Below are 144,179 nucleotides of genomic sequence, written 5' to 3' on the forward strand. Positions count from 1 at the left end.
TCTCCCCCGTTCAAAGCCCTTCTTGTTTGTAGTGGAGGGACTGAATGTTGCCATTCACGCCGGCCATTTTTACCCGGGACAATATTTTTTCCGAGTCCTTCAAGAGAAGAGGGCCATTTCGCTTCCTTTTCCTGTGGTTTGGCGCGGGCCGGGCCGTCGGGAGAGGGGAACAGCCAAACCCAAATGTAGATGCTCAACTTGGCAGGGCCCGCTGCGGAGCGTCCCGACCAGACAAAGGCAGCGAGAGAAATACGGCCCCATTTATTTATACTCGCTGCGGTTTTGCGTGTTGCGTCCTAGACTTCCAGACCCCAGGAGGATATTCCGACGGAGGACGAAGACAGATGAACGGCTTTCCGTCGACACACTTAAAGGAGCCTTTGGGATAGATGTCATATCCATATGTGTTAATCGAGTGTGAGGATTTGACGTGTGGTCCACCAACGCCAAACCCCTAACCCCCTCCCCTCACACTATTTTATGTATTCATTTATTTTTCAAAATGCTAAAGGTCTGTCTTTCAGTCCAGGTTATGGTTAAGGACAATCTGTTCTCCCTTTCAAGACTTGACATTTTGTATGGATTGGGGGTGGGGGCTATAATGGCAGCAATTGTGAAGCTATGAAATTCGAGAGTTGTCAGAATCGTCGGCTCGCTATCATCAGCTCAAGCCATCTCTCCATGGGGACTTGGGGAGATGACCTCACCAGTGTCAGCCAAGGTATGGAACCAATTTAGCAGAACTCCCCTCTCTTCCTCTTGGGTGGATCTGTCCAACTCCAGCACATGTAGGCCCGCCTCCAGCTCAGTAACAAGCAGACTCAACCATTGTGGAGACAGAGGGGGGGGTAAGATGTGGGTGGGGGTGTGTGGGGGGGATATTAACAAAAACTGAGAACCCGCAAAAACTCTCCCAACAGAAACTGAGCATGAGACTCGGTGACTCACACCTAGGCTGTGTTTGTGTGTGGGAGAACACATCAATGAGTCAACCAAGACTATTTCTGCATAGGTTTAGTAGCTGTGAGAGTACTATATGCTGTGTTTATACAGTGTACCATGTTCACACACACATACGTTGCACATGCACTCTCTTTCTCTCTCTTAGACAGGCGCACATGCACACACACTCATTATACACCGCACATACAGTATAAACACACACACAATCTCTTAATACATACATGCACGCATAAACACACATACTGTACGCAATCTCTTAATACATACAGTATACACACGCACACATCTCTCATAATGCACTTTCATAATGCGCACACACACACACACACACACACGCACGCACGCATGCACGCACGCTCTCTGTGGCTGTGTGTGGAGCTCTCTGGTCAGGAATGGGAGCCAAGCCCCAGCTAAAGAGTGGAACACTGGGAGTCTTGTGCCTGCTTTTGGAGCCTGGAGCTCTCTCCCGACCTCGCTTCAAAATACACTGTGGCTTCGAGGAACAGCACTCTCAGCAGTAGGGAGGCCAGTCCATGGAAAATTTAGACGCAACAAGAAAGACGACCGGGAGAAAGCGGGGGGGGGAAAAAAAAAGAGGCGGGTTTGAAATTTATGTGCTCATTCACATTTGCGGCGGTGGACATTTTCTTGATGCCTTTAGCATGAAGGAGAAGTGCTGTCTCAAATCTGAAAGTGAAAGAAAAATTGGTGCCGTACCAGTAGGTTACAACGTTGCATTCATCAAAACAATAGCGGGAGTGGATACTCCAGCAGCCATGGGAAGTTACATAATCCGACGTTTCCAAACACTGTAGTGCATCTGCAAGAACATTTCACTTTTTGGGGAAGTTTTTGGGGTTATATCTAACGATATCAAACTTTGGTCAACAACAACGGTCCTCAGAGTGACAGCACAATGTCCGCTGGCACTGAATATAAGGCCCCGTTCTGTGTGTGCAATATCAGCACATATTGTCACAACATTACTTCCTGCACCCAAAGATCCATAGTGCTACAATTATTGCTCTGAATCACATAAATTCAGGGCTATGCTTTCAAAATGGTTATACAATAGCTGTCCATTTGAAGAGCTTCCTTCCAAAATGATAACAAGACATCTAGAATTAGATGTCCTTGCCAAAAAAAGGATTTGGTAAGGATACAGGATTTATTTGAAGTGAATGGCTTTTTGAGATGGAGAATAGAGCAGTGTTTCTCAACTACTGTGCCTGGGGACCTTTGGTGTGCCCCTTGAAACTGCTTGGAAGTATTGCCAGTATTGTATTTATCATTTTAAAAATGATTTAAACTAGTGAAAACAGCCGATCTACAAGCACACAACGCCTCGCAGAAACATACAAATTTGAAACTTGGACATGGTTTCTTCCCGACAGTGACGATATTTACACCCCTGTATTATGTCGGTGTGCCCATGGATTCTTGGGACATGAAAAGTGTGCCCATGCAGAAAAAAGGTTAAGAAACACTGGAATAGAGAATAGAGAAACAGTATTTGAATTTAAAAAGCATGTTCCATGTCTTCTTATCCATCAGTCGTTCCATTAATAACTTATGAGTTAGTCAGACAGACAGACAGACAGACAGACAGACAGACAGACAGACAGATAGATAAATAATCAGAATGGATCCACGTTCCAAGTTCGATTTTGCTGGTCAGAGTAATCATGTGGCGTTACATTGACGGTAAATGTAAACACATTTGTCAGTGTCTCATGTGTTCACATGACTCCATCGGTTGTTCCAGTGAGCGAGACTGCTGATCTAGCAATAGTAGGAATGACATAGAGGCTAGTGCTCTGACATCTCACCTGACACCAGCGGCATAATAACACCTTGTCTCACTAATGGTGTATGTAATGGCTGCAGAACCCTGTAATCTCTTCCCTTTCTGACGCTGGCAATGACTGAAATATCAAACTGGCCTACAATGATATAGGTTGAGCAAACACAGGCGCAATGAAAACACGCACATATTGTCATGGTGGTGTGACTCAGGTGCAAGGACACGGGCACACTCTCACACACAACTTTGCACACAAAGAGACACACACGCACACACACACCCACACCCACACACACATATTACGGCAGCCACTGAGCTCACCTGAACAGCAGCTTACTGAAAAACGATATCTAACTTTGGTCAACAACAACGGACAGACATGCCTAGAAGGGTTTTTCTCCTCTGGGCTACACGTTGCCTGTGGCTGTTGAACTAAAAGCATCAGAGGAGGGAGGGACGGACTGATGGACGGAGGGACAGACAGACAGACACACACACAGTTAGCAGGGGCTAACAACTCTTTGGGTCTTACGCAGCAGTGTATTTTCATGTCAAATTCATAGGTAGTATTAGGCCGCGAATACCCATTTGCAAAGACTTTGTACCAGGCATCCCCATAAGAGAACATTCGTCAGGATTATTCAAAATGTTTGCAGATTGAAAATATCACACCTGTGACACGTTTTGAGCTTGTAGACCCCAGTATGCGTATGGTAACCGTGTGAGTGGTGTGCATGCATGTCTTCTTGCCCATACAATTCCGGTGTGTGTGTGTGTGTGTGTGTGTGTGTGTGTGTGTGTGTGTGTGTGTGTGTGTGTGTGTGTGTGTGTGTGTGTGTGTGTGTCTCCTCTGTAAGCCATGCCCCCTGTAGAGCATCCAACAGAGCATACTGTACATCAGTGGCTGTGTTTGATTCAACACTGTCTCCTTACTAATCCCCATGTTCTGATACACACAACACTCAACAAGCTAACCAAGCATTCCTCCAGTGGAAAAGACAAACAGTCACGCAGCTGAAAGGACTGCCGACTTAAGAGCGGAAAGAAGGTTAAAAATAAAAAAAAATAAAACACAATGCTACTTTCCGTTTTGGAAAAAAGGTGAATGACAGCCAATGACTCCAGGTTATTCACTGGAAAAACATCTGACTCTTAATTTTGCACAAGAGGACATGTTGTAGGTACGGCATTTATATAATGTAGTTGGTGCTTGGTGCATCATATTGTGCACTTCAGTGTTCCGTTGTTGCCGTTGAAATGCACCCGATGATATGTAAATATGAAACGGTCTGAAACATTTTCACGTGTAATACAATGCTAGTGTAATCTTCGTGGCAGGGGTGTGTACTACCTACTTTATTACAGTCATTTTAGGATCACTGAAAAAGAAAACGTTCAACCAAAAAAAGAAAGGAAAAGAAAAGAAAATGATAAAGGGAAAGGAAGTAGTATAAAGTAAATCCATGCAACCTAAATTCATCAGGTTGTCTCACTCGGAATTATCGACTTAGAGGACCTGCTCACAAGTCACCGCGTAAAGTCGTTGTCGGGTGGAAACCTCGTAACTCCAAGTTTCAAACGTTCTTTCGCAAAGTAAAGCCCTGCTTCATCGTACAAGGCTGCCACACAAAAGTAGTGAAAACAGCTGATCTACAAGCACACAACGCCTTGCGGTGCGAGGCGTTGTGTGCTTGTCGATCGGCTGTTTTCACTATTTTAAATGATTTTTAAAATAAAAATTGCAAAACGAACGGTTTTGGACATACAAGTTTTCCACCCGACAACGACGATATATTGACAAACTCGTCAGCTGAATGACAGCGTTAAAAGAGTATATATGTTAATGGCGTGCCGTGCACGCACACTGCAGACAAGGTGGAAGGACAAATACAGCATGAATCACAAAGCCAGACCATAAACATAAAGCTGGGACAGTTGGAAAAGTACTGCCTCCGCTACCGTTTCCTGGCTTTTGGGTGAGAGCATGAGTAACGCCTGAGGTTCTGAATTCAAACATGTTTTGTCCGTCACTCAGTCACACGGCTCACACGCCTACACCTCAACTACGCCAGGTGACTTATGATCCACAGACACGCCTATAAGAGAGAGAGAGAGAGAGAGAGACAGAAAGAGAGAGAGAGATAACGAGAGAGACAGACAGAGACAGATTTGCCACAAGTTTGGTCCACAAATGGCTAAAAGTAGTGAATCAAGCAGTATGGTTTGATCAGCATGGGTGAGAGAGTGCGAGAGAGAGAGAGAGAGAGAGAGAGAGAGAGAGAGCGGAGGAGACAAGGGGGTGGAGAGGGAGTGAGTGAGGGAAGGAGTGATTGAGTGAAGGAAGGAGGGAGGAAGAAAGGGGGGGTTGCTTCCTGTCGCCATTCCTCCCTGCCCACATAGACAGCTAGAGAGAGAGAGAGAGAGAGAGAGAGAGAGAGAGAGAGAGAGAGAGAGAGAGAGAGAGAGAGAGGGAAGAGAAGAGGATCTGGGCAGACTGCAGGCCACATTCTGACTGAGTCCCTCGCTCTCTTTCTGTGCCGAGTGATGTGTTCCCCCCCCCTCCCCCCCTCCTCCTCCTCCTCCTCCACTCCCTCCCTCCTGCCCTTCAAAGCTTCGACATGTCATCTCTCACCACAAAAACAGAGGTGGGAAGACTAGCTGGCGCTGCTGGTGCCTCAGGGTGTCTGGCACTAAAGCTGCCTGCAAATACAGCAGGGTAGGAGAGAGGGAGAGAGAGAGAGAGAGGGAGGGAAGGAGAAGGAGAGCAAAGCAGGGAGAGGAGAGAAGAGAAAGAGAGAGAGAGGGAAGGAAAAGGGGGAGAGCAAAGCAGAGAGAGGAGAGAGAGAGCACATAGGAGGGAGGGAGATACAGGCAGAGGAGCCGAGAGAGAGAGAGAGAGAGAGAGAGAGAGAGAGATGGGAAGGGAGGGAGAGAGAAATCGAGGGAGGAAGAGGGAGATACAGACAGAACAGCGGAGACAGTAAGGGATAAGAGAGAAAGAGAGAAAGAGAGAGAGAGAGAGAGAGAGAGAGAGAGCGTGCATTAAAACAAGCCTCATAAAGCCCAGGGCATCAAAGTGTCTGTGGATAGGAGCTGTTATTAAGGTGGAGAGACCAGAGAGAGAGAGACAGGAGAGTCCTGGGTTTGTTTGTTTCTTTTCTTTAAGTGACACTGCTGTCTCCTGAGTGTCTCTCTGCCTCTCTCTCTCTCTCATGTACACAAACACACAGCAGCTGAGTCAAGTTTACAAAGAACGAGTGGGAGGGGAAGAAAATGAAATGTCTTGAAATATGGGAGAATCTCATTCTCTCTCTCTCTCTCTCTCTCTCTCTCTCTCTCTCTCTCTCAGACAAAGAGAGGGGACTTGGTTCTAGCTGTGTGGCCCGGCTTGATACCCCCCAACCCCCCCACCCTCTCCAACCATCACAACCACAAAAAACATGATGATACCCATAAAGGTTGAACAAATGGGTTGGATTGTACTGATCCTAATGTAAAATGCATGCAAGCCAGTGGTCCATAATTGACTGTATCTGCTCTGATTCAAATGCAATTTTCCCAGAGACTACAGTAGTACTTATTGTGACTCTAAACACATACCATGGACGGCCATCGCTCGTGAATAGATGACTCCGGGCCAACTGTTTGCTGCTCGGATACCGCGAAATTTGCAGATTGATTTAAGGGGCAATTATGCACTTGGCTTTTGAACCCCTGAGGCTTTGGGAATGAATTGGTGATTGGCTCATGGACAAAGTAAGCACATCTGACCAAACGAGGCCGTGCCATATAGACTCAAAGTGTCGGAGAACCCACACAAGCCTAGCCAGTAAGCACATCTCCAGCGGGCCATTTATGGGCCTCGAGGGACCCGTGGGTTCTGACCCAAGTGGCTGCGCTGGGAGAATCGGAAAGAAACAAGGAACAATTATGACAGTGACGGAGAGAGGAATCCACTGACGTTAGAGATTTAAAAAAAAAACGTAATGTCACATCAGGTCCATAGCTGAGCATTGTCAACTGGTAAAGATTAGACATTATGAGGATCAAGGATTTGTATTTGTCATTCCAGACATGTAGAAACATGAAAGTACTCAGGTCCCAGTTCATAATGTAAAATTAAAATAAAATAGTACACAATAGACACAAACAACATCCCACATTCAATAAGTGCAACATGCCCTGAAGTGACAATACAAGAGAAGAAAGTAAGTAAAATGACAGCAGTAGAAAAGTGTAGTGCTAACTCTTGGGAGGGGTTCATACTTTGTTATGAATGTGCCATGAATGTGATATGTGATACAACCTTTGTGCAGTTTGCATGGTTTAATTTCTAGTTTGCATTTATTTTTAATTGGGGTTCTTTGCACACTCAAGGCAAATAAAACATAACTTCAATTCATGTCAAATCAATGTTAACATAAAGTATTTTTAATAAAGCCGTCCATCTGGTAAAGTAAATGGTTGCCGTATGATTTTTAGAAGTATTATTACTATAATACGCAGTAAGACTGCATGTTATTACATAATCATTTTGTGGTTACAAAATAATTACAGCGTAACCAAGTAATGTAAATACAGATCCTGGCAACACAAGTAGGAAGTAGTGAAAGTCATGACTCATGTTAATTCTGTACATCAAAGAAAGAACTCTTGTACATAAGGAAAAAAAGGTATTTATTAGCTTGGACCGAATGAAGCCTTGGCTGAGATTCAATCTTCCAGTGTAGGCCTATTATGTCATACTGAGATGCATCAAAGACTTACACTTACAGTACATGAAAAGGCCAGAAGAATAATAATAACAAGAATAATGTCTGATTTATACTCAGTTGCACTGTGAAGCATTGTGAACTTGTAGATCTGCCATTTTCTGTGCGCAACATGAGGCACCACCATGTATAAGTCAGGCATTACATGACAGAGTTTAGTTGTTGTGTGTCGATAGATAACATCACAGGCATAACTCGCCATGATTTAAAATTCATGGAGGTTATATGGACTACCACCACTAAGGCTGGGCGATATTAGGAAAACCTTCGATATTCAATAATGTTGTTGAATACCTCGATATCGATATTACTCACGATATTAGTAAAACAATTGCATTATACTGTATCGTTTTTAATGTTTTTCTACTTAAGTCCACTACCTGCCTAACCCAGATAATGAATAGCATATCAATGCATGCACACTGCACAGTACACATAGAAGGGTTAGGTAGGTTTTATTGAAATAACCACACCTTGTTACAGATGGACTTCTTTTTGGCATGTGCTATGTGCATGCATGGTGTGTCTGTTAATTAATTTGACATATACACCAATACCTCATTTCAAGCGGTCTTTGTCGATATGTATACCACCTTGCATGTTAACTCATTGAATGCCCTTTTCAAGATGGCCGCCAAGTACCAGGATGCCACGTTCCTAAATTTCTAGTGCACGGATCAATTTTTAGTGCACGGATCGTGCACGCCCATGCACCATATGTGCAGTACTTTTTAACAGCTTTCAAACAAAAAAATCCGCTTGGAAATCCGTTCAGGCATTCATGAGATAGAAGCCTTCAAAGTCAGACAAAACAAACACTGCCACCTTCCTAAATTTCTAGTGCACGGATCAATTTTTAGTGCACGGATCGTGCACGCCCATGCCTAGATCATGCACCATATGTGTAGTACTTTTTAACAGCTTTCAAACAAAAAAATCCGCTTGGAAATCCGTTCAGGCATTCATGAGATACAAGCCTTCAAAGTCAGACAAAACAGCCATTTTTGACATTTTGAAAGATGTGTTTGTTATGGGGCTAAACATGCAATTTCGCAATTGCGATCATGCCTAATACATTTGAGGCATTTTTAGAAAATTTTTTATAAAAAAAAATTTTGAAAAAAAAAATATATATATATATATATATATTTATTTTTTTTCAAAATGGCTTCCAACTCGGGAAACTCGGGCTGTGGCAGCCTGGGAGTACTGTAATAACTCGTGAAACTCGTGCCTTGGCAGTCAATGAGTTAATACCTCGATATCGATACATTTTCGATATATCGCCCAGCCTTAACCACTACATTGCATTTTCGGACGACTTCAAAACCTCTGCCTGGCTGCCTCCCGTCCGCGATGTTAGTGTTTAGGGACGCTCCAGTGAACCTGTACCACCTGGCTGCACCTCCGTAAAGTGGAAGCACGCAGATAAGGCCTCCGACAGAGGCCTGCCCACGTCTGAGTGAGGAGCCGGTATAGAATGCCATTATGGTCTGCTGGTGATGACATGCAATCTTTACAGCGTGTTTGCACTGTGCCGGGCTTGCTGTGTAAAACAGTGCTGTCATGCGTGACCAAGCACCTGCATTTCCGGCAGAGAAAGTCAACAGTCAAGGCTGCTATGAAAACATATTAAAGGTATATGAATGTGTGCAATGGGTAATGCGCCCGGGGGCAGTTGGCTGTTAGTTTGCATGTGCATGCGTGTTTGTTAACAAACTACAAGAACGTTGCGCATACATTGTGTACAGCAGTGGTTCTGAAAATGGGGTCTGGGTGCTCCCAGGGGTCCTTGAGGGGTTTCCAGGAGGTCCCCAGGGAAATTTGTTAATACAGCATCACACTCATTTGAACCAATTTTGCCATATTCTTTAAGTTGGCTATTCAAAAATAGCAGATATACAAGCTCAAGGGAGCAAGCTTATACAAAAGAAATATATGTAATGTTGTTTTTTTTTTTTACACAAATCTTCTCTTCTGGGGGTCCCTGGCACAAAACAGGAGGGGGACCGTGGCCAAATACATACCACTTTGGTGGTACTCGACATGAAAAGGTTTGAGAACTACTGGCGTACAACAGACACAGGCAGGTCCCGCATATGCACGCACATGCTGTACTAGTCCAGAACAGTGCTTCTAACCCAGCCTCTCTTATATTGTTGACTGGCGTGGCACATTCCCATGCCACCAGCCTGTCTGGCATTGCCACATACATAGAAACAGCAGCGCCACGGTACCGGCCCATGCCCCCCCCCCTCACCCTCCAAGTCTGGCCCAGCCTGCGATGGCAGTCAGCAGGACTTCACTCTCAAACAGAGAGCCTCAAAGCGACTCAAGTTTACAGCTCTCTGGAGGAACCACTGTAAAGTGCCACAGGACACCAAACAGGAAAAACAACTTGAGGGACTTGAGCGAGTAGAGTAGAGCATTAAGACCATATTCAACCATGCAAAACTCTGATGATAATTTATAGCTCGAATGCAGACTGGGCTCGTATACGCCTACCATTGTATAGACACAGACTTTTCAGAATGAGTGTCTCCTGTTGCGCTGCGGGTTTCTGAGATGTTTGGTGACTGCAACCAAAACCCGGTAATGGCCTATTTCTGATAAGTGATTTCAATAGATTAGACAAGCAAAGATTGATAGCTGCTCACAAAAGGAACAAGCCATTAAAAGACTATAGTGTCACTGTCAGGCCGAAACCTCGTATTTCCAAGTTTCAAAATGTGTATGTTTCTTTTCGTAATTTGAATCATACAAAAGTGTCGCACAAAAGTAGTGAAAGTAGCAGAACTACAAGCAGCACACAACGTCAATGCGAGGTGTTGTGTGCTTGTAGATCGGCTATTTTCACTATTTTAAATCGTTTTTTAAAATAATTTGAAAAAGGAAGGTCTTGGACATAGAAGGTTTCCACCCGACCACGACGATATGACTTATCACCATTAACTGTGCCATGTGCACATGTCGTAGTGTCTTATAAGTGCTCAGTAAATAGGCATTAGACAAAGGGCATAATTCAACTGACAGAGATGACACACAGAGGATGTTCTCAAATTCAGAGCATGTGTGGACTCACTGTTGTCGTGTGAAGCCTGTGTGATTCCATTCTGGGGTTTGTCATTTTTTCGGGCTTGATTTAAAACATGTCTGTTTACAATTTCGAGCGAAATCTCATTGCTCAGACGCCCCCGAGAACCCGAGTTAAAAACTGTTTTCGTAATTAAAACAATCTACACAAGCCCTGAACACGGATGTCAATAATATATTAGTCGCTTCTTTTATTAATTCCTGCAAAACTGGCATTGCGGAGAAGAAAAAAAAACAACAGCTTTAATCTACAAGTGGTTTTAAGCCAGCCACTGAGAACTATAGAAGGTCATAGTGTGAAACAAATGTTGCATTTCTTTGTTGTCAGAAACACGTTGAGACCTGAATGTCTTTACTTAAAAGCTTACCAATAACAGAATGGACAAAACCACAAAAATCTAAAACAAATATTATTCCATGTCACATTCCCACCGACCATGGCATTACGGTACGTACATGTTGCTTTGGTTTTGGTAACTTCGTTCACCACAAACAGGGGAAAAACAAGGTAATGGATTGTGAGACACTTTACAATGCATTGGCCTGTTCCTTAGAATGCAGACACCCATGGGCAACATAAATTTATTTAGAGCACTTGTATGACTCCACAAGATTACTCCAATGAGGCAGCAGCAATAGCTTGGCAGTGAGCCAGCAGTGATACTGCTTCTGGCCTTTGCTGGTTTAAATGTTAGACAATACTGCCCCCTGCTGTCTGGATATCACCTATTCAATTAACATCAGCAGCCTATTGTAGATGAAAACCATAATAGCTTATTCAATTCAAATGCATATCAAAATGAAGATAGAAAAAATTGGATAAATTATATTATTGGCTTGAGTCTCAAAAAGTCTTCATCAATTTCTCACCGTTTTATCAAAGGTCATAGAGTTAAAACCTCTACCGATTATGTGCCATTACAAACTCACATTATTACTGTGAGGTGAAACTCATTCAAGTCCAAGTTCTTGTACTGTATAGCCTATATATTAATTCATGTGCTGAGCAATTGACACAGTAATATGACAAAAGTATTCTTTATGATATTAGGATAACAAAACCCAAATCCCATTTTGTTTACAGAAGGATTTAAAGCTGTTGAACCAACAAGTACCATACTTGTGTGTAATATAGGCATGTGCTGTGTCTTGTTGTAATACTAGTGACAGAATTACATTTTCATAAATGTTATGGCGCTATGGGAAAGTAAATCTCAAGTGATTCACGATTGGCCTGAAAGATGAATATCCTATTTATTTCTCACATACATGCCAAACTAATAAAAGCTGTGCAAAATATTTGGAATAGAACCGCATAAAACATATTTTACGGTGAACGTTGTTGTCAAGTGAAATGATCTGAGCAAATACAGACTTCTGTGAATTAGGAGACAAGAGCCCCTGGACACGGATGCATTAAAGCCCCCCCCAACCGGATTTACAGTAACCATACACACAATTAACGGCAACATCATATAGGACACATTCAACTGGCAACTCAACAGGATTTACAGAATCCAGTACAGACACACAATTAACGCACACAGCACACTAAAACATACATTCACCTGCATCTCAAGCCGGATTTACACCATATGTACATGTACACACAATTAAGCCAACAGCATATTAACAGAGACGTACATTCACCAGCATCTCATTCAGAGCCAACAGCACAATAACAAATAGACAGACAGCTTCTCAAGCTATTTTGCACTTGCGTTTTGGACTTCTCCCCACACAGGACTGAGGTGTCCATATTGAATGGAGTACTCTGCCCCTTTTTAGAATCCTATACAAGGATTGACACAAAGCTCTCAGAGGCACGATGGGAAAGTACAGGTCATGTTCTACTTGTCCAAAGGTCATGCCCACTTGCCCGAAAAGTACATTTCATAAATTTCGGGCAAATTAATACTGTTAATTTAATATTTTCTTTTTTTGTTACTATACCTACAGTACATACTGTAGCTACTATGGGTTCATACTAGGTTCAAACTTATTTACCCAGTCAGGCAAATTGCAAGCAAACTCCACCTGCACGAAAGTTTTATTTACCTGCCAGGGGAAGGTGGGCAACCCTTAGCATCAACACCTACTATAGAAGAACTTGCTTCAAATTCAAAGGTATCATGATGTTTTTTTCTTTTGACATATTCAACGTGAATTGACATGAATGACATGAATGCCTTTTGACAATGCGACAAGAAATGCAAAGTTAACCAAGCTTGAACCCTAGAACCTTGTGGTAGCAGGTCCATGGGCCGGCCTTGGCCTGGTCGGTCAGTTCAACAATCCACAACGGTCATAACTTACACAAATATAAATCTGAGCAAAGTAACGCACTGCACTCTGACTTATAGCCACAAATGAAATGAAGCCTGACAAAGAAATACTCCTGGCAGTCAATTTACGTTCATTCCACACTCGCATCTTTTACGAGATGATCAAGGTGTTTGCTTGGATGTTGCACTAGAGCACTGGTTCCCAAACAGTGGGTCAGGACCCATCTTTGGGTTGCGGACCAACTTTTATGGGTCTCGAGTAAATACATATTTTCCATTTCCTACATAAAAAACAAAACAATCCCAAAATGTTTGAAAAGTATTTCATAAATAATATGAAATAAATCTAATGATTTCCATACAAGAAATACAAATAATTTTAAGAAATGGTGAAAATATAGCTTAAAATAGCAAATCAAACATAGAACCATACAGCATCTTACCTTACCCATCTCTACACACTACAATCATACAAACCACTAAACTAACAGCATTCATGATTTTCCCAGCAGCTGTCTAGTATTGTGATTGTACTGCACAGGCTAAATTAGCTGCTGTAGGCCAATGAGTCAATTTGTCACCTCTCATCTGATGCCAGCAGTAATTTCATGGGGGATACAACTTGGAAAAAGTAATACTAGATGAAGTGAGTGAGATATCAGACTAGTGCAAATACAATGCTACTATATAATGCACTCTCCAATGCTCAGTAGTCTGTGCTTTTTAGAAGTGCACTTTTTTTTTCTTTTTTCAATTCAGCCTATCTTAGCCTGAGGAATGTATGTAATACATAAAGTTTTAATACTACGTGTGTGTATGCTTCATACCTGTCATCTTCTCCCATCACGTTAATTCTCCACTTAATTGCCTTGCTGAATCATCAGTCATCATTCGTTCTCTCCATCATCTGGTCGGTCTGTCTCCCCTCACAGCATAGGATCTCTCCGCCAAGCCTAATTGAAATGAATTACAATATTAGCCTATTGTAAACAATGACATACCCTATAGTATTAATATCTCGTATAATGGTAAAATTAGGCCTTCATCTTAAATGCAGGCTAGCTAGACGACTGCTGCCCACTGGTAGCTACAGGTCTGTAGTTAGGTCTACAGTGCAAAAGTAACAGTTTAAAACATTTAGCAAGTCTTGCTGTTTGTCGAGTAGCATTGCTGTTTATCTTAGAATAGCAATTGATGCTATTATAGCAATTAACGTGTGATTTGTTTTGGGGGGAGCCTGTTAATGTAGTAGCCCTGAATACAGACCGTCCTGTATTCAGGGCTAGTTAATGTAGGTTTACTCGTTTCTCCTTTAGTGCAACTGTCTCGCATGTTTTTGCCAAATAGCATTTGACAGGCTGGTGGCTCGTTGTAGTGTTTGTAGCCTAGCCTACTCACCTAGGGTCCGCTATTGTCATCTAGTTTCATATCCATTTGAAGGTTCTGGCAGAAAACATGCTGCTCTGTTCTCACCCACAGCTCTGGAAGGTCTAGGAGGTGGGTGGCAGCATGATATAGGCACATGATGATGATGATGTCTGTGTCATTAGCATGGATGACAACTCTGTCAACTTTGTGAGCCTGGTAAAGAACACAGACATCATACACTTTTGCTGTGACCGGTACAGTGGACCCAGTCTTAAGACAGCTGAGCAGGAACACAGGTATGTCCATTCAAAACCTGCAAAAGATGAAGTCTCTGCACAATATACAGCTCCTGAAAGAAACATGTAATTTATTTAGTCAAATATCTCCACTTGTCCGAGTTTTACATGGACCACATTTCCTCGAAGTGAGTATGATGGGGCACACAATTACAGGTGTGTTGCTGTTAATTAATGACACCTGGATATAATAGTTGGCTTAAGCAGGCTAGACAGTTGTTGTTAGTAGGCTAATAATAACATTAGCAATCCAAATTAGCCTATAAAATAACCATTCTGCACAATATAGGCTACATTTAGGCTAACATAAAGGCTTGTATTTCAATGCAGGAGTTGCTGACCTACTTGTAGCCTAATGGAGTATTTTGTGGTATTAAAAAATCGTGGTTCCACCACTGCATGTTTTCGAACCATCACCTTTGTTCGCCCTCTGATCATCTAAAGCCCACTTAGTTCCATGAATGGACTAATTTGTCCATGTTGAGATGGATCACAGATTGTGAAGAGATAGTGGGCAGGCAGCAGGTCTAGCAGCCAGCCCCAGGAGCCATTAAAGCAGCTCTGTCAGACCTATACGTGATGACAGGAGGCCCTTGTGACTAAACTCATCGCATTTCAGTATTTGTGGACCTCTGCCCATCTGATAACATACAATATCTGTCAACAGGAGATTACAGGCCTGGCTCAAGCAGTGGGTGTCCTATTACAAAGACTGAGGCAAAGATGTTTCCAAGCAGCCTCTGACAGATACAATTTAGATGAGGGGCCCCTGTTTATTGGTCGAATGGCGCCCCCCTGTGGCATTTCCTTGTATGAACAGCATGTAGCCCTTTAGATCTCAAGAAAACTTGAGTTTAAAAGCATACTGTACAGGGTGACCTAGGCATTATAAAGACTATCTCATGACCACCAAAACATTTATTTGCAGCCTCAATCTCTGGAACAGGCAATGTGTCCATCAGCATCCTTGAACAGGACACAGATGGTGTGCATGCCTATATACAAACTGCCTACACCTTGCAGGTTGTTGTATAATAACAGGACAAAATGCCTTTGAAGAAAATGTCCTGTGTTTAGGTTAAGCAGAGTATGAAAATAACAAATCTTCAGGGTGGTGGTATATTTAGAAACATAAGTCATATGATTTCAATTAGGGGAGGAAAAGAAGAGAGATGGTGGCTTTTATTAACGCAGACCACAAAACAAACGACGCACAGATGAGGCTGCTGTGTCCAATTTCTCTGCCTGTTGATCAGTATTATACAGTAGGCCCGATTTCTGTTCCTATAAGTGATAACTGCCGTTACAATAACGTTGTTAGAGCAAGGGCATGCAATCGAGCCAATACGAATGACAATCAAAATGACAATCTCTTTGTGTGATCTATGAAGGCTGTTATAAGGAACCATTTAGGGCAGTGGTTTTCAGCCAGTGTTCCGGGGACCACCAGTGGTTTGAGGGGGTTCCAGGTGGTCGCCAGCTAAATGCTGGAGTTGGTAACCAAATGGATCTGTATAGATCTTTAACTCTTGAGAGGGTAAAATGAAATCAAATAGACCCATAAGGGTTCATTTGGTTTCTCAAGAGTTAAATTACCAGAAGTCTACCCAATTAGAGAATGTAAAAGAATTGTTATTTTTTTATTGACCTGTTATTTCTCCTGTGGTACCACATAAAAACAGCATGGAATTGTGGACCAAATCTATTCCAACGACAAGAAAATATTCAGAGTTTTGGGTCTGAGAGGCTAAATATCAAAAAGTGGTCCGTAGGGCATTAACGAAAAAGTCGACATGTCGACTCAGTCGACTTCATTACACAAGTCGACTCCCACCAGAGAAAGTCGAGAGTCGAAGTCGAGAGTCGATTTTAGAAATGTAAAGATACCCTCTATACACTTAAACTTTATGTTGGTTTGTTTACAGGGAGTCGAGTTGACTTGCAAAAATCACAAGTCGTTAATGCCCTAGTGGTCCGTGTCTCAGATGCAGAATAATGAATGGAACCTTGATGTGAAAAAGGTTGAAAAACACTGCTTTAGGGGAATTATACAATTATTTACCAGCATACAGCGAGCATATCACCTTACCAGCTGTGAAATGGGTCTGAAACAGCACATTTGTACACTCCCAGAGTTCAAGAAATACCCAGTGGTTTCACAGGGTGCACAGCAGCACAGCAGAGTCAGGACACCCTGTTCTCAGTCAGATTAAAAGTACTGCAGCGGATAGGCTACTAGAAAAGGTTCTGTGCTCCCCAAACCCCCAGCATGTATGGCTCTTTTATATCCATCGAAGGACATAGAGTGGTGCAATTTCAAATTCTTCCAAAGTCACTATTAAAAACCATTATAATATCAAAGTGAGTGAGGAGTCCTGAGGACACATTCCAGATGGGGACTCGGTAAGGCCAGGGAGAGACAAGATGACCCTGTGGTACTGAATGTTCCAACTGAATAGCGTAAGCCAGTAAGGAGGCCTGCACTCGTGGGGTTTCATTGATGCTACTCCTGTGGCCATTCGGGAAACCTATGAGGCTTTTAAGCCGTTACATCATTTTGTAGGCAGAGGAGAATCTGCCCCCAGAACATTTTCTGTCCCTCGCTATTTCAAAAAACGACTAAAAAATAACGACTAAAGTATAATTCTAACACTTTCCTTTCAACAACAAAGAGAAGAAAAATGTGTAAATAGTAAAAATAGTAAAAAGATTCACGGAAACTGGGGGCAGAAATTCTCCTCTGCCTACAAAATGATGTCATACTTAACAGCCCCATAGTCCTTTACAGACACTTCATTTGTGTCTCTCTGTTCCCACGCATATGATTCATGCACATGATTGTGATGACGATCCACCTGTGTGAAATGATGAATATGGCATGCATCATGGGGTCATTAGGGTTTAACAATATTGTATAGACTAGATAGACAAGAATATATGGCATTTTGTCCATGTTTATGCTAGCTATATACTAATCTAACTGTTGACTGTTGGGGGATCTCCATATTTGGGAATATCTGTACGTACAAACAAACAGACTTCAACTTTATTATAATTTCCTATTTTCAAATTGCCTTATGGAAGGGTTGGCCGGTGGACCAAGGACACGTCACTCTGACTCAGACATACTGTAACCCTAAACAAACCTAACAATCCCATGTATAGACTGGATCACAGGCACATCACTCTGACGCAGACATGACCATAAACAAACCCGATACGCCCATATATAGGCACGTATACTCGGTCTCATGTGGTCTATGATGTCAGACATGATGATGTCATACATCAAATTCATATCTGGGAAAAGTTTATTTTTAACTAGAAATACTGTTCCTACGAAACAGTGTGGGCTCGCTGCTCCCGAAGTGGCTAAAGTGATGTCACCAAGAACGCTGATCCTCATTGTACTGTCGAGGAGAACTTGACTGATACGCTGCCTTTGTAATATATTACATCATTTTCTAGGAGAACTTGACCGATAGATTACGTCACTTTTTAGGGAGAACTTGACTGATAGATTACGTAATTTTTGAGGAGACAAATACATTTATATAAATGAAACTATATAACGTACCTCTTAGCAAAATAGCACGCATGTGTGTCCTGATTTGGTCCATTTGACATATGGCCCAAGTGCGTGCCACCAAAGCTGTAGGAGGAATTCTGCTGCACAAAAAAAAGGTTTACTTGGAAGAATAAAGCTACTATAATCTGGTTGCTCCTGTAGGCAACCACACTAATAACTGGGGTAACCAGCGTTGCCCAGGTTATTGCATGAGTGAAATAGGCATAAAGTACATGCCAGTGACAGTCTCTGACGTCATTTATCTATGACGGAGTACTCCTAGATCCTAAAAAGCTGTCCATCAATCATGCATCATAAATTTATGAAAATGCCTCTTGGGCTGTGATTGGGCTTAATAACATGGAAGTACAGTGTTCTTACAGGCTCTTTATAGGGGACATTTAAAATGCAAATTATTGGCCCTTCGAACCCTTTTTGATTCACTAATCCGAGTGCAGACAAAGGCTGTTCCGGCGTAATTGCCTTTCAAGCCAAATTGTCCTGGGCCTTTTCTGCATGAAGAAGCACCTGTAGAAGGATCAAAGCGTGTGCCTGTTTTCGAGAGGGTTTCCTTAGAGAACCCATCAAGTGACAAGTAATTGCCTCTCCACAAGTTTCTATAGCCGGAGCCCAGAGTGTGTTGTGGAAAAGAAAAATTGGCCAAGGTTTCAGCCCGATCAGAGACCCATTGTATTCCATTATGAAATTTTAAACTGAGTTATTCCCAAAAAGTTAAAAACATAATGTGAAATGTGGATCTCCAGATCCACATTGAAATGGTGTGGCTTCAGTGTGGATATCAGACTTGTAACCAGCCTGTGACATCAGTAATGTCTATGACATCAGTTGTCTATGATGTACGTATTACAGGTCTACCACCTTCTAGAATGTGTGCAAAATATTTGAATAACTTTAAATATCACTCTCAGTGAAGGATGATAATACTTGGAAATATAAACTGTAGGTCTATTTTCTGCTGTTTAACAATACTAAGTCGTTTTTATATTCTTCATAATGATTCAAGTCCATCATTCTGTGCTAAAGAGTGACATACGGTATACAATATTTGACAGCAACAGGCTATATGAAAAAAAAAACAACAACAACAATGTAAGTTATGGCTATCCTGTATCCTATGATGACAGGCTAATTATTTTGTACTATGAGGTAACTCAATAAATAGCAGTGAAAGTATGGGAGGTTTGCTGAAGCCTTTAAAGTTGACCAATATCCACTTATTACAAAACCAAGAGTCTCTTCTTTCCAAAAACATCAACGCTACTTTTCCCCTCTTTTCCCCTCATCTTCACAGGGTCACATCACAACACGGTAAACAATGGAAAGCAATCAGATATTGAATAATGCTTCACATATCTCTCGAGAACCTATATAGAGGTTATTACCGGGCCATGCTTTTATTAAGGTTAGTTTGTAGTTCACTAAGTCAATTGGCTGACTATTAAAGCGTGAACCTCAAAGCAGAGGGCTGTATTTACAAAGCATTGTTCAAAGACGTGAGGCGCCTGCTGTCCGGGGTGATATCAAAGTAACCCATACACATCACAATGACACAGGAGGCAGCAGAGGGGTATATTTATCTGACCAATAGTCCACTGGGCATCTAACGAACATGGAATTGAAATACGCATACGATGGTCAATATTTATGACAGACTCTCTCTTATATTCTGTAACCTGGGTGCATATCTGCGGGGGGGGGGGGGGGTCTTTCACGAAAGACAGGCATGGGTATCTGCTAAGGGTAATCTCTGAAACACTTAAGCCCGTATCAGAGTCGGGTCTGCGGTGGAAGGCTATCCACCGCGGTGTAGTGCCGTGTAGTCTTTTTGAGTCATAAAACTACAACGTTAACGCTCAAAAAGACTACACAGCACTACACCGCGGTGGATAGCCTTCCACCGCAGACCCGACTCTGATACGGGCTTTACAGTACATATTATTGTGAGAAAAACTTGAGCAGCAGGCAACTGGTTGAACAAAACCATATTTTTGTATGACTGTGAATATGGTGTGATTTTGTTTTCATAAAAGACTATATATGATATGTGACATTTAATTCAAAAGGTAAAAGTGATGTTTACATGAGTAATGGTCTTTATGACATTGTAAAACTTGTGAGGCTCAATAACACAAGTGGGCTTGGGTATAATCATTGTAGCTACTGCATATCCTTTTACTCTGGATGAGTAATGTGGAAAATGTTCCAGCCTGCCTTCAGATCAAAAGAAAAAGCGCAGGGTCTCTAATAATTTGAGCATGTTTAAAGGGGGAGGGGAGGAGCAGCTTGGAGTATGGGGGTATAAATGGACCTCGGATACAGTTTGATCGGGCAGTATGAATAAGGACATTGCATTGTATCTATCAGGGCATTTTCTTTTGTATTCTTCTTGGTCCATACCACTGATAGAAAACTATAAGTGCTTTTCTGCAGAAGACACACAAGAAGTATACTAGAAGCGCTAAATGGAAAACTGGAAGTTACAGCTTCTAGTCGTCTTCTGTGCCTTGGTGCAAGCCTGTCAGGGACTGTCTTTCAATATAAATAAGGAGGAATGGCTTTCCAAAGACTGGCAGGTGAGTGTCAAAGATCTACTGTTGGCTTTCAAGGAATGCAATCGAAATGCAAGTCTTATATACGGATGTATTGTATTTTTAAAGGATATTCTGTTCATGTATTATTTCAAGCAATAACACTGCTTCTAATTGCTCAATGGATTACTTGATCAATTTGACAAATGTAAAATACCAATGAATAAATGAAGGGATTTATTGACACGTTTTCAAAGACTTTAAATATTATATACCAAGTGGAATAATATTGATATTATAGATCACAGATAAATGACATGTGCTATTTCTGTCTCCATCAGGATGACTCACTGGAGGCAAGCCTGGACAGTTGGACGGCTAATCGAAAGAGATCTAAAGTCCCCCACTTTTATGGACTCATGGGCAAACGCTCAGGTAGCCACAAACATTTTATTTTTTATAACTTGATCTTTCTTGTTTAATGTAATAGAATATAATAATAATGTACATACAATCCAATAATTAGGCTTTCTGTGTCACAGGTACAACAGGGCAACAACCTATTCGAATGGGCAGACGAAGTAAGTGGAGTGTGATTGAAGGCAGGTCTAAAATTAGCAGTCCTTCCATTTGTCTGTAATCTCATATTCAGCATGGACACTTTTCTGAAATACATTTTCCGTAATAGCCATTATATAAAAAAAATTTGCAATTGTGTCAGGCTAATTAAAGTATGAGTAGTAAGAGTTAGTATATGGTGAAATAATGACAATGCTTTCTGCACCTTTAGGAAATAAAGGAGAGATGTTTGTGGGCTTGATGGGGAGAAGCATTACTAGCGGTGGTAAGAACAAATAAAACAAAGATAAATCTCAAGGCAACTTTATTAATAGTAAAAAAAAAATATGAAGAAAAATAATAAAGCACCACTACACATTAACAACTATCATTACAGCCAAGTTAAAACCATCCTATTAAAATGTTGATAAAACTTTTTCTGTTTATTGCAGAGTCTTTAACCAGAATAATTCCAGTTGCAACCAGCAGTGCACTTGATGTATCACAGGAATCAGATAAGCAAGGTATCTTTGTAGATAGAAAAACCTGAGGATGTTTTATTCCTTTGTGCAATTTGTCAGAGTCATAGTTAGGACACATCGATGACATCCCAAACAAACTCTTAAAATATCAGAATGCTCTTATGAAGATGTTTTTCTTGTTCTTCTTTATTTGGCAGATTCACAACAAGAGGAATGGGCCCAACTCAGTTATTACTGAAACTTGACCAGGAATTATACGTTTACATGATGTTAAACAACTTTATGCCAACCAAAAAGAGCCACTGCAATACATAAAATATATATCACTCCTCAGAGAACATTCTGTTCGGTCCGGATTCAAGAGGTCATGCTGATGAAATTGTATATCCCAAACTAAATAAACCACCTTCAAAATGCACTTTTGAATAAAAAGCTGCTGCAAATGTTGCAATGTTGTTGTTTTTGTGTGTGTGTGTGTGTGTGTGTGTGTAAAAAGAGAAACATTCATGTCATCTGCCGTATTGGATTTAAAAAAAAAAAAAGTAGAAAGACATTCAAAGCCAACAAGAAAAGGGAAAGGTCAATTCAATTCAAATTCTCTCCAACCTTCATTGTTTGACAATATTTCAGTCAGGAACACTTTGAATTGTGACTCATAGCGCTTAAAACATAAATATGCGTCCAAATATGAAATAACAAATAAAAAAACTTTTAACATGTAATGAGAGGGCTACTGGGATATTTCCGGACTTAAAGACGGAAACAAAGAACACTGATAATACCATTTAGGCCTAGAATTATTGAATGCTTTAACCAGTGAAAAATAGCAGATATACAAGCTCACAGTGCGGCACCGAGTGCCGCGCTGCGAGCTTGTAGATCTGCTATTTTTGAAAAGTCATGAAAATGTGTGCAAATCTTTGAATATATGTATTTTCAAAGCAAACATTTGTAACTCAAAATTTGCTTCTGGGTGGTCCCTGGAACTAAATAGGGATATTTTTGATGGGGGTCCGTGGCCAAATACATATCATTTTGGGGGTCCTACACATGAAAACGTTTGAGAACCACTGACACAGTAGTCTCTCAAGAACAGACTAACTGAGCTCCAGTTAAGTGAAAAGGACCTTTTCTTTGACGATGGCTTGCCAGATTGCTGACATAGAAACATAGGTTTTTCAAAAAAGCTTAGGATTCAAAAGACACTTATAGAATCCGGTCAAAATTCAAATTTTCACGATTTTTCAAAAATAGCAGATCTACAAGCTCGCAGCGCGGCACTTGGTGCCGCGCTGTGAGCTTGTATATCTACTATTTTTCAATAGTTAAAGCATAAAATAATGATACACAATAATGTGTACCCGTTCTGAATGGGTTATTGATTGACTGGTAGGTTCATACTGTAGGCTACTTGTGGCTGGTGGGGTATAGTTCATTCAGCAGCCCGACTGCGGTTCGAGAACCTATGTCCCTTTGGATGGGCGGTTCGGAACCTATGTCCCTTTGGGTGGGGTCCATTTTAGTGAGCTGGGGTCGATGGTTTTGTTGTTATTGCCTCGCTTAGTCTCCTTGGCCTTCCACTCATCAATCAGGTCCTAGGAAGATGAAAATGACCACAGTGAAGGTTACTTTGTTAATTTACGAGACACAGAGTGACATCAGTTTAATTGCCCTTGTGCTCTGTATATTCCTTTACCCTGCAGTCTTTTATGGTTAAAAAAAAAAGAGGTGGGTAACCTTGATGATGGAGAGGGCCACTACATTTCCACTCACTCCAGTTCACTCTCCAGTAGTATACTGTAAACCCCACCAATCCCATAATGGTAACAAATGTAATAAAGAAGGATAAGGTAAGTGTCCTGTAACTGTAAAATGAGGCGGGGAAACTGTTATTCTTTGGTGATGGGGTGGGGCGTTAAAAGGTTAAAGCAGGTTAAAGCACTATATTCTTATAAATAAGTAATCATTATGGTGGTCAGTAAGAGGGGGTCTTCCTGTCTCGCCAGCTCTTTGATAAACCGAAAAAACATTTGCAGGTGGGTTACCAATTTCAGGAGAGATAAATGTACTTACTGAACAAACATTCTATAGCGATGAGTACCATCAGAATATAGAGCGATTTAACATTTATTTTAACAAAAATAATTCACTACCGTTAATTATTCAGTGTAAAAGTTAGTAATACTTATATTAACTGAACTTGAATACAAATACATTGGACATAAAGAAAATACAAAACAATTGAATACAATGTACTGTAGTAATTAAAACAGGTCCGGTCAACTTGTTTGAAATTGAACAGCTATATTATACTGTATATCAGTATGTGGATATTGACCCGCAGTCCACATGAAGTTAATGCATGGTTTAAAAATGTTTTAGACCTCTACAGAAGTGACTACGCCCCCAGTAATCCAACAGACTAGTGGCTCTCACCACATGGGAACGTAAAGACCTCGTAGTTGTCCTTCTAGCCATCTAATCAGGGACTGCCTGTGCTCTTTTGGGCACACCTCCTATAATCCTATAACAATAGCCAACACATCGGTCTGTCTGCATCGGCACATTTTGTGTTCCAACATTACCAGTGTCCTCTTTTAAACTCGGCTCACTGCCGGCCCTGGGGACCCAGAGGTATACAGGTGTTTTCATTCTATTTAAAAGTTTGGGCTCAAACCCTGAAGGACTTTGTCAAAACGTTGGTGTGTGTATAGAGGGTATCTGCACATTTCTATAAAGTGACAATGTAAGGACTTTTAAGACCCATGTAATACCTATACAATAAAATAAATAACATTCTCCATATTGTGAAATATTAGAGGCAGAAATTGTGAAAATAGACGATCTACATGCTCACGACGACTCGCGTTGCGAGGCGTTGTGTGCATGTTGATCTGCTGTTTTCACAATAGAACCGTGTTAAACAAAATGTAATGCCTCAAGTCTTACAACTCCAAGTGCTCGTCAGGGTAGGGGGGTCCCCAGTTCAAATATGATTATTTTGGGGGTCGCAGCCTGAAAAGGTTGAGTACCACTGCCCTAAGCCATATTGAAACCTGTTAACATAGATCGACTTTTATTGGTATCTTACCTGTCTCTTCAATACCAGGTGCTTTCCCTTCCAGTACTTGAGCATTTGAAGAGACTGCAGGGTGCTGACGATGTCCACTGGATTGACCGCGGTTTCCTGACTTATCTCTGTATACACCATGCAAATATTACAATAGTGAATCTTTTTGGAATAGGACTCTATGACACTGGGCACACACATTCAATACAGTATATTAAACAGTGTGTGATTCAATGTAAAAGGCTTCTACAGAGGCATTTTGGTCCAAGGTGCAAAGAGAATGATAGGGGTGATAGTGCATGCACAAATCCACTCTAGCCCAGGTGCTGGACAAACGGCAATACAAGAGAAGGATAGAGTCCGCAACACTGGTAATACTCAGCTCTGCTTTATTGCTAAGCAATAAGAGAATGATGCCTTCTTTTTTGTATAATGTGTATATACTTGGACATGGCTGTTTGGATTCATGCACTATTGTTTGAAGTATTAAACTACACACCTTCTCATTAATACTGGATGACAGTGTAAAACAATAACAGTCTATGCCAAATAGACAATTGCTCCCATTTGTCAACCTGCAACCATTATTCTGCTACCGTTGCATTTTTAGGTAAATTGCAGTGGATGAATGCATTATTCATCGTCAGACTTACAACGTCCTTATTAGCTCTAGGGCTGTCTATCACGATCATGACAATATATTTACTTGATGATTGATTGTCATACAAATAATTGCGCAGTGTTTCTTTTTTTGCATTGAACATTGGAATGTAAAAATTACCGGTACATTTAGGCTTTGTAAACAAAAAATGCACCAGGCAGATATGACAAATAACTTAAATTAAAAAAATAAATGACTGAACTACTAAACAATGTCGTACTTTCAAAAATATAAAATGTGCAAACATGGAGACGATTATGACTACTATGCAAAATAAATGTGATTATTTCAAATAACTGCGATTATGCAATAATGTGTGACAAGATGCCTTAGTAAGCTCTGTGCAGTGTTGCTTCTCACAAACCTTTGATGGAGATCTCCTTGCCCTGGAAATTATACATGTATCTGAGCAGCACCTCCTTCCAGTAGCTGCGGTAGCTGATGAGGCCCAGGTCAGACAGAGGCCGCTCTGGAGAGCCAACCTTCTCCTCCACTTTGGACAGCAGATAGCCTAAACACAGCAGGGAGCGGGAACAGTCAATTGAGGATCAGTTAAACCCATTTAGGCCAAGAATTATTTAATGCTTTAACTATTGAAAAATAGCAGATCTACAAGCTCGTAGATCTGCTATTTTTGAAAAAACTTTGAATATATATATATATTTATATATAACTCAAATATTTGCTTCTGGGTGGTCAAAGGACATGTTTTTACTTACTGAAGTCGATGAGCATCTTGCCATAGCCTTGCCTCATGTACTGTGGCATGGTCAAGATACAGGACACGTTATAGTTGAGGAAAGAGTTCTTCTCCTGGACATGAAGTAACAAACAAGGATACATTAGTTGTTTCTTCCAATAAAACTATATTTCAGAAATGATTAGTTAATACATTTGTATCAATAGTTGATTTCTGTATCTCATACAATATTTTAATAAAAGTTACTATAGTTCTTGTTGCGACAGGCAGGTCGCAGCTACTATCAAAACCTCCACCGGCTGACTGTCTGTCAGTCTGTCCGTCACGTCACCGTTATCAATGTGCAAAACCTTATCATAGTGCCCTGACAGAAACAAATTATGTAAGACTTAATACTGACAGTAGATTAAAAAGAAAAAGAAACAAAACCAAAGCAAACCTTGGAGAAGTAGCCCACTAGATGACAGCCGGTGTTGTCTGCCTCTGTCATGACATAGAAGAGGAAAGGTTCCACGTCGTAGTACAGTGTCTTGTGGTCCAGGAAGAGCTTGGCAAGCAGACACAGGTTTTGGCAGTATATCTGGGGACAAAGCATCGTTTACACACTGGCCTCTAGTTTGAGAGGTGATAAACTGGTGCCATGTTTTCACAGGGCTCCACTTACATGCAAACAGAAATTGCATCCGTCTTCACCTTTATTAGGAAAACCAGATAAACTGGATAGCGAAAATAAAATTCAATAAAAATCCAGTGTTCTTGTGGTGGGCTGTCCTTTTGAAGCGGTGAAAGCCGCTTCCAAGGAGTGGCTTTGTCTGTCCCGTGCATGCAGAATTGAGGATTGGTCAAGCTTCACATGACAATTTGGCCCTCCAGACAAAATCATTCATTCATTCAGAATTCATAAAAATATAGAACTAAAGCACATAGAAAGTATAGATCTAGAACACAGAATGTATAGATCTAGAACACAGATTTCATAGCTCTAGAACACATAGAATAAAAATTCACAGCATCACTTCGAACCGAGGTTTGATTTTTGAGCGGTGCTAACCGCTCCTATAGACCGCTTAAAAAAAAACATGATGTCACAAATGATGATGACATGAGTCCGCTAGACCAATGAAACACTTCGATTCTGTTGATCTGTCCATGATGTCATAGTCACATAGGCACCCGATTGGTTAACTCTGATTTAGAACGCGTTTAGGCCGCCTAAATTACGTCATAAAAAATTATTGAGCGGTGCTAACCTTGAATTTCAAAATTGTATGAGTCATGTATTTATTATCTATAATACATGAAAACAAACCTCACCTTTAGACAGAGCGCTTTAATCACAGGGCCCTGTCTAAAAGTGTGGTTTGTTTTCATGTATTATAGATAAATACATGACTCATACAATCAGCAATGTCAGTTCTCTGAGGTTTCATGAAACAAAATGTATAATAAAACACACTGATAACAGATTTCACAAAACCGAATGAATCTCATCTCAGTAATGTTCTGACGGAACGTGATTTCCTACTGTACTTTTCCTGCCACAAGTTGTATTAACTTTTCTCCAAAAACAGACTGTATAGATTATAACTAAATAGTATAAACAATAAAGAGCCACCTGCATGACAGAATCAAGACAGGACACAACATGACAGTGATATGCCAGATATGATGAGTCTGTCTACAGGGATTGCTGGTACTCAACCTTGCCCACAATGTCAAGACCATGGTGCTTCATTGATGGAATTGCAGCGGAAAGGGTCAGCAAATACCATACTAGTTTCATTACCTGAAGGAGTTCGGAGCGAGCCCCCGCATCCTCAGGCTGTATTACAACAACTCCATTGAAAGCTCTCTGTCAGGCTGCTGTGTCACAGCCTGGTATGGCATCTGCACCATTAAAAAACGGAAAAGCCTACTGTATGTTGTGGTGCGTTGGGCCAAGTACATAATGGCTGGTGGGCTCTCCTCACTCCATGAGCCGTACGATGAGCAGTGTGTAGTCAAAGCTCACTGAACAGGACAGTCACCACCCCAGTCACAACCTCTTCATCTCACTTCTACAGCCGTGGCTATGGAAGGAGGTCTAGTATCAAATGCAAGAGCACCAGCTTTCTGAACAGCTTCCTCCCGCCTCAGACTGTTGAACAAGGCCTGAACACCGCATGTCACCCGGCTGGCCTGCCACAATGGAACACTTTCTTTGACTGACTGTTTTTTCTATGTTGGATTGCCTACCTTCATGTGGATTCTTCCCCTATGAGACCTACTTTTCCTTTGAAAACTTGGAACTACAGTACCATGTGCCATGTGTGCCACTGTTATCTGTGAGGATTTTGAAATCACCTGACTCATTCTTATTTTTGGAATATTAATATATACAAAAAAAGATTATGCTGTCACTAATGAGGGTAACATGAGTTAACTAGACCAAATGTTCCGCCCCAGGATAACGGATGATTCTTTGGTCAAAATAATCGTGGTATGAAATTCAAATACTTCGGCTTTGCCGAAATAATTAGTATAGGGTCATAAACAAAAATCTAGATGCAAATAAGATCACTGGTTGCCTAACTGACGACCACCAGAGTCATCAGGCTCTGGTGGCAGAGCTGGTTCTGTCCAGAGAAGGTTCCGTCCTCTGTATGGTGCAAAGGTCAGGACACACGAAAATATAGTCTGAGCAGACCTCTAGACTGACATCATACACAACACAAAGAATATTGCCATGCATGCCTATCAACACTGATTCGCGCAGGCGCCCTTACAGGAATTAGTTTGCACCGCTCACTTCGCACGGTGATGATGACACAAGTCCGTTAGACCAATGAAACACTTCGATTCTGTTGATCTGTCCATGATGTCATAGTCACATAGGCACCCGATTGGTTAACTCTGATTTAGAACGCGTTTAGGCCGTGTAAAATACGTCATAACACGTTTAGGCCGCCTAACCTTGAATTTCAAAAATGTATTAGATTAATATTCACTTATAAGCGATTTACTCCCCTGGCAATAGCTGTTCTAATTCATGGTTAGAACAGCAATTGATTGATCACGGCCATTTGATTGAAGACACACAAAGCATATATGATTGCCAGACCCATGAAATGGGTAGGCCTACATAAGCAAATGTCGGTCTGTCCCTTTTCTATATAAAGGGTATATATGATGATGACATGATGATGACATGCCTACAAAAGGCATGATGTCATAAATGATGATGACAGACAAGGGGTCTGGCACAACCAGGTTGACCTGGTCTAGTTATTTAAAGAAAAACAAGGCTTGAAAATTGTCCACAATGTATCTCCCTAAATATATTTGCACCGCTCACTTCGCACGGGTGCGATTTTTTTCAAAGGGCCCAGCTTTTTAGTCTGTCAGTGCCAGCTGTCCCAATTCCACTGCTGTTTAACTTGCCGAACCGTCAGTGGTGCCGCCGCTAACAGTAACATTACAGCCCTCAAAATAGAAGGTATTGTGTTTCAATAGTTTATAATTAACTTTTCATGAAATTAACTTCCAATCCATACTTTATATCACAGTCAGAATTATAACACCATGGTCTTTCAGACCAGGGTTAATATAGCGTCTAGGACAATAGAAAAGGCACAATGTCGTCACATCTCACCAACCTTATTCTTTTTACCGTCGACCTCAAACACAGATATGGCTCCTTTTCTGTAGACCTCATCTCCAGGCGGATGTTTCCATACACACTTGGCCTGGAAACACGCAAATACAGCCAAAATTAAAATGCAATAGATTATATGAACAAATACATTAAATATACATTATATAAACAAATGTTTCACAGACATTAACAGGATCGGATAATATTACCAGCAACAGGAATTGTATTATGGACAGAATTTATTTTATTCTATTAGCTAATTAAGCCCCACCCGAGAATCCAGAGAAAAAGACGTTGGTCCAGGCCGCTGCGCCCGTGAATTTAATTTATAAAAAAACAATCCAAAATCGGATTGCCGATCGGCCGTTTCTAAGTCCCCCAAATTGTTGTGATTTTTTATTGTGGGAAAACAATGTTTATTTATTTAAACTTTGATTGGAGGATAAACCCCTTGAGATGCAGCATCTCGTTTTCAAGGGGGTCCTCATAATGACATCATCAATATGAGGTCATAATGACACTATCATGAGTTTGCCACGAGGACCAAATACACCATGAAGGAATTAATGCTCTTTTAATGGTCCGGCAAAACCGTCCCGTCAACATATCCATGAAATGTCAGCCGTGTATGGTGACCCTGGCTCTTACCATGTGTCTCCTGAGGATGGTCTGGCTCTTCATGTACTTGAGGCAGAATTCACAGACGTAGAGGCGGCCCAGGCGTGCATACTCCTCTGGGTAGGGAGAGTGGTACCAGGTGTCCAGCTCGTAGCGGCCGAACAGAATGGTCTTGATCATGTTACTGCCCTCTGTGATCTGACCCTGGATACGCAGCTTCTCCTGTTTAAGGGTTGACGTGGGGTAAAGGTTAGGGATGGGACTATATGAAAAATTCACATCACAATTACATGATATTATCGCGATAATCAAAATCCATTATCCTGGAGCGGAACATTTACCAAAAAAAATAGCAGATCTACAAGCTCACAACACGTCGCGTTGCGACGCGTTGTGAGCTTGTAGATCAGCTATTTTTTGGCAAAGATATTTGATGGAGAGTGAAAAAAGACTGTATCAAGTATTTACCAATTATAGAGGGTTTAAGTGGTACTGGATATACAGCTCGGCAAATAAAAGGTGAATTGATCCCAGTGCATGACGGAGGACGATAGTGTTTTCTTATCACGATAAACGATAATATCGCTTATCTTCCCATCCCTAGTAGAGGTTTTACACATTGAATATGTCTGTGCTAGGGCATTACAATTCCCTTGAAATTATCCATGACAAATGTTCCAAACAAATGGGCTAATAGAGAAGAAAAAGAAAAATGGTGCCAATTATTTTACCCCCCCTTTTTCACCCCAATGCAGTCATTATGCCAACAAATTCCTCCCCCACATTTCTGTGTTGGCACTGCTGTTGTACCCAACTAGCTAACCTACCAGTGAGGAGCCCCTACTGGGAGGACATAATGCCACAGTCCTACTCCTCCTGTTCAACACCACCCACTGACAGGTGCTGCCCCAGCCCATAGGTGTACGTGCACAACAAAGATCACCCTCCCCGCTTGGCTTTTTATTGTTTATTATAGACACTCAGCCAAGCAGGATGCACCACAGTGGATTCAAACTGCTAGACTATGCTGTGATGGCTGGGCATTTCTCAGAACTCTGCTCACTATCAGAAAATACCAGAGAAAGCTTATGGTGCAAATAGGAATTATTGAACGCAGAAAATTAACTGTGGAAAAGTGGAACAAAACACTGCAGATCAAAAACATTTTGGTCAACACTAACATCTGCTTGGTCTACATCCTCAACAGGTGCCACAAAGCCATCCATTGAAGCCCATAAGACAGAGTGTTCCACAAGTTTATACAATTTTCCAGCTGCGTGGAAATAGTAGACCTGGGGTGAAGCCAGGGGGTATACAGGATGGGTGGCGGGGATGGTTCTTCCATAGCAGCACATTATGGCTGTATTCTTGAAATGTGCAGCCTTCATACCACCAAACTAATAAATATAATCTATGCTGATCATTGAGCAACTTATAAAAAGGACCCCATTACTTTAAATTGGATGACTATGACAAATACAGTAGTGGGGTTCGAGGTGAAAGACACAGCTGGATGGGATGAACAACAACATTATGTTACAACATGTCGTGTCTGGCATGGAACATTGATCAGATGCAACACACAAAGACAAACGTTAATGTGACGGACGGAACTATGCAACTCCGAACTGCCTGCTCAAAATACTAAATTATTTTCAAAGCGTTGCCTCGTCGCAATACATGTAGTCTAAGGCAAATTATCCACCACATTCATTTTTCTTTTATGAATTCTTGCTGTCTTTAACTAGGAGAAAATAGTTTTTTTCCTCAACGCTATACTTATGAAAAGGCACAGGTAATAGTCAACAGTCAAGATAACGGTCAACCTTTAATTTCCGTGAAGTAGGCTCTGCTCCACTTGATGCAAAGCTCCTTACATCAATAAAAGGACGTTTTAATGTATGGCTATCTATCCAGCTTGCGGAACACCCTGATAGACACTACCTGTTCATTGTAAAAAAACACTCACTTCAGTCTAGAAAAGTTAGATTAGAGATCTAGATAAATAACAGTCTATTACCAGGTCCTCAGAAGCGCGGGCCTGGGCTTTCCTGAAGAGCTCCAGGTCATATTCACTGGTGATGTTCTCCAACAGAGGCTCTCTGGTGTTGCCGTGTGTCTGGCGGTGCTCCTGAGGACCACACAGAAACAGGGGCAGAGATTGAGTTACATTTCCCACTGGGAAACCCCTCTTCACAGGGCTAGCGTTATCCCACACCCATCATTGTTTTCAATGGGAAGCACAACACAGTTGTGCGTTGTCAACAGCAATGGGAGGTTAGCATGTGTTCGTACACAAAAAAAGCACTCCAGAAAATGTGTGTTGACGTACACGTACCGTGTGCTTCTCCTTCTGCTCCTTTTGCAGGCCAGAGTTTCTCCCCTTCCGCATCTCAGTAACCTGCTCTTTGTATCTGCTCTGCTTTGATGTGGGGGTCTGCGAGACGTGAGACAAACACATCAATCACTGACATTCATCAGCAAGTTAATTAACTTAACATTGATATTTAGCCGACACTATTATCCAGGACAAAATACTCTGTGCAACAGTAGAATAATTTTCAATAACAACATATTGCGTGCATTCAGCAATAAGAACAAGAATCTGACTGTAGCAAAAAAAAGTCAACTATCATGCTCTTTATGTAATTTAATTAAATTATTGGCCTTAGATTAAACAACGATCCAAACAGTCCATACTACACTAATAAGGACAATGTCACAGCCACTGATGGTAGCAGTTTAAAACCAGGATGTTAAGGGATTCTAGCTTATTTTCTTTTATTTTACATTCTTTTATTGAACCAAAACATCACTGGAGCAATTTTTTCAGCACAATTATGACAGGGTTTCAGAGACTTACAGAGAACACAGAATCATGTGTAAGCTGCTAATGGAATTTTAGCCCTACTAATATGTTAATAATGTTGAGCAGCTTGATAACGTCCCTTTACGTTTGTGGTAATCACATTAAGATGAGCATACCTGGTGTCGGGTGGCGTGGCGTGTGTTGCCCTCATCCTGTCCCTTCATGTCCTCTTCCTGTTTCTCACGGCTGACAGCTTTCACCTGGGGATGAAAATATCAATGCAAAGATTATAATTTATGAAAGCAATAAGGTTTGATGCATAGTCTGGCTCACAGAAATACATGTATAGAACAGTCATTGCATTTACAGTAAGTAACGCTGTGTCAAATATAGAACAATTCATAAATCCATGGGAGCCTCCATGATGCATTTCCTCACTATGTAGATGCATTCAGAAAGTGTAAACTGTAAAGATTGAAGTGGGTAAAATTCATTTTTGTGCATGTTCCATCATTTTGGTTATTTTCAAAAGAAAGAAAACAAACTGTAATGAAAAACATGTCAAGGTAGGGAAAAAAGCTAAGAGATCTACATGTACAAGATTCATGTAGCACAATCCAGCTGGTACAGTATGTGCATGAGGTTAGACATAAGGTGTAAGATTAGACACAAAGGTGGTGGTGGCACTTTGGTAGGTCCACATAGCAGCAGGTGTGTACTGTACAAGAGACTTGGTGCAAGACTATCAGCGCATTGGACATGATGAGAGGTGGTGCAAAAAGAACATTGTCATGTTCAACCACAACTTTCCCATGAAAGGAAATGTCATGACCATAGAGCTGCAACTTCCACAGGTAAAATCCACATAGTAGATCCACAAGGAAAAATAAAGTCCAAGGCCAGCTTAAAGACAGGCGGTGGTCAGGCCTTATTCAGCAGTCTGATGGTAGCCGGACGGAAGCTTTTCAGAGAACCTGGTGGCCCTTGACACTGCCTTGTCCTTGTTGATGTGCTGAGCTTTGGTTGCTCCAATCTGATCTGTGACTGAACGGTCAGCCCGGTGGAAAGCCAAGCACATGCATTCACAACATTAGGATGGACAGACAACCCGAAAGGGTTGTCTGTCCATCCTAATGTTGTGAACACGAATCTCAGAAAATCCTTGTGGGAATTCCGTGATTTTGGCACAAATGTCCACTTGGACTATAGGATGAACTCTGGTCACAGTGACCTCTTTTTTTATACAATTATGCCTGAGGAAAGACTCTTATATTAAGCAACACAGACAAACAGCAACTGTTTGGCAGTGTCATACAACAGAGATGCTGTATTCTTTTGATATTCTTTTTTCTAAGCAGTGTTACAGAATGAGGCATTCTGCACTATTACATTTCAGAGGAAGAGTTTACTGTATGGCTTTTAATCACCGGGTTATACTGTATGTTTCTATAGACTCATACTTAGTGATTTGACTATCATAAGGACAACATCTGTCCATGGCAAGCATAGCAGCTTGTGATAAAGCAATACTACTATCAGTATCATGCTAATAAAACTAATATGCTTTTCAGACACCAACTCTTACGACAAAGGTCCCCTATGGAATAATAGAACTGAGGCCAATTTTGGCCACAGCATGGGTGACACACTTCGATGCATTAATTCCAATTCATGAACATAACACATAACAAATATTCACCTTGCATTCGTCAGCAGAGAGGTTGTGGTAAAGAGGGCATCCGGATACAGCAAAATGACGTTCATGTTTCCCTGTGAGGTGACCTGGAATGAAAAAAAAAGCAGATCAACATCACCAAATTTAGAACCGGCGGATTAAAGTCCATCACATTCACTTCATCCAAACAGTGGCTTGTCTTGTTGAGTGGTTGTACCAAGAAGAGTGGCACTAGATTCTTTTTACCAAGGGAGTTACACCCCGGCGTGGGGCATTTCATGTTGAAGTTGTAGGTCTCGTGGCAGCGGCGGCGCTTAGGGCGATGGGAGAGGTCCTTGTCCGAGTCCCTGCTGGCTGCGTCTTTGGCCTGGCTCTCATCATGTGAGGCATTGGGGCTGGAGATGTCCAGCTCAGACTCTGAGGAAGGGGCGTTCCCTGTGGGAGTCAATGGCGGAGACTCGTCGTGGTCCCCGGCTCGTTTCAAATCGGGGGTATCTGAAGTGAAAGTGGACAAAACACCATTAACCCATTTAGGCCTAGAATTATTGAATGCTTTAACCAGTGAAAAATAGCAGATATACAAGCTCACAGCGCGGCACCGAGTGCCGCACTGTGAGCTTGTAGATTTGCTATTTTTGAAAAAGTCGTGAAAATGTGTGCAAATCTTTGAATATAATGTACTTTCAAAGCGAACGTTTGTAACTCAAATTGTGCTTCTGGGGGGTCCCTGGAACTAAATATTTTGAGATGGGGGTCCGTGGCCAAACAGACTAACTGAGCTCCAGTTGAGTGAAAAGGACCTTTTCTTTGACAATGGCTGGCCAGATTGCTGACGTAGAAACAAAAAATCTTAGGATTCAAAAGACACTTATAGAATCGGGTCAAAATTCAAATTGTCACGATTTTTCAAAAATAGCAGATCTACAAGCTCGCAGCGCGGCACTCGGTGCCGCACTGTGAGCTTGTATATCTGCATTGCCAATCCAACCCTTGATGCTCAGTGCCAAGCAGGGAGGCATTGGGTCCCAGTCTTTGGTATGACCCAGGATCGAACCACGACCCATCTCAGGGAGGAGGACACTCTAACCACAAGGACACTGAGTAGGTGTTGCAACTGTACTAGGACCGATTTTTCTGTCTACGGCTGGGGTTCAGGTGGTTAAGCAAATGGTAACATATTATGACAGATAACCGGGCTGACCCTGAGAGCTTTGGCTAAGGCGTGTGGATGCTCTGGTGAGGCGCTGTCTCTTGGACATCATGGTCCCATCGCTCTCCGAACTGTTGGTCTGCTCTCTTTCAGCAGAGGAGTCGGAGTCCTCTGTCCCATCTGAGCCACTGCCGGCCACATGTCTCTGTCAAGGGAAACAACAAATCACAAGCAAAGAATGACATTCCAATATGACTCAACGGCACATGATGACATGTAGCAGTCTGTGGTTCTCCAAGTGGATTCCAGGGACTCTGTGGGGGGTTCTAAATTGACTCATACAAGTCTGTAACTCTGACAGTGTACAAATGGAACCAAATGGACCGTTGGGTCCATTTGGTTCCATTTGTACACTGTCAGGGTTAAGGGGAGACCTTGAATTGTGAAATTTTGAGAACCACTGACGTATAGAACGCACACAGACAGCTGCTGTTGTCTGTGGCGCCGCAAGGGGAGACATGTCAACAATGAATGACAACAGCATGCTAATTAAACGAATTCCCTGCGGACGATTAGGAGCAGAAGATGACAGTTCTAACTTATAACCTGTATTATTTATATTGAGAATTATATTACAAATCTACCGCTGTCGTTGTGATCAAGTGGGTTTCTACTAGATTAGCTCCTGCAAGCGGCTGTTAGCAGGCTAAGTGACTTAGCAACCCTTTATTAGTTAGCTGAGCATCTGGCTAAGCTAACCTATGTTGGGTGCGACCTACATTTTCCTTACCTGTCGCCTACGGGGCATATTTTCCTCCACGAGAGTTGGTTTTTATATCCCTGGTTTGGCAAACAATACAAGTTCCCAAACTGTATGGCAGCGGCTGAAAAGGGAGGGTATCCAGGCTCGATTTTGATCTTCAAAAGTTTGTGTCTACAGAGCATAGGACAGGGCTCTCGCGCCACAGCTTCCACACATAACATTGCTTTTCCGGTCCCTGACTTCCACAGTATTCCACTAGGTGGCGACCTGACTCTTCCTGCCCTAGAGAGACACCTAGTGGCTGTCTGCTAGTTACTGTACTGTTCGAGAAGAATACATGTACTATCCATGTGCGTCCATCAACATTCGACAATTAAACGTTAAACACACACACACACACACACACACACACACGCACACACACACACACACACACACACACACACACACACACACACACACACACACACACACACACACACACACACACACACACACACACACACACACACACACACACACACACACACACACACACACACACACATTTATTTATTTATTACAATTGCTACAAATTGTGTTGGGCATAATCAAGAAGTTGAAGAATACATTTATGTCAGCATGTTCAAATGTACCTGTATTACTTTTGGCTTTAAAAAAAAATCTATATATTTTTTTACATTTTGGGACAAAATAGCCAATTTTACATCGAAGTGCCCACTCTTCTTTTTTTTTAGGTGGGTTATAATTTATGTTTCTGTATTTTAGGCTTGTTCAGTTGTTGAAATCCAACTGCCTTCCAGGTTCAAGGTAAATGACTTTTGCTCTGACATCCTTGCATGGAAATCCAGCCTGGTTCCAAACATAAATTCATGCAATCATGTAGGCCAATGAAAGGAAAGTTTGCCCCTAACATTCACACAAAACACTACCATCCAGCATCAACCTGTGAAGAATACCACCTGTTGTTGTTGTTTTTTGTCTTGTCTATTGACCTGAGCCCCCTTTAACACCTTCCCCCAACCCTCCTCCTCAACCCCCCTCCCCACCAAATGGGGGTGCATGGTGCTGGAAACCAGCAGATTCCTGGCTTTCCAGAGAGTTCCACAGAGCCAGCCCCCAAAGGGTCTAGAAGAGGGTGGGGTTGAGGGAGTCTTGTGTCTTATCTGTCCCCCAAGCAGCTGGTACAGCTTCTCTAAAAATAGTGCCACAGGGTTGCATTCGAACATATATACCAGGCAGTTAGTATCACCTCTGCTCAGTTCAAGCACTCTCAGCGAAGAGGGAATACCATTCAAAAACCTCTACCTTCTGAATTTTCTACATAACAAAATGTCAACAATGATGAGGAAACTGCCTCCAAAGATCGCCAGGCCAGAGGAGAGGTAAGTGTTGTGACTGTGAGTTTGTCACTATATGTTAAATCTAGCTTTGGCGTCTCTACGTCAAGAGACACCATGTGCTTCTAACGCAGTGGTTCTCAACCTTTTCAGGCCGTGAACCCCAAGATAATCATATTTTAACTGGGGACCCCCCCACCCTGACAAGCACTAAGAGTTGAGGCATAGCATTGTGTATAACAGGGTTCAATTGTGAAAAAAGCAGATCTACATGCTCACAATGTGAGCATGTAGATCTGCTATTTCCACAGTTTCTGCTTTGACAATTTGGCCAATGTTTAATTTGTCATTTTAGAGGCATTAAAAAGTCCTTAAATTTTCACTTTAGAAATGTGCAGATACCCTCTATAGACTTAAACCTTATGTTGGTTTGTTTACTGTTGAGTGAGAAAACAACGTTTCACATTAAGTTAATCATCTGGGGACCCCCCAAAATAATTTGAGGACCCCCCCCCCCCCCAGGGGTCCCGACCCACAGGTGAGAACCACTGTTCTAATGTAAGTAAATCCTCATGAGTAAGCAGAGTCTCTCTTGAGTACGGTCATAGAGTACTCTTGAATAAACTTTCGTAAAGTTACCATCATTGGTCTCATACTTGAGCTTGAGGATTATTATAACATAATAATAACAATGTTTGTGTTTCCTAATAGCCAACCTGCAAAGATGCTATGGTATGACAGGAAAAAGTATCTCCATATCAATGTCTGTGTGCAAAGACCAAAGGATGTCCAGGTTGATATTCAGAAGGAAAAAGTTGTTCTACGGTGAGTCACACACACACACACACACACACACACACACACACACACACACACACACACACACACACACACACACACACACACACACACACACACACACACACACACACACTCTCTCTCATCTATCTATTGTAGCCTATTCTCTGTGTCTATTGCAATCTCTATGAGTAATAAGATTGTATCCTCTGTGCGTAATAATCTGTTGTATCTTCTGTGTAACAGTTGCAAAAATGATGAAGATGAGTGGATCTACAACGAGTTGAACCTCTACGACAAAATCATGATCGGGGTAAGCATCCACTTTTTTTATTTTTTATTATTCACCTAAACCCAAACCTAAATGTAAAAGGTAGCTACATTTACAGCTATTCCCCTTTTTGCTCTAAAGGATTCCAGAGAGAGGGTGTATGATCGTACCATCAACCTTTTGCTGAGGAAGCACAAGCCTGATGTGGCATGGCCTCGACTCCAGAAAGATGAGGCCAGGGTAATGTATCTACTATATGTGTTGTAAATCAGTGGTCCTCAACCTTTTCAGGCCGCGACCCCCAAAATAATCATATTTTAACTGGGGACCCCCCCAACCGAGACAAGCACTAAGAGTTGAGGAATTACATTTTGTATAACATGGTTCTATAGTGAAAATAGCAGATCTACATGCTCACAACACCTACAAAGCCTCCCGTTGCGAGGCGTTGTGAGCATGTAGATCGTCTATTTTCACAATTTCTGCCTTAATAATTTGGCGACCCCCCCTAGGGCTCTCGACCGCAGGTTGAGAACCACTGTTGTAAATAATGTACTAGTACTATACTGTCAGTGTTTGCCAATCTACAAGATCACAATGCGATGAGTTGTGAGCTTTTAGATTGGTTAGTTTTTTTGTTTGTTATTCTTTTCTATTCGTCATATCTTATAGGGCTTCACTGGTTAATAGCCAACACAGTCATCATGTGGTCTTTCTCCATGTTTCTCTTTATAGCCCAGCTGGATCGGGGTGGACTTTGACATGTGGAGAGACTGGGAAAATGAGGAAGAGGATGGAAAGGAAGAGTGCGAATCTTATTTGGATGTGAGTTGAGCTAAAGGGCTGTCAGATCAGCTGGATCTCAATGTACTGTAGCTACAGTACACAGTACAGTATCACAGTTGATATCAAAGTACTGTTCTCGGTTGGATCTCTATGCAATGATCTCATCGTACCACTAGCTATATCTTTGTTAGTGTGGTTGCCCGTGCAGGTACTTGTCCGACTTTATTCTTTGCATCCACATCAGATAAACTTTATTTTTTTCACACTACTCCTCCCACAGTTTTGGTGCTACACACTTGTTATGTCAAATCGACCAGCTTCATCGGGACACACAGGGGATGCTCTTTTTCTAAGAGATGCTGTTCTTTTGTGAAGTTCGTGAATTAATTAAACTTTTCCCAAATATGGAGATGACTGACATCATAGACGTTTGACATCATAGACCACATGGGACTGACACAGTATTCCAAGATATGGGCTTAATATTCTGAATGAATGAATTCATTCAGAATATGAATTAATATTGATGACATCATCTCCATATATGGGCATAAAAGGGACATGTTTTTGTTCGGTATTTTAAAGTGTATATACTAATAGCTTAAGGTTTGGTCTTCCTTTTCAGATGATGGCAGACATGGCAGGCAAAAACGTAGGGCCAAAACCTTCTATGGATGATTTTTTCGATGTAAGTGTAGTAATCCATAATCTCTCCCACCACAGTAATCCAGCCTTATTATGGTTTATTGCCTTATTGTTAATAATAGTTTTGATTTGTAGTTTCTGACTGAAATACTCGACATAGTAACTGTAATATTACCCAATTTGTAAAATGAATGATAAACTCATGATAGTAATAATATTACTAATTCTACAGAATTTACCCCAACACAAATGACTGATTGATTGATTGAAGACTTTATTAGAAGTTTGCATAGGAAAACGTTCATGATATATTCCAATATAATCCCAACATGAAATAATGACTGTGATCACCTTCTTCTTCTCCCTCAGTCTGACTGATCGTTATTTCCCATACATCCATGGCTGTTTCCGGACCTGTACTTGGATGGATCTGGATCTTTGTTGGCTGCCGGGAGAAGTGCATTGATCACGTCTCACGTAGATCATGTGCTAAACTTTGTACATTTTTGAACACTTTTAATATGTTTGCTTGTCCAAAAAGATCATTTCTACTTATGTGACATTTTGTATGATATATTTATTGCTTTTGATAGCAGACCTTGTGTGAGTGAGCTTTGGTTAAAACGTCTGTGCCTTTGAGGCTGATATAAGCATTGTTTTGGTAGAATGTCCCACAGAAAGCCATAATATCAAGATAACCCTGGAGTTGTTTAAAGTTTTGGTGTCAAACCAACCCTAGTAGGAAACGGAACACATTAATACGTTGACTGACAGCTTGACGTAAAGACGTCATACGTAACCCCCAATGAGTATAAAACCTTTGTATCACTGTGTTGATCTGGAACCATGTCGTTATGATGCTTGTAAGATCCCTTTCCTGGAATAAACCTAAATACTATTATAACTTATGAGATGTTTCCACCGTTTATTGATGTCAATAATTATTTCACTGTCCGATAGATATGGGGTACGAAAAAACTAAGCAATCAGCTTTGTTCATGCATGTTTAAATAAAATGCCTTTTAACCATCTTCTGTGTGAGAGAAAATGTATTGGATTAGATTAGGAGTCATTTGGGCCTTATGTTACTTTAAGGCAAACCTTACCAGAGACATGAAGTAAATAGAGATTGATTGGCCTTGCACAGGATAGAGCTTGGCCCTTCATAATGGTCAAGAATTCATAAAACATAACAGAAAGACAGACAGGATTGCATATCCTATCGGTTTTCAACTCAAAATACATAATTGGGAAAAATGTGTTTGGCCCCATAAACATAGGGCTAATTTGATTAGACATTAACAATAGAATTATTTATGGTAGAAGGCCATAAAGTTATAACATACATATACAATATACATTATAATATAATGTAGAATCCACATTCATAAAATATCCCAGTCCCAGATCTTGATTTGATTGATCAATTTTATTTTATTTGGTTAATTTAGTATTGTAAAAACAATACAAAACATAGTTATGACTATAAGAGGCCTCTACCCATGTAGGCCCCTATAACACAATACAAATAGAGGCAGTAAGACCAAAGGCTTTACAGTATATGAGGCCTCTATCTATGTAGGTAATAGAACATGATTTGTAAACCACCACACAATATAAATACAGTACATAGAATTTACAAATAACATGATTGCAGTTTAAAAACTAGAACTGTACTTTGTCGTGGTGCCAACTTGCTTCTTGTGCACAAGTAGGCCATGTATGGCCTACATGTGCACCAGCAGAGCGCACCATGAGGTGTGCTCACCACTGGCATCACCACTGGCGATGGCAGTGACATCACCACTGGCATCATCAGGAATGCTGGTCCCTCATTGGACGTATGGCGTGCCAGAAATGCTAGTCCCTGATTGGGCTACAGGCTTAAACACACACAGCTACCTACCTACATTACATACCTACCTACCTATCTACATACGCAGCCGAACACAGTACTTGCACGCTTTGCTGGCGCAAGTAATACAAATCCAGAGCATGATTGAATTACCTGATTATCCATAACAGGATTATTGATATTTTAGTTGACATATCGAGGGCTTGGAGCGCAAAGGGCCTATGTGACATTTTTGGCGAAAATGACTTTTTTACATCATTTTAAAGGTCTCTGCGAACTCTATCAGATGGTGAAAATCTTACGTAATAATATCTTTTACTTTTTGAAATAAAGCCTAAAAACCAAAAAGGCTCATGTGAAACCCTTCAGTTGAACTTGGAGCGCAAAAGGCTTTAGTGCACGTGTAGTATACCAAACCAGACACACTGTGGCCCTAATAGGCACCAAAATTTGGCACAAACACTGTTCAGGAGCCTGCCATGACAATAGTCACACCAGGGGCCTTGTGTGGCCCCCAGGGACCACATTAGGGCCCCTGGTGGCCCCTGGGTGCCACAGGGGAACAGAGATAGTAACTTGCCAGAAACTGCTCTGATCCGCACCAAAAAAAGATTAATCAGGGGTCTGCATTCAGAGTGGCCACACCAGAGGCCATGTGTGGCCCCCAGGTGCAAAATCAAGGCCCCCAGGGGCCCCTGGATGCCACAGTTGCACCGTTGGTCTACTCTGCACCAAACGTGGCATAAACACTGTTCAGGGGTTTGCCACGACAAAAGTCACACGAGGGGCTATGTGTGGCCCCCAGGGGCCACATTAGGGGCCCCCAGGGGCCTTTGGGTGCCACAGGCGCACTGTTGCCCCATTACACACCAAACTTGTCACAAACACTGTTCAGTGCCATATTTGGTGCAGATCAGAGCAGCAGTGCCACATTGGGGCCCCGATGTGGCACATGGTGTGACTAGTGTTATAGCAGACCCCTGAACAGTGTTTGTGCCATATTTGATGCAGATCAGAGCAACGGTGCACCCAATTGGCACCCTGGGGGCCCCTGATATGGCACACTGGGGCCCCTGATGTGGCCTGTGAGGTGGCCCCTGGTGTGGCTATTGTCATGGCAGACCCCTGAACAGTGTTCATGCCAAGTTTGGTGCATATTGTAGCAACGGTGCACCTTTGGCACCTTGGGCCCCCGGGGGCCCCTGATATGGCACACTGGGGCCCCTGATTTGGCATGTGAGGTTGCCCCTGGTGTGACTATTGTAATGGTAGACCCATGGACAGTGTTTGTGCCATATTTGGTGCAGATCAGAGCAACAGTGCGCCTTTGGAACCCCGGGGCCCCCAGGGGCCACTGATATGGCACCCTGGGGCCCCTGGTGAAGCCCTTTGTGTAACTATTGTCATGGCAGACCCTTAAACAGTGTTCATGCTAAGTTTATGCAAATTGGAGCAATGGTGTGCCTTTGGCACCCCGGGGCCCCTGGGGGCCCCTGATATGGTACACTGGGGACCCTGACAAGGCCTGTGAGGTGGCCCCTGGTGTGATTATTGTCATGGTAGACCCCTGAACAGTGTTTGTGCAAAGTTTGGTGCAGATTGGAGCAACGGTGCACCTTTAGCACCCCAGGGGCCCCTGAGTTGGCCCCTATTGTGCCCCCTGGTGGCCACATGTGGCCCCTCATGTGACTATTGTCATGGCAGACCCCTGAACAATGTTCATGCCAAGATTGGCGGAGATTGGAGGAACGGTGCACTTTTGGCACCCATGGGCCCCCAGGGGCCTCTGTTTTTGTAACTGGGGGTCAAATGTGGCCCCTGGTGTGGCTACTCTGATGGCAGGCCCCTGATTAGTGTTCATGCCAAGTTTGGTGTGGATCGGAGCGGTTACTAACAAGTTACTGTCTCTGGTCCAGTATTATTATTTTCTGAATGTCACTTAGACCCTAAACATGAAGCAAAAAGCTATAAAATGTTAGAGCGCAAAGGGCCTAAGTGACGTTTTAGCTTACACGTATTAGTTTTGTATTTTTTGAAAATTGTTTTGTACTTTTTTATGTGGGTAACTATAAAAATATCAATTCCTTTTAGCTTAATCTGTATAAAAGTACAGACTGCTTACGTATGTTGTTTTTAATAAAATAGTTACAGTCAATTAAAACTTTGTTTTTGCACTCCTGTAAAATTCTGAAAATGTCACATAGGCCCTTTGCGCTCCAAGCCCTCGATATAAGAATTACAGGATGTCAAATCCATAGAACAACCAAGCAAACAGGGAATAGCAAAGAGAAAATAATAATATCTATTTTATAATAGTTGTTTACTGTACCTTATTGTTGCCAAAATATTTTGGTTTGTCTGATTAATTTCCCATTTATATTGTATTCTTCGCCACTGTTGCCGCATAAGGTTTGTGCTAACTTGCCCCTTGTACTAGCTGACAGGCAGCTGTTTTGTAGGTGTGTGACTGTCATATTTAAATGAAGACCATCAGAAAAAATGTCTTTCCATTGTTCCCCCAAGCAGCTGATACAAACTGGTCTAAAAATAGCGCCACAGTGCTTTAACAGATATACCAGGCAGTTAGTAGGCCTACCACCTCTGCTCAGTTCAAGCTCTATATGCGAAGAGGGAATACCATACAAAAGCTTCTACCTCCTGAATAGTCCACAGAACAAAATGAACAAGGCTCCAAAGATTGTCAGGCCAGAGGAGAGGTAAGTGTCGTGAGTTTGTCACTATGTAAAGTTAAATCTTGGTTTAGTGTCTCTGTGTGACTGTATCAAGGCCAATGGACACCATATTGTGCTAGTAAATCCTCATGAGTAAGCAGAGTATAGTCTCTCTCTTGAATCTGGTCATAGTCGTGCTCTTAAAATAAACTTTCTTAAATGTCTCATCATTGGCCTAATATTGAGCGTGATAAGGATATAACAGTGTTTTTGTTTCCTAATAGCCAACCAGCAAGGTGGCTATGGTTTGACAGGAAAAAGTATGTGACTGTCAACATCAGTGTGCAGAAACCAAAGAATGTCCAGGTTGATATTCAGAAGGACAAAATTATTATATGGTGAGTCAAGAAAGATTGTTTCTCTCCCTTTCTCTTTCTCTCACTCTCTCTCTCTCCTTTTTTTCCTTCTTTCTCTCTCTCTCCCTCACGCACGCACGCAAGAACGCATTCACACTCACACGCACACGCACACACGCACACACACACACACACACACACACACACACACACACACACACACACACACACACACACACACACACACACACACAGTATATACATTCAGCTGAATAGTATATTGTATCCTATGTGTAAATCTATTTGAGCATATCCTCTGTGTTTATTGTAATCTCTGCATATTATCCTCTTGTGTAATAATCTGTTGTATCTTCTGTGTATCCACAACAGTTGCAAAAATGATGAAGACGAGATCATCTACAATGAGTTGAACCTCTACGACAAACTCCTGGTCAATGTAAGCATCCAAGTTTTTGTATTATTCACTTAAACTTAAAATCCATATTCTGAGGGAAAACATTCACAGGAAATAGCAGGTCGACAAGTTTACAACGCGCTGCGCTGTGATCTTGTCGATCTGCTATTTTCAGCAAAGATATTTAATGTCGAGCAAAAAACTGAAAAGACACTTTATTAGCATAAAGCCCTGAGGTCAACCATTTGGAGTTATGTGATCCTAAAGAAAGGGTTTAGGCAGGCTTGTCAACTCTCCTGGATTTCCCAGGAGTCTCCTGGATTTTGAACCCCTCTCCTGGGAGTCTCCTGGATTGGCAAATCTCCTGGATTTTGTATCAAACTCCCAAAATTCACCAGAGCACAGGAAATGACATCTACTATGTTAAAAAAAATTCAGGGGGAGGACCCCCAGACCCCCCGCTTACAGGTGTACAGATCTGTCATCAGATCTGTACACCTTATTTGGCATATTAGGCTGAAATTGTACACATGCTAGTAAAGTAAGCCTGATAAATGTATCAAAACATGCACAAAATTCAACAGAACACAGGAAAATATATCTATTAATACGTTTTGGGGAGAGGACCCCCCAGACCCCAGTTGGGGAGTTCCACGCACCCCCCAAAAATAAATCTCCTGGATTCTGACAGTCCAATGTTGACAACCCTGGGTTTAGGTCAGGTGACATAATTAACTTTGCATATTATACATACAATTCTATCAAAATATGAATATAATAAAGAATATTGATGTAAACTGTAGCTACACAGCTAATTCCTTTTCTTGCTCTAAAGGATTCCAGAGAGAGGGTGTATGATCGTACCATCAATCTGTTGCTAAGGAAGCTCAAGCCTGATGTGGCATGGCCTCGACTCCAGAAAGATGAGGCCAAGGTATTTCAACAGGGCATACAGTAAACTTACTTAGTTTGACATATAATTATTTAATATGTGTGTTGTAAATAATGTACTACCAGTTTGGTAATCTTTACATTTTTTTGCTATTTGTCATATCCTGTGATGAAGTATATAGGGCTTCACTGATTAATAGCCAACACAGTCATCATGTGGTCTTTCTGCGTGTTTCTCTGTATAGCCCAGCTGGCTCGCGGTGGACTTTGACAACTGGAGAGACTGGGAAAATGAGGAGGATGATGGAAAGGAAGAGTTTGAATCTTATATGGATGTGAGTTGAGCTAATTAAACTGCTTATGTGTCAGATTAGCTTGATCTCAATGTACTGTAGATACAGTATCACAGTTGATCTCAAAGTACTGTCTGTTAAAGTAGCTATCTCAGTTGGATCTCAATGCACTGTCGAGGTAGCTCACTTGATCTCAATGTGCTGTAGCTATAGTATATCTCAGTTAGTTGATCTCATTGTACTGTAGTTGTCGCAGTTGATCTCAATTTACTGTATATCTCAGTTTATCGCAATGTGCCATTTCTCTCACATTTTGTGTATAGGCCCCTACAGCAAAATGTTCACTGTATTTTACAACGTATAGCCTAAAGGTTTGGTCTTCCTTTTCAGACGATTGCTGACATAGCTGGCAAAAACGTAGGGCCAAAACCTACTTTTGATGATTTCAGTGATGTAAGTGTTGTAATCTATATCACCCCTCTCACCACAGTAATCCAGCCTTATTGTTTATTGCCATGTTGTTAAATAATTTGATTTGATTTATAGTTTCTGAAATAAATACCTGACATAACTGTAATGATATTACCCAATTTGTAAAATTAATTCATAATTCATACTTGTGTTAGACTTTACCCCCAACACAAATTATATTCCAATATAATCCTAACATGAAATAATGTCTGTGATCACCTTCTTCTCCCTCAGTCTGACTGATCTTTGTTTCCCATACATCCATGGCTGTTTCTGGATCTGCACTTGGATGGATCTGGCTGCTGTGAGAAGTGCTCTGATAACTTCTCACCTAGAGCATGTGCTAATCTTTGTACATTTTTGAACACTTTTAAGTATGTTTGCTTTACTTGTCTAAAAAGTGTGTTTCTACAGTACTTATGTGACATTTTGTATGATATATTTATTGCTTCGTGCATGCATGTTTAAATAAAATGCATTTTAACCATCTTCTGTGTGAGAGAAAATGTATTGGATTAAGCCATTTGGGCAGGCATTATATTACTTTAACACATAAACTATAGACATTGATTGGCCTTGCACAGGATAGAACTTGACCCTTCATAATGGTTCCATGTTGTGTCAATAATTCATAAAACATAACAGACAGACAGGATTGCATAGCCTGGTTTTTCAGCTCGAAATGCATAATTGGGAATTTTATTTTGTGACTAAAAAAGTGCACACATACTGTAAAGATCATGTGCTTTGTGCTTTGTGCAAACCGCTGACTTAAGTTTGTTGGCTTGTCCAACATTTCTGTATTTAGGCTACATATAGACGTTTTTGTATGACATAATAAATGATTGCTTTGTGCATGCTGCATAGTTTGAATAAAAATATTTTTAACAAACTTCTGTGTGAGAGAAAATATTATGGTTCTGGTGAAATAGTCATTTAGACAGGCAATACTAAGGCAAACCAGAGACACGATTGACATTTGATTTGCATAGATTAGTTTCTAAGCTCAAAATACACAATTGGGAAAATATAGCTTGACCTCAAAAAAGTGGGTCTAATTTACATTGCCATCTGCATGGTCCCACAGCCACTTCGCCACTGTAACTGAATAAAGTTTGTCCTAACTTGCCCTCCGTCCTTAGCTGACAGGCAGGCAGCTGTTGTGTATCGTGTGTGAATGACTGTGGTCTCTGGTCTGACTGTCATCTTTTAAACATGGCTTTCCAGTGTCAGCGAGATTGCTATATGAAAGAGGTATGCAAGTATTAGCTGCACGTGATCAGTCCATGTTAAACGATCAGAAGCTTGATGTGGAACCATAGCGAACCTAACAGCTCTTTGACTTATGCAAGCCAACAGTAGCTAGCGTTAGCATGGTGCTAGTTACAGTACTGCAATCTGGGAACCCATCTGGTTTTATGGAACCTAAACACGTGTTTTACTGTCCAGTGTGACATACATTACGTACCGTACATGTAGCCTGTTAGTAAATGAATGCATTTTACTGCATAATATCTGTATTGATTCCCCTAATATAATGTTGTAATACTTCCTTTAAGCAATAGGTAGTAGCCTATAGGTAATAACACTGTTATTATGACTTACAAATGCACACACATTCAATCAGCTTTGAAGTAAAAGCACCGATGTATAATTACAGACACACAAAGCGTTGGCTAAAATTGATCTCGATCCACTCACGCATAGGACACAGCACTCACTGCAGTAGCCTACACGTTGAATGTCAGCATTTGTCTTGCATAACTCGCATTAAAGACATTCTTCCATTGTAGTTTGTAACCTCGGTGGTGTCCTGCTGCCCTGCTGAACTCAAGCAAGAAGTCAATGGAAAGAAAGAAACCACGAAGGGGTTTAATGTCAAACTCCAAGACACCATCTTGTTTCCTGAGGGAGGTGGTCAAGTAAGCAGGATTTACAGTAATAACAATATGTGTATTATTATACAATTTCAGTAAAGGTAATTATAAGCCCAAGTTCTTTGAACAACTTGGACTTGGTCTGCTTTTCTCTGTCTAAACCAAATCTCATAAATAGGCCTAACCCGATCCACAAGCTAGATTGGTTATTCTTTGGCAAATGTTCCCCCCAGAATAGGCATGCTGGGGTTCAAGTGGTTAAATAATACATAGTTGAATGAATTTACAGCAGTGGTTCTTACACTTTTTTGGCTCAGGTCGCCCCTGCAAATAACTTTATTATACACAGCACCCCTGAATGACACAACACTTACTTTGAATTTCCTTTAGGACTGAACTTTTTTACTTTAACCACTTGAACTCCAGGATCCCTATTCTGGGGGGGACATTCGCAAAAAAATAGCCGATCTACAAGCTCACACAATTCACCTTTTAATTGCCGAGCTGCATATCCAGTACCACTTAAACCCTAAATAATTGGTAAAACAGACCTGTAAATAACCTACTTGATACAGTCTTTTTTTTCCCACTCTCTGCCAAATTTCTTTGCCAAAAACATGGCCGATCTACAAGCTCAACTCAACGTTAGCCGATCTACATTTTCTGTCTTTTTTTCCCTGCTATTTTTTGGCAAACGTTCCACCCCAGGATAATGGATGTTGGGGATTTTTTGATTATCGCAATTTTTTGGGTCACAATAATCTTGATTAGGGATGGGACGATATGCGATATTATCGTTTATCGTGATAAAAAAACACTCACAATAATCGTATCAATTTATCGTGATTTATCGTGATATCGTCCTCCGTCATGCACTGGGATCAATTCACCTTTTATTTGCTGAGTAGCATATCCAGTACCACTTAAACCCTCTATAATTGGTAAAAGGACTTGATATGGTCTTTTTTTCACTCTATCAAATGTCTTTGCCAAAAAATAGCCGATCGCGACGCGTTGTGAGCTTGAAGATCGGCTATTTTTTGGCAAATGTTCCGCCCCAGGATAATGGATTTTGATTATTGCGATAATACCGTAAATCGCGATTTATTTTCTCACAATAATCGTGATATAAATTTTTCATATCGTCCCATCTCTAATCGTGACATGAAGTTTTCATATCGTCCCATTCCAAGTGCCACGGCACCCACTTTGAGAAAGCCTGATTTACAGTATATTTGACACTCATGCCCTGCTTTGTGGTTCCTCAGCCAGACGACCATGGGCTGATAGGAGACGTGGCGGTGTTGAGGGTGACCAGGCAGGGGGCCGAGGCTGTGCACTTTGTGTGCTCTGCCCTGGAGGAGGGCCAGGAGGTGACGCTGAAGGTGGACTGGGACCGCAGGTTTGACCACATGCAGCAGCACTCAGGTGAGCTGGAATCAGGACGGGTGTTCGTTAATATCTATAACTTATTATGCCATGGTTATTGGTTAATACCTCATGAAACACTGAATAGTTGTCATAATAATAATAATTCATAATAATGTATTATTACAAGTGCTTTACAAAACAAAAATCAAACCTCGGTTCGAATTGTAGCGGTGAATTTTTATTCTATGTGTTCTAGAGGTATGAAATCTGTGTTCTAGATCTATACATTCTGTGTTCTAGATTTATACTTTCTATGTGCTTTAGTTCTATATTTTTATGAATTCTGAATGAATGACTGATTTTGTCTGGAGGGCCAAATTGTCATGTGAAGCTTGACCAATCCTCAATTCTGCATGCACGGGACATGTACGGGACAGACAAAGCCACTCCTTGGGAATCTATGGGAATCCTCAAAAAACAGACAAACAGACAGACAAAGAAAAAAGCACATAGTAAGATAAAACAGCAAAGTAAAAATCTAAAATAACAATAGCAAAGAAATTAGCACAGATAAAAGAGGTAATCAAATAAAGTAAGTTTTGAGAAGTGATTTAAAAGATGATAGTGACTTTGCTAGCCTTAGATCCTCAAGCCTAAATGCACAAGCCACAAATGCCCAATCACTCCAGGTAATAGTAGTGAAATATTCTCTCAGAATTTCCCACTTTTGACATATGTATTGCACTGAAAGTGTTTTGGCTGTTAGTACAGTTTGGATAAAAGCGTCTGCTAAATACTCTTCTCTTTTCAATTAGGTCAACACCTGATCACTGCATTGGCAGATAGCATGTTTGGATACAAGACCACATCCTGGTATATTCATGATTTCCCATTCACTTTTATGACACAAACGCAGGTTTTTCAGTTGCTGCCATTGTATTACGTATTTTAAGGGTTAAATGCTCAAATCAATCAAGTTTTATCCTATCTCCCATCTTAGCAACAAGGAGGCAAAACCTTAATCATCGTCAGCATCAAGTCCCCAGATCATTTTCAGACCCAACACTCCTCTTTTGACCTCTGTCTCTGTGGTCTGGGCTGTTGCAGGGAGTTGGGCCGCCAGCGAAGCTCCATAGAGCTGGACACTGCGTGTATGAAGCCTGCCCAGCTCCAGGCCCTCGAGGAAGCGGTCAATGACAAGATCAGAGCCCAGGTCCCTGTCACTGTGCAGCTTCTCTCTATAGACGACCCCGCCGTGGAAAAAGTAAGCACTCTTTGGCTCTGCCGTGGCATTTTAATTTATTTAGCTTTTTTATAACTTTTGTTTCATGCACGAACAACACAGCACAGACAATTTATTTATTAATTTATTTTGTATTTATTTGTATAAATCAAATGTTATATGACTAAATGACAATATAACCAAGCATGCTACTTGTTTTATATGACCAATAAGGGTACATGTTTACACAGGTGAGGAGCAGAGGTCTGCCAGATGATCATGCGGGACCAATTCGGATCATTGATATCGAGGGCGTTGATGCCAACATGTGCTGTGGAACCCATGTGTCTAATCTCAGCCACTTACAGGTGGAACAACAGACTTATAACATGCACGAGCACACTGGAACACAAACACCAATATAATATGAAATATTGACAGTTATATCATCAATACTTTCTGTATATTCTTGCTCAGTTTCTTTCACCTTTTTATAACGATTTCAAATAATTCCTTTTAGGTAATAAAGCTACTCGGGACAGAGAAAGGGAAGAAGAATAAAACCAACTTGATCTTCCTGGCGGGGAGCAGGCTTCTGAAGTATGCTGAGAAAAGCTACGGCACAGAGCGGTCGCTGGTTTCCCTGTTGAAGTGAGTTCATGTCTCAACGATCATAATCCCAAATGAGTGATTCCAAATAGACTGCACAGCCAACTTAACTGCTGTAGTCTTCTACATTTAATCCTTGGCATACAAGTAAACATATAAGTTCAAAGAAAACTCATATTCAGAGTGAACCCAGAGCATGAGCTAATATCTCTCAAATTGTTCTCTTAAAGGGATAAAAGCCATTATATTTGGTGACACTCTGTCAACATGTATCTCACTGAAGAACAGCGAAAACATTCTATAGAGCTTTCAGTAGTGCAGACCGAATGCCAAGTCCTTGTGAAACAACTTAATCTGAGAAAATTCTCCTTGTCTTTTTCAACAGAACTGGGCCTGACGAGCATGTAGAGGCAGTCGACAAACTCCAGAAGTCTGTTAAGCTGCTCCAGAAAGTAAGCCAGAAAATCCTTTGGCTATACCCTGGATTTCCTTTGTAAACGTACAGTAATCTCACATTACTCTTATCGTAACTGCTAACAAACAATGGCTTCATCTTGGCAGAGTAACCTGAGCCTCCTGCGAGACATGGCTGTCCTCATTGCACAGAACTTCAAGAGCAACCCGCAGAGAGGAAACTTCTTCAGCTTGCACAAGTGAGCCAAGCATATTATCCAACAGAATTCCCATTCTTCTTGGAATGAAAAACCGTTATCGATTATGTTGTTTTCTGCCCATAGAAAAGAAGGTGATAACGAGTTCATGAACATCATCTCCAACGAAATAGGCACAGAGGTAAGATTTTATCTTAACAGTCTGAGTTTCTCTTGAATAAGACCTCTTTATCAACACTGACTTCTTGCCGTCTGCTCATAGGAAACCTTGGTGTTTCTGACCGTTGGAGAGGAGAAGGGACCAGGGTTGTTTCTGCTTGCCGGGCCCAGTGAAACGGTGGCCAAGATGGGACCACGGTAAGACATACCACTGGATCTCACACCCCACATTTGAAATATGGAAGCATACCTTATATGAAACGTGAATATATTTAACCACTTAAGCCCCATTTTATTTAACAAGCTCACAACCCGTCGCATCGTGATCTTTTAAAAGTCTTTTTACATATTTTTGTCTTAATTTTTTACATGTTTTAAAATATTTGTCCACAATGTCCTGCCCAAAATAGCAACACCAGATTAAAAGTGGTAAAGCAGTATTACAGCTCATCCGCACTGCCCGCGATGCGACGCGAGCGATGAAATCTCATTAAAATACATTTGTTTCAATGAGGACGTCCTGACCTACCGCGAGCGACAACGCGTCGTGCCGTCGTCCACCCCTCCGGTTTTCGCTCGCGGAGCCTCTATTTGAGCGAGGTTTCGCGGCGACGTCCATAGAGGTAAATGGCCATGTCCCGCCCCCCAAACACTTTATATTATTATTTATTTGATTGGTTCAGGCTACGTCGCAACGCAATGGCCGATGCTCCATTTGCGGACAGTATTTCGCGGGACATCGCATCGCTCGCTCGCGTGCAGTGCGGATGAGGTGTTACACAGATAGGAGTGAGTGCTATAACATGACATATGTGCTGCGGTCAGACCTCAGCCTCAAGCCATAGATCAGATCATCAGTGCCAATATTGCACAGCATCTCGAAGATTATTATTGCGATTATACTGCGGTTTCATTATCAATATTTTTGATGAGCAAACAAACTTGAACTATTTTGTTACCAAAAGCGGCTGTTGCTGCTACTTTACAAAACATGTCTTTCTACCAGTGAATAATGCAAGGTCAGAACTAGCTGGTGATATGATTGAATTTGGCACATAAATGAAAAGGTGTGGGAGGTACAGTACTGTGTAGTGTACAGTGCTTAACATGTCCTTTTACTTTCCGGGCGGATTTGTTTTCACGTCATGTGATTATACTTTGTTGTCTTAATGCTGCTGTACTGCATCCGCCCTCTGCAGGGTGCTTGAGATACTCCAGGGGAAGGGGGCAGGGAAGAACGGCCGCTTCCAAGGTAAAGCCAACAGCCTGGCACGGAGAGCAGAGTTGGAGCTCCTGCTACAGCAGTGCTGCAACCATCACACTTCAGAGGAGGAATAAACTCTGCACCATCTGACATGCTGGCAAATCCTCAGTGTTCATTTATTTCTGAGAGTGTACAAATGGAACCAAATGGACCCATGAGGTCTATTTGACAAGAGCACACCGTTATTGGAGATGTGACTAGATTACCTCACAGGGTTCCCACGGTCATGAAATTCCTGGAAATATTTTGAAATTAGAAAAATATTTTTCCAGTACTGGAAGGGTTTTGGAATTGATCAAGGGTCCTGGAAGGTCCTGGAAAATTGATTGATTCTGTTAATACCTCTGAAATGACAAATTCAACTTTGGCCAAATTGTCAAATATTAGAGGCAGAAATTGTGAAAATAGCAGATCTACATGCTCGGCGTTGTGAGCATGTAGATCGGCTATTTTCACAATAAAACCGTGTTATACAAAATTCCTCAGCTCTTAGTGCTAGTCAGGGTGCCGGGTCCCCAGTTCAAATATGATTATTTCGGGGGTCACAGCCTGAAAAAGTTGAGAACCACTGGCATACACTATCTGTCTTTGGGTACTGCACATAGGAGTAAGCGACTTGTTATTGAGCTGAATTATTGTTGTATAGTCCTGGAAATCTGGTTAAATATTCTGGAAAAGTTTTGGAAATGAATTGGTAAAGATGTGTGGGAACCCTGACCTCAGCTTAATTTCATTTTTGTTTGTTTTTGTGGAAACAGAACTTGCTCTAATACACATGTACAGATGTGGTTAATGTGATAATTCTCTTTTTAAATGTGCATGATTAGGCGTCTGCTTAATAAAACGTGCTGTAAATATCTATAACGCAATGCATAAATGTTATCTTTAATAACAATACATGTCTTTGTCCAGGTCTTTCCAGATGGTTTGTAGATTGGCTAATTTTGGTGAAGATTAGGTAAAGAAGGAGCAGACCTAATATAAAACCGTTTTTTATGCAAACATGTTTCGACCTTACTTGGTCTTCATCAGAGCCACCAAGGTCTGCTTCATGACAACAGGGGAGCTGAATAGAACTGGCTGTGAATGTTTTTGTTTCAGAGCCAATATCTTCCAGTGGTTGGTAGATGGTAATGTCACACAGGAAGTTAAAGTTGACTAGTCTGTCTGCTGTTTGTTTATACAGGAGGCGGATGTACTGTAAGTTAGCTTGTCATTGGGAAAGGTGTCATCATGGCAGACACTGTCACCTGCCCTCCCCACTCTCTACCTACCCTGCCCACTAACACAGATGGGCGCTTTGAACAGGGCTGAATGGGTGACAGCTGTGCGTATTTCTAGTAGTACTAGTGAGCAGCTTCAATTAATTCGACAGCTCTCGCTTGACAAAAATGGTGCATTTCCGACTGAATACGGTATCAATGCAGCACCTTACACTGGTATATGGTGGGATTGTGCTGCAAAGTATAAATTGATTTGTAGCTCAAGCCGACCCGGTTTCATGCTCAAGTGCTGAAATTTCTACCGTTGAGTGAATAGAGCCCTCTTGCTCTGGGGATAGTTTTAATCTTGACCATGTCCAAATGTATTGTATTTATTGTATTAACATGCCATACAATACTATATGTAAAAATGACAACAGCTGCAAACCCATCAAACATAAGACAGCTGGAGCAGTCTGGGCCCAAACTACATGTTAACACAGTCTCAATGAGATTGTGCCTCAAATAATGGTCACATAATTTTTGTCCATTTATTGTATTTATTTTGGTTTCATTTAAAATACATTGAATTAAAAATCAAGACATTTTAAGATATTTCAGTGAAAATTGTGCATTCAAGTGCAAATGTGTAGATGTGTGTGAGTGATAAATTTAAGATATTGGGGGTGGGGCAAATATGAGCACATCTGTATGCTTATGAAAGGACTGAAACGTGTGCAGAATGTGTTTTGCTAATGTGCAAAGGTGCAAGTTTCTCCCATTAGAAGTGAAAAATATATTTAACTGTAGTTTAAAGCCGTTAATTTAAAATGTAGTTTAACGCTGTTCATTTATCTTGTAGGTGTATCCATGGCCATGAGCGGTTTGAATTTGCCTTTGGATCCATTGCATCTCGTCACTTAGCTAAATGGCTTCACTATCTTCATTGAGATGTAGTTCTGAAATGAAAAAACATGAAAAAAAAAAACAATCAAATCAGTACTTCAGATCACGGTCATTAGTAATCACTTTGTACTCCACTGTCTGTGTGTTAGGTGTCTGTGTGCTAGTCTCGCGTGGCCATACTGTTAACTCCCGCGATTTGCAAATGCTCACGTCATAATAGTCTGGGGTGACGGTCGGAAGTCTTACGAGGAGTATGGGATGCAGTAGCGAATAGCAATAACATGTCCTACTGGAAGTGGTATGTCTTCTTTCAATATTCTTTGGGCCGTTATTTCGTCTTTCTCTGGTGTTGTTGGCGTTACTTCCATGATGTTTTCTTAAACTATTTAACAAGAATATGCTGCTCAAATGACTGTCTGTGCTAGTGTGCTTTTGTTGTTTCCAATGGGACTACAGTTCCGTGCAGCAGTGACTACTTTCAATACCCTGTCAGACCATCATACAGGGTTCCCACGGTCATGAAATTCCTGGAAATATTTTGAAATTGGAAAAATATTTTTCCAGTACTGGAAAAGTTTTGGAATTGATCAAGGGTCCTGGAAGGTCCTAGAAAAAATAGCTATGCATTGTCTTTGGTTATTGATTTTGTTAATACCTCTGAAATGACAAATTAAACATTGGCCAAATTGTCAAATATTAGAGGCAGAAATTGTGAAAATAGCAGATCTACATGCTCACAACGCCTCGCAAGCATGTAGATCGGCTATTTTCACAATAAAACCGTGTTATAGGCTACAAAATTCCTCTACTCTTAGTAATCGTCAGGGGTCCGGGGTCCCCAGTTCAAATATGATTATTTCGGGGGTCACGGCCTGAAAAGGTTGACCACTGGCATACACTACCTGTCTTTAGGCATTGCGCATAGGAGTAAACGGCTCATTATTGAGCTGAATTATTGTTATATAGTCCTGGAAATCGGGTTAAATATTCTGGAAACGTTTTGGAAAAGTTTTGGAAATGAATTGATAAAGATGTGTGGGAACCCTGATCATAAGATGGTCTGACAGGGTCATGTAGGTGAAACCAACTTGGCCATCCTTACCGGTAAAGAGTAGAGGAGGATGGCGATGAAGAGAAGCACTATAATCAGAAGAATGAGTCCGATGAAGAGGCACCTGAACCTTCTCCACACGATGAACTTGCAGGTTTTAAAGGGGCTGGTGAACCAGAAGAAGGATGTGTCTGGACGTCTGGTGGTTATTGGGGGAAAAATAGAAGGGGGGGAAAAAGGCAGAAGAAAGAGCGGTGAGAGTAATGTGCCATAGGCTACAAAAAACATGTTTTATTGATTTTTTCATGTCAAACTATGAAGCAAACCTCATAGCCTTGAGACTTCTAGATCAGTTGTTTTCAAACTTTTAGTGCCCAACACCCACATCTACAGGACCATGTAGATCTGCTATTTGAAACAATGTTTGAAACATTTTGATTAACAAATATATCGTCACTGTCGGACAGAAACCTTGCATCTCCAAGTTTCAAATGTATACGTTTATTCATAAATTAAAGCCTTGCTTCACCATACAGTCTCACCATGCATCTCACAAAACTAGTGAAAAATCTACAAGCACACAACGCCTCTCACCGTGAGGCGTGGTGTGCTTGTAGATCGGCCATTTTCACTAAATACAAAACGAGTGGTTTTAGACATACAAGGTTTCCACCCGACAAAAGCGATATATATATATATATATATATATATATATATATTAATTAATAATAGAATTTGCCTCCGTATTGGGAAATGAGTGCACTGATAAGGTAAATTAAACTTTTTGTACAGTGAGTCGTACAAGGTGTAGTTGTCACTAAATCCCAAGGCACAGCTGGCCGTGTCTCACAGCACACCACTAGTCTTGGCACTCCGCTTGGGAACCACTGTTAGGACTGGGATTATTGTACCGCTGCAGTGAATACTGAGGCGGATATATTGGGCTTTCTTACTTTGGTGGGTCAAGCTTGGGGTTCATGTTGGGTTCATCCCTGCCTCTCCCTGCAGGTTTCTCGTCGACATCCTGTTCACTTACAATCTCCAGTGTCATCTCCACCTTGCCCTATAAAACAGGGTCAAACAGATAAACAAACCCAAAATAAATGATAACATAATAACAGGAGTTCTGTATCATTAGCACAGTTATGGAAAGGTTATGTTTGCCTCTCTACTTACACCCAGAGCCTTTTTACCATCCTCCTGTTCTATTGAACAGGGCCACCAGCCTCTCACAGACTGCTGTGCAAACAGAGACTTTGAGTGGTCGGCCTTCTGTGGCGCACAGATATCCAGCTGCTCCATCATTTCCAGCTTACACTTCTCTGCGCTCTTGGCTGGAGGAGTCAGGTTGCGCAAGTCAAGTTCCACTGTACCTGTGGATGTCATTGCAATGTTGTCAGATCACAATCAACCTATGTCAAAGTGATAGTTGCGACCGTAGGTCGCATTTACTACCAAAACCTCCACGGGCTGTCCGTGAGTGAGTCAGTCACACGTCACACTTTTGTCCTGCTCATATCTCCACAACCGTTGCCCCCATCCATGCCAAATTTTGCACACACACTCCTTACCTGCCAAACTACAACCTCCAAGGACCCCCGGAGCTCCAGGGACCCCCAGGTGTAAAAAATGACCACATGTGCAAAAATGACCAAATGACCACCCCAACGGGGCTGCTCACGGGGAATTCCTGGGGACCACCCACTCCTGCTGCTCCAGAACGGATGCAAAAGTGGTGGCGCCCCCAGTGGAGGACCCCCTCCACTGCAGCTCACATAAAATGCCGTAACTCGGGCTAGGAGCGTCCGGGAGAGCCGGGCCCGGTACCTATTCGTCCGCCAAGGCAACGCGGAGACCCCACCCCTCATTTCTCACATGCCCCTCTTCTAGCGCCACCTTCAGGCCGATTTTTAAAACACATTTTTGGACACTGCTCCTACAGATTTTGCCCTAAAATCACGAAACTCACTACACACTATGTCTACACTCATGTCATCAACATGGATCAGGAAGATTTTGGAAAAACACATTTTTGCCCTATTTGTGGAGATAAGTGACCTACGGTCGCTTATCTCCCGATTAGGGAGTCTTACTGGTTTAATTTAACTCAAGAAGTGTGACAATGGGGGTTCATTTTAAACTGACACTCAGGATTTAGCTGTTCATTTACAGAGGATATGTTCTACAATGTAGACTACCGTACACAGTACACATTACTCTATACTGCTTCATTCAATATACTGAAAGAAAGTAAATAATAATAGGACTTGATGCTTGCCGTGGTAATAACACATAACACATGTGAAGGCAGGTTTTTGTGAAAATGTGTAGGTAAATACATTCAGACCATAAAGCGTAATTTGGTTACCATTTATAAGAAAGCCTCACCTAAATAATCATCCAAAGAGAACTTGTCATTGTCCCAGATTTGGACGATCAGCTTAGGGGGGGTCCTGAACTCCGTTTTGTCAAGACTCCAGAAATGTTCCTATTGAAGAGAAAAACATATGAAAATGTATAATAACCAAATTACATGACATGTCTTATCTGTAAACTTCTTCAGGGAAAGTACTTTGAACCCATTAAGACCTGGAACCACTTTAACCATTATTTTATGCTTTAACCAAAAAAGTAGCAGATATACAAGCTCACTGCGTGCCACTGAGTGCCACACTGCAAGCATGTAGATCTGGAAAACAAAAAAAAAACAAAAAAACATTTAAACATCAAAATGTGTGCAAATCTTTGAATATTTTTATGTGATTCTATATTTAATGTCTTCTAAATCCTTCCAAGGTTTTTGAAAAATGCATGTTTCTATGCAAGTGGTCCTGTGTCTATGGCAGCTGACACTCACCTTCTTGGAGACGAGGCAGAGCTGCTCGGCAGGCAGGTAGTCAAACTCGTAGACAAACCTCCAGTTGAAGTTACCGTCTCCGTCCAGAGACCTGTAGTGGACGTCAGTCTTCTGCTTGTCCTCCTCCATGCCAGGCATCCAGCTGGGAGAGAGCCAATTACAGCTGTTAGTTGTATTCGGTCCATATAAAGTAATAAACTCTTAAAAATTGTACACTTTCACAGCATATCAGTGGTCACAATGAGGACAAACCAAACAATAAGATGCCAAATGAAAAGTCCCTGAAATCTTTATGACTTCTTGTCAAATGAAAACATATACTGCCTGATTACATCAGCAAGCCCTTACAGAATGAATAAATATGAATCCGAGGACCATGAGCTATGGGAATCACAAACGCAGCTGATTTTAATTTTTACAGAGATGCTCTGTTTTGAATCTCATTGTCTGGATGATGATTGAGCATTCACCCTACCCTTTGACGTAGATGTCACTCATGTGTTCTCCAGTGATGCTCGTCTCATCCAAAGTGACATCTTTGGTGTTCCAAATAACCACTCGCAGAAGATTCCTGAGAAATTCACAAGAAATTGTTGTTTATCTGATGGCATATAAAAGCAAGTATCCACGCTCAGGTGACCCAGGCTGTACATGGTAAAATAACAAAATACAGCATACTTCTTAGCCTTGCGTGGTGTGATGTCAAAGGGAGCTCCAGGGACTCCGATTCTTTTTGGAAAAACGTCCACCCACATCTGAATTCTCCCCTGAAAAAAGGAGAATGTATGTATGATGTCAAATGTACATACAGCCCCTCATTACAATTCTATGCAGCCATGCAATCATCATCCTTTTATGGTGCACTGCGACGTGTTGTGAGCTGGTAGATAAAAAAATAAGAATGGCTTATGAATTAAAAACTTTAGGATAATGCAACGTAGAAATATCAGCTCAGTGGCCTTGAGGAGTGTCTTGGAAGAATGTTAAACATTTGATAATGCATGAAACATTATCACAACACAAATCTTGTATGGTTGTCCCTGGCATACAATATTTTCAGATGGTGATCTGTGGCCATATATCAGGGTTCCCAAATAGTCGGCCCGCGGGCCATTTGTGGCCTGGCCCTCACCAACCACAGTCATAATGGTGGTATAGGAGCAGCAACAACACTAGTATATCGTCGTTGTCGGGTGGAAACCTTGTATGTCCAAAACCGTTTGTTTTGTATCTATCGTCTAAAAAATGTAATAAACTAGTGAAAACAGCTGATGCGAGGCGTTGTGTGCTTGTAGATCGGCTGTTCTCACTAGTTTTGTCACTTTTGTGCGATGGTCTTGTGTGATGAAGCAGGGCTTTGCTTTACCAAAAAACATACACATTTGAAACTTGGAGATACAAGGTTTCTGCCCGACAACCGACAGTGACGATATTATCTGAACTGTCGCTGGAGTAGAGGGAACGCCGCCGTCGCCCCCTGCAATGTTGTGGCCCTCGGCTTGGTACCCTAGAAATAATTCGGCCCTTGGGGAAAACTAATTGGGGAACCCTGCCATATATGTTAATTTGGGGGTCCTTGACATTAGACAGCTGTGAGACCGTCGTGTCATGAGATCTGACCTGAGAGAGCGTGGGCTGGAAGCTGCTGTACAGGGTTCTGGTCTCCACGTGTTCAGGGACCAGGCCCTGGGTTCTGAGGACATGCAGGCAGAGGCGGTCCCGAGCCTCGCCCAGATGGTGATGCACCTCTTTGTCCAACTCTGCAAGTGAACACATGTTACACACAACCAGTGTTGATTGATTGTCAACTAAAACGGCATAGCTCAGGGGTAGAGACACCGTTATTACAGCATGAAGGGTTCCCGAAGGGTTCCCAGTTCGAATCCGGGCTCCCCCTGAGTTAATGTCGAAGAGTCCTGGAGCAAGACTCTGAACCCCTAATTGCTCCCGGTGAGCAGGTTGGTGCCTTGCATGGTTTCCTCTGCCACCGGTGTATGAATGTGTGCGTGAATGGGTGAATGTAATGCACAATCTATGTAAAGCGCCTTGGATAAAAGCACTATATAAATGCACCATTTACCATTTAAAACGAAAAGAAATTCGGCGACTACCTTTTTTCACTGACGAAAAGTAAATAAGAACTAAAACTAAAACTAAGCTATGATGACTAAAACTAAGACTAAATATATTGCCAATTTGGTCAGCAAATACAAACTAGACTAAAATGTTATGTTTGGTTGCGCTCGGGAGTGGTGCTCTGAAAATAGCAGATCTACAAGCGTTGTGAGCTTGTAGAACGGCTATTTTCAGCATGCAACCAAGTGTAAAATCAGTCATTATGACGCCATCAAGGTCCACCAAAATACATTTTCGCTGTCAAAATTGACTGTAGATGTAGTAGACTAAAATCTTATGATATTTAGTCGACTAAAAGATTAAAACTAAAACTTTTCAGATTACTTAAATGTGAATAAAACTAAATTATATGACTAAAATTAAATAAAAAAATCCTGTCAAAATCAACACTGCACACAACATTATTACTATATGTTGTCAATGATCCTAAAAAAAATAAAACAATAAAAAATTGACAGTCAAAACAAACACCCTCTTACCACAACACTGTAGTGTATAAATGAAGAATCCTATTATTTTGACATTACCAAACTGAGCCAGTGTGTAATCTTTGCCGTTGAAGGTGAGCGAGGTGCCATCGCCTTCGATCCTGGGTTTGGACAGGCCTTTGAGTCGAGCCAGGTTCTCCAGCATCTGAGAAGGCTTCAGCTGGTCCCTCCACTGGTTGACACCAGATCTACATCCATACAAACCAAGAACATTCATTAATGCCATTACACCACACAATCAACATGAACTTGACCCATTAACTAAGACCTGAAAAATACCTAAAAATGTCTTTAAATCCTAATAGTTTTCTGAAAAAAACTTTCTTTATCTGTTGTGCTCAAAGTTTTTAATGTCAAGGACCCCTAGAATTATATGTATTTGACCACCAACCTCAAAACCCTCAAAATATTTTGTTCCAGGGACCCCCCAGAAACAAAGATTTGAGTTAAAACTGTTTGCGTTAAAATACTATACGGTATATTCCAAGATTTGCACAAAACAAAAATAGCAGATCTACATAAATATGTATATCTACTATTTTTGAATAGCCAAATATAAAAACTAATGGTTAAAGTGGTTACGTGACACGGATGCAGTTTCCTCACATGCAGTAAGTCTGTGGGATGCCGCAGTAGGAGTTGTATCGGGACAGGAAGCGGTTCTCCAGGTCAATCACCGTCTCGCCGACCTTCTCGTCGCGAGTCAGAACGTCGTAGTCATACACCGAGAGCTTCAGGTCCTTGTCCTGAGGCAGGAAACACGACATCTCAAACATCCTGTCCGAAAAACAAAACACATTTTGATTCGTTTAGTGGCACCGTTGTAGAACATGTAGGAGAAAGGTGGAGAAAACAATGTTATAACAAGATGCAGGAAACTTAAAAGATGAGAAATAAATGACTAACAAAATGACAAATAAAACATGATGATTTATTTCAAAACAGAAAAATGGAGAAAAGACAACAAACAGGTAAAGCTGTGGTATTAGGTAAAGATATGGTCAAGACCCATTAAGACCGGGAACGCATTATTATGCATTATTACTTTAACCATTGTTTTATGCTTTAACTATTGAAAAATAGCAGAGGTACAACCTCACTGCGAGCTTTTCATGTCAAGGACCCCCAAAATTACATGTATTTGGCCGCGGACACCTATTTCAAAATATGTTGTTCCAGGGACCCCCAGAAGCAGAGATTTGAGTTACAAAAGTTTGCTTTGAAAAATATATATTATATTCAAATATTCGCACACATTTTCAAGATTTAAAAAAAATAGCAGATCTACAAGCTCGCAGCACTGCACTCGGTGCCGCGATGTGAGCTTGTATTGCTGCTATTTTTCATTAGCCAAAGTATAAAATAATTCCAGGTCTTAATGGGTTACTTAACACTTGATTTTACTGTGAGCCACCAGGACACCGTATGGGTGCTGTGTTTCCAAAAGGACTGCATGAAAGGGATTCATTTCTCCATAGTTTATTCCTTGGCACTGTATACTGTACAGTACCTTCCAAACACGGGGTTGATGGTGTTGGGTATGTAATGGTCTCTGTCTTCGATGGTTTTCTTTCCCAGTGATATCTTGACGTATGGATCACACTGAGAAGGTAAAGACGGTACGTTTAAAGAAAAAGAACAGTGTGCGGGCGTGCGCACGTGTGCCACTGAGTGTGTGCACGATCTGCATGTGTGCATGCATATTATGTTTGCTTGGTTGCCACCCAATGCTTACTGTATACCATATACGTATTAGCAAGCATCTCGTACATTTGGTTAGTTTTACTCACGCAAACATGAGCATGATTAAAATAAAAATAATAATACAAATATTAAAATATAGTAGTAAAATGTGGCCATGATAAAATACAATGATTAAAAACAAATCTGGGCAGGTGATATGAAAAAACAAAACAAAAAACAAACCAAAAATTAATGAAATAAAACTGATACCATGCCATTGTTGTCTTTGGGCTGCAGCTCGAGGCCTCGGACCACGTAGATTCTGACCAGACACTCCTGCGGTCCGCTCTCTGGCAGCTCTCGGAACTGACGGGGCGGGGCGGTCACGCCTGGGTCATCCGGCAGAGGGTACACCTTGAATGAACCCTGTGGTGGTGCATACAGTAAAAGAAAGACAGGGCTTCAGGATAGTTTGTTATGTCCACAGGGGTTGGGCATCTGGGACCAGATGATTCATTCTATGAATGGAACAGTACACTGTAACTTAATTTTAGGCCTAGAATTATTGAATGCTTTAACCAGTGAAAAATAGCAGATATACAAGCTCACGGTGCCGCGCTGCGAGCTTGTAGATCTGCTATTTTTGGAAAAAGTCGTGAAAATGTCCCTGGAACTAAATATTTTGAGATGGGGGTCCGTGGCCAAATAAATATCATTTTGGGGGTCCTTCACATGAAAAGGTCTGAGAACCACTGACATAGTCTCTCAAGAACAGACTAACTGAGCTCCAGTTGAGTGAAAAGGACCTTTTCTTTGACGATGGCTAGCCAGATTGCTGACATAGAAACATAGGGTTTTTCAAAAAGTCTTAGAAGGATTCAAAAGACACTTATAGAATCGGGTCAAAATTCTAATTTTCACAAATTCTCAAAAATAGCAGATCTACAAGCTTGTATATCTGCTATTTTTCAATAGTTAAAGCATAAAATAATGATACACAATAATGTATACCCATAGCGGGGCAGTTAAGGAGAACAATACTTCAGTTCTGGAAAGAAGCACCAACATTTGACAGAGTGTACCTCTTGGGTCATTCTTTAGAAAAATCACATTAGACACTTAATTTTCAAAATGGCCGCCAGTTTTAAAGATGGCCGCCTTTTCGGATACATTTTACAGTAAGCCAGACAGTTTATATCGAATTTTCATAATATTAGAGTTGTTTTGAAGGTTTTAAAACATCCTGAGTTCATTTATTACACTTTTAAAGCAGCCATAATAACCTTTCTGACTTTTGGTTGGGGTCTTTCCTCACCTGGGACCCCCCAGACAGACCCCTGAGCCTATTTAGCTCTGCTCCTGCTCCAGAACAATGTTAAATTAGATCTGAAATATGCCCTGAAATAAAAAAATTACTAGTAACAAATAACAGAGGTCTTCCACGGGGGGGTCCGGGACCCCTGGGGGGGTCCTCAGAGCTTCTACAGGGCCTGCCAAATCTTTTTTTTTTCTTTTTTTTTTTACATTTTAAACTTCGAAGTGTTTTTATGTATCCTGGTTTTATGTATTGTACTGTGATGGTTTATTAGTATTCTCAGTATTATTTATAATGTTTTTGTGTTAAGCAGTTATGGTTGACAGCTGTTACTGGATTGCAATAATGAAGGTATTGCAACTTTTCACAGAACAACATTTCCATTTATTGCACTGCACTCACACTGACCACACACACACACACACACACACACACACACACACACACACACACACACACACACACACACACACACACACACACACACACACACACACACACACACACACACACACACACACACACACACACACACACACACACACACACACACACACACACACACACACACCTCTTTGTTATTGTCACCCCAAAACCCTCACCTTATCCTCTTATAGAGCATGGGCTCTATAAGAGGTCAATTACGCCCAAAGAGATTCACTACAATACAGTAATTTCAGACATGCAGGATATATATTCATCATCATCATCATCATCATCTTCAATGTCCAACCTATTAGTGTTGACACAGTCTCCACCATAGCATAGAGTGAAAGGCAGGTTATTTGAGCAGATGCACCGTCCCTTACAACCTGCTTTGCAGACACATTTGATGAGCTCAAGTACTGCCTTTGGAGCAGGGAGAGCAAGAAACCTGAAACCTGGAATATACCCTCCACTCTCTGAATTCCATCTATTTTCTTCGATTGGTGGAAGCACAGGGCAATTTGTCAGGTATGATTTATCCTGCATTGTGACGGAGTTGGCACGGAGGTAATGTGGTAGCAGTGCAGCACGAGTTGGAGGTAGCATCTCACCCTCCAAGTTCTTTGACAGAAATAGTTCCCATCTGAGTAATCCAAGGGTTGTTGGACCTTTTGAACTGTAAATATGGCATGCAAAATGTTCCGACTGCAATGTTGATGGAAGCTCACCATTTATAAGCTCTTGCCAAGGTCCTTGAAGCGGTTAATGGCTTGGTCATCATCATCATCAAGTAGGCATTGACCCATGTCTTTTTGGTGATTCCAACAAATGTTCTTCCCCAGTCAGCACCTGAAAAACTATGTACGCAAAGGAACCCTTGACATTTGTAACATCCAATAACTTGAACTCACTCGAATATATCAATTTCCTTTTTTTGTACTGGAGGCAAGGACTTGATAAGGAATCGGGGTATCAGCCTCTTCATGTGTTTGCACTTCCTCAAAATCATGTCCCTTGATGAAGGTCTCGTATTATGATGCCTACTTTGTCATACCTGACAAATTGCCCTGAGCTTCCATCAATTGAAAAAATAGATGGAATTCAGAGAGTGGAGGGTATGTTCCAGTCAGGTTTCTTGCCCTCCCTGCTGCAAAGGCAAAGCTCATCAAATGTGTTTGCAAAGCATTGCCTAGCGTTGCCAGCCTCTATCACACTTCGTTTTGGGAAGAGAGTCTGGGATTTCAGGAAGAGCTTTCATTTCTGGGGGGCGGGCTAAAGCCTAGTGACGCGAGCCCCAAACCACGTGCCCCAAGCACACAACCCTGATTGGCCACCTGCTTCTAATGATATCAACGCACTTAATGCGAAATATTCACGTGCTTTCAGACTCTTCAATGCAGAAAGTATCCAGGATACTTGGATATTCAGTATCCAATAACTCACCAATGCAGAGATATTAGTAGTAAAATGTCGACATCTAGTGGTCAACCTCAGAGGAGCGCAAAAATAAAACCTGAGGTGACTCCCAGCCTCGAACCAGATGCCAAGTGTGCTCTGTTCCCCAGTGTAACGCTCCACGCCACTGACCCCGACGGAGCGGCGCGGTATTGGGCGCCGATGACCCCCGTGAGGAGCCACCGAGGCGAGCGCTAGCGAGCCGAGTTGCCGCGACGAACGGTGGGAACGGCGCCCAATCCCACTCAGCCGCGTTACCGAGTTATGTGCCGTTATGGACAGAATAGTAAATATTCAGTCCCTCACTATCAACATCTACCCCACTATCCACGTCATAGATATCCACGTCATAGATAAATGCACAAAAAAGGAGTCACTTCATCCGTTCATTAGCTCAGTCAGTAGAGCACGGATGCAACAAACCCACGGTTTGGGTTCGATTCCCCTGAGGGGACTAATATTCAAGGCGAGAGATATCGGCGCATGCGTACTTCAAAGTATCCACGGAGGATACCCAGTGCATATTCTCTGCATTCAAACGTCTGAGAAATGGTGAAAAAGTCGGATTGAATGCGAAGAGAGCAGTCGAAGCCGGTGGATTGGCCAACCCTTGAAGCTGGTTGAGGAAATAGAATCTCAATGGATCAGTTCCAAACCATACTACAACACCACTACCGCCAGGGGGTGTTGTTGTGTTCGTTCTGGTTTATTAACCAGGCAATGCAAAGCAGGTTACAAGGGACGGTGCAGCTGCTCACAATAACCTGTCTTGCACTCTCCTTCCTGCAAATGCTATAGTGGAAACTATCAACACTATTAGGGAGGACATGTATAGTAGTGAATTTCTTTGGGTACAATTGACCGTGAGCTCTTTAAGAGGATAGGGTGTGGGTTTTGGGGTGACGATAACAAAGAGGTGTGTGTGTGTGTTGTGTTGTCAGTGTGAGTGCAGTGCAATAAATGGACATGTTAGACTGTGCGCCCAAAGTGAGAAGTTGCAATACCTTAATTCTTGCAATCCCTGCAGTAACACCTGTGAACCTGTCTGTCTAACACACAAATGTTATAAATAATACTGAGAATACTAATAAAAACAGTTTCAAATATATAAAAAAAAAAAAGAAAGAAAAAAAAACTTCCCCATCAAGATTCGGCAGGCCCCCTGTAGTAACTCTGAGGACCCCCTAGGGGTCCCGGACCCCCTGTGGAAGACCCCTGGGTATTTGCTACTACTCATTTTTGCTTTCAGAGCACAGTTACAACAACTTTAATGCTTCAGTTATGATCTAATTTAACATTGCTCTGGAGCAGGAGCAAAGCGATTACTGAGATAAGCTCAGGGGTCTGTTTGGGGGGTCCCAGGTGAGGAAAGACCCCAACCAAAAGTCAGAAAAGTTATTCTGGCTGCTTTAAAAGTGTAATAAATGAACTCATGATGTTTTAAAACCTACAAAACAACTCTAATATTATGAAAATCGGACATTAACTGGCTGGCGTACTGTTCAGAGGCAGCCATCTTGGAAACATGGCAGCCATTTAGATTTTTCAGTGTCTAACGTGTTTTATCATAGGAACAACCCCTAAGGAGTACCTGTGAAAAGTTTTAGGTTTCTTTCCACTTGTGAAGTATTTTAGTGCAAAAATGCATTTATCTGCCCCGCTACCATTCTAAATGGGTTAATTGTGGTGATTCTACAGTTTATGTGACGCCTAACTAACAAGAGGAGAGCTGGAACCTTTACCTTGAACTCTCCGACCACTGTTGGGTCGTCGTCTCCGTTCTCGTTTTTGCCTCGCTGCAGTTTGAACGTGTCACAGAAGTCGGTCAGCCCGTGGAACTCTGGGACGTTCTCCAGTTCAGTGTCATACACCTGACAACACAGTGTCAGATTCAGTAGATGTATTCAGTTGTATAGTTATTTCTATAACAGAGGGACTACTTCACAAGCCACAATGGCAATGTTTTTACCATCATAGTTGCACTGTGGGACAGAGAGGGAGATTGTTTGATTGATTGAAGATTTTATTAGACAAAAATGGAGAACAGTACAAGTATAGTCAATACGATAACAATATAGTACAGTACAAGTACAGTTAAACACCCTGCCTAAAAGGAACATCCCAAATAAGTCCTTTTATAGTCTTTTTTAGGTTGGAAGTCCTTGGTATGTAAATGGACACAACAAATAGTAAGCAAAGAAAACATTCAATATCATCGCAGTTATAAAAACACTATATGTACAGGATAGGGGAAAAAGAAGCGCCCAACGTGGGGATCACATAGAGTTTGATACTAAAATGAGATAACAAATTAGCTGATGAAATCAGCTAAAACATATCTTAAAAAAAAAAAAAATCTTTTTAAGATTATGTTTTTGGGGCTTTTATGCCTTTATTGATAGGACAGTAGACTGACAGAAAATGGGGAGAGAGATGGAGAGTGACACGCAGTAAAGGTTGTCAGGATCGGGACTCAAACTAGCGACACGCTGTCATGTTTGTGGTGGAATGACTGTATTGCACAAAAATAGCAAAACGAAGCTGACGTACAAGCTCATTATCTACAAGCTTACGAGTTGTTGGCTCGTAGATCATCTACTTTAGGAAGAAATGCCCAAAATATGGGATGCCAGGTTGAAAGCATTAATACAAAGCAAAAGATTATTTTAAAGATACAGTATGTATATGCATTCATCTTTACCTTTAGCGTGTCATATCCTTTCCTCAGGTAAGGACCACATTTCTCCTGGTCTCCCACAGAGGCATAGAACTTACTCCACCAATCAACCGTCTCCTTTTCCTGATGAACAGGTTTAATCCCTTTAACATTTTGTGCATACATCATGTTGTATTTGATTTAATATCGTCGTCGTCGGGTGGAAACCTCGCATGTCCAAATACCGTTCGTTTTGTATTCTACCACTTTTTCTAGTCACATGTTCAAATACTGGATTCTGATTGGCTAAATTCCGGAGGTTATGGCAGAACAACCGCCGCAGTTGTGTGAGGACGAGATCAATGCGCCTCAGTGTACATCCGGGGACTTCAGGAGGTAGTCGGAACACCTTTCCCCCAACCAACATATGACGGTCGTAGCGGTCCTATGTTTACTAACGTGCGTACGACGTCGCCGATTTATTTGGATCCAATGCAATCCGCCAACTTTAAAGCCCCTTTTCTCTGAACCTATGCCTTTCTGGAAGCGAACAGCCTCTATTTACGGCCGGAACGGTCCTTCTAACTGACGTTAGCTTAGCTGTATGCTAGACATCTTTCTCTGCATGGAGTTGGCGTCATCTGGTGGTGAGTAGAAGATGTTGTTTGTGGAACTATTTGCTGTCGTCGCGGAAGTTTTATAGGCAATAATGATTGTAACTTAATATCCTTGCAAGTTACAACTATGTGTTTTCTTTCATGTATACGGAAAAAAGTGGTAGAAAAGCTATTTACCACTCGGGGTCGGACATTATGCTCTGATAATGTCCTGTGTGAGGGTGTTATCGGACTCGGCTTCGCCTCGTCCGATCACCTCCTCACACAGGACATTATCAGAGCATAATGTCCTCTCACTCGGGGTAAATTGCTTACTTTATCATTTTAAAAATGATTTAGACTAGTGAAAACAGCCGATCTACAAGCACACAACGCCTCGCACCGTGCTTGTAGATCTGCTATTTTCACTACTTTTGTGCGGCGGCCTTGTGTGATGAAGCGGGGCTTTACATCGCAAAAAAAACATGCACATTTGAAACTTGGGAGATACGAGGTTTCTTCCCGACAGTGACGATATAGTAGTATCATCATGAATCTTACCTTCTCTACAATCTTTGGAGAAGAAGGATGGGGTCGCAACATAAAACAGATAAAAAGGTCAGTAGTAAATAAACAGTAAAAGCATGAACAGTATTCTTGTGAATGTACAGTAGGTACAGTATAAGTAAGGATTAGACAGCTTCAGAGCAAATCTGGTGAGTTGCAGATTAATGCAAGTGATCCCGTGATTGTGATTGAAAAGAAACAATTCTTGTGTAAAGTGTACTCGAGTACAATCACAACCACCAGGCAAAATATTCAGTGTCTGTAAGTAACCAAGTGATTTTGCATTGTGTAGCTAATGATGCCATCGTGGAACTACTGAAGCCATTGTGGAAATATTATGTGGCCCCTGTCAAGCCGTCACAGGGCTGTGAATTAAGCAATTTGAGGCCATGGCTACACGGAGCTGGATATTTCATATATCCCGGTTTTTCAGATATCCACATAGAAAGATATCTTGGTCCACACGGAGCTGGATATTTCATATATCCCGGTTTTTCAGATATCCACATAGAAAAATATCTAGGTCCACACGACAAAGATATCTAGGTCTAACAAGCACACACACAGTAAAGTCTTCAGAGATATCCGGGTTCCCTGTCTACACGGATCCAGTGAATCGGATATTTTTCAATCTCTCCACTTATTTATCCGGTTTAAAAAATATCCAGCTTTGCGGCCGAAATATCCAGCTTCATGTGGCTGCAAGCCCCATCTCTGGAGAGAGAGAGAGGATATTTTGTCATTAGGTGTGTCATTAGTCAGCCCTTCGGTGTCATTGGTGCCCAGCCGTGTGGATTATTAGCAAGCCATAAAAGTAACGATACATACAAAGTGGGTGGAAGAATCGGAGGCCATTTTGTCGAGTGCAGTTGACATACTGTACATAAACTGCAAGTCAGAGCGACAGGAGCATCAGATTTGACCAGAGTGTCAAATGCTGCCCTTCTTATTGATTGAACAAATCAATAAGAACAAAAAAAATGGAACAAAGCTATGCACATAAAAAACAAAACGATAAACTGTAATAAGCGAGTCATTCAGTAACAGCAGTGATTCTATGATTGGTCTGCATTTTATTAGATAATCTGCATCTGATTTGATTGATTGAAATGTCATTACATCCGATTACATGGTTAATATTTAACATAAATTAAATATGTGTAAGCTTTGAGTCAGAATTAGATTAAAATGGTTAGGCATTTTTTCAACAAATGTTAAATATTATTTAACATTGTTTTCTTTTTTAATACAAGCTTAATATAGAGAAATGCTGTACACGTATTAAAAATAATCAAGATTAGGATTTACAGCAGTACAGATTAAATTAACTACCTGAGTTTCTAGTAGTGGTCTGCTCTCCTCCATGTTAATAGAAACGTGTCCGCTTGGGGAAGCCATCATCAAAGCCACTATCGATGGTGGGAACACAACATGATTACTTTCAGTGTGTGTGAGCGAGGACTACTTTAACCCATTTAGGCCTAGAATTAGAAGGATTCAAAAGACACTTATAGAATCGGGTCAAAATTCTAATTTTCACGATTTCTCAAAAATAGCTGATCTACAAGCTCGCAGCGCGGCACTCGGTGCCGCGCTGTGAGCTTGTATATCTGCTATTTTTCAATAGTTAAAGCATAAAATAATGAAACACAAAATGTGTACCCGTTCTAAATGGGTTCAAATGTAGTACACATGTGCATGCAAAATGCATGTCTGATTTCCTTCTCATGTTGTATGTGAGTGCATGCATCAGTTAATCAGTCTCACGTATGTATATATAAGATGGTTACAATATGAACATACAATACAGTATTACTTAATGCATTACTGTATAATTCATACTTCATCGCACAATGTTATAGCTCGCTGAAAATAACAGATCTCAAGCCAACAATGAAATACTATTGCAATGACGTGTAAATTAGGGTTACGGCTGGCATGAGCTTGTTTGGGCTGTGCGTGCGTGCGTGCGTGCGTGTGTGCGTGCACAGATGATTCCTTACTCTTGGAGGACATGGCTCCCTCTGCACTGATGACGTAGGGGTCGCATCTGAACTGCTCCAGGGAAGTGATGGTACACTGACCCACCACAGGCTTCCTGCCAAAGGGACGGTGGTCGATCACCTTCAGCACGATGGGAGGAGTGTACATCTCATCCTTAGGCAGCAGCTGACAACAGGGGACGAATTGAGATAATCGTGAATCAGCGGAATGACCAAATCTCAGGAAGAGAACAGCTTGAACTAGGGATGTCCCGATCGGAACGGGAGATCGGAAATCGGGGCTGATTTCAAAAGATCGGAATCGGGAGAAAAAGATCGGGAAACACCCTTGTCTTTATATATTTAAAAAATATATAAGCTGATGAGCTTTATTTTTAATTTGTTTTGATACAATGCTGCACTAAGTGAAAAAATCACACCCGTGTGAACTGAGCGGTGTGAACTGAGCCCCCCGGCCGTGCGATGCTCTCAGCGTCGACTCGAAGCGACTAGCGGCTAATGGGCTACATCCAGGCGCAGCCCCAACGTAACGGTGAGATTTAAAGTTAATACTGTATATACAGTAAACACGTCAACGCGTCGTGGGCCTCCTGGGACATCAAAGAGATTGGCGTGTAGACACCTCGTGGGCACCCGCTGTGTTAAGGGACAACACAAAAGCATTTTTTCTTTTCTTTTTCCTTAATGCATTGCCGAAAGATCGAATCGGGAGCAAAAATATGGGATCGGGATCGGACATCCCTAGCTTGAACCATGAAAAAACTATTGTAATTTTCTTTAATCCCAACCCGCCTCAAACCCTGTTCAGGCCTGAACACAAATCTGTGTCACTTTAGATTTTAACCACTTTAACCATTATTTTATGCTTTAAAGCTATACTGTGTAAGTTGCTCAACTGGTGGTCTGTAGCAGTATAGCAAACCGCGGTCGCGTTTGCTTTTTTCGTCCGTTTTTCGCTCGCGGACCGGGCCGTCAGACCACCGCGTCCGCCTCGCCTCGCCGAGACGCTTTCAATGAGGTCTCCCGTGTCCTTCTACGAGCAGCGGTTGGGGAGTTACATGCTAGACTCCTCCAGTGTAAACACTGCAGTGTACTTCCTGAAGGCGTGTTTCCTAAACCCACCAGAGAGCCCGGCAGTGTATGTTCTGCGCTGTGATTGGCCGGCAGTGTATAACCCTCGCTGTGATTGGCCGATAGTGTGATGACGCAATTTTTTCGCGAAAACCGGTCCCGGGCAGGGATCATAGAAAACATATAAAGAGAAGGCTTTAGAAGCTGAAAATAACGGATTGGGGGTTCTAAAACTTTAGCGATTTAACAGCTAGGACCATTTTAAGATTTGTTTTATAAAAAAAGTTACATGGTATAACTTTAACTATTAAAAAATAGCAGCTATACAAGCTCACATCGCGGCACCGAGTACTGCGCTGCGAGCTTGTAGATCTGCTATTTTTGAAAAATCCTGAACATTTGTGCAAGTCTTTGAATATTTTTGACTCGATTCTATGAATGTCTTCTAAATCAGTGGTTCTCAAACTTTTTCATGTCAAGGACCCCCAAAATTACATCAATAGTTAAAGCATTAAATAATTCTAGGCCTAAATGGTTTAAATGTTCACCCCATCCCACCTCACAACCCCCCCCCCCATTACTTTACCACTTTGATGAAGAGCACAGAGGTGGTGAAGTTGGGGTTCTTCTTCATGTTTTTAATGACGGCCGACTCCACCCTCTGTCCCCCGCACTCCACCACCAGGCTGGGAGAATTCACCCCGGCCAGCTGGAACGGCTTCATGTTCCTCAGGCCCCACGCAAGGATCTGGACGTGGAAATGCACACGCACACACACAAATTCAGAGACACGTCAGATGATGGTGTACTTGTCCGTTTCTAGAGACCACACATGTATATACATCGTACGGCGAATAGCAGACGAATAAATCCTTGTTTTGAGTGGTATCGTGTAATATTGTAATATCTTTTTGAGATATGGATTTTTTATTTTCATTAGCTGTATGCCATAAAAATCTAAAATAAAACAAAAATGAATATTTCACTGCATGTGCAATATATCTAGAATATATGACGTTTTTTTTTACAGATTACAGAATATATATATATATATTTTTTTTAGACAAAGCTCTATTAGCTCACAACTGCTATTGGTGACATTTGTTTTACAAAACAGGGACCCCAGTTTGAAAGTAAAAAATCACACCCGTGTGAACTGAGCGGTGGTGGGGGGGGGGGGGTGCCTGTGTGTGTGTGTGTGTGTGTGTGTGTGTGTGTGTGTGTGTGTGTGTGTGTATTGCAGTTGATGCTCAACCTCTCTGGTCACTCAGTGGTATTCAGGCTACACATTCCTCAGGCTACACATTCCTCAGGCTACACATTCCTCAGGCTACATACAGACAGACACACACCAGAGGCTACATACAGACACACACGGCCACGCTATGGAGACGGTGTGACCACCGCTCAAAAACTACAGTAGGTGAATTGCCGACAGTACATTTTATAAATACATTTCCCTGTGTGCGTGTGTGTGTGTGTGTGCGTGTGTGTGTGCATGTGTGTGTGTGTGTGTACTGCATGTCAAATAGTGTTACCTCCACAGCCGTGAGCTGCACCACAGGCCGGATGCCCTGAGGAACCATGTAGAGGTTCTCCGCTCTCTTTGGAGGAACAAGAGGAAGGTCTGATTCCCCCGACTGGAGAGACAGAGGTGTGTGTGATAGAGAGAGAAACATTAGTTTTCAATTCAATGTCCAATCACAATATACCAGTGGTTCTCAAACTTTGACATTTTAAGGTCTCCCCTTAACTTTGACAGGGTACAAATGGAACCAAATGGACCCGTCAGGGTCCATTTGGTTCCATTTGTACCCTGTCAAAGTTACAGACTTGTAAGGGTCAATTTAGACCCCCGGGTCTATTTGGTTCCATTTGTACACTGTCAAAGTTAGACTTGTAAGGGTCAATTTAGACCCCATAAAGGAACCTAGAGAGTCCCTGAAATCCACTTTGAGAACCACTGCATTACACAATAACACCCATTAGTAGCTTATACTGTAATTGGCCTTCCCTGCCTATTTCATATGGAAGCTGAATTACTTATTTTCATGTTCTTTTTTATTTCATTAAGATCCATCTTGTGGACATGCCACACCAACATTTCCCTTCTGGTAGCTGTCTGAGTGAGTGACACAAAACCTCCTTGTTATTCTTGATCCACTCGTATAGATATTACAAACCTGGGTTTTAAGGATGAGTTCAGCTGCCACCAGCGCCTCTCCAGCCCTCTGCCCCCTCTGGATGATGGGACACCACAGCAGCTTGGGGGTCTGGTCCACCCCTGCGTTGAGCTTCACCATTGGAACACAAACACTCCGTCCCAGCATCTCATCCTTGCCCTGAGAAACAGGAACATTTACAAACATAGATTCATAACGGCATGAACACTAGCGTCCCTATTCTGGGTAAAACATTAGGTGAAACAGCAGCGATCGTCTATCTTCAGAAAATAGATTTGGCGTAGAGTGGGAAAAAGTATAGATCACTGGGGGACTTTACTCAACTATAGCGTTTAAGTGAGAAAATGTAAGCATTTACTATTTAGGCATTTGCAATAATAATAATAACAATTTGTCTTATACTTTGGTACAGCCTACAAAGTGAAAACATCTATACGTGTTTAACGGATGCTGATTTACAAAGGTACAAAAGTAGGATAAGCTTGAATGTTAGCCTAAGATTCAAGGTGTTTCACATGCACAGCTGGTGGTACAACCAATCAGCATGGATGGAGTACAAGGGGTTATGTCTACAGTCAAGATGTACCACTGGTACAACAAGGTCAACTAAAAGGATAAGCTCAAGTAAGCACATGACTTATTTAAATTGAGATCCTTTTTTTTTACTCATATAACATTGAATGACAGACAGATAAAACACAGTACTATGCAGAGAAAATAAGAGAAAGAGCCGTAAACAAACACAATGCAAAAATAAATGGTATTTACAATAGAAAGGTCAGGGGGAGGTAAGGTTAGGCTAAGTTTACTGTTACCAGTTACGAGTAGCTGCCGCCTGCAAGTGGCTCTTCAGAGCGGTTTTAAAGGAAAGTAGGGATTTACTCATTTAGGGCCTTCGATAGGGCGTTCCACATTTTGGTGGTATAGCAGGAGAATTAATTTGACCCTTTGTTTGAGTCAAATCTGGGTTGAACATGATCTGTGGAGCTTCCTCCAGTGTTCTAAATGTGTACATCCTTGACGTTTTGGAAGTATTTTGTCAGGTACATGGGTATCTTAGTAGTGCAGTGTATCTTGTACACCAGGCCCATTGCAAGATGCTGTATTCTGTCATCTGCTCTTAGCCACCCCACGCTTGAAAAGTGTGTAGTGGTGAGCCCGAAAAGTAACATCAAGTGATTAATAGGTAAATAAATGAAAATGGTAAAGACAGTAAAGAGTTTTATGGCACAAAACATGAAAAAGCACAATGCTTCACAGCCACGTATAACTAACTCCACCTGCAACCACCTATGCAACTCCCAGACATCTGCATGCATTTACCAAGAGAATCCAACAGAGGGTGCTATAGGTTTGCAACAATGCAGCCTAGCAGCACAACTGCTTTAATACTTCAACACAGAACTGATCTCCAAAGAGACCTACCACTTGGTCCATGTCATAGAACTCCAGGACAACGTTAGGGGGGCGGCGAGCGACGTTCTGGGGGTCTCCGTAGATCTGCACGTCATCGAAAATCAGAGTCTGGTCCCAGGTTGGGTTGAGTGTCGCTCGCAGCTTCTCTGTTGTCTTACTGAGATGCAGGAAGGATACGTGTGCGTATGGATCTGTGAGGACAGGGTAGGTTTTATGCTTGCTTTTAAAATTATCCATTAATTCTGTTGTCCGAATTCATCCCTTCACCCAGAAAAAGCAAACATTTGCATTTCTCTCAATGTGATCATCGTCCTAAAACCTGATCAGTACATACATTATTTTAACTAGTTCTTGCCCGTTCAAACTATGTGCAGTTTGGGTTATGGGGTGTGCACAGTATATGAGGGATTGAATGTAGGAGTCTCAGAAGTAATGTTGGAGAACCCAGATGTTATCAGTGATGTCAGTCATCTCCAAATGTGGCACTGTTTCAGCACGCTGCTGTTACCATGGCGGAAAACAAATGCACAGTAACAGGCGGCGGTATCAGTGATGAGCAGTTATCTCCAAATGTTCTATCTCCTCCCATCCAAAAAACGTTACCAGAGCATCTCATCGCACACCACTCGTCTCAGTAATAGTTTTTATGCTCAAGCGATCAGGTTGCTTAACGAAGAGATGAAAGCGAGACGTAGGTAGTCATGTGCACTGTACGCAGTTTTTAAACTGTACACTGTTACACTGTATGGTTTTTGTTGTTTTGGGTTGTCTTGGGTGACTGGTTGTTGTCTTGTTGTTTTGGGTTGTCTTGTGTGTGTAATAAGGCTGAGAGTGCTCCTGGCACAAGCATTTCATTGTATATCTGTACCTGTATGGATATGTGTATGACAAATAAACCTGAACCTGAACCTTTAGGCACTGTTTAGTATCAGTGATGTCAGCATGCGTGTATATCACACAGACATTGGACAGAGACATTCGGTCGTTTATCAGTAGGATTGCATTTCAGTCCTTTTGAAGAAGTATTTGATCACCATTTAGGAGCTTACCAGAAAAGCTATCTTTGTCCATGGACACCATGTTCCTGGCCTGATATACGTAGACACGTAGGTGGTACATGTAGGATTCTGAAGAGAGAAAACACAAGCAACATGACTTTCTGTGGTGTTACGTTGCATATAATCGCCTAATTGGACTTGCCCAAAACAGAGGTGGCAGGTTGAAAGTGTGAGAAAGAAAAGACACAGTTTGTGTGAGTGCATGCATGTGTTCTTGCATCACGCGCGCGCACGCACACACACACACACACGCACACACACACACACACGTGCGCACACAATCTCACTTACTGTCAAAAGCGCAGGACACAGTGGGCGTGTTGTCCCCAAACATCTTGGTGGCATCACCCTTGCCTTCTGGATCAAGGCCCTGCACAGTGAACCAAGATGACATTATTGTTATTACTATTCATAATGATAATCTGTATGCTTCACTATGTACATCGTTTCCCTCTCCCGACCAAGAGCTGTAATTACAACGATGTCTCAACAATAGAGGTTAACCCTCAAACAAGAGGGTAATCTAATGGGCATCTAATGGCACTACGGTGATGTAGTCTTATCCAAGCAACAAATCCAGTGTCATTTCCAGCAATTCAGCAAAGTAAATGTTAATAACAATAACATTAAATTGCTTAACACTAGACATTATTCTAATAATAAGCTAATTTCCGGTGATCTTCTTACCAGAATGTAACTGTTTAGCTATTGCAACATTAGCTGTTATATAGATGAGGGGAAGAGGAAGTTACCAGCATGATCTACTAACTACTACTGTATGGAAAGGGACCACCTCCACCCACTGCAGATGTGCTACCATAGTTATATCATATCAACGTACAGATAATGTACAGCTAATGATTTTATTCATTCAACTTCCAGGATTTCAGCTCTAAACTGTCATTTGGGTTACACTGCAAAAGAAATTAGATCGCTGTGCTCTCGATCATACATTTTCTTTCTGTAATTCTTGCTTTATTTAGACAGGATGGTGGAGAAACAGGAAAATGAGGGCATGGAGAACACAATGAACAAAAAAAGAAAAAGGTCTTCGCCAAACCTGAGACGCCCCCTCCAGTTGGAAGATGGCTGAGGCTCCAAGGCGGTCTTCTGGCGCCATCTTCCTCCTCCAGCGCCTGCGACGGAAGGTGTCTGATGACCGCTCCATCCTGTGGAATTTCCAGCCAATCAGGGAAGAGAACTCCCAGCCCTCTCGGTCACCATGCTCCTGCCGCTGTGATCAAAGATAATCATGCATTAAGAAGTCAATATGAAGCTCAAAACCGTCTACTTGGAGCTTTGACACAATTCAATCAAATGTGTGTAATGACTGAACAAAACTGTCATTGAGCATCGCTGACGCACTGTTGGGTTTGCCTTTACATCAATTAACACATTTGATACATGGCAAGAAATTACAATGTACCAGTAAGACTGGTAAATCGGGAGATAAGCGACCGCCAGGTCGCATACACAAACTTTAGTAGGCAATGGTAGCCAATCAGGAGGGAATATGGGAAATGGGACAGATCCATGTTGATGACATGACTTTAGAGATGCTGTGTACCGCTTTGCGTGATTCTAGGGCAAAATCTGTAGGAGCAGTGTCCAAACATTTGTCTTGCTAGAATCGACCTCATGGTGGCAATTTAGACCAAATTCCCCCTCTAGGACCATTCAGGTTAATCTTATTTTAACAGATTTTGTGCGCAGTTTTTGCTTTTAGTCGTAGAGTCAGGAAACTGGGGCGGAGGGGACGGACATGCGACACAGGTCTCCAGCAACAGTCGAACCAGGGACAGTGCAGTTATGTGGTGGACACACTATCCGGTCAGCTTCATCTTTTCTTACAGTACTGTCCCCATACAGCATACATGGGCAACTGGCTGCCTGGGGGCCACATGCGGCCCCCACCTTCACTTAATGCGGCCCTCAGGTTAATATCAGAATACTATAATAATAGGGGGGCACGGTGGCGCAGTCAGTAGTGCTGTCGCCTCACAGCTAGAAGGTCCTGGGTTCGATTCCCGCCGGGGGACGCTGTGGGTGCTGGGGGCGTGTTCCCTCCTCCGCGTCATCAGTGCCCACACCCTAGGTGGGGTTGGCAAAAGGGCCTTTCTGTGTGGAGTTTGCATGTTCTCCCCGTGTCTCCTAGGGTAGATACCCTCACAAAAACATGCAGTAATCCTGGTCTCTATAATGCCTCCCCCTGGCCAGCCGGGGCGCCTGATGGAGGGGACTGGAACTGGTTGGAATAACGTGTTCCTTCCACGCGCTACGTCCAACCGGGGAAGCTCCCCCTGTCAGGTGATAAGAAGCGGCCTGCTCACTCCTCATGCACTGAAGGAAGCATGAGCTCAGTTCAGGGCCCTCCCCAGGTTGGCAGAGGGAGAGCAGAGCCCAGGATTACAGCTTAGGCAATTGGCACCGGGTGAAAAAATGGGTTACAAATATCGTGGGATAAAAATTTAAAAAGCTAAAAAAAAAAAAAAAAAAAAAGAAAAAAAAAAAAGAATACTATAATAATATATCTTTGATAAGCAAACATGACCCGCTTTCATTACTTCAGTCTATATTAGTAGCTTAATGTCTATAGTCTTTTTTATGTCCAATGTATTTGTATTTAAGTTCATAAAGTTAACATAAGAACATATAAATGCATTTGTAATTAAATAAAAATTGTACTTTTCAGGATTCAAGAATAGCAAAAAATAATGTAGGATTCCAATTCAAAAATATTTTTGACTGTATATGCATTGTGGCCCTCTGGAGGGAGTGTGGAAATATAGTGGCCCTCTCCATGATCAAAGTTGTCCACCCCTGCCATACAGTATGAGCTGACCTCCATAGTAGCCAGGGCAGATCTCTTGCGGGGCCGGACTAGCCTCCTCCTGCGGTGGACATGGTACATCTTCTCAGCAGGCACCCAGGACTTGGGCTTGTCATCTGGAGGAATGGTCATCCCGTACTCCCACCCTGGAGCACAGATATGGATAACACACACATACAGTAACCCAAATATCACACATCCATTATTGAAACAATAGAGAGAACCATCACTGCAAAGAAATATTGTTGACTCGAAAGCATTATGGGTTATTGTTTGAGTTTAAGTCAGCTTGTAACAAGCAAAGGTCTGATAATAGAATAATGTATGTTAAACATGACTGATGTTAACTGTAGTTAACCAAAAGGAAAAAAAACACAAAAGGACATAAATCACTAATTACTAATTGATGTTGAAATTATTATGATAGCAGCCCAGCAAGCACGTCAGGACCTGGACCAATCAGTGACGTCTCGATTGTGGACAGATCACAGCCCATATGGGGATGATCTTACCAGTCATATGGACATTTTTGTTTTACAGGATTATTGTTATTGTTTGTAATGTTAGTTGAAATATGAGCATACAAGGTTATATTCTGGGACATATCTAACTAGTTATGATATTTATCTGGCCTAGAATATCACCAGATTTCAACCAACATAAATCCTGTCAAACAAAAAAGTCCATATGACGTCCTGGTAATGACGTCAAGATCATCCCCATATGGGCTGTGATCTGGCCACAATCGAGACATCACTGATTGGTCCAGGTCCTGATTGTGCTTGGGAGATAATCAACTTCATCACTGGTACCAGAGTGCTCAGTTACTACGCCATGTAATAATTTATTTTGAGCACCGGTACAGAGACCTAGATGAGATATATAATATGTTAAGAGGGGATTTGATAAGGTATTTAGTAGCCATGTGCAGACCTTGGTCATCGACAGCTCTGTTGTCATCTACGGTCCACACGTCCTCCCAGTTCCAGCCCGGAGGACAGTCAAACTCCTGAGGACTCTGGCTCTTCTCCCCGTTCTGTCAACAACAACAAGAACTCAGCTGGATATTAGGATAGTTTAGAACTGATCAACAGGTGGAAGGCATATGAAAAGGAGTGTCTCACCACATCAGTGTACGTCTCGGAGGCAGGTTTCCACTCCCCACCGGGGAAGCGAGTGTCATTCTGGAACACCTCGTCCAAGAACTCAGTGTGTCCTGCATCTGCCTCAGTCAACAGACTGATAACACAAATATATGTATTCGTAAAGAACAACCAAAAACAACAAGGCAATTCAAAACATTAAGCATCAGGGCACTCTGGTTGTGCAGTGGTAAAGTAGCTGTCTACTAGGGCATTCACCAAATATTTGAATATTTGAATATCAAAGTCACTATTCGACGTTATTCACCGAAGTCGAATATTCTCTTATTTTTATTTTTTTATTGTTTTCTCTTTAAAAAATATATAGTTTATAAAACTTGGCTAGATAGGAAGTCATAAGAATGAGTTGTCAATGTCCCCTGGTGGATGCATTTGTTAATGCTCTATACCAGGGCTTCTCAAACCTTTTTAGGCCGCGACCCCCAAAATAATATTTGAACTGGGGACCCCCACCCTGACAAGCACTTGGAATTTTAGGTATTACATGTGACTCGGTTCCGCAGATAAATATCGTGAAAATAGCAGATCTGCATGCTGTTGCGAGGCGTTGTGAGCATGTAGATCGGCTATTTTCACAATGTTCGCCTCTTGCTTACTTAATATTTAAAGTTTGGCCAGTCCTGTCAAATATTCGACTATTCGGATACTTTGAGGTCGAATAATTTGAATACTAAAAATCACTATTCGTGAATACCCTACTGTCTACCACCGCGGAGTCTGGCAATTGGCATAACAACTAAATTGGGGAGTAAATAGTGGTAAAAAGCAATACAAATCATGTAAAAACTAAAAACATTAACTAAGTATCGAGACATTTAGACACAGAGCAGTAAAACAAAAGAACACAAAGCCATACAATGTATCTGACACTCTGTTCTGTGTTCTCATGACTACTCGTCTTAACCAACTCTTTCTGAAATGAGTTGTGGATGATGTTTGAGTGCAAGAAGAGAGCTGCATTAATGTTTTACATTTATAAACATCTAAGCTATAGCAGCTCCACATCTGAGCTTCAGAGTTTTTTTAAATCTGGGGCAGTGCTCCAGGAAGAGCTGGTAAAGACGTGGTATTTTGCCATTAACTTAGTCAGAAGAATGTAAACAGTGATGGAAGCCAGTGCCTCATGGGAGGCCTTGATCATTTCCTCTGTTTGTATTCAGACAAGGAATTAACTGTGTTCTGCTGGGTAGAATGATATTCAACCGATATCACAATCTCATCCCCACTCACAAACATCCCAAACTCTTGTCAAATGGCTCTGTCATCATGATCCTCGGCTCTCACCCTTTCTCTGGGTCAATGAACCAGTCGCCCTCCCACTCCCATCCTCTGGGGGGCATGAAGTACTCCTTCTTCAGCTTAAGCTTGCCCGTCACGTCTGAGAACTTGTGCTTCCCAACCAGTCCAGTGGTCCCCCACTTCCCAAACATCTCAGCCTGGTTCTCGTACTACAACACAAATAATAATAAGTATTACAAACGTAATGCCCTAAACACAAGCAGTAAGGTTTGTAAATACGAAGACAGCGAAGACTGTACGTGGCAGAAAGCAAAATATATAGTATGTGTCCAAAAAAAATCAAACCTCGGTTCGAAGTGGAGCGGTGAATCTGAGCAGCTATACCCTGTGTGTGTTGCTAAATGCCTAAACTGTAAACTGTGCCTGTGAGTGAGTGGTGAGTGTGCCTGGCCTGCACAAAACAGCGCCCCTCCTTTAACTAGTGTGTTGTGTGTGGCCACTCAAAGTATTGCCAGGCTACGGACACGGCCAGCCACCCAGCCACCCACCCAGGGACATACCCACGGACATACCTGTCTATTGGGAGCGCTTTCACCGCTCCAAAAACAACAACAACCAGGAGGAATGAATGGATGGAAAGTCTGTTTCTGCTCCAACGGCTACTTACCAGCTCAGCAAAGACGCTAAAAGTTCCTTCTGAGAAGGCGTTGAACTTCTTCTCGTGTGCGGACAGACCCAGCCACATGTTGACTCTGATCCTCACCGGCACCTTCAGCCCCTTGTTCTGGTCCATGGGGTACTGGGACAGACCATGGAAAAAGTCATCGTTAGACATTATGGTTTCAGAGAGAAGAGAGATGGAGAAATAAATACAAGTTGGTCTTAACTCATTCAGTGCCAATGACGTCTCTTGACGTCTTTTTTTCAAAAGCCCTGGGTGCCAATGACGTCTTTTATGTTTTTTTGTATAGATTTTTTTTTTATTATTATTTTTTTTTTATTTTTTTATTTTTTTAAGATGTCAAAATGACCTGAGATCAGAGAGATGGTTTTCTCTGTTTGTGTGTTGGCTCTCTCGTTTAGCTGATTGAGAAAATGTGTGTCCATTCTAGTGGATGGACACTTTTTTTCATTCAAACAGCTCTATCTCTGGAACCATTTGTCTGATTGACAAAATTCTTTTTGCCACTGAATCACAACAACTGTGTCTGAAAAAACATTTTTTTTCATTGCATAGTAAAGAAAAACATACAAAATCGTGGCAACCTTGGAGCCATTTTGGCACTTGGCATTGGGTCCCAACTGACCCAAAAAGGACTACAGTAAGCGCCCTAAAAATTATCAACAGCAAAGCTAACGTTGTTACCACATAGCTGAAAATAACAGAAAATGTATACTTGGTATGACAAAGTATAAAAAATAAGCTGTCCACCATAACATGCCCCCTGTTTCTATGGCCATATTGTGACCTTAAGTTATCTTGATGTGTATATTTTATGTCTGATACGTTTTCTAAGTATTTTATCTAATGTATGTCCAATTGTAAATGTTCATTGTCTTGCATCACATTTCCACCAATTATGAGCAACAGCAACCACTTAGACATTACAATATTTCATTTAATTCTGTGTTAATTACCAGACTATCCCTTTCAAACTTTGTCTGAAAGCAGAACAAAACAGTTCTTCTAGCTAAAGGGAGCCAAAGTCTCACGTTACTTCCGGAATAATTTAGTACAAAGTGTGCCTTAACCACTTAAGCCATATTTTAGTATTTCAGCTATTTGGGGAGAAAAAAGCTCACAATCACAACCCACCGTAATGTGACGTGTAGTGAGCTCATAGATCTGCTATTTTTGCGAAATTATGAAACATGTGGACAACTCTCGAATATAAATCAGAACGGCGGGTCGAAAGTGGTTACGGGTTAGATGTTCACCTGCATGAAGATGGTCTGTGTCTTCCCACAGTGCTGACCACAGGCCTGCTCACTGAAGGTGGAGTAGAGCAGCTGGTGGGCTGGGATGCGGCTGTAGGCGATCCTCTTCTCTCCTCGCAGCATCCAGATGATCACGTCTGGCATGCTGTTCTGGGGCTGGACACACAATAAATTGTTGAATACTTATTTCACTGACGAGAATTAAACGAAAAAAAATGACTAAAACTACGATTAAATATATTGACAATTTCGTCAACAAATAAAAACTAGACTAAAATGTCAGGGAGGGACTAGTGGAAAAGAAATCCAGTAGAACTAAAAAAATACATGTCATTTTATGTTTGGTTCCACTCAGGTGTTGCGCTCTGAAAATAGCAGATTTACAAGACCACAATATGTCATGTCTGAGCTTGTAGATCGGCTATTTTCAGTCTTTGGAATCATATCCCGCTATTCTCTGTCTACTTAGGCCTACTAGTCATCTTCTATAGCAGCAATGGCTTTATTTATTTTTTTCCGAAAACTTTCAAATTTGGGCAAGATTTCAACCCGACCTGAGCCCCATTGACATTCATTATACTCTAATTAAATAAGTTAATATGCATTTCAAAAAGTATAAATTGTGTGAAAAAGATACTAAGCTTGCCTACTGACAGTAAGCACAAGAAATATGGCACAGATCGGTACAGCGGTTTGTGAGATTAGCTCCGGATAAATAGACTCACAGACCACCCTCTTAAGCCCCTTTTCCACTGGCCCAACTCCACACCACTCCACACCACACCGCCCACTTGTGCCAGGTTTTCCACTACAAGGACCTGGGTAGAGTGGTGTGAAAGTGGTACTAAACGTGGTACTAAAAAGTATCCACTCTAGAGTAGGTCTGAGCTAGGCCAAGCAGGGGCAAACACTTCATTATGACTGATCTCTCACTGACTTTTAATTTGGACCACCAGGATATAGTTGTAATATACATGATAATGGATTATATTGTGTTATAACCACTATTATAATCTATTATAGTGTATTATAATTATCATAGTAATACATTAATACTTTATAATGTATTATAATCACAGTTGTAATCCATTATAGTGCATTATAATTAGGATAGTTGTAAAACAAATGTATATTTTATTATAATCACAGTTAAAAGGGTAAATTTGTTTCTTACCGATAGGGGTACTTTCGTGTAATGGAAAATGTAGATATTTGTATGTGGTGCGGTGTGGTGTGGTGTAGTGCGGTGTGGTGTGGTGCTAAAACTGCAGTCGAAAAGGGGCTTTATAGACACCTGGCCTGCTGAGATCATAATTTACTGACAGCGTGCTTGAAAGCAGTACATTTCTGTATGTGTCATGGCTCTACCTCCTCAGCCAGCAGCAGGAGTTTGTCCAGCCATGTCTCGATGTCTGCCAGAGTGTCTTGGATCTCTCTGGCCTGCTCCCTCATGTTTCTGGCTCCGTCCCGGATGCCCACCAGGGCTCCGTCTCGCAGCTTCTTGATCTGGAGGTCCAGAGCCGTCAGGTTGGGTTGGCCATCTATCTCTGGAATGGGTAAACTGGAAGAGCACAAAGACAGGGGTTTAATTCTGTACTGTGTGTGATGATGCTCATGCAACTGTATGGTGTGATCAGAATCCTAACGATAAAGCATTTATCTTTGGATGCAAGAACGTCAAGCTGGGACAGATCCCTGTGATCTACTGAAAATGCAAGCTTTCAAATAATTATTTTTCATTACAGTTGTTGGGAGTGAGTGTTTTCAACCAAATATCATTTAAACCATTTAAATCTTTCCTCACACTTATTTAACTTTTATTTATACAGGGAAAGTTTCACTGTGTCAACAATACATGCTTTCATTTCTGACAACAGTGATATTTACACGCACCCAGTACCTTCCCAGTGCTAGCACAGCATGCTGAGGACAGTAGTATCTGTTAACAACCTACAGTTTGTGTAGGAAAGCTAACATCCTTTTAAACCTGGAGTTGTGAAGGCTAGCACTTTTGCCTGGGATGGCTACAAAATATATTTCTTTTCTTAAATCTTTATCCCACGCTTTCTTTTTTTTTTTTCCTGCCCAGTGTCAATTGTCTAATGTAATTCCGGATGCTACACTCCCTCTGCCAACCTGGGGAGAGCAACGGACTGACCTCATGCTTCTTTCAATGCATGAGGAGTCCAAGCCACTTCTTTTCACCTGACACGGGGGAGTTTCGCCGGTTGGATGTAGCGCGTGGAAGGAACACCTTATTCGAACCAGTTCTTTTCCCCTCCATTAGGTGCTGATGAGGTGCAATTATATTATGGTATATTGGTTAGTAGTGAATACATTTGCTAGTTTGAGTCCTGAGAACCATTTGTAGATGAGGTCAGAAAGTAGGGAGTATAGCATGAAAGGTCACAGCTGGCAGCTAGTCATTGCCTCCTTCCTTTGCTGATCTTTTGAGAGTTTCGATTCCGCTATGGAGTACATAAATTAAGTAGGATTTCTACGTCAGTGCCCCGGCTGACCAGGGGGAGGTAGTTTAGAGACCAAGATTACTGCAGGTTTTTAGCGAGGGTACCTACTCTAGGGCACACATGCAAACTCCACACAAAAAGGCCCTTTTGCCCTCTACACCTTATAGGAGGGTATGGGCACTGATGACACGAAGGAGAGAACACGCCCTCAGTAGGAATCGAACCCAAGACCTTCTATACTAGCTGTGAGGCGACAACGCTACTGACTGCGCCACTGTGCCCCCTATTTTCTATTCTCTAACATTGATCATGGTGTCCCCTGGTACCACATCCTTGTTAACTTTACCTCTCGAGGTCCTCAATGAGCTGGTCGAGCAGCCTCAGCCAAACATCTGTCAGCTGCTTGGCGGGCACCTTGGCCAGGATAGCGGTTTTAAACAGTTCGAGGTTGGATTGCTACAAGATGGGAGAATCATTTCCGGTTATTCCACAGCAAGCACACACTTGTATCATGATTCATGACTGAATAATTCATAGAACAACCCTCCAGGTATTACTATTATACTTAATAAACCAAAGGCTCGTCTTGATTATGTTTGTGTTGCCACTACTTGTGGCAAGGAAAATACTTCAATTTCATAACCTTGATCATTTATCCCTTTTCTAATACATTGTATATCTCTCTCTATATTTGTTTTACAAAAGGGGGGAAAAGGGGAAAAGTTGAGACCATTGCAATAAGTACAGTCTAGTTCTGTTGTCCAATTTCCTTTCAAAGCATTAAACTACTCTTCCTTTCAGGATCAATTCAGCATTCATCTTTTCTTACTCTCACACCTTCAATAAAGCAAGCATCTCCCTCCCTCCCTCCCTCACTTTAAAATCTTAAATTCAATTATGCCACGTCGTTGCAATCCAGACTAAGAGGTTGAAGTCATCATACCAGGCGGTGAGTAATGTAGAGAATGATGTTGACAGCGATGAGGCGGTGGCTGATGTCCTCCCAGAACGACGTGACCACCACCACTGGCTTGGTGTCAGCCCACGGCAGGTAATAGTAGTGGTTACCTGGTCACATTATGCACCAAATGTAAATCATTGTGATAATAATAACAATATTGATATATTACAGCACCTTTCATGCATGTAGCTTTACCAAGTGTCACTAAAAAACGAAGGAAGAGAGTAAAAAGTAATCCTGAATGACGGTGCTCTCACAGTAAATTCCTGAATATTCATTCAACAATCACGGTGCTGGACGTCAGATTTAAGCGCCTGTGTAGGGTTGCACCACCAGAGCGTAAGTTCTGTCCTAAGTTAGGGAGTCAAGTCCTTACTAGAGGCTTAGTATCTTGTATTGTCTTTTGTCAACACAGAGCTGTCCAACTCAGTCTCCACTGGCATGTACACAAAGTCATTGATACACATGCACAGGGTGAGGGCAACCCCGCGCACTGCCCTTCACACAGTAGACTTGTAAATTTGGATTGTATCACCAATTGAATTTTGCAATGACCCTGTTGCACGGTTGCAAAGTAACGCAGGGCAACGCATTCTTGGAGTCTGGCATAGATGTCTACATCGTCATAATTGTCCAGTGGATGTAATCTTTCTCGCAAACCTCGTGGCTAGGATGGAGTTGTTCATTAATTTCAATTAATTTGTCTATGTAATATTCGGCCATATTAATGTTAGGGGTAGTAGCTATACTGTAGTTACTCCTCCTAGGACTTTGTGCTGCCAAAAGGCTCGTGTAAACATTTAGTTATTACTTAGAGATACGTTATGACTAATGTGTGTGGTGCAACAGCTGAAGCCATTAACACATTCATTAGGCTAAGTTCAAACTTGGTGTGAGGTGGTGCAACTGGCTCCTGGTCACTCACCATCCAATCTGGCTAGCCATCGTCAAAGAAAAGGTCCTTTTCCTTTTCTGCGGAGCATAGAAGTCTGTTCTCGAGAGACTACTCACCATCAAACACAGCACAGCTGTACTGGGTGGTGGAGGCCAGCGGCTTGCACGTGGTGTCCAGTTTGTTTCCATAGTTGCCAATGCTGACCTCGAACTGAATTGGCTCCCCGGGTTCCTGTAGCATGCTGGCGCTGTGGAAGACCGCACACAGACAGAACTTCCTCCTCCGCTGGTATTTCTGGTAGGAGGACAAGAAAGAGGAGGAGAGAGAGGAGAGACGGGAAGAGAGAGCGAGAGAGAGATTGGAGTTGAGAGGTGGAGTCAAGACACGAAAAGACAGTCAAGACCATAGATATAGAAACAGGGTTCCCACACATTTTTACCAATTAATTTCCAAAAACTTGGAAAAAAAAAAATCCAAAACTTTTCCAGAATATTTAACCTAATTTCCAGGACTATATAACAATAATTCAGCTCAATAACAAGTCGCTTACTCCTATGCGCAATGCCCAAAGACAGGTAGTGTATGCCAGTGGTTCTCAACCTTTTCAGGCTGTGACCCCTGAAATAATCATAGTTTAACAGGGGACCCCGGCACCCTGGCGAGCACAAAGAGTTGAGGAACTTTGTATAACACGTTTCTATTGTGAAAATAGCAGATCTACATCGCGAGGCGTTGTGAGCATGTAGATCGGCTATTTTCACAATTTCTGCCTCTAATATTTGACAATTTGGCCATGTTCGTCGTTTCAGAGGTATTAACAAAATCAATAACCAAAGACAATGCATAGCTATTTTTTTCCAGGACCTTCCAGGACCCTTGATCAATTCCAAAACTTTTCCAGTACTGGAAAAATATTTTTCTAATTTCAAAATATTTCCAGGAATTTCATGACCGTGGGAACCCTGTAGAAAGGTAGACGTCTCCTCCGTCGTTAGTTTATTCAAACGCACCCTAGATTCTGACATGTCGCGGAAGAAACATGCTGTGATTGGCCAGTAGTCACTTTGAGTGGCAGCACGCCTTCCGAACTCTCATTTTACCGGTCGCTCTAATGAACTACAGCGGCGAGTGAGGTATCTAGCTTAAACAATGAATTCCAAAAACATAGGGAGACACAACTTAATATGATGTTAAAGCACCATACCTGGGCCACCAGGATGTCATCACTGTGGATGCTGTCTACCGTCTTGTCCGCTTTGCTATCAACTTTGGTGGATAACTCAACCAAGACCCTGCCCCTGTATGCGACCCCTTCTCCCTATCCAAACAAAACAAAAAAGTGAGTTATTATATGCATAGAAAAATACATTCAATTAAGTTAGTCAGCTAGAAGAACACAGGGCTGTTCAAATTAGCTGGCCGAACAGGACGTTAGATGACCTAGTAAACACAAAAGCCTTAAAACGCTCTACCATCACAGAAGCAATACAATACACTGGATCTATTTACCTTGCCGTAGTTAAGCTCCTCATAAGGGTCTGGCAGGCCAGAGAACTCCCTGGGACTGCCATACAGGTTGATGTAACAGGGACCAAATGCTGGCAGGAAACCCACCTCAGAATCCCCTGTGTTAACTGGAGTACGAGATACGAAAGCAGAGTTACTGTAACTGTAACATGAGAACAAAGCTAAGCAAGAGCAGATTGCCGGTTGAGGAGGGTTATGATTAGGGATGCACGATATTGAAATTTAGGGCGAAATCAGATTAATTACGTTGTCAAATCGACGATCAAGGATACCGGTATTGCAAAATGTTTCCAGTAGAGTTTACCTTACACCTGTTATACAGTAACTGTGATTCTGGGTGTATTCGTATTACGTGAATAATGGGCCTTCTGATGCACATACTAGTTCAAACAACTTAAATGTAGTAATTGTACTAAACATTTTTAGAACCTTTTGAAAGGTTACCCAGAAAGCACAGATCAGATCTGCATCCTTCATCATCACAAAAAAAAACATTTACATAGTTTTAGCTCACATTTAATTTATATGTTTTGGTTCGATACAGAAATCACGTTTTTAAAGCAGGCATTGCTGATACCAATATAATGACAGCTTAATCATGCATCCCTAGTTATAATGACGGATGAATCATGCATCTCTAGTTATGATGTTAGAAGATTGTGAGGAGACGGACAGAGGCAAGAATGGTGGATGCGAATCATGGGACGGGTATTAAGCAAGTGGCAGATGCAACTCAAACAACATGACGACGACACAGTTAGTGGGACTTAAAAACCCTAAGGCTAACGTCAAAACGGAGCAGACAGTAGCATTATTGGCAATGCTCACATGCGGTAGACTTGCACAATTCTTTGTTACACACAACATGCACGTCACTTCACATGTACATGTACATGCACGTGCTACACAGAGCAATAAAGAGCACAAGTTGAACCTTCGTATGATGGAAATTCCTCAACCGCAGGTTCCTCTATACCAGGAGAAAAAGGACAATTCAAGTACCATTTGTGAGTGGTTCACAACTTTGAATAATATAGAAATAAAAACATACCACAATAAATATTTCACCCAGAATGTCTTATGTAAATAGAACAGCTTATATCTAAGGCAGGGGTCGGCAACCCAAAATGTTGAAAGAGCCATATTGGACCAAAGAAACTAAAAACAAATCTGTCTGGAGCCGCAAAAAATTATAAAAGCCTTATATATCGTCGTTGTCGGGTGGAAACCTTGTATGTCCAAAACTTTGTTTTGAATTTATCATTTAAAAATGAACTAAACTAGTGAAAACAGCCGATCTACAAGCACACAACGCCTCGCGGTGCGAGGCGTTGTGTGCTTGTAGATCTGCTGTTTTCACTACTGTTGTGCGACAGCCTTGTATGATGAAGCAGGGCTATACTTTGCAAAGAAACTTACAAATTTGAAACTTAGAGATACAAGGTTTCTGCCCGACAGTGACGATAAAAAAATCGTTAAAACAAAAAATATTTTTTCCCCCCCATCTTTTTCCATTTTCATACATTTTTGAAAAAGCTCCAGGGAGCCACTAGGGCGGCGCTAAAGAGCCGCATGCGGCTCTAGAGCCACGGGTTGCTGACCCCCGATCTAAGGGATACAACAGCTAATTACAAATTGCAGTATTGACATACATGGGCTGTTGCTGTATTTAGCGCATTACTGTAGATACACTAACTATATTAGGCATTATAATTCCTGTTACAATGGTAGCCTATTCTTCACCTTCTACTTCTCCACCAGAAGAAGCAATCTTGGCCAAGTTCAGGTACGTGGTGCCAATAGCATCATTTCTTGTCAGACGATCCCTGCAATTAGACAACACAACCATTACCATTTTAACTGATGGTCAACTTTTAGGCCTCCAGACAACAATGACCTGACATTGTGTGTTGGTGCACTTACTGTGCCATTCTCTAAATAACCAACAGTGCAGCAATTAGATTCAGTGGGGATTTTTTCATCACCTTCTGTGGAACACCCAGTTTTCCTAACCTTTCCCTTGCACTCATTTCCCTTCAGCCTTCCTGGATGCGAATGATTATGCTCTTAGTGCAAAGGCAAGGGTGACTGTGCGTCTGTGCCTTAATGCCTCATTCACACTACAGATATATAGTTGAACGTTTTGCTTGGTAATTCAATGTAATCTCAATGGAAACCAGCTTTAAAGGCTGGATTCCAAGGACAGCCGACATGCCCAGCCTTTAAAGCTGGTTTCCATTGAGATTACATTGAATTACCAAGCAAAACGTTCAACTATATATCTGTAGTGTGAATGAGGCATTACTGTCAGGGCTGCTCGAAACTGGAAAAACCTTAAATGTATTTTTGAAGCGGTGAAAGACGCTTCCAAGGAGTGGCTTTGTGTGTCCCCCATGTCCATATATGGTCATTTCAGTCCAGAATTAACAGGTTTTATCTGTCCGTTAATGTGTGTGTCCCATGTCCATATATGGTCATTTCAGTCCAGAATGAACAGGTTTTATCTGTCCGTAAATGTGTGTCCCATGTGTGTCCCCCATGTCCATATAATTATGGTCATTTCAGTCCAGAATGAACAGGTTTTATCTGTCCCGTACGTCCAGAATATGTGTGTAGTGTCCGTCCCGGTCTGATGATCGGATGATTAAAAGGATTGGTCAAGCTTCACATGACAATCCGGCCCTCCAGATAAAATCATTCATTCATTCAGAATTCTGAAGCTCTAGACAATTCTATACTCAGATTCACCGCTTCACTTCGAACCGAGGTTTGATTTTTATTCCATGAATTCCTTTTGCAAACCTACAGTATTATGTACATAAGTGAACAGCCAACGGATGGAACAAAAAGGAATTCACACACATTGTCTTCACTTACAGCAGCTCTGTAATGTGGAAAATACAAAGTTTAGGTCGCACTGACCTTCATCGGGTAGCACGCCAAATTCCTGATGAAGATCAATGCGACTGAAACTTTGTACGTTCTGCTTTTAAGAGCTGCTGTAAGTGAAGATTCTGGATTATTTTGTGTCCTTTCAATGCACTTTTTAAAATGTATTAGTACTAATTCACTATAACTTCTCTGGCCATCCGGGACAATGGTCACCAATTTTTTCTAGCATGGATATTTAACTTAAACCTTTTGTTGAAATGCTTTTCCATAATTTCAATAAACAATAAACATGTTATCATTGGATTCTGTTTGTTCACAGTGCACATTTTGTTGTTCTGATTCGATTTTTCATTAGATTTATGTAAAGCAGTAATTATTAATGCAGTGCATACAGCATACATAATACTGAAGTTTGTTTATGCCATAGCTGTGCCAACAGGATCCCAGCACCACGCTAGGAAGGGAAAGGAGTGGCCAGTTTAATCATTGAGTCATCAGCAACAGCATACTCTCATGTGGTCGTTAGTGGGACATGGGTGGATGAATTACGCACACACGCGCGTGCGCACACACACAAAAGCACACACACACACACACACACACACACACAGTGACCACACTCCAGTGTACTGGGGGAAATATTTCCAGTCATCTATTGTACCGAGCCAACCCTCAAATAACTCGGCTACAGCTGCAGAAAACAGCAGTCTCAAAACAGAACTGAGTGAGGAAGACTCTGAGGGGCCTTTTCCACCGGCAAAGAAACCGGTTCTGGTTCTTTCTCCCGCCTATGGGATGAACCTTTTCCACCGAGAAACGGAGTTGGTTCCGAACCGTAAAAGCTGTTTCTGAACGGGAACCACAAAATCCTTGGTTCCTCTGGTTCAATCTGGTGGAAACGCAAGCCGGTTCGCAAGAACGAACCAAGGTTCCAAGAAAGTTAGAACCGGCACTTTTTCTGGAACCGGTTCTTTGCCGGTGGAAAAGGCCCCTCAGTGTTGTAAAACTAAAATGGTCAGTATGTTTCACTTACCAGTCAAACACAGTCAGTTTGATGCGCTCACACATGGAGGGGAACTAGAGCAGAAGACAAAGGAGAATGAGTGAATGCAAAATTGGATTGGACAGGAATGTTATTTGTCGAATCATGAGACATTTATTTCAGCAATTCAGAACACAGTGGGGCGTCCTGTGATCCGTTACCTTGACTTGGAGGTTCAGAAGCTTGTTCCATTCAGGGTTGGCAGTCTTCTCAATGACCGGCGTACAAAGCTAGACACGGGGGGAAAAACATTTAAAAAAAGCTTTTGAAAGTAATGCTACGAAATACATATAACCAATAACTATCTAACTTGTTTTTTTAAAACTTCATTTTCCAGGAACAATGTTGATTAAGAACAACAAAAACAACCTTTTTGCCAGCAAAGCAAGCCTCCAGGAAGGGGTCCACCAGGTTCTTCTTGTTCTCATCCTTTCCAAAGATTTCTTTCACAGACTGGATGAACGCATCGTCCACTGAAATGGGTGATTAACAAGATACACATCACAGAACAGATTGGAGAAACACAAGCAATGTTTAGCTTGACTGTTTTCCGCAATCACAAGCCTCAACATGAGATATGTCATGAGATCATTAGACATTAAGGCAACATAACAAAAACAAAACAAAACAATGTGGGGGTCAATAAGCTAGCATAATTACGTATTATAACATTCATTTGCAGATCATTCACAATTGATAAAAACTGTAATATGGTGGGTGAGTCAGTGAATGGCCTGATTTGATCCCAGTCAACAACTGACCATCAATCAATCTTTGACAATTACTGTACATTTCATATTAATTCAAATAGTCATCCATCCATTTATACTGCCAATGAGTTAGTTTTTCCAATTCAGGAGTATCATTCTTTTAGCTGCCAGTAGTTTTAATGACACTAAATAAAACATTGCTTTGGAATGAATGCAGTCTGTTCTAAAATACAGAGCTAAGGGCAGGCGAGGACATTGTTATGGAATATTTCACTGAGAGCTGCTAGAGTTGCAGTCCAAATGGGTTGGCTCTTGGGACACACAGAGATGTAACTCCTGCAGTCATGCACAGAATAAATCGGAGGATTTTAGCAAACTAAATTATACTCCGTAGTATGGTGGTGTCACTGGCCGAAAAGAACAGCTCTACTGTACAAGCAAAATAATTTATACTCTGTAGCTTGACAGTGTCGCTTGTCAAAAGAACAAGAGATACACACAGTTGTGTGATGGGAGTATAAATTAAGCTGAAGGCACTAGGCATTGTGCAATGTTTTCTATGTTCCATTGCCATTAGTAATCCAACTAAACATCATATCTAAATATTGCTTAGCATAAACACTTTTGCCCTTTGGGGGTCATAGGTCATTCATTAACTTTCTCTAGCTGGTTCAGTGTTGTGCAAACATCCTTTATTCCTTGAGTTTTGCCTCGACAGACATCGCCAGCTGTTACTGGGTCTTCCTGGCTTTCTTTTCACCTATGGATACCTGGCTGGTCGTGTAGAAGGGTGGCTTCCACAAGGTGTGCCCAATCATCCCCAATACCTACATTTGATTAGCTAATCTAATCCGGTCTGATTTATAATGGTTATTTTACGCACAACACATTTGGTAGTGAATATTACAAAAACATATAGTGGTAAGCTTAAGGCCTCTATTGAACCGTCTTTATAATGTAACCCTGCCGTAGGAATGCTATAGGACAGGTGGCCCTCTCCAAATGTCATCACTTAATGTGCCATCAACATGGAGTATTTGTGAGTGAAGGTGAGGTGTGAATAAACAGAACTCACAATCTTGAATCATTAACACTTTGACTGCCACAAGGCTTTCCTATTTTGGCTCTGTGCACACGGTGGCTCCCGTTCCTGTTCAAAGTATTTTCTTTCAGAAGGCTTTCCTATTTTGGCTCTGTGCACTAAGTATTTTCTTTCACGCGGAGTAGAAGAAATACAACCGCGATGATCTGTGTGTAAGCTATGGTCCATAAAAAACAGGCCGTTTTGACCACCAGTTGATATGGGAAAAGAAGCAGAGTTATCTCCTTGTTTCTGCAGCGAGATTATATACAATGGGGAAACGGAAGTCACCAAAAGCGGCTTTCGCGACGCATCATGGGAAATTAGTGTTTTTTTGCTCACTAGCGGCCTCATAGGGATAAACCGGTCTTACTCTGGGGAATGTCCTCGGCCCTGAAGACCTTGAGTGACAAGGTGACCCATCGCAGAGTTACGCCTGCTGGCAGGAGAAGGTTGCTCTCTATGTCGTCGTGGTCATCGTTAGGCTCCCTCTTCTCTGCCTGTGTGTGTGAGAAAGACAGTCAGACAAAGCGTGAGAGAAAAATATAGAATGTGTTCATTGAGAAAGCAGGTACTGTCGGATCATTGGTCAGAGTGGAGGATCCTTACCGGGGGCTCGTCCCCTGTTCCCACCACGAACATGCTGACTTTGAGGTAACCCTTGGCCCCCTGGCTGGAGTCATCTGGGTCATTCAGCAACAGCCATTTTCTCATGATACAATGGGCTGTGATGGAAAACACACACAGTACACACAAATACAGGAAGTATGTAAATGCAGAAAATGTAAGCACATGGCAATTCCCTACATAGCATTGTACGCACACACACACACACACGTAGTAAATAGAAAAACATATACAAACATTTACAAAGGAGTAGTGCAAACGCATGCTTGTGCACACAGTCAGTCACACACACACACACACACACACACACACACACACACACACACACACACACACACACACACACACACACACACACACACACACACACACACACACACACACACACACACACACACACACACACACGAAAACAAAACAATAACCTCCATTGACCAAATGTAAATGACACTGTGCATGCAAATGCAGTTTGTGGAGCCGTGTGACGACTGTAGCTTACAGGGTTCATCGTAGATGTAGCCAACATCCACCTGTCAGAGACGAGAGATTATTCACATTAATAATTATGAAGACATTCACTTTATACGTGTCACAATGTTAGCATATAACTGTGAGGAGTGCACCAGAGTGAGAGACAGAGATCTAGTAGAGATACCAAGACCTGTCAAAGTATGTACCTTGTACTCCCCCATAAGACTGTCCGCTCTTAGAGAGTAGGAGTTGTACACCTGTGGAAAGGGACATGACATTTGAGCACCGGCACCATGGCATACTTTTAATGTAATGTAAAAAGAAAACAGTAATATGTGGATTGATTATGCTTTTAGTGAAAAATATAATACATTTTTTATGTGAAATAACGTCTGTCTTATTTGCCTTGCCACTTCAAACAGGCATATACCAAAGACTAGGCAAGCAAAGTTAAGCCAGACCCTGGATGAAGGTGTGAATATCTGTCAACTGAAACATACAATACTACTTCCACCTTACTGGTAATCTAAACTGTTGTGTTCTGGTAAAAGGTCATTGAACTGGAGGTTGACTCATTCTTTCTAAAAAAATATATATATATCAAGTTTCATAGTGAATGCATTTATTTAGCCAAAATATGAAAACAGAATTTCCTGCTTGAATGGACTCCTCCATTGGTGAACAATTATCTATATACCTGAAGCTCTGATGCTCTAATTGATGTATACACATTTATTAAAGAACTGGTAGAAACACCACTGGGAAAATATAATATAAATAAAACGAAATGCCTGCGCGGCCATGGGATAATTGCGACAGTCAGGTCAAAACCTCCACTGGCTGTCAGTCAGTCAGTCTGTCCGTCACATCACACTTTTCCCCTACTCATATCTCCGCCACTGTTGCCCCTATCCATGCCAAACTTTGCACACACACTCACATGGCCCTTTTCTAGCGCCACCATGAGGCCGATTCTTGCAAGACACATTTTTGGACACTGCTCCTACAGATTTTGCCCTAAAATCACGCAAACCGGTACACAGTATCTCTACAGTCATGTCATCAACATGCATCGGTCCCATCTAGCGCCACCATCTGGCCGATTTCTGAATAACACATTTTTGGACACTGCTCCTACAGATTTTGGCCTAAAATCACGCAAAGCGGTACACAGTATCTCTAAAGTCAACTCATCAACATGGATCTGTCCCATTTCCCATATTCCCTCCGGATTGGCTACCAATGCCTTCCAAAGTTTGTGTATGTGACGTGACAGTCGCTTATCTCCCGTTTTAGGGTGTCTTACTGGTGTACTGTAGATGCATATGTTTCAACAATGGAGAGTCAGTCAGTCATTAATGGACATGGACCAGGACTATTCAAGCCCGGCCCAAGGGTCCGTCAAAATATTCTGATAGAGATTCACTACCATGTATGCCAGTGAAACAGGAACACAAGTAGACACTGCTTCATTTATGAAGGTCACAAACTGAGATGGTTGGGCATGCGAGGTATATTTATAGAATGCATAGGATTCTAAGAATTAACTTTACTTACTCGAAAGCTGATGTATTTTTCAAACAGATCTGATGGTAGCATGTGCACGTTGAAAAAGAACATCTGAAAGAAAGATAACACTTGGATAAGACACTTAAAAATAATTTAAAAGAATTGAGCTTCTAATTACAAGACACTCATTTTAAGTTGAACAGCCCTATATGGCTCACAGGGAAGTGAGTGTACCTCATCAAAGAATGGACTGTTTCCCGTCTTGATCCTTGTCCTGTGGGTCTCCCCACAAACGTTCACCTTCACCACCGGCTTGACATTGTTGCCCGACAACTGGCGAGCCTCAATGATCCGGACACGGATCTGAAGGGGATATACAGAATACGAGTCAATGTATGGATACATAATAATTCCCAAAGATGATTTATAAGAGTAATACTGGGTAACTTTAATGTGTATGAGAATGGCAAATTCTGATCAAGAATAGAAAAGGGAGGCACTTCAGACAGGCATAAAGACTGGGCAAGCGTTATTTTTCCAGATTATGATTAATTAACAATTTAAATAATAAAAATAGGGAAAATAGGAGAGCTATAAGCTCTCAATGCAACGCAGCATTGCAAGCTTGTATATCAGCAAATTACAGCAAATTATTACACGGGTGATTGATCACACTAATCGATTTAGCCACAAGCCAGCGTCTATTCGTTGATATACAAGGAAGAAAAACTGAACCATTTTTGGTTCTAAATATTGGTTTCAAAATATTTCCGTTAATTGCAGAGCCCTAGTAGCACTGCAGCATTCAGCTAAAAAACGTCACCTGGAAGTCCTGGGGCTTGTTGGTCAGTGTGCGGTGGCTCCGTGACCTCCTAGCCAGCCGCTGGTTGAAGTTAGGACGCTGACCAGCGGCGGAGGGGGCCACGGCTGTGCCACCCAGACCCCCATCTGCCTCGTTCTCACCACCCTCATCACCGCCACCAGCTGAGGGGTTTTAAAACCAGAGATACAGAATTAATCTTATACTTAAATAGATTTTCTTTTTTAATCTATCCATTTTTGTGTAAAAAAGAAACATTCATATGATATAGAATTCAGTAGCCCGACACTCAGCCTGAATTGCATTTCGTTTCACTCCATATCGCCAAAACAACATTTTAAAGGGGTGTGATTCAGCGAGTCTGGAACCAGGCTAAGAATTCAGTGCTTCATGGCCACAAACCTTTTTAGCCCCATTGATTACTTTTAATTCTAAATTCATCATTCTGCTAAGAGTTCAATGTGTTTTAACCGACAATTTTAACCATATTCTTTTAAGACCAGGGAGTTGGACGATAAGCAATTTACAGAGCATGTCATTCATAACATGACCTACTCTGATGAAACCATTAAACCTTTGCTGCAAGCTGCTGTTTCCTTAACGACCTCTGGAACCTACCAGCATCCACTGTGGCATCGCCTCCATTGGGATTATTTGGGTTTGACCCGGCATTGGCTGGAGGATCATAACCAATCACAAGGTCGATTGTAGACTGGAAAGAAAGTGATTCGCTGGTTTACCAACTGTGCTACCACGACATGTGATTGCATTTATCATAGGATTAAGATGCAGGAAAATTAGTTGGAGTGATGAAAACTTACTCCGATACTTTGACCACTTTCATTGACCAAAGGCACGTTTTTGGATGGCAGTGACCTCACTTGACCTGCTGCAAGGTCTCTCAGCGAGATCTTGGCAGAACCGAGGAACCTTCCAGGGAAAAAACAGAATACAGATCAACAGATCCAAACTGGCTTGGGAACACCTCGGTATACTCCCTGAGGGAGTGGAGGAAGTTGCTCAGGATAAGGAAATCTGGAGGTCTCAGTTGGAACTGTTACCCCCACGACCCGATTCCGGATAAGCGGTTGAAGATGGATGGAAGGATGAAACAGATAAATATTGAGTGTTGAAAAGATGTTACGGTATATAGTGGACAGAGAGAGACACAGAGAGAAAGACAGAGCGAGAGACAGACAGAGAGAGAGAGAGAGAGAGAGAGAGACACACAGACAGACAGACAGACAGACAGACAGAGACAGACAGACGCATGCACTGTACGCTGGATTACTGGATAATGTCACAGCCACAAAAGGGGCACTAGGAAGGGACTCCACCCAGAGCTAACAAACCCTACCCAGGGAGGCAAACCAAACACACCCAGGGAGATTCAGTCAGAACACCACAGAAGCTATGAAACACAGAGGCTATCAAATACAGATTGTGCCACTTACTGTTGGAAGATCATATGAGCATATTAGCACACCATTTGCATTTAGATCTCTTAAAACCATGAGTAGATCACAAACCCAGAAATATAATAATAAGCTGGGCTTTTGCTACTTTATATACAGTATTTAGAGTCAAACATGTCTCCACTCATATACAGTGAATTCGATATGATCAAATGCAAATTTAGTTTTCTATCACCTTAAGTTATAAGTGCAGCATTATTGGTTCGACTGCATTATATCCTGAACACAGGACTATTGGTTAGATGGTGTAATTTCCTGAACAGTGTTATTTCCTGGACAAAACATTTTGGGGGGAGACAGTGTTATTAGATGGATACAGCATTATTGTCTTGGCAGCGATCAGAGCTGTAAATATAGAGTCTAAAAAGGGAGGGATTCTCCTGTGATTTGGTGATTCCATCTCCCTGGAATGCAACCTCATAAAATCTGATGAGATGACCAGTAATCCTCAGTCTTGTATTCTGGCAGTCTCTTGCAAAGGGTCTTATTGGAAACCTCACTCTGGGGTTGTTCCCTCAATGCATGAGACTGGAAAAGTCTTAGTAAAGCCATTTAATCTGATTCCCAGTTATTTAATGGCAACTAATTCGAATGAGAGATTGGTTAATTAGTTTGTCGGTCGATCTGACTGATGTACAGTATACAGAAACATTTGGATTCTGAACTTGATAACTGAATCAATTATTACTGAACTGAAACATGACATGGATGTGTTGTATAACTGTATCCTAACATAAATTTCAGTGATATGGCCCTAAAAAAAGGGAAAAAAAAAGAAAAACAGAATTATATACTTTATTTAAGAGAGTGGGAAGGGTCAGTGTTACTGTTTGACTAATACTCAAACACGTATCGCGTTGTTTTGGACAATGAACAAAGGCCCTTCAAATACTTCCACGCAAACAGCAGGGGCACAGACCCAAAACAGACTTTGTGACCATTGTCACAAACGAGTGAGTCACTGAGAAATATTCCAACACTGAGGGAAACAATGAAGCACAGAGCTGATGAACTAATCTGTGCCGTGTTATTTGCGTAAAATAACATGATATTTGTGATTTTCCATTCTCCAGGATGTTAGGTTCACATTCTGGTCAGACAGGGGGATCCATCCATCCCCATAGAGTTGTCACAGAAAGTAGACAGGTTTCCCCCTATAAGCCATTGTCCTTTCCCAAGTGTTTCCCTGTATGACGAAACCACGGCATGCCAAATAACTAGGATCACCCATCTGTGAAGGGAGGGCGGTGGGAGGTTTCAACACAAGCAGCCTTGATTTCCTTGGCTGTGTTTTAATCTATAACGTTACTCCCTTCTGCCGTCATCACTCATTTCCCTACGCTGGTTTGGAGAGATGGAGGAGTGTGAGTAATGCAGTGAACTGATAGAGAGGTATTTACTTACATTAATCTCAGAGGGTGGGAACAAGCCTGGTCATAAAGCGTGTAGCAACTGTGTACAGTATGCTTCCCTGATCACAGATGTTACAGGATCTTTTGCCCATGCCCATTTTTAGCACCTCAAAGCAATCGCAATACACAATCAGTAGATGTCAACAGCACTCAATGTTATTTAACCCAAAGCTATGAAGCACCAGGGAAAATACACAGATGGGTTGTGTGAACTTTTAGGGATGTTGGATTGAATTCATTCTGCATCTCTTTGCAGCTTGCGGCCTTGCGCTAACCTTAATCCTAATAGTTAAATGCCTAACCATAACCCTTATATTATGAAAAATTGCAATCAAATCAATCTGGGGTGCCAAATTGTTAATTATTTAATGATCTCCCCACTAGTTGGATGATATAATCTTAGCCTGTCAGAATCATATGTTTTCCATTACAGATTTTCACTTTCATAATTTTTCCCATATCAAGTTGAAAAATGTGTAGCCTCTGGAGAAATAAAACGCAATGCTGGACATCCAAAGACTCAAAGATCTTTCCCTCAAGCTATCAGAGCTCTGAACAAGGACCCAGCTGTCTTTAAACTGTAAATATCCGGTCAACAACTGAACACACACAGTCATTTTGGGGGCAATCTCATTGCACAAATTCTTCTTTCCATTGTACGGTATCTAGCTCCGAACCATTTGCACATAATATGGAATAGTCTACAATATATTATGTAGCTGAAAAGGACCTCGCATGAGGTGAAATTGAGGTGAACTGAAATGATTAAATCCTACTTTATATATTGTACTAGATAAACAGATTTTATACAGTCAAGTCATCAAAATGCATCTGTCCCATCTAGCGCCACCATCTGGCCGATTTTTGAAAAACACATTTTGGACACTGCTCCTACAGATTTTGCCCTGAAATCATGCAAAGCCGTACACAGTATCTCTACAGTCATGTCCTCAAGATCATGGATCTGGATCGGTCCCATTTCCCACATTCCCTCCTGATTGGCTATCATTGCCTTACAAAGTTTGTGTATGCGACCTGACGGTCGCTTATCTCCCGATTTAGGGAGTCTTACTGGTACAATGGCTTAAATAAATGCCAGGGCCATTAATTGAAATATTATGGCATATGCAACACCTTGAGCAAGCTGTGATGTGCCTGTGTGAAACGTTGACAATCTATTGCTCGACATGAAATGGGAAATGATAAAATAATATCTATTCAGTCAGTATAGCCCACACTTTTGTAATGTTTTGTGTTGAAATAAAATCAAGTCACACAATTCCCAAAAATGTATCACAGGGCTTTTTAGATTGCTCAGAGTGCAAATCACTGTTTGGTCAGGAACTGTCTAGCATCATCATTAACACATGGACTGCCTGTTTCAGCTTACCCAAGATTTTCATTCTGAATTCATGTGTGACTCCTGGTGTATTCAGTGCAAAGGTTGTACCTGGCACCGCCAGGGAAAATGGAACTGTGACATCACGAGGCCAGCTGCTATGCAAACTTACAGGGTGCCAGGGCCATGGAAGAGCTCATGAGGCAGATGTTATTATTATATTTTACCTTTATGTTTCACAAACATTCGTATGTTTTTGGTTGAATATATGTTGAAATTTGTCATCGTTGTTGACAGCCCTAGTAGGGTCATTCAATACCATTACAGCCTACAATGTGCACGGTCTGAACCCTGCTGGCAAAATGAAATAATGGGTAATGTCAGACAGTCTGAGCTTTGACCTTTCACAGTTCACAGCAAAAGTAAGCAACTGCCATGGCCTCAGCATTCCTCTCAGTTCAAATACCTGATGCTCACTGACGAAAATGATCAGACTCATGACTAAATGAGATGCACAAGACTGGACTGCAATTAACATAAACAGCCTTATGACCATCTCCCGGCCAGTGTAGAGAGTAGTGTTCTAAAATTCAATGAGCGCAGATAGAACAAGTTTAAACTCTTCTGTGTCGTTGCCAAGGTTACGGAGGAGAAACAGCAGCTGCAAAACTATTTGGGAAAACCAAGCAGAGAGCGACAGAGACTTCCTACTCTACTCCCCCCTCCCAACTGTTCACATCATTAGGGAGGGAGTGTGTCAGCTGGGCCGGCCCAGTGGAAAACTTTACTAACTTTACATGGCAGACTCATGTGCACTCATGAGCTAGAGTCGCTTATGAAAAGCTCCTCCCACAGTAATGACTGAGCCAAGCCCCGGAGAATGCAGTGAAAATGTATAGTCACAGGCATGAACTGAAAATATACATGGCCGCTTTTGACACACTTCATATGACACTCTGGTTTTGATATATTTCGATGTTCTTAGCACAGACAAGACTTTGATCACTCTAATTAGCAAAACCATGGAAACATTCTCTGTGGCTGGTCTACAGTAGATTGGTCCCATATGTGAATCTGTCTTCACTGCACTGTGGAAATAAACAACCAGCCTGTGAGTGAAGCATCACAGCAACGTTTGAGTTACTCTGCTTCACTCCATGTCACACTTTGTGAGCGACCAATGTATTATAATTATGCTCACTTTTAACAATAGCCTTGGTAACACTGACGTCTCCGATATTTCTGTGTACGCAGCAAATCTTCAGGACACTCAGTATTTTATAATGTAGGGACAAAGTGAACTCCAACATGGAGTCTGGTCAAAAGCCCCAACATATTCTCTCATATTTCCAAGTCATGCATTCTGGCTCTTCCACGTCATTCTGAATGTTTTCCTTTCCTCCGTCACAGTCATGCCGGGGAGCGATAGAGAGAAGGGAAGACAAACAGTGCTTAAGCCATTCATTCATTGTTGTTGTTTAACCAGGATCCCAGCTTGTGCCCACTCAGCCCGTGCAAGTCTCAGCATGGCAAGCAGGCAGGGCGTGGGTTACAGTGAGGCCGGGAAGCAAGACAAGCAGCCTCTGTAATCTGTAATAGTAACTGGACTCAAATGTTGGCTTGAAGTGCCTATCCAAACGTATCATTTTCCTTAAACATTACTGTGGCGTTGTAGGTGATAAAGCATAAAGCCACAGTGAAAAAGGGGGGACCAAAGGGGACTTTGTTATGTATTGTTCCTTAGCAAGAGCCTGACTGATATATTTGTCATCCAGACAATATTGGCCTACACAGAGAGAGAGAGACACACACACACACACACACACACACACACACACACACACACACACACACACACACACACACACACACACACACACACACACACACACACACACTAGGGCATTAACGACTTGTGTAAGTTTTTTGCAAGTTGACTGGACTCAGTAAAAAGTTGAGTTGAAGTCGACTTTATCGTTTGATAACATCACAACTCACACGACCCCCCCCCAATTATTTTGCCTCTAAAATGACAAAACATTGGCCAAATTGTCAAATATAGAGGCAGAAATTGTGAAAATAGCCGATCTACATGCTCAAAATGCCTTTTCAACTTCCTCTGGTGGGAGTCAACTTGTGTAATGAATTCGACTGAGTCGACTTTTTCGTTAATGCGCGCGCACACACACACACACACACACACACACACACACACACACACACACACACACACACACACACACACACACACACACACACACACACACACACACACACACACACACACACACACACACACACACACACACACACACACACACACACACACAGAGTTGGTTAAGAGATGGTTTGCAGTGTGAGACATCATGAGGTGGGGCCCCGGAGTGTCTGTCTCTCTTACAACACTTCTATTTCATCAGGTGAAAGCAACTCCCAGTAGCCAGGCAGTGGATTAAGGGGCTCATTTTGTGTGGGGTCTTTAACTCACTTATCTTTCCCAATAGTTTCATAGTCTTTCACAACGACGTCGATGTAGGAGGAAGAGTCCAACGCAGAGCCTTTCAGATCAAACTCAAGCACCTGTAAGGACACGACGACAGGAGAAAATTAGACAATCAGCCATGGACCTTGGACACAATTTATCATTTGTCGTCTGCACGCAAATAACTGATTGTCTAGCAAAGAAATGCAAATCAGTTCTTTACAATGATTTACACTGTTGTATGGTGAATAGTGAATTAGCCGTCATTATGGAATATATACACTTGTACGCACAAGGGACTAGTCTAGTATGTCATTTGAACACTGTACCACCAATAATAGATATTTGTATTGTTTATCAGGGAGGAAAAAAACTTTCTACATTTGACTTCAACATGGTGGTGTGTTCCTCACCGCCATTATTAACCTTGCTATTTAAAAGACAAATACAATTATTTAGTTTAATGTTACACAGGACAGCATGTATTAATTTATATCACATCACAATCCCATGCAATCGTAGACTATATGATGGAAACAGATATCACATTTACAGGGGAATCTGTAAAAGAAATCAAGTTATATATTGGATTAAATGTGACCAATCAATTTGCCTTTGCTGGAATGCATAAGGTTCACATGGTGCATGTGTGTGACTGTGTGTGTGTGCCTGCGTGTGTGTGTGTGTGTGTGTGTGTGTGTGTGTGTGTGTGTGTGTGTGTGTGTGTGTGTGTGTGTGTGTGTGTGTGTGTGTGTGTGTGTGTGTGTGTGTGTGTGTGCGCGCGCATGTGTGTGTGCGAGAGAGAAGATTACCTCATTCCACACTGGGTTCACCTCACTGTCAATTGATTTGGTTTTCTTCTTTTCATCTGAAAGTGTAATGCATTTTTGTGAAAAACTAAAGCCAGCCGGCTGTAGGCCATACTGTCAAGTTTCTCGTTGGTACATGATTTGACACCCATGCAAAGCAATCATCAGGTATTATATAATTTGATCTGTCTGGGCAAGGTGGGCGACGCCTTTAGTTCTATCAATGCATACAGTAGTAACACAGCATCCCATCCAGGTGAGTTACATCACTGTTTCTGTAAGTGGACAGGGTCACTTGAAAAGGTTCCAAAATGGACCATTTAAACTCATTGGTTCCCAAATTGGGGTCCGAGGACCCCCAGGGTTCCTTGAGAGAGTTCCAAGGGGTCCCCAGCTAAATCATAGTTAGGGACCAAATGGACCCTCATGAGTATTCACTATGTAAATTGGGGTCCCAGATATTGAAATGCTGTTAAGTGGGGGACCGTAGCCTAATGCATGATGTCAAACTGGGGGGGGTCCTTGAAATTAAAATGTTTGGGAATCACTGCTAGAGCCATACAAATCTTCTCTTGTGCGGGTCCCTGACATATATTTTCAAACAGGGATCCATGGGCAAATAAGTGTCAATTTGGTGGTCCTTGACATGAAAACTCATTCATTCATTCATTCAGACCCTATTCAGACCTAGCTCTGGGTGTAGCCTATACAATTGGAATTTGGTTGGGTCCAAAAGGCAGTTAAGATCTAGTCAGGAGGCAGCAGTCAGTGTCCTCCGACCTCTACTCTGCTCAAGTCGATGATGTTGACAAGACGGAAAGCTGGGCTATTTCTCAACCACTGCGATTTGAGCGCTCTGCTCATGAACACTCTGAAATCGGAGTGGTTGAGAAATAACTGCAGTTAATTTACCAAGGGAGGGTCAGAGACAAATAGATCAGGCTACACTACAGTACAGACTTAAGACAACTCTTGCATTTTCATCTTTTAAAAATGCATTAAAATGAACTGATTTTTCATTTATCCCCGTGTATAAATATGGATTATTATTAGACCTACCAGTTTTGTAACACGCAGATGACTGTTGTCTATTGTACAAAACGCCGCAAAACTTGCACTCTATAGTCGCAGATAGACATTTTTCTGACAGCAGTCATAAAAAGCATGACATTTGGAATAGCCTAATTACTTCCTTCAGAGGTGTTACCAATTACACTAATTAAGACTCTTTTGGCGTGTGTCCCTAGCCTCCTTCAAAATTGGTATGAAAAGTCACCTTCAGACAGCTTACCAGTGACTTGTAAATAGACTTATGCCTCATTCACACTACAGATATATAGTTGAACGTTTTGTTTGGTAATTCAATGTAATCTCAATGGAAACCAGCTTTAAAGGCTGGATTCCAAGGACAGCCGACACGCCCAGCCTTTAAAGCTGGTTTCCATTGAGATTACATTGAATTACCAAGCAAAACGTTCAACTATATATCTGTAGTGTGAATGAGGCATAAGCCCCCATGCTCCCCCCCCTTTTCTCTTTTTCTGCCTTTGTATTTGATGTTATGCTTTTGAAACTGATATTATCCTAGATAAAGTAGGCCTACTATGTTCTATCCGTCTGTCTTTCAATGTTATATGAGATACTTAAAGTGTGGTTCCTGTGGAAATAAGCCTCGGCTTTCTAGGATCTCCTTTTAGTTGACCTTGTACCAGTGATTTGTACTGTCATGAAACTGTACTTTTTTTCTATTGCAAACTTCTAATAAATTCTTCAATCAATCAATGTAGTAGAGCCAATTTCCCAGTGAGCCAGCACCCTATGCACCCTCTGGTTTGAATGGAACACAAATCCAAGGGGATAACCTGACTGGGGTAGACAAAAGAAACTCTCTTACCTTTGAAAATCACAGTTGTGATGGGATCAGGACTGCCAACCCTCTTTTTAGGCAGTGCCTTAGCGGATTCTACTACAACTCGCAACATTGTGAAAAAATAAATAAATAGCCTAAACTACAAAATCAGTCTCATTCCACAAGGCTGTGCGGTGGCATCCTCACTGCCGCCCCATCACTGAAGCCAACGGGCAGGAGAGTGGAGGAAATAGCTCACAGTCCCACATGTGTAATTTAGGGAAAATGGGGGCGGGTCACGAGAGTCGAATTATCCTGAGTGGCAGCCCTGTGCTGCCACCCCGTGTGAAGCTCTATGACCATAGAGTTATAGGGCTATGACATGCCGACAAGTTGTTGAGAAATCCACAGAGGAAACACATTATATGAATCTTAGATGAATAGATCAATTAATGTCTCAAGAGCAAATCACGGATTGTTATCCTGTTTAAATTTACTTAACAGCTTTGCTTCCATCTAGTGGTTATTTAGGGTCGAACAAACAACTTTTTTTTTTTATAAATCTTTATTCAAACATCATGACGTACAATTAACAAGACAATACGAAACAGACAATACAGTACAGTACAACACAACACAAACACAAACGACAAGTTATCAATACATAAAACAAATCATAAACGAAAATATTAAAATGTGAACACAAAAGAGTCGTTTTTTCAGCCTTCTTATTTTTTGAGTCACGAATTGTTAGAATATACTGCTTGGCAATGGCTTCAATCTCAAATAACATGAATAATGGCTTAGAGTGACTAAATTTAGACTTATGGATATGAAATTTGGCCAGAATTATTATTAAATTAATTATAAATACCTCATGTCTTTTCTTGTTAAAAATTACTATCATAGCCAAACAGCACATTCTGCCAATAAAGATTAAAGTCAGGGTCAATATTATCAACAATAAAACGAGATACATCTTTCCAAAATGTGTTGGTGTGGTCACAACTCCAAAACAAATGCAACACTGTCTCTGGATACTTCTACCTAGCCCAGACAGAAATATAATTTCGTAGGAATGAACACACGTGTGTGTGTGTGTGTGTGTGTGTGTGTGTGTGTGTGTGTGTGTGCGTGTGTGTGTGTGTGCGTGCGCGTGTGTTCGTGCGTGCGTGTGTGTGTGTGCGCGCGGAATTGTGTGTGTCCTGATAGTGGCGCGGGCAAGACAAGCCTTTAATCTATAGAAGAATAGTTTTTTTGCTCAAATAGTCGATATAAAATGTAGCTGCTATCGAGCCAGAAACCCAGATATTCTTCTCTACCCACTCTATGGGTAAGTAGTCCTATGCATTTTTGGAGTCCATAAAGCAATACTGTAATAAGAACGGTCATAGGACAGTTGAGGATGAACTGTAAAGACCTAGTGGTGAAAGTGGTTTGAAATTCTTGCCGGAACTGTCATAAATTGGCCGCGCGGCTGCCGAAAAAAAATTGGGAGGCTCTAATCCCCCAAAACTCCTGAAATGCATAGAAAACTGCATTTTGGGAGGCCCACCTGCTGCCCTTCTATAATAAGCCTCTTCATATATTGTTCATTGTTCCATACAGAAGGGTAAGCATATATATACTAGCCTACAGCCCCCTGCGGGGGCCTGGCCCCTTTGTGTGTGTGCCTGTTAGTCCCCCTTGGTGTGAAGCAGACAGACCGTGATGTTGCTTTCTCTGGAAGTGCCCCCGGAACTGCGCCCCTCCCCCTCACTCCATGTCTGCTTGCAGGCAGTTCGGATTGTTGACGCCCATTTGTGATGTAATTGGCATCACAGGACAAAGCCGCCAACAGGCCAAAATTTGGGAAAATATTGTAAACATTTGGGGATTATGAGAAGTAGAGACACATCTGAAGTTGATAAAGTTGATGTTGGGCAAGGTGAATGCGTTATTGATTTTTGTATTATGTTTTTTAGACCATTGAACAACTGCTGAACGTGGAGTTAGAGATGGAAACTTAAACACACATTTTTTGGGGTGATTCTAATTAGGTTGTGGGATATATATATATATATATTATTATTATATTTATTATATTATTATATACATTATTATTAATATTATTATAACCAGTTATCTAAAGTAACTAAGTAGACCTACATTTACTAAAGTACTGTATTTAAGTAGACCTACAGGTTTTAAGTATAGCCTACTTTACTGGAGTATTTCCAATACTTTTAATTCTACTCCACTACATCTCCCATATCCAGATGCAGAATTGAATCATTTTGGTCTATTCTGCATTTATTGCCGCATGCAGGCACAGACACGAGTCCTATATGGGATTTATGGCTCTTTGAAGTGAGCCAGATCTCTGGGATCCGTTCCTTTCAAAGAGCCGTTCAAAAGACGTAGGCCTACATTTTGATACTTCTACTCAACGGCGCCGGAGCCGGGGTTTTTTGGACTGTTCTGCCACCCCACTTTTCAGGCTCGACCCTTTTTTTTTTTTTTTTTTTCTGTATTTTTTCTCCCCAATCGGCGCTGTAGTCCCAACGTTGCATTGTGTTGCTTGAGGTTGCCGCGACCGGCGACCCTCTAGACTTGCTAATTGCTTCCAATACACAAAGTATCTGTGCCAAACATGTTAAACCGGTTCTAATTGTCCGCCCGTGTTGAATTGACGGCACATGTAGGCTTCATTGGTGTAAAGTAACTGAGTACATTTACTCGAGTAGGCTATTTTTATTCCACTACAATCTTTTGAAAACAGTTAGATACTTTGCAAATTTCGATTATCAGGCTATAAAGGCATAGGCTACATAACCACTTCAGCCCTACATTTAGGCCATTTGAAAATACAAGCTCACAATAGCCTATTGCTTAATCTGCTCAAATATTTGTATCTACAGATGGTAGGCTACATTTGTGAAATTACTTGACTATAGGCTACGTTTTCTTTATACAGCCTACATTTTGATACCAAAACGTCATTACTCAAGCCAAGGCTTACATTTTGAAAATGGGATTTCTAAAAGAGTATTTCTACTTTTACTTAAGGAAAACATGTGAGTACTTTTTTCATCACTGACGGCCTTGCTGATCGATCGTGCGATCGGTTTGCTCACTCTCAGTGCGATGCAGCAGCAGAGCAGTTGAGTTCTGACTTCATTTAACTTTCACTATATATAGGCTATAGGCCTACAGTAGCCTAAGCTGGAATTTTCCTTACTTTATTAACTTAAAAATGTATAATTTATTTTCTTGAAAATACATTGAGCGCAGAGCCCTCATTTTCAATGATGCAGAGATTGCAGAAAGGCTTATAATTAATATTGAAATAAGAACAGCAGGATAACAAGTAGACTATTGTGACATTTACATTTGAAAGTTGAATTAAATTCTTTATCCAGATCTTATAGGCCTACATTGTCATCTAACAACACATTCAAGTGCTTATAGGCTAGTTACTTAACTAAAGTCCAAGCTGATGTGTACGTTTGATTACGGTCATGACGTCACCGGCTGGCCACGCCCACAATATCGTCCCCTCACTATTTTACGCCTGCCGGCGCCCCTGTTCTACTACTCAAGTACATTAACATTCCAAACTTCTACTTGATTGCAGTATTGATATTTCTAAAGAAATTGAGTACTTTTCCCACCACTGTTCATTAGAAAGGAACGGCTCCCTAGTCCCTACTGTGAACCGAATCATATCGTTCATTTCAAAGAGCCGCACCAGGTGGGCCCATAGAGCTATAATAATAAGGGTGGGCCAGATCCTCACTGATGGCACACTCCGCCCTCCAATCAGTCTCTGCAATACACCAACACGGAGCTTTGTCATCAGCGCGTCATAGCTGGGGGCGGAGTCAAGCGTGGGGGAAATATTTAACAACCCCCATTAGTAGAATGGGGTTTTCCGTGTTTTCAAATCCGAGTTTTTAATAGTATAGCGACGTTTTAATTAATTGCAATGTCTTACATTGATGATGCGACCTGTCCTTAATAATATCAGACAATATTTAATCCCAAAGCTGTTTAATTTTAAATGCATCATTTTTTGTCCATTGGCAACCAAGGAATCAATGTAAGACATTGCAATTAATTAAAACGTCGCTATACTATTAAAAACTCGGATTTGAAAACACGGAAAACCCCGGTTACACCCCGCCATACCGACGCCCTGCCACTCCGACCATTGACTTCTATGGGTCGAAATGGCGGGGTGCTCCCTCTTTTCTATGCACATCGCCTTTACGACCCTAAACGTCTCGATTTAGAAACAACGCCATTTCGAATAAACCTGTCGGAAAGGCAGGGTGTCCCCGTTTTGCTATAGACATCACCACTCCGACCCTAGGAAAGCCCTTCTATTTTTGCAAAAGCAATGCGCGGCCGCTGCTTCTATAAGCGAAAGATTCAGCTGTGGGTAGAGCGGCAGTTCATAGGGGTGGAAGAAGAAAAAAAAAGGAATGAGTTTATGTGCATCTCCCCATCTCTCTCTCTTTCTTTCTTTCTTTCTTTCTCTCTCTCCCTCTCTTTCTCTCTCTTTCTCTTTCTCTCTCTCTCTCTCTCTCTCTCTCTCTCTCTCTCTCTCAACGCAATCTTGTAACGGGCTAGTATTATTTCTGTAGGCCTACTTCAAGCTTGATGGTTTGATGGAGGGACAATTAAAACATTTATATACATTGAATGAATACAGACACTTCACAGATATACAGTACTTAAAATTAGAAAAATCCCTTGAGAATTGACCGAGCAATAGCCTAAGGCTTTGTGCGTCCACCGAGGCGGCGCCAACACCCAGGCAGCATCGGAGCTTCCTCCGGGGGTCCCCGGGCCCCGCGGACCACCGCCTGTCACCCCGCCGTTCAGTGGGCACCTGGGCCAGCCTGCCAGGCCCACCGGAGCCCCGGGCAGCCCCCTACGCCCTACTGGAGCCACGGACAGCAACGACGCGCCATTCCCCGCATTAATGATTGAATAATATCCTACAGAACAGATGAAATCACGTAGCTGTAATGTAGGCTATATTGCTGGCTTAATTTGTTAATTATTAGGAGCAATAAATATAGTCTATATATGCCTACTTGATTTAACAATAAATAGGCTCAAAAAGTTGCCAAATTACAATGGGTCACTGTGACATGGCTTATTTAATCAAATCTAATCAAAGCTTTATAGTATGCCTTTGGGTAGCTCACCAGATCTGCAAACTCGCAAGCATGCATGTTGTGTAGTCTGTAGACACACCTCTTTGTGAGGTTTCAGATCGGCAATTTTTCGCAGTTTGGCTGGGGTCTGTCTTGATATCGTCGGCCCAAAACTGATGGACATGGAATATATAGCTACTGACAAGTCGCACAGTTGTGCACAACGCTGTCTGTCTGTCTGTCTGTCTGTCTGTCTGTCTGTCTGTCTGTCTGTCTGTCTGTCTGTCTGTCTGTCTTTATTTAGATCAGATTGGTCATCTAAATGCACCTATTGTCGCGCTGTTGCATAGGCCTATATCATTAGCATCATCACATAAACAATCCATATTTGTGCGCCTGACGGCCCATAGGCCTATAAGATAGCCTAATAGGCTCCAATCGCTCCATATACAAGTGCATTAACGAACAAAAATGCTTAAATACTTCTAAAATGGACAATTTCTTATATCCCTTTACCCCAGTCCCCTTAATTTATCTGATGAAGGATATAGGATATTTTGCTGGTGGTTTCGTTATTCGTAGGCTATTTTATGATCGCAAGCCAAGAAGACAATTAAGGTGGCGTTTCCAAAACGTTTCTGGACACACACACACACACACACGCACGCACGCACACACACGCACACGCACACATTTGCGCTCTTAAGTTATGTAGGCCTATTGCTGCAACCAAATCGCCCTCGGGAAAAACGAATAGGCCTATACATAGGCCTAAATGAACTTGAACTTTATGCACACTGGCTGGGAGTGGATCGATCGCTCTCTCTTTCTGTCATTTGTTTCTTTTCCTAAAAAATAAGCAGCAGCAGTTAACGGCTGCATGGCGCTGTCAACTAAATGATCAGGTCGCTTTTGGCTGTATCCTCTATATATGAACCTCTCCTCTCTCGATGAGTCGTTACTGGTCTGGTAGTATGGTAACTGTCCGTTTGAGAGAGAGAGAGAGAGAGGAGAGAGAGAGAGAGAGAGAGAGAGAGAGAGAGAGAGAGAGAGAGAGAGAAGAGAGAGAGAGAGAGAGAGAGAGCAGACAAGCGCTGGCCGTCTGTCGCGCTGCATGCCTGCCTTTCTGTCTGTCGCGCGCGCTCTGGATGGATAGATAAATACCGGGGGGGGGGGGGGGGGGGGGGGGGGGGGGGCGGGGGGGGGGGGGGGGGGGGGGGGGGGTGCAAGCGCCGCTGTGATGGACGGACAGACAGACAGACAGACAGACAGACAGACAGACAGACAGACAGACGCGTCGCGCTCCAGACAGACAGACGCGTCGCGCTCCGTGCCAGCTATACCGTCAATTCATTTTACGCTTACAGTTAACGGGTGGGTCCATTTGGTTTCATTTTAGTTACAGATATAAGGTGGTCCACAACTCTTTAGCTGGGGACCACCTGGGATCCCCCTCAAGGACCACTGGTTGAAAAGCAGTCATAAAGAAATGTGTCCTCCGCTTAAGGCTGTCCATATACAGTAACAGTCCATTGATGCCATTAATTCCCTATACCCGTTTAATTAATTCATTGCATATTAAATAGGCCTAAGCAAAATAGGCAGTAATAAGCACTGGTGCAAAATGCATGTATGATTGAATAAAGCAAATAGCCTACTCCAAGAAAAAGTACAATGCGTTACTGTTATATGGCCAGCTCAATAACAGACCTACCCAGGGAGTGTGTCTGTGTGTGTGGTAGGCTTCTGTGGTTGGTACAGTAGGTCAAAGACGCACAGGAAAGTGCGTCTATAGACAGGAGGGTCCAGTTCAGTCCCCACACGCACACACCTTTCTCTATCTCCTCTGAATCAGAGGAGATAGAGCACGACGCTACAGCCTCTTATTAATCAGAAACTCTGATTAATAAGAGCCTATTAGCGTCGTGCGAAGGTGCGCCTTGTCAGTAGCCTATATCAGGGTTGTCAACATTGGACTGTCAGAATCCAGGAGATTTATTTTTGGGGGGCGCGCGGAACTCCCCAACCGGGGTCTGGGGGGTCCTCTCCCCAAAACGTATTAATAGATATTTTTTCCTGTGTTCTGTTGAATTTTGTGCATGTTTGATACATTTATCAGGCTTACTTTACTAGCATGGGTACAATTTCAGCCTTAAAATGCCAAATGTTGTTGTACAGATTTGATGACTGAAGCAAAAGGACATCTTTAATAATGATTTCTCATCTTTAAGTCATTACTTAAGTGAATATCTGTATGATCTTTCTTGCATGCATTGCCCCCACCCCTAAAGCGGGGGGTCTGGGGGTCCTCCCCCAGAAAAATTTTAACATAGTAGATGTAATTTCCTGTGTTCTGGTGAATTTTGGGAGTTTGATACAAAATCCAGGAGAAATCCAGGAGATTTGCCAATCCAGGAGACTCCCAGGAGAGGGGTTCAAAATCCAGGAGACTCCTGGGAAATCCAGGAGAGTTGACAGGCCTGGCCTATATTCCATGTCCTTCAGTTTTTGGCCGAAGATTGATAACAAGACAGACCCCGTGCAGCCAGAACCCGCGGAGGGTCGGGATTGGTTGCCAAACAGCGAAAAATAGACGATTTAGGCCTACAAGCACACAACGAGGTGTATGTCTATACAGACTCTACACAACATGCCTGCCGAGTTTGCAGATCTTTCGGTGAGCGACGCAAAGCCATAGCCTATATAAAGCTTTGATTAGATTTGATAAATAAGCCATGTCACAGTGACCAATTGTAATTTTGCAACTTTCTTGAGCCTATTTATTGTTAAATCAAGTAGGCATATATAGACTATATTTATTGCTCCTGATAATTAACAAATTAAGCCAGCAATATAGCCTACATTACAGCTACGTGATTTCATCTGTTCTGTAGGATATTATTCAATCATTAATGCGGGGAATGGCGCGTCGTTGCTGTCCGTGGCTCCAGTAGGGCGTAGGGGGCTGCCCGGGGCTCCGGTGGGCCTGGCAGGCTGGCCCAGGTGCCCACTGAACGGCGGGGTGACAGGCGGTGGTCCGCGGGGCCCGGGGACCCCCGGAGGAAGCTCCGATGCTGCCTGGGTGTTGGCGCCGCCTCGGTGGACGCACAAAGCCTTATTGCTCGGTCAATTCTCAAGGGATTTTTCTAATTTTAAGTACTGTATATCTGTGAAGTGTCTGTATTCATTCAATGTATATAAATCATGTTTTAATTGTCTGGAGAGAGAGAAGAGGGAGAGAGAGATGGAGATGGAGAGAGAGAATGAGAGAGACTGCGGGATCCGTGGAGGTCGCTTGCACACCCCAGGTCGGAGTGGGGGGGGGGGGGGGGGGGCGGTCGAAATGGGGGGGGGTCGAAGTGGGGGGGTGGGGCGCGGTCGAAATGGGGGGGGTCGAAGTGGGAGGGGGTCGAAGTGGGGGGGTGAGGCGAGGTCGAAATGGGGGGGGGTCGAAGTGGGAGGGGGGGGGAGTGGGGGGGTTTCGAAGTGGGGGGGGGGTCGAAATGGAAACCTGTTCCCGGGTTATCTAGACTATCCGTCTGGTAGGCTATTAGACACTGTTACATTTTTTTTTATGATAAATTAAACGTATCGTATCAAAAAACGAAAAGCATGAATTAATCAATGATGGTTATAGAGCACATTAAATGAATTCCAGTTGTCTACAGCCATTAACAGCTTGTTATCATGCAAGGATTTACACACTGACACAACGCAACACAACACAACACAATCCTATCCTAAATAGTTTCAAACCTGCAGAAAATACTTTTAAACTGGCGTCGATCCTGCCATATAGCCTAGGTCTATTCAAAGATCAGGTCTCTATCCTACTGAACTCACTACGATGTGTTCTATAAACAACATTGACGACTTAACGACTGTTGTTTTGTGATATTAGAGTAAGTTTAATTGATCATATATTGTAATTGTGTCTCTATACCAGGTGATTAAAGACATAATGTAAACAGGTTTTGTAGCATAGAGGGAAGAGGGGGACCACGGGTGCTTATATTGTGCAACTCTGACACATGCACGGGGGATAATCTGAGTCTGATTATAAACCACTTAATTACATTGATTCCTTACTGCAAATGCCTGGACAAAAAACTATCTGCAATAGCATCAGGATTAATTGTTGTCCTTATAGGACTGGTCGGATCAATGCCATGGTTATCTGACTGATTTAATCACCTGGTAAGAGACACACTTTCACATTTTCATGAACATGATCAATTACACTAATCACAATATCAAAAAACAAAGGCCATTAATTCAGCAATGATGTTCATGGAACACGTACGGGAAGGACACAGGAGGAGCATGCCATTGTAAGTGTATTAGGCAATGGGAATGGATTTAGACCATATTCACGTTTCAAATCTATTGACGACTAATGGGCCTGGCTGTTGGATTTATATTGTGGCACGTTTAATTGATCATATCTCATATTAATATTAGTGTCTCTACCAGGATTGAAATGAACACTGCATGTGCAAACATGTTTTTTTGTAATACAGGGAGTAGAGAAGATGGAGAGAAAAACAGATCTCCGATCTCATCTCATGGTTGTGTAACTTGGATAGCCTACAGAAACGACAGATCTCCATCTCAGTCAGTGCTTGTGTAATTTGCGGGGAATATATTAAGAGTAAAATTGGGTCCCGTTTTATTCCAGAGGTTTTGATGAGGCAGGAGTAGTAGTTTAGACGAGGTGGCGAGGTACAGTAGCTCCGTGCTGCACAGCGGTGCGTTCAATCAATCAATCAGTCATCCATAATAGGCTTGTTATCTTAATAATAAGTGAACTTTACGACGGCGAGTGAACGATTGCGTTCCAGAAGTCCTTCTGATGGATTTTTCTTGGCTGTCGAGTGTTTTATCGTCCAAAAAAATCGCTCTGAACGTGATTAAAATGATAGTGTACTGTTTACGCTGTATTAACTCAATGGGGAAAGGCGGTTTGTTTTCCCCCACGCTCAAAGCGGATGTGACGTTTATGGGCGTTCCTTTCTAGCTCCGTGTTGGTGTATACAGGCCCCTTATTATTATAGCTCTATGATACAGGCACCAGGTTAGAAAACATGACAACCATCTGGGTTACCCTGACAACCCCAGGGTTGTCACACCACCCACTCGCTCCGTGTCAAACAAACACTGAAACGCAAACAGACTGGATCACACTGACCTACACAAACCCACGGGAATAATTTAGAAGCACTTTATCAGAAAATATAACTAGTAACACTTGTGTACTGTATGTTAATCTGACTTTAGTATAGGCTATTGTTTTCTTCCTGGACGTGCGTTTGTGGCTGGTTATTTAACATGGGATTTTGACAGCTGGCTTCTCCTCTTCTTAATGGAACGCCGTTCCGGCCCCGAATGTTTTAACGGAACGGGGGTTCCGGCCGTTCCGGCTCACTTTCACCCTTTCACCACTGTGCATCACACCTGGAGTAATATTTCAAGGACCTAAAAGTGGTTATTTGGTCAAACACCAGCCATTGGCAAAAATAAGGAGATAGAAACCATATAAATGCTGCGAATTTGCAAAATTGCTGTAGGCCTATAGCAGGGCATCTTATTTAAAGCTTAGACCTACCTCTGGTTGTGCACACTTTTTCCTGCAATGAAACAGGGGTCCATGGCATTGGTCCTACAACCCATTAGTCCGAAACTGGTGAATGCTAACCTGGTGAATTCTAACCCTAAACCTAATCCTAAACCCAACCCTAACACTAACCCGAAGGGTCGTTTCTTACTCTTATAAGGAGCCTAACTAATTTCGGTTCGGGAGGGCTCTCCGACCTGAAATTATTTAAGTTCGGGGGGAGTCCATTCATACTTTATTAACGGCTAGTGCCGAAGTCGCTTGTAAATATTGCAGGTCCATAGCATGACAACGTTTGTGGCGGATACATGAGCGTTGCAGGGCGGATATATATCTGACTGGCCCTCGCCCTCGCGCTGCACGCTGAATGACTGGAGGTCCAGTGAGTAATAGCAGCTCCAAAAGGCAGCAGCACCAGTGTGTCTCTGCTCTACCTCTCACTCACTCTCACCAACGCTCGAGCTCTGTCGAAAACATTTAATCTACAAGCTCACATTATGGACGTGCCGCCTCTCTTGCTGCATGCATGTCATCACACAGTCACAACTCGTTGTGGAAAACCTAGTATCAACACGGAACACTAGCAAAGTTGTGTTTAAGCTCTTCTTTTCTCTTTAAAACAGTCGGCGACTGATACACGCAGCAAAGGTGTGTGTGTGTGTGTGTGTGTGTGTGTGTGTGTGTGTGTGTGTGTGTGTGTGTGTGTGTGTCGCGCGCGCCTCCCAGTCCATCACTCTCGTCTCCAGCTCTGCGACGCTCAATACACGGCCACACAAGCATTGGAAGTCGGGCTGAATGAATTTCGGTTCGGGAGGGCTCCCCGACCCGAAATTATTTAAGTTCGGGGGGAGTCCATTCATACTTTATTAACGGCTAGTGCCGAAGTCGCTTGTACATATTGGAGGTCCATGGCATGACAACGTTTGTGGCCGATACATGAGCGTTGCAGGGCGGATACATATCTGACTGGCCCTCGCGCTGCACGCTGAATGATGACTAGAGGTCCAGTGAGTAGCAGCTCCAGCTGGCAGCAGCACCAGTGACCGTCTCTTCTCTCTCTCTCACTCACTCTCACAAACACTCGAGCACTGTCGTGTCGAAAACATTTTCTACAAGCTCACATTATAGACGCGCCGCCTCTCTTGCTGCATGCATGTCATCACACAGTCACAACTCGTGGAAAACCTATCAACACGGAACACTAGTGTTTAAGCTCTTCTTCTCTCTTTAAAACGGTCGGCAAAGCTGTGTGTGTGTGTGTGTGTGTGTGTGTGTGTGTGTGTGTGTGTGTGTGTGTGTTGAACCAGTTGACGAGAACCAGCTGATGTATCCGCTCTGCGACGCTCAATACACGGCCACTCAAGCATTTGGAAGTCGGCGTGTCTCCCTCCCAAAAGACCGCTATTTCCTTGGATTCACAGCCGAGGAATATGAATTTGAAGCCGGGCTGATTGAATGAGAAGACACCGCTGAGTACCGAAATTAAGTCGGGAGGTCACAACATTACGGCAGCACCGTGGAGCCGAGTTTAGTCGGTTGACGCCCCCCCGAACCGGGGACGACGACCCATATTTGGGTTTGGACTGTGCCGAACCGAAATAAGTTAGGCTCTTTATAAGAGTGTGAATCGACCCTTACCCTAAACCTAACCCTAACCAATGTAGGACTAATGAGCTTTCAGACTTATGGGCAGTCCACATGAAACACTTGGTGTCAGGGGGCACGTCTAAATATGTCTTTTTAGACACAAAAGATGCACCGCAATCCTTCATGGGCAGATGTGACTTATGGAGGCTGGTGTAAATGGAAACAACGAAATTGCCGGCTTATTGTGTCTAAGACATGTTTAGCCAGTTACGTATGCGTATGCCCCCGCCCACTGAAACCAAAATTCTAAAATTCAAAGCAGTAAATGAAAACATTTTAACACTCATCTTTTCTTTTCTCTAATTACAATCTATGGCCAAGAATTGGGCGAGATCGCCCTGAGGCGTCTTACTAGTGTAAGAAAGTGGCAAATGTTGTGAAACTCAATGATCTTGGTAGCTTATTCCCTAAATATTTCTGTGAAACTAGGTGAGCTTGCTAGCTTAGATATTTTCTAAATATTTATCTGTGGACTCGAGTGAAACAAAATGTAAATGCCTAAACTCCAACAAATCCAAGTAATCATCAAATAATATTGGTCCCCATTCTTTGGCATGTTTTTGGCCCAGTGTATTTGCACATACATGAAATTAATTTGCTGCATTTACCAATCCTATAATCAATAGGAGTAGTGACCAGTAAGACTCCCTAATCGGGAGATAAGCGACCGTAGGTGGCTTATCTCCACAAATAGGGCAAAAATGTGTTTTTCCCAAATCTTCCTGATCCATGTTGATGACATGAGTGTAGACATGCTGTGTAGTGATATTCGTGATTTTAGGGCAAAAACTGTAGGAGCAGTGTCCAAAAATGTGTTTTAAAAATCGGCCTGAAGGTGGCGCTAGAATAGGGCCATGTGAGAAATGAGGGGTGGGGTCTCCGCGTTGCCTTGGCGGACGAATAGGTACCAACCCCGGCTCTCTCGGACGCTCCTAGCCCGAGTTACGGCATTTTATGTGCGCTGCAGTGGCAGGGGGTCCTCCACTGGGGGCGCCACCACTTTTGCATCCGTTCTGGAGCACCAGGAGTCGGTGGTCCCCGGGAATTCCCCGTGAGCAGCCCCGTTGGGGTGGTCATGTGGTCATTTTTGCACATTTGGTCATTTTTTACATCTGGGGGTCCCCCAGGGACCTGGGGGTCCCTGGGGCTCCGGGGGTCCATGGAGGTTGTAGTTTGGCAGGCAAGGAGTGTGTGTGTGTGTGTGTGTGTGTAAAATCTGGCATGGATCGGGTCAACGGGTGCGGAGATATAAGCAGGGAAAAAGTGTGACGTGTGACGTGTGAGCACATCTGGTCATTTTTTACATCTGGGGGTCCCCCAGGGACCTGGGGGTCCCTGGGGCTCCGGGGGTCCTTGGAGGTTGTAGTTTGGCAGTCAAGGAGTGTGTGTGCAAAATCTGGCATGGATGGGGGCAACGGTTGTGGAGATATGAGCAGGGCAAAAGTGTGACTGACTGACGGACTGACGGACTGACAGACAGCCCGTGGAGGTTTTGGTAGTAAATGCGACCTACGGTCGCAATCAGACATTCGTTAAGAGTCTTGCTCAGGGACAAACTTCGACACATTGCTGGCCAGGCCTGGCATCATGCCTGGCTCAGGCGGGCTCAGTTATCACTCAGGCTGCCCCCAAACATAGTGACTTGTGCTTGTCAGGGTGGGGGTCCCCAGTTCAAATAAGATCTCTGTATGTAAAATCTATAAAACATTAAAAAAGTTGCAGTCTAATCATCAGAAAAAAACGCGTATTTCCTCAAGTGTGTCTGCGAATTGCTATAAGCCCTACTAGGCCAGTCAATCTAAGCCAAAACAAGGCCCAACCCAAAATAAATTGCAATAGTAATGTGACATAGTTTTTATTGGTCAAACTGCATCATGTATTAAAAGTTGTGAATTATGAAAGGTACAGTAGGAACGTTTTTCTATACCTCTCCCTGAATATTCGCTGCTCTAGTATCACATCCTCCTTTGAAATATTGTACATTTGTGTGTCAGGGTCTAGCAAGGTTATTATAGTAAACTAAAACTAACTAAAAACGAAAACTAGAATGGAAAAACATTGTCGTTTAACTGAAATAAAAATAAAAACTAAGCATTAAAAAAAACTAAAACTAACTGAAACGGTATTGTGTGTTTAGAAAACTAACTAAAATAAATTAAAATGATAGAGAAAATATCCTTAGTTTTCGTCTTTGTCAATTTATTTTGGATGGAGGTCAAAGAGAGAAGTTGTATGTCTCAACATTTCTGCCACTCTCCACAATATGATGTTTTGTTGATTTTTTATTAGACAATACCTTTTTCCGGAACTTTTTTAATCTCACCCCTGACAAATACGCCATATTACGTAAAAAAATAAAACTAACAATAAAACTAATCAAAACTAAACTAAAACTAAGCATTTTCAAAAAATAAAAACGAAAGGAAACTATAACCCCACTTTAAAAACTAGTTAAAAGTAAACTAAACTAAACTAAACTGTAATTGAAAGCAAAACCTTAAAACTAATACAAATAATAATGAACCCTAACCCTAACCCAAAATTATTATAACCTTGGGGTCTGAGTCAGAACCTGAGGGACAGCGAATGTCTGTCCGGCTGTGCCACGGTATAGGAATCAATTGCCGCAGCATAGGAATCATTGCTGAAGTGTATCCTTCTGGGAGGACCTGACACAAAAATGACAGCATGCTCACGCGCGCACACACGCACACACACGCGCAGACTTTGAAGAGCAGATCTTCAGATTGACACATTATTTGTGCTTTAATACTTATTTATAATGTTCCGTTTTCTTGTCTCAACACTAGTTATACTGCAGTTTTTTAGAGCATATTATGGGCAACCTGTTTGCAACTGGATGCAAGAGCAAGATGGATCAGCATCTCAACCCATTCCAGGCAAGTCAATCGATCAAGATTAACTTTTTAAAGACCATTTTGTGTTTAATTAAACTCCAAAATGAGATCTAAATGTCAATTATCTTAATCACAATGAAACGCATCTTTTAACTTCTTAAACCTTCACCAACAATAATGAAATGTAAGTTATTCTTTGTTTTAACTCTTTTTAACAACCATGACATGTAGTTATTTATATTATGCTTTTCCTTTTATCAAAATGTACATTTTACTCCATGAATTATCCCTTTATGACTTACCATCTATATCCACTATTTATTTAATTCATTATTTACTTGCATTACCAAGTAAATAATGAATTATTGCGACCGTCAGGGAGCAGTTTACTATGAAAACCTCCACCGGCCGTCCGTCCGTCCGTCCGTCCGTCCGTCCGTCCGTCACACGTCACACCTTTGCCCTGCTCATATCTCCGCATCAGTATGACATCACACCACATGTGTACACAAACCTTTGTGTACGTTGCTGTGGCAACAGTCTGTTGTTGCTGGTCTGTTAGTGTACGTTAGCAACCACCTTAGCAACCATGGTTTTACCCTAGCAACCAACTGTTTACCATAGCAACCATGTTTTTTTACCCTAGCAACCAACTGTTTACCATAGCAACCAGATACGCAGAGCAGGGATCTCCATATATGGGCATAAACAGGTGACATCACACTGATGTCAGATACTCAGAGCAGGGATTTCTCCATAATATATGGGCATAAAAGGGATTCTGTTAGGGATCTCCATATATGGGCATAAAAGGGATTCTGTTAGGGATCTCCATATATGGGCATACAAGGGATTCTGTTAGGGATCTCCATATATGGGTATAAAAGGGATTCTGTTAGCGATCTCCATATATGGGCATAAAAGGGATTCTGTTAGGGATCTCCATATATGGGCATAAAAGGGATTCTGTTAGGGATCTCCATATATGGGCATAAAAGGGATTCTGTTAGGGATCTCCATATATGGGCATAAAAGGGATTCTGTTAGCTGTTAGTGATCTCCATATATGGGCATAAAAGGGATGCTGTTAGGGATCTCCATATATGGGCATAAAAGGGATTCTGTTAGGGATCTCCATATATGGGCATGAAAGGGATTCTGTTAGGGATCTCCATATATGGGCATAAAAGGGATTGTATCCCAGATGATGCCCTGTTAGGAGATCCACACTAACAGAATCCATATATGGTCCTACCGACAGCTGCTATAAGCCAACCCTGGCGATAAGGTCTGAGTCGAAGAAATGCTTCTTTCCTGGCAAGAATTGCCCCTTTATACTGTAGGGCTCGTTTGTGTATTGTATGACATCACGCCACATCATCGGCTGAGGACTGTGTGATGTCATCATATCTCCATATATGGAGACATAAGTTGCTCATGCCCAAATATGGGCTGGTGAGGTCAGACTTAGTGTGATGCGTAGGTTATCTCCATATATGGAGATTCAACTTCAATGAGTAACCATGGCAAACTGTCAACTGCCCGTATGTCTTGATAATTGGTAAAACAAACTTTTGGCCTATTTGTGGAGATAAGCGACCAACGGTCGCTTATCTCCCGATTAGGGAGTCTTACTGGTTACAGTACAGTATGACTCTCAATGAGTCATTGTACACCCACAATGACTATAAACTTAAACTTGTGTTATGACTGGACACAGTGTGTCACAACGACGTCCGTTCAATGAGATTTATTTTCTTCGCACCCACATCAACTATTCACCACCCTGCTGTTTTGTTACATATGTGTGGTTCTATAGATCAAAGAAAAATACAGGGTATTCACAAATCTGACCAATCAAACAATTAACAACTTAGAATTGTCAGAAATATGCTTGGAATATTAATGCAAGTCAACATCAAACAATCATTTGCATATATAGGATAATCAAAACAGCAAAGTGCTTAAACATCAAACATTTGTAGCACGTGGCAAATGGATTCTCTTCATAATACAAAAGTCTGTTAGCAGCAAATTCAGCTTAACAGTAGAGAAATAATGGTACAACATCGTAAACAAAGGTGACATGAGTGGCCAGCCAATTAACTAAGGTACTGCTGACATGAATCAAGCATACTGAATATGATATGCAACATAAAATAGTGAACAAATATTGTTTGAGGGCAACATTCACTGGCCTTTTGTACAGGTAGAGTCACTTTTTCAATACCCTGGAACTTGAATGATGAGATAACATGCTTGACGTCAATGAAATGTACTGTATAGTTTCTATCATTTCTCCTTATGGTGCTTTTATGTTCACTCATTCTTTGTTTTAACTGGCGTGATGTTTTACCAACATAGATAGATAGATAGATAGATAGATAGATAGATGCTTTATTTGTCCTTGCGGAAATTATTTTTGCACCAAGCAGTCATCAGGACACAACATCACAACACACAACACAATACATGAATGACAAGACACAAAACAGGCTGCCAGTCATAACATTTTATGCGCCGAACTGAGCTGGGGCTTGTTTGTTCAGAAGCCCTATACTAGTGGGGACGAATGTCCTCGAGGCCCTCGCCTTCAGCGCAGGTACTGTGTACCGTCGTCCTGAGGGCATAAGGTTATATTGAATGTATAACGGGTGTGTTCTATCCCTAGAAATAGCTTTGCCCTTCCTGAGCACGCAGGTCTCATACATAGAGGTCATACTCTCCAGCCGTACCCCAGCTATCTTGCTGCCATGGGCGGAAATATAGGGGGTGCCTGGGAGCTAAAAAGGGGCGGGGGTCATGGACGGGCATCCATTTCAATATTGAAACTTCTCCGCCCCTGCTGGATACATTTATGATTTTATGGAGCCTGTTCTTATTGACCAGTGATAAGGAGCCATCAGCCATACCAGGCAACAAAACAAAATGTTAATGCACTATCACAAAGGAGCGATAGAAAAGTAACTCTCTGGTAAAGAGTTAAAGAAGGAACTCTATAGTGTGAAATGTTGAACTATTTCCAAAGTGTTAATTTAACTAGAAAGTGTGGACCTATATAAACCCTGAAAAAGTGTTCAAATCGACTCGCCACACTTTGCTGTGTGTTCCTGACTGAAACTGAAACAGAATTCTCGACTTGCGCTTTGAGAGCTTTCCTCTCTTTTTTCACCCCATCAGAACCTATTTTGAAGTACAATGGTGCCTTCAGAAAGACTGCAAGAGAGTACGAGGTCAAGGTGACAGATGAGAGGAAAAGAGCTTTGGTTCTGGTCCAAGGGGCAACGGAGCTCCATGCTGTGCTGCTGAAGGGTGGTTCCACCTATCACATAGGTAAGCTTCATCTGAACAGCAGTTTCTTTTTAATTAACAGGAAGGTTTTTGAACCTGAAAAACAATGATTTTATAGTTTCCCTAAAAGGTTTAGATTGACCTTTGCTACTCTTGATCTGTTCTCAGCCGATCTCATCATCACTACCTACATCCCACCTCGGCCCAGTACCAATGGCCGCCCTGTGACACTGCGTATCAAGGGCACAGACCTCTACCTTTCCTGTGGAAAGGATGCTGACAACAAGCCAACCCTGCGCCTGGAGGTAATATACAACCCTGTAAAAATACTCTGTTATCTCAATTATGGTCCAGGGTGACGAGAGTAGGCTACAGATTAATAGCCTATCTATAGCGCAAAAATGGCTTGTTTCTATGAGAACTTCTGGCAGAATTTCGGGCGCCCTCAAATCTAGAGCTCGGGCCCCCTTTGGGATTAGCGATCGAACTGATATGGCCATATCAGTGATATGGCCATATATATGATCATACATTTCAAGGTAAATGGCTTTGGAGGAACACCTGGGACCAAGGAACACCAGGGACCATAATTCCCCCCCCCCCCCTTAAAAATATCTTGAATGAATCTTGAATCAGCTGGTTGGAGCGATGGATGGGACGGTGGGATGAATATGAGGGTTGGACATTTGAGGAGATAATTTGAGAGACAAGAGAGAGAGAGAGAGAGAGGACGAGGAGAAGAGGGATGGGACCATAATTGTTATTATCATTTATCGTGATGAAAAACACTCACAATAATCAAATCGTGGAGATTTAAATGTAGCACCTTTTATTTGCCAAGCTGCATATCCGCTACCATTTCAACCTTCTATAATTGGTAAAACGGACCTGGAAATAACATACTTGATACAGTCTTTTTTCCTCTACCAAATATCTTTCCCAAAAAAGCCGATCTACAAGTAGATCGGCTTTTTTTTTTTTACACTTTTTTTTTCTTCAAATGTTCTGCCCCAGGATAATGGATGCCGGGGATATCTTGATTATCGTGATAATATTGTAAATCGTGACATATTCATATCGTCCCATCCCTAGAGAGGGCCAGAGAGAGAGAGAGAGAGAGAGAGAAAGAGAGAAGTCTGGACGGCACTCGTAACAACAATATAAAATTAAACAAAAACACAAGAGGCAAAAACGGAGAGAGCCAGAGGAGAAGTGTGAAAGGGAAGGAGAGGAAGAGGAAGGTGGTGGTGGTGGGGAGTACTCAAAATGTACTTAAAGGAGTAGTCTGTTCACCCCAAAATGACTTTTTTTTCTATTGATCACTCACGCCATGGAGACTTGAGTTCAATAATATTTTTAATATAATAATATAATTTGGGTCCCCATCCGGAATCAATGGGGGTGAATTCATTGTAATCAAATTATTGGCTTTGGAATGCGATAAAAAAACAAAAATATTATAGAACTCAAGTCTCCAAGGCGTGAGTAATCAATAGAACAAAAGTCATTTTGGGGGTGAACTACACCTTTAAAGTAAAATGTTCAATACCACTATAAAATACTCTGTTACAAGTATAAGGCTGCACCCACCCACACCAAAGTACCTATGAGGGTGAATTCCCCATTCTGCCGATGCATTTGAATGAGAATGGAGCGGTTTCATGCCAGTAGAGGATTTCTGCTGAACTGAACTGCAAATGTATTTAACTGCAAAAGTGTGACGTAATTCACGTCATAGCACTTAGAGGCAAAATACAAATATAAAATATTGTTTTGTACAACTGTACATCGTGCATGTACAGTAACTTCAGGGGAAGCAGCTAGGAATCTAGGGGAAAAACGGAGCGATCTATGTGCAAAAGGTGGAGTCTGTAGAAGCAGTGCTGTGAGAGCCTACCCTATTCATGCTTACCGGGACTCCATGAGCTTCGTTTTGGATTAGTAATAGGGATAGGGATGAAGCCACTGGCCATTGACTTTGGTTTCTTCCATCCTACACAGAAGCTGGAGGACAAGGAACAGCTGAGGAGGATAAACAAGAACAGCGACATGATGCGGTTCCTCTTCTTTAGACGGGCCACAGGGCTCAATGCCAGCACCCTCGCGTTCGCTCAATGCCCTGATTGGTACATCAGCACAGCCGTGCAGGACAGCATGCCAGTGGACATGTGCCAAGAGAGCTCTGGTCGCTACCAAACCTTCACCATGACTGAGATGGGGAGAGTAGGGTAAAGTAAAGTTAGCTCTATAGCCGAGCTAAAAGATACATCAGTAAAATGTAGACATTTCCAATTCATTTGGGATATTTCCTAACAATGGAAATTATCAGAATGTATTCAAGACAAGGGGCAGTGAAAATATGATTGTTTTTAAAAAAGTGGTCTTGTGTCTCACTTTACCCCAATTCATGGGTAAACTGAGACAGACAAGAGAAATCAAGGGTTTTTTTGTATTTATTTTTTATCCCACGATTTTGCAACCCATTTTCACCCAGTGCCAATTGCCTATGTAATCCTGGGCTCTGCTCTCCCTCTGCCGCGCCTGGGGAGACAACGGACTGACCTCATGCTTCCTTCAATGCATGAGTAGTCCAAGTTGTTTCTTTTCACCTGACAGAGGGGATTTCCCCGGGATGGACATAGCGCGTGGAAGGAACACGTTATTCCAACCAGTTCCTTTCCCCTCCATCAAGCGCCCCGGCTGGCCAGGGGGAGGCATTATTGAGACCAGTATTACTGCATGTTTTTGTGAGGGTATCAACCCTAGGAGACACAGGGAGAACATGCAAACTCCACACAGAAAGGACCTATCGCCGACCCCACCTAGGGTGTGGGCGCTGATGACGCGGAGGGAGAAACACGCCCCCAGCACCCACAGCGTCCCCCGGCGGGAATCGAACCTAGGACCTTCTAGCTGTGAGGCGAAGTGCTAACCACTGCGCCACAGTGCCCCCTTCAAGGAAAATCAGGGGGGTTAAGTGAACCTACATTACAGTTTACAGGTTAGGCCTTTGGGCTGCTTTCAAGGTCAGCATCAGTGTTTTGTATTCAGTGCGGGCCGCAACCGGGAGCCAGTGGAGGGAGTGGAGAAGTGGGGAGACGTGAGAATTTTGGCTGGTTGAAGACCAGTCGTGCCGCGGCATTTTGGATCAGTTGGATAGTGCAGTTGGGAAGTGCACATGCCGGGAGGCCAGTGAGGAGAAAGTTACAATAGTCAAGTTTTGATATGACAGATGTCTGGATGGGGAAATCCCGTTTTGGCGACGTAGCGATAAGGCGAAGAGGACTAACAGGGGCAAATGTACTAACGGGGTCTTCTACCGTACTGATAGGGCGACATGCACATTTCCATTCACGCTTTTCTGCCGTGCCGATAAGGCGACAGCAAGCTTACTGTCTGATAGTACAGTATAGGATTCCTTACAGCACGGCTGTTATGTATAAGGGCAAAATTAATCCTGTGGTTAAAAAGAACAGATCTGCAAGCTAGCATCCTGTTAGATATGTTCTTGTTAAGCATGCGCCGCATATAAAGTTATGGCTCACACGCATATGCCTATGCTAGATTCAACATTTGGGACTTGGGAGTATGCCTATGCATTATTTTATTGTTTTTATTTAGGTTATTTATGAATTTAGCTTCACATTTCCAACCTGATATATGTATATATATATTTATATATTTATGGACAGAGAGAGATTATTTGATGTGGAAACGGTGACGCTTATTAGGCTATGTTTTTATTTGGCCACGCGTTCTTGGGCTATTTATTGTTAAATGAATCAAGTAGGCTTAATAGCCTATATATATTTTATTTGTGAGAGAGAGAGAGAGAGAGAGAGAGAGAGAGAGAGAGAGAGAGAGAGAGTCGTCCATCGCTAATTGCTGCCTGAAGGCTGTTAGTACACTTGTATTTCACCTTATCGCTACGTCGCCTTAACGCTATGTCGCCAAAACGGGACGTGCCCGTCTGGATGAGAAGCTGGGCTGACTCCTGGGTGAGTAAGGGTCTGATTCTACGGATGTTATAGTGTGAGAACCTACAGGACCGGGTGACTGATGCAATGTGTGCCTTGAATGATAGCTGGCTGTATAGGACCACACCAAGGTTTCTAGCAGTTGGAACCGAAGTCACCAATGCATTATCTATGGAAATAGTGAGATCTTGCATGGCAAGCATAAGTCAAGTTAACAGATTTATTATTTTAGGATTAGGAAGAACAAAAGCTTTATCAAGAACTAACTATATGTTTAAATGTGTGTATGTATTAACAACAAAGTTTCATTCCAATATATGTGATATTTCAGTGTTTATGAAGGATTACATTTTTTCTTTGGATTTTGGTATTCAATTTGGGAATATTATTAGAAGTATGCCTTGTATTATTAAGTATACTCGCCTTGCCTGTGCCTGGTTCGTTCTGCGCCTGAGTCCTACACCTCCTGAACCAAACCATGACAGAATGATCCAGCCATCTTGGACCCAGCGGAACCCCCAACCAGAGAGAGCCCCTGTCTCCCCACCTTGTGAACTTCGCCTTCCCAGTGGTCCTCATTCCTCTCCTTCTGGGCTGCCGTCATCTGACTGTGTAGTCAGATGTTCATTAAGTCATAACTAAATGCATTTGAAATTATTATTTTGTATTTTTCAGAATTCCAATTAAAACATATATCCAAAGATAGCAGATATACAAGCTCAAAACGATGTGGATCGGCTATTTTTGCTACTTTTGTGTGACATAGATTATAGAATAACTAGTAAGACACCTCAGGGCGACATGAAGTGATGTCCTATTGGACCAGTTACCCATATATGGAGACCCCTGGTACCAATATATGGAGATCCATGTACTGTATATGGAGATATGCTGTGAGAGCCCAAATATGCTTACTCAGTTATTCGTTATGTGAAGGTCCTATGATGTCTATTACATCTGACATCATACCCTTTTGTCAGAGCGACAAACCCATAGACCTGTGATGTCACAGTGATGTGTAAGAGGAACCACAGTGTCAGGCGTGACCTACAGACAGAGATACGGACAAGATGTGCCGGTTTTCATTATAGTTAACTGCGACCTACGTTCGCAATGAAGTAGGGCATTAAGTTATAATATAGAGATAAGAAGTTTCTAACCGATAGCATATATGTGGCCCTCTGGAGTGAGTGTGGAAATATAGTAGTCCTCTCCATCATCAAAGTTGCCTATGCACCCTTGCCCTAAAATATAGCATCCCTATTCTGTGGGAAACGTTCATCAAAAATAGACAATCTACAAGCTCACAATGAGGAGACTTTGTGTAGTATGCTGAAAAAGATTGCACGTTATAGTAAGTATAACTGAAGTGATATTGATAAATGCAGAGTAGTTAATCATGGTTGAGAGTTGATCATGTTAACACATAGTTATTGCTTACCGTAGTTACAAGCATTAATTAGGATTAATTCATGGTGTAAACGAAAATCTCTCCAGAAGAAACAAATGAACATGCACACGCACACGGTTTTCATCCATTATCTGTATTGTCTGGATGTACATGAATGATTAGCAACTTAAGGATGGCTGAGTTCACATACTGCCTTGACCAGTGGTGGACAATGAATAGATACACATTTTCCCTAAATGTAGTGGGGTCAAAAGTACAATATTTGTCTTTGTAATGTAGTTGAAATGTAGAGTGAAAGTATCAAAAAAATACAAATACTCAAGTAAAGTACAGATACTCAAATGTACGTAAGTAGCCTACAGTACTCTAGGCCTAAATGTACTTTTCTACTGTCCATGTCCAGAAAGAGAACACAGAATAATGATGGCTGAGACATGAGCCTACCTTATTGTTGCCCTGAGCAATACCCCACAGGAGTTTGGCCCCCAACTTAATTTACCCTGTTCTTTATTATTCTGTTCCAGAATAGTATTGTTGTCACTTGTCTTGTGATCATAATACAACACTAACTGTGCATAATATGAACATGTTAAGTTCAGTATGTCACTTACTGTACAATACATTTTCCATAGTAGTAAATAAAGTGTGTTGTCACAGTGCCACCACTGGGGAGCGCTGCATTCATTCTGTAGTGAACGATTCAAAACTGCATGGAGAATGAACAAAGCTGGATTGCATTGCATAGTGCATAGCATTTTACAGCCCTATGAGAATCTCAGCGCAGGTAGTGAGGACAGGCCTCTCAAGGCAGGTGGCTAGGACAAGCAAGAGTAGGCCTATGAGAGTCTCACCACACCACAGGCAATCTCACTGCAGAGCGCTTGAATTTCCTAGAAGAGGTGTTCACTCGCCACATGTATCTACAGACACAAGGCAAGACAGAGGGAAGATGACATCAAACATGGCATGAGCTTTGAGGAGTTTCAGGGCTGCTGAGGTCTATAATTGGCCCAGATTTCGAGGCTGGATGGGCTGAGACAGCCTGAGAGGCATTGCATAAGCCTCAATATATATATACAACTAGAAGTTCATGGCCCTGAACTTTAGTTATGATGACAGAGAAAGCTAATCTGATAGGGAACTGTCGTCTAATAAAAGTGAATGGAAGCTCATCACTTCTGTCATGGTGAGGTATCCTAGGGAGGAAGATTTTCATGCCTACTGCAATCTCACACTCAATGACTTTGTCCATCATCTGCATTACCACCATTCTGGTGCCATTTTAAGAGTGAGTCAGGACTGGCTTGCAGGTTTCTAAGAAGCATGACGGGTGCTCCTAGTTTCAACTTCAGGTTAGGATCAGGGATTCCAGAGGGTGTCAGTGAATTGAGGAATTACATAGGCATGGAGTCCTTGTGATGGAGTCTGCTGAAAAGTACACTCTCCTCTCCAGTGAAGTCAGCCAAGCAGCGGTTGTTGATTTCTCGGATGTTGTTGTTCAGAGGAGTGTAGGCCTACTGTATACAACAGTGCCTTTGAGACGGTTGTCTTTGTCGACACATCCATTTTGCAGGTCAGGAAAGGTGTATGAAACACGTGCATCTCTCCCTGTTTGGGCCGTTCTGTCGTCCCTGACACCAGCTGTGATGATGTCAGTCTGTTGTAGGTCGGTGAACACATTTGGTGTAGAGGGAAAAGAGGAAGGGGCCAAGTACAGACCCCTGGGGGACTCCGGTCAATTAAGTGGTTAACAAAATCGAGAGTATACAAGCATTTTAGTCCTGATGCCATACAGATTTCCTTATTTTTCCCATTTTAATCTGTCTGATTAAACAAACTGAGGTGGTACAGTTTACAGTTTACAGTTTAGGCATTTAGCAGACGCTTTTAATCCAAAGCGACTTACAATAAATAATCAGGTTATCACTATAATAAGCAAGATAATATGTTAGTACATCAACAACAATATAACAAATGCATTGGAATATCAATCTAGAAAAACAATAACATAGGTAGATCATGCACCCAATCAGTAAAAAAAAAAACGTTTCTAAGCCCTAAAATGCTAACTAGCTTCATGTATGAAAAAAGTATTCAGTGAGTGTTACAGTAGGGCTATGGGTTTCGGTGGAGTCTGAAGAGGTGCGTCTTCAGTCCACGGCGGAAGCTAGGGAGTGAGTCTGTAGTTCTAAGTGCGACAGGGAGTTTACGGGGCCAGGGGGGCAAATTGTCTAGGACGAGTGGATTTTTGTCCTGGGGTTTTTAGCGAGGGTTCTGTCAGCATCCCTGTGTTGGCTGATCTGAGCGAACGGGTGGGGTTGTAGGGGTTGATCAGGTTTTGGAGGTATAGAGGAGCCGTACCTTTGGCTGCTTTGAAGGTCAGCATCAGTGTTTTGTATTCAGTACCCCTGCTGTTTTCCATGCTAGTATTCAGACAGGGTGGTATGATGAATCCATCTCATGTGGTTCCTGAACTCCTCGCTTGGCAATCCTTTCAGTGAATAAAAGATCACCAGGATTATTCCTGTAAGCCTGACCTCCCTCCTTTCAATTACAGTTTTGAAGTGTAGTTTGGAGTTCTCTAATACTCATTGTTTCCGGTGGGCTCACGTGGAAGATTGTGAAACGGAAAAGCATAATACTGAATAGTGCGTCATGCTTGTATGATTGTCTCTTAAAAACACATTTTATAATGACCCGGTCCTTGAAAACAGGACCGGCCCCCGCTGACAGCCAACCCACAACAACAGCCTGGTCGTCTGGTCACAACCGCCCTGGTCTCCTTCCACCAGGAACAAATCAAAAGAGTCACGTACTGCATGAGTCCTACACTGACCTCATCGTGATATCACCGGGAGGCGACACTTGTTCTGTGGTCATTACGGTCAGGCCAGGGACGTGCTGAGCCCCTGCTTCAGCCCGGGAAAAAGAGTTGGAGAGGCCCTCATTGCACGCTATAGAGAGAGATCTCTCTCTATAGCGCTGCTGCTGCTACTCAAAGATTTGCCATTTCAGATCATGATAAGTGACAACCCAGTGGGCCAATTACAGGAATTATATTTTGTCATTGTCGGGTGGAAACCTTGTATGTCCAAAACCATTTTAAAAATGATTTAAACTAGTGAAAACAGCCGATCTACAAGCACACAAAGCCTCGCATTGCGAGGCGCTGTGTGCTTGTAGATCGAGAGATCTGCTGTTTTCACTACTTTTGTGCAACAGCCTTGTATGATGAAGCAGTGCTTTGCTTTGCGAAAAAAAATTATAAATTTGAAACTTGGAGATACAAGGTTTCTGCCCGACAGTGACGATTTACTTGGTTGACTGCCCAGCCCCCAAAATGGAACGAAGGCAGACATTTTATTTTTTATTTTTTTCCTAATTTTTTTTTTCTATTGATTACTCATGCCATGGAGAGTAGAGTTCAATAATATTTTTTGTTTTTTGTCACATTCCTAAGACAAAAATTTTATTCGAGTAAATTTACCCCCATTGATTCCGGATGGGGGTAAATTTATTGTTATCACATTTTTGTCTTGGCGGGACTAATCAATAGAAGAAAAGTTATTTTGGGGGTGAACTACTCCTTTAAGTTCATAAAGTTAGCATAAGAACAGTCATAAATGTATTTGAAATTAAATAAAAGTGTTACTTTTCAGGAAATTATTTTATTCCAGATTCCAATTCAAAAATAGCAAAAATAGCAGATCTACAAGCTCAAAACGCGTTGCAGACTGTGTATGCATTGTGGCCCTCTGGAGTGAATGTGGAAATATAGTGGCCCTCTGGAGTGAATGTGGAAATAGTGGCCCTCTGGAGTGAATGTGGAAATATAGTGGCCCTCTCCATCATCAAAGTTGCCCACCCCTGTCTTATGCTATAAGAAACTTGTTGTAAATGACTGTTGTGACCATGGTGTGTTGGTGTGGTATAGTTTATTTAGTATTTCGCCTTGTGCTTATAGTGTAGTGCTGCCATTTTGATTGGCTCACAATGGGCAACACCCAGCGTTTATTCACAGAGTTCATTAGATTAAACTGGAGGCAGTGGTGGAAAAAGTACTCAAATGTTTTATGTACGTTTTTAAGTAAAGTAGCAATACCACAATATAAAAATACAAGTTACAAGTAAAAGGCCTGCATGTTCAAAAATGCTACTTGAGAAAAATAATAAAGTATTGGCATGATATACTACAGAAAATATACTTAAAGTACCAAAGTACTAAAATGTTTGAAAATAGCTGATCTACATTACAAGCTCACAACGCATCGCTTGTAGTTCGGCTATTTTCAAATAGCCTATGTTTATAATAGGGCTGAAGTGGTTAATGTATGTTTTATAATATAATAATTTATAAGTAACTAGTAATATAACATTTTCAAATAATTGTAGTGGAGTAAAAGTACAATATTTGCCTCTGAGATGTAGTGGAGTAGAAGTAAAAGTAGCTTACTTGACATTGGAAATACTCAAGTAAAGTACAAATACCTCAAAATTGTACTTAAAGGGGCACTCCACCACTTTTCAACCTATCTTCATATAATAGGTCCTCACTAATGTTCATGATAAAATATCACAATTTTTTTCTACTCAGTTTGGGTCTCATAGGAGAGCTGTGGGTGGGTCAAATCCTTCCTACCGGTGACATCATCAATGGGAAATGCAAGCTAATAGAAACTGCAGGCTTTCTATTCCTGAAAAAGTTGCAATGTTAAAGTGGAAGCCATTGTTCTCGTGATAATATAAATCTTTTTTTTTTTTTTTTTTTTTCAAAAATATTATTGATTTTCTTTTTGTCAAACGATGATGTCACCGGTAGGAAGGATTTGACAGCTCTCCTATGAGACCCAGACTGAATAGAAAAAAATTGTGCTATTTTATTATGAACATTAGTGAGGACCTATTATATGAAGACAGGTTGAAAAGTGGTGAACTACTCCTTTAAGTACAGTGCTTGAGTAAAGGTACTTTACACCACTGACTGGAGGTCAGACGGACGTGTTTGGGACAGTCCTCTGTGACCCAGTAGGGTGGGTCAACTCGTTCTCCATTAGACTCTGTCTGCTTCCACGGCAGTGAAAAAAACCCACACAGTCGACGTGAATTATCCCCTGAGCTGAAGCTGTTTTATCTGGAAACCAAATATGAGGCGTGAGCCTAGTTTGCCGTATTAAAAAATGCTACACTCCCATCCACCCACCATTCCACACTCTAGTAGAAATATGCTGTCTCTGACAGTGGAGGAAAGGGGTAATTCTCTTATGTAAAACACTATTAAACTAGGTGGTGATATTTCCCTACTAGCCATGGCTTTTTTAATAGATTGTTTTGGAAAGGGCACGTTGATTTTATGGTCCAATAAACTGTCTGGCTTTGGTCAATTTAACAATGAAACTGCCAATAACAATTTCACAGTACAGAATAATGAGAAGAGCCAACTATATTGGTAGTGTTACAGTATGTACAGTAAAGTAGATGGGTTTTACTATCCAAAACACAAGACTATGAAACAGAGCTCAATTCAACATCACTACATGTAGCATTTCCCCAAGACTCCCTTCTATAAGATAAGTAAATAATACTTTTTTTCATTAGAATGGTGAAGCGTAGTAGCAAATGATTAGGTGTGAATAAAAATATGGCAAAGAACTGAAAAGGAAATAAATAAATCATACAGAATCAGCACACACCGTGAGGAATTTAACTTTATAGATGTAGGCCTATTGTCTTTACAAATTCACAATGAATTCAGCATGATGAAATAAAACAAAAAGAACGGTTGGCTATTCGCCGGTCTACGAGGTGTACCGTATAATAACATCTTTGTTTTGTCTCTCATTGCCTGGTATCCTTCTTGAGTAAGCTAGTTTGCAAGGAGTTTTTTGATTGATTGAAGAATTTATTAGAAAAATAATATTAATAGAAAAAAGTACAGTTTCATGACAGTACAAATCACTGGTACAAGGTCAACTAAAAGGAGATCCTAGAAAGCAGAGGCTTATTTCCACAGGAACCACACTTTAAGTATCTCATATAACATTGAAAGACAGAGTTACTTTTGTTTTGACTGTTTTGACTACAGCATGGTTCTGAAACCAGTGATAACTGGTTTGGATCCAGTGGTCAGACTGTGGAACCCATACTGCTCTGCTCGAGGGTCATTGGGTCACCGTACTGGATGTTGCTGTACCACATCAGCCGTTGTGATGTGGGTGTAACCTTCTACTGAAGATGAGATTTGGGGATATTCCAATATCAGCTGTGGCTGGCAAGCAACTCCCTACACCAGTGGTTCCCAAACATTTTAGCCCGAGACCCAAAAGAGAAATTTGCCTTTTGCCCGGGACCCAAACTAGTGCAAATAGCAGATCCACAAGCTCACAACAAGCTTGCAGATCGTCTATTTCCACTACTGAGGGGTTCATTTGGTTGCATTTTGTACACTTTCAGAGTTAAGGGGAGACCTTGAAATTTAAAAGTTTGAGGAACACTGCTCTACAATGTGGTCTCCCTACGCTTCCATTGAGGAATTTAGACCCTGGTGTCAGGTAGGACACCTACTGGTTGACAAGTAGTACTGCCAAGCAGGGATTCTGTCAAGAAGAGCGCTAGAACACGTTTGATCTGAAACCTACAGATTGTAGCTATAATAACCTATACATTTCCAAGTCTAAGTTATTTTTAACATATGTGGAATGTTGACGACAATGGCTGAAAAAACATGGGGGGAAAACAGACTGTGAAATCAATTTAATCTAATTGATTGATTTATTTAATGTAAAGGTTTTAAGGAGGCCAAACTAAGAGTGGATCAGTGCCTACAAGGCCAGAGTCGGCTTTGCCCAGAACCTTTTTAGAGAAATACATTGACCCATTTGTTCATAAAGATTTGCCCCAGCAGGCAAAAGTGCATTGAACAGAAGATTAACTTTGACTGCACCTAAATATAATATATAGGCATTATCTCTCCTTGCAAGTCACAACTCACTCCAAGACACTCCCTGAAAATCTGCTACACCAATTTTGCTCAGCATAATCTTTATGTTCTTTAGCTTGCTTACCTGGTTGAACAAGATTGTGAAACATGAACAAAACACACCATGACCCAGTATCAGTTGCTACATGAAAAGAGGAAATAGTAAACTATCTTTATTATGCCTTCAAATTCAGTTTTTCCATACCGGGCAACAAATACATTCACACCATTATAGTTTTAGAAAGTTAACCAACAAACACAGCTGTTTTGAACATATACGGTATGCTGATGGCATCTGTGCACCACACAGCCAGACATGAACCGTTTCTCTAGACACAACAGTAGATTTGCAGACAGATAATTGTCATAAAAACTTGACAACAGGGTCTTTCAGTCTGGATTGGGGTATTTTGCATCGGATTGAAGGAGGGATGTTTGTTTTAAGCATGGCCTGATAGGCTACAATTCAATGAGACATACAGAATAATGTAATCAATAATAAACACAATGTAACGATAGTAAGTAAAATATGGGTAGCCTACTGTGAATGGAGAATAGAGGCTAACATTTAGTTTTTGTTCTTATTGTAGCTTCACAATACAGTATACCGTTTGAATTAACTGACGGTATCTATCTATAAATGCGAGAAGTCTCTGCGTGTCTGTCTGTCTGTAATCCGCGTATCTCGAGAACCGTTCGTCCCACCGGCTTCAGATTCGGCACGCGCGTTCCCCGCCGCGGCGCGGAGTGCAGTGCCGGGCCTCGACCCGACCCGGCGCACGGTTTCCCCGAACCGGCGCGAAACGTTCGGAATCTCCTTATGCGGGGCTGATTGTTGACATCAGGCTGTTCCGGAGGAAATCGGCGCAAGCGCTGACTCATTGTGACATCACTTCATAAAAGGCTCTGACATCACGTACGCCACATGAGTCAATGGGCATAAATGGACACAGGCAAACAGATGGTCAAAACAGGTCCTATGACAACAGGTATAATGGGGTTTGCATTAAAGGGGGAACCGGCACTGTGTCTGCAACACAGTCGGAGGCACAGACAGATACAGAGATCTCCATAATGGGCATAAAGGGACACAGACAAACATATACAGAGATCTCCATAAGGGCATAAAATGGATGCAGACAGACAGATACAGATATCTCCATATATGAGCATAAATGGACACAGGCAAACAGATGGTCAATACGGGTCCTACAGAGATCTCCATATATGGGCTTAAAATGAACGCAGACAGACAGATAACTCCATATATGGGCATAAAAGGACACACGCAAACAGATGGTCAAAACGGGTCCTATGACAACAGGTATAATGGGGTTTGCATTAAAGGGCGGGGCATTCATTCCCTATTTACATTGTTCCCGAGTTGGCCAGGGCGCCGACTAGATGCTCGGCCGCCCATCTCCATATATGGGCATAAAATGGACGTGGACAGACAGATATCTCCATATATGGGCATAAATGGACACATGCAAACAGATGGTCAAAACAGATCCTATGACAACAGGTATAATGGGGTTTGCATTAAAGGGCAGGGCCTTCATTCCCTATTTACACTAGACGCTCGGCCGCCCATCTCCATATATGGGCATAAAATGGATGTAGACAGACAGATATCTCCATATATGGGCATAAATGGACACACGCAAACAGATTGTCAAAACAGATCCTATGACAACAGGTATAATGCGGTTTACATTAAAGGGCGGGGCATTCATTCCCTATTTACATTGTTCCCGAGTTGGCCAGGGCGCCGACTAGACGCTCGGCCGCCCTTCTTCTAGTATTTTTAAATTAGGGAATGCAAGAGCAGTGGTCCCCAAACCTATTAGCTTGAGACCCAAAAGAGAAATTAGACTTTTGCAAGGGAACAAAAATAGTGAAAATCGGAGAGCTACAAGCCTTCAA

The 144,179-nt window shown here is 42.0% G+C and overlaps 5 protein-coding genes across 6 annotated transcripts; 3 read left to right on the forward strand and 2 right to left on the reverse strand.

Moving 5' to 3' along the window:
• Positions 1 to 23,121: 23,121 nt before the first annotated feature.
• kat7b (K(lysine) acetyltransferase 7b) lies at positions 23,122 to 37,004 on the reverse strand. Of its 2 annotated transcripts, none has more exons than XM_080747674.1 (14): positions 36,846 to 37,004; positions 36,107 to 36,260; positions 35,152 to 35,400; positions 34,930 to 35,012; positions 33,407 to 33,490; positions 32,760 to 32,858; positions 32,442 to 32,552; positions 30,452 to 30,643; positions 29,805 to 29,894; positions 26,609 to 26,749; positions 26,189 to 26,282; positions 25,834 to 25,980; positions 24,830 to 24,936; positions 23,122 to 23,333 (listed from the first exon to the last, which is right to left on the reverse strand). In XM_080747674.1, the coding sequence occupies exons 1-14, from the start codon at positions 36,861 to 36,863 to the stop codon at positions 23,232 to 23,234; spliced, it is 1,671 nt and encodes a 556-aa protein (XP_080603800.1). In that variant the 5' UTR covers positions 36,864 to 37,004; the 3' UTR covers positions 23,122 to 23,231. The 2 variants fall into 2 exon arrangements, with proteins under 2 accessions (XP_080603800.1, XP_080603799.1); XM_080747673.1 differs by having other exon boundaries at positions 32,754 to 32,858.
• Positions 37,005 to 38,162: 1,158 nt separating this feature from the next.
• Positions 38,163 to 41,036, forward strand: LOC308303131 (putative protein PTGES3L; the record flags this gene model as incomplete). Its single annotated transcript, XM_080747454.1, has 6 exons — positions 38,163 to 38,203; positions 38,870 to 38,983; positions 39,203 to 39,269; positions 39,369 to 39,467; positions 39,963 to 40,052; positions 41,028 to 41,036. 6 exons carry the CDS (start codon positions 38,163 to 38,165, stop codon positions 41,034 to 41,036), a joined length of 420 nt encoding a protein of 139 aa, XP_080603580.1.
• Positions 41,037 to 45,192: 4,156 nt separating this feature from the next.
• On the forward strand, positions 45,193 to 47,854 carry LOC308303132 (putative protein PTGES3L; the record flags this gene model as incomplete). Its single annotated transcript, XM_080747455.1, has 6 exons — positions 45,193 to 45,230; positions 45,470 to 45,583; positions 45,932 to 45,998; positions 46,792 to 46,890; positions 47,093 to 47,182; positions 47,846 to 47,854. The coding sequence occupies 6 exons, from the start codon at positions 45,193 to 45,195 to the stop codon at positions 47,852 to 47,854; spliced, it is 417 nt and encodes a 138-aa protein (XP_080603581.1).
• Positions 47,855 to 48,769: 915 nt separating this feature from the next.
• aarsd1 (alanyl-tRNA synthetase domain containing 1) lies at positions 48,770 to 54,814 on the forward strand. Its single transcript, XM_080747909.1, has 12 exons — positions 48,770 to 48,865; positions 49,405 to 49,533; positions 50,757 to 50,916; positions 51,675 to 51,732; positions 51,967 to 52,123; positions 52,333 to 52,449; positions 52,602 to 52,732; positions 53,076 to 53,142; positions 53,252 to 53,343; positions 53,428 to 53,482; positions 53,564 to 53,658; positions 54,660 to 54,814. Exons 1-12 carry the CDS (start codon positions 48,827 to 48,829, stop codon positions 54,796 to 54,798), a joined length of 1,239 nt encoding a protein of 412 aa, XP_080604035.1. The 5' UTR covers positions 48,770 to 48,826; the 3' UTR covers positions 54,799 to 54,814.
• A 2,032-nt stretch (positions 54,815 to 56,846) lies between these two features.
• LOC308303133 (myoferlin-like) lies at positions 56,847 to 111,465 on the reverse strand (the record flags this gene model as incomplete). The annotated part of the gene is made up of 53 exons (XM_080747456.1): positions 56,847 to 56,885; positions 57,935 to 58,082; positions 58,837 to 58,946; positions 59,060 to 59,256; positions 60,272 to 60,371; positions 60,741 to 60,882; positions 61,216 to 61,311; positions 61,419 to 61,507; positions 62,361 to 62,500; positions 63,404 to 63,552; positions 63,971 to 64,141; positions 64,875 to 64,966; positions 65,318 to 65,473; positions 69,986 to 70,114; positions 70,945 to 71,043; positions 72,891 to 72,950; positions 73,395 to 73,471; positions 74,066 to 74,231; positions 75,723 to 75,884; positions 76,675 to 76,776; positions 77,320 to 77,478; positions 78,745 to 78,926; positions 79,785 to 79,862; positions 80,085 to 80,163; positions 80,854 to 81,027; positions 82,636 to 82,769; positions 83,557 to 83,659; positions 83,748 to 83,862; positions 85,071 to 85,234; positions 85,693 to 85,824; positions 86,964 to 87,119; positions 88,332 to 88,524; positions 89,778 to 89,887; positions 90,375 to 90,499; positions 91,404 to 91,581; positions 92,492 to 92,605; positions 92,797 to 92,921; positions 94,558 to 94,640; positions 96,740 to 96,783; positions 96,910 to 96,978; positions 97,118 to 97,221; positions 98,913 to 99,039; positions 99,149 to 99,264; positions 99,666 to 99,696; positions 99,844 to 99,894; positions 101,195 to 101,257; positions 101,381 to 101,509; positions 101,970 to 102,130; positions 102,585 to 102,678; positions 102,788 to 102,896; positions 108,681 to 108,772; positions 109,487 to 109,542; positions 111,378 to 111,465. 53 exons carry the CDS (start codon positions 111,463 to 111,465, stop codon positions 56,847 to 56,849), a joined length of 6,162 nt encoding a protein of 2,053 aa, XP_080603582.1.
• Positions 111,466 to 144,179: the final 32,714 nt, after the last annotated feature.

The sequence above is a fragment of the Nannobrachium achirus genome (assembly GCF_963921795.1).
Source record: "Nannobrachium achirus genome assembly, chromosome: 18".
In the NCBI taxonomy this organism is placed as follows: domain Eukaryota; kingdom Metazoa; phylum Chordata; class Actinopteri; order Myctophiformes; family Myctophidae; genus Nannobrachium; species Nannobrachium achirus.

Coding starts and splice junctions, on each gene's coding strand:
- kat7b (XM_080747673.1), bottom strand. Junction 25,981..26,188: donor CAAGATGCTCATCGACTTCA/GTAAGTAAAAAC, acceptor TGCTGTGTTTAG/GCTATCTGCTGTCCAAAGTG. Junction 24,937..25,833: donor CAAGGAGATCTCCATCAAAG/GTTTGTGAGAAG, acceptor TGGTGTATACAG/AGATAAGTCAGGAAACCGCG.
- aarsd1 (XM_080747909.1), top strand. CDS start 48,827: ATGGCTTTCCAGTGTCAGCGAGATTGCTATATGAAAGAG. Junction 49,534..50,756: donor TTCCTGAGGGAGGTGGTCAA/GTAAGCAGGATT, acceptor GTGGTTCCTCAG/CCAGACGACCATGGGCTGAT. Junction 51,733..51,966: donor GGATACAAGACCACATCCTG/GTATATTCATGA, acceptor GGGCTGTTGCAG/GGAGTTGGGCCGCCAGCGAA.